The sequence below is a fragment of the Strongylocentrotus purpuratus genome, unplaced genomic scaffold (genome assembly GCF_000002235.5).
Source record: "Strongylocentrotus purpuratus isolate Spur 01 unplaced genomic scaffold, Spur_5.0 spur5_scaffold_13, whole genome shotgun sequence".
Classification (NCBI taxonomy): Eukaryota; Metazoa; Echinodermata; class Echinoidea; order Camarodonta; family Strongylocentrotidae; genus Strongylocentrotus; species Strongylocentrotus purpuratus.
Window position 1 is genome coordinate 27666743 of NW_022145598.1, and position 123261 is coordinate 27790003.

Here is a 123261-nt window from a genome sequence, read left to right on the forward strand (position 1 = left end):
TTCAGAAAATGAAAAGTTCATAATTCTGAAATGTAGTACCATTAGTGCATAATTCATAGAAATTTGTGGGAAGTGAAATTTGTTCTTGCATGAACTTATCATGAGTAAGATAATAACAACTCTACAAATAATAACAATAGTGATAATAATAATAATAAACAATAACAATGATAGTAATAACAACAATAATAATAATAATAATAATAATAATAATAATAATAATAATAATAATAATAGTAGTAGTAGTAGTGGTAATATAATATCGATAATAAATCTAGCTTAGTGTACATTCAAAATGTGCACATATCCATCCCAAAGGAAAGCTCATAGCACCTACAAAGTACTTTTTATCTTGGTTAACTTAGCCTATTTGGTGCAATTAATAAAATAAAATCGCATGTTTACCCTAAATATTGAATAAGAAGGAAATAAGGAGATGTAGGGGTTATATAGTGAAACACAGATGCCGCAGATTAATCATTTTCTTGAGTAATAGAATGAAAATTGTTTTTACACATTTTGGTTCCTATAAGTGAGTGACCTCTGTCTATGTAATTACATTATGTTTGATAACAGTTGCAAAACACTAATTAAAAGATGGCAGAATTTCTTGCCATTTCTATGAAAAAATTATTTAAGTGCACTTAAATACACTGTTGTCCATAAGGTTGGCGAAAGAAAAAAATTATTACCTCCTTTCATGAAATGATTGTGATAATTGGATTTATTCTCGATAGATAAAGGTTATATCTTGTCAGAACTTTATTGATCAATCTCTACGACTTTAGATCAATCAATATAGGTCTGATAAGAAATATACTTTATCTATTACGAATAAATCATTTTGTCACAATCATTTAATAAACAGATGTAAGAACAAAATATTCTGACCTTATGGGCAATAGTATACACATATAGGCACCATTATTAAGGAATAAAGTTAAAGTTTGGTCATAGATAGCACAGAAAATTAATCTAGATTACTTTGTTACCATAATGCCACAAGCAAGGCTACAACTGTTTGAGATAACTGATGAAACAATACCCTTATGACGTTTAAAAAAAAAACCCTCTTCTCCTTGTATAAATATAATGCAACGTTGCTAATATTGAACTTTTGTTTTAAGAAAAACAGAGACATCGGTCTATGTTCTACTTGTTCACTTGAACCTAACCCTGGGTCTAAAATCACATTTAACGAAAGAAATTCTTAGACCTCAGACTAACTTCTTATCTTAAACTCGACTTTGAACAAAAGCCTAGAGTCAGACTTAAATTGTAATACCGTAGAATACGGGCCAACAAGTACACTTAAATCTCAGGTTGGTCATGTAAAAAATCTCATTACTTTCCAAAACATTTCAACTTTAAATGCGTGCTTCTCATAAAGGAACTTTATATTTGGATAGCCAATATGGAAAGGAGAATATTGATAGCAAAATATAATAAGAACATGATTTTGATGGCATACATTCTGCCCATGGTTTTGATAGCAAATAATGAGAACATGATTTTGAAAGAGAATGTTGAAAGCATGATTTTTCACAAAAAAATACAGATAAAAACAATCAACTTCTAAGTGTTTGTTGTACCAAGACGATTTGGTCTACCATTTGATCTACAGCACTGCCACAAAGTACAAAACTAACAATGTTAACAAAAAATAACGAAATATTGAAGTTGTCTTTTTGGCACATGCCAAAGCTGACAACATAAAGGCACTTTAACATATGTACAAATAGTCTCCACCATCCTTGCATTTTAAAGAAAGCACTCAATTATAAATCCGCATATTAGTATTTTTGATGAAGGAACAAAGAAACACAATTACATATCTCAACATACATTACACATTACAACATTAATGTACATTTGAATGACAGAATAGGATGAGACCCGACAATATCTTACAGACTTTCACATACAGCTCAGGAATAGTTATTAAAAAGTGTCGCTTTCTCAAACATAACAATGATAGTGATAATATATATCCAAGAAAGTACAAATACTGCTACAATTGTGTGTATATATATCCAAGAAATTACAAATACTGCTACAATTGTGTGTATATATGATCAACTGGAATTAAAAAAAGCAGTGGAATATCTAAGATAGTTACAAGACAGAGACATATATTATCACTGCTGGGCTATTCAAGTTCAAATTGAACTTCTACGCTACATTGTACTTGCCTTTCTTTGCTAGATTACTGTTTTTTTGAAGGATATATCGGTAGGATGAATAGGAATGCTATCTCTTATTGACAAATTAAAGATACAGGAATGTGTGCTGCAAAACCGTCCAATAAAAAAACACTATTTCTCATCATTACTATAGTTACATGAATTTGAAACTTATTTTTGAGGCCTTAGGTCAGCTTCAAAATTCAATTACTTAAAGCTTATCTGTCGTAGTTTACAGGAGGGATTAGACCGTTCTGCAAGGTCACTGGACAGGTGGTTATCTCATCAACTCAACTCTCAGTTAAAGTCACTGAGTAGTCGGCTCTCATGGGGAATTCGACACCGTTCGGGTGTTTACCCAATAACAGGTGTTGTCAATCACCAGGGTTAGCCTTGAGTTTTATGACCATTGGACCTTATGTAATGCTTTGATTTGCCCGAAGACTCTCGAGCTCTCCGAGAGATTAGGGGGTAATTCTTGACTGGACTATGGGTTTGCTGTGTGCAAATTTGTACCCCCATTAATGGTATTTCCACCAAGTCTGGTGTCAGCGAATTATGGCCTTCTGCACATGGAAACTGGCGATCCAATCCCTTTAACATAAGAATAAGAGGATCATGGGGGACCAATGGTCACCGATTAGGCATTGTTTGTTATATAGAGGGCGCAAGTAACTACCAGTAGTGCAGTGGGCCTTTAAGAGTGAAAATGTGTAACATGATAACAAACTGCTTTCATTACATCAATTGGTTTTCTGGCCCATGACACCAATCTGCTCCGCCCCCCAACCCCGCCCCCCCCCCCCCCCCCCCCCCCTTGGCACCGCCCTGATACCTTGTATATATCGTAGTACATTGTCTCACTTACTCACTCCTTCCAGCTGTATACTGCGCTTTTACAAGTAGTCATTTCGAGGATATGAAAGTCCTTATATGATAAGTAAATCTACATAAGAAACTCTGTCCTGTCTATATACATATACTTCATATAGGAAGCTACACTTTCACCTGCCGAGTACAAACCATTGTGAAGGGAATTCCCAATTTAAGTATTTAATACATCCATATTGATATTATATAAAATATTTATTAGCTAATACTATATACACACCTATCGCTCTTCTAGTAATTTCTATATGTATGTTATTTTCTCTTTCCTTGTTTTCTCTTCTTGAATATCATTTCTATAAAAAAAAAAAAGATTGTGTAAGCAAAATCCAATCATTAGTAATTGTGACCTGTAATATGAGCTGCATTCTGTGTCTTTTCTACTCTACCACATGAAAACTGCCGGGATAAAAACGTGAAGTTCAAAAGACAACAACTTTGATAAGATAGTGCTGAAATGTTATGACGCAAGCTTAGCTTACAAGTGCTGTGTATATACCGGTATAATATGTGATTGAGGTTGATAACATATATATCAGAATTAAAACATCACTCGTGCATATAATGATTTAATTACATATTTTTTTTACTTATTTAGTGTCATGAGCAAACGTTTTGAAGATTTATGGCAGTTTATGATACAGCAGCAATTCAGAAACAAAATCCGAGAAATCGTAATTTCCAAGAATTACATCTCATCTTCCTTTGTTTTTAAGACAATCCTAACAAAATGTAAATTCATGCTTTGTCTAAAAAGAAGAGAAAAAGACAGAATAATAGGGCAGGTCCATGATATTTAATAATTGGTCTCCCAGATGTTATTGAGTACTATCATATTAGGAACAAAATTTGACATCAGGATTATTATTTTACTTTATAATTTGTCTACTCCGAGCAGTAGTAGGGCGTTTCGACAATACAATTATCAAGTAGCGATGTATACTGAAATCTTAGGTGAGATCAGAATTTCAAAAATGTTATGTATGGGACAAAAATAGCTTAGAGTTTCCTTATTACTGTTACATGTATCTTAAACATGCTTTTTACAAAAGCATACAATGAGAATTTTTTTTTGAAAGCCTAGCCCCTAAAATGATGCTAAAATCAATTAAAATGACTAAATGGGTTGAGATACAGAAACACATGGGAAAGATGTTCATGCGTGGGTATATAGTCGTTCGTGAAGTAGGCAACTCGGTGGTCACTCCCGATCACTACATAACACTGAGCCAATGGGTATTACGCTCCTGTGCGTATGTCTGTGTGCTGCCCTCTATAAACCCACCCTTGAGCAAATTTAAGGAGCTTGAGAACTTGCCTCCATTTTGCAAAACATTCTGCAAATTCTAGTAAACTTCTTTATGAAATCCTCTTTCAGGAGTATGATTCTACTCTTCTATTTTCCAGATTAAATTTAATATCGGACCAAACTATACATGCACAAAATTGAGAAAAGACAATTCCAATATCAAAGTTTGATTTAGTAATTCACAGATCTTGATAATTCACATGTGCATCCTTCACATACAGTATATGTAATATCAAACGAATGCAATATATATCCAATTACATACATGTAGCAAAAATCTGTGTACTTTCCACTGCTTTGGTTGTTGAAATACATACAGTACTTACAAAACACACACAAACATACTGGAAGACGATTACAGTTGCAAATAATATCAATACTTCTGTTTTTTTGTTTTTTTAATAGGCATGTACCACAGAATAACATTATTAAGCATAGAGTGGATACACCGCGATGGACTTTTTACAAAAAAATATAATCAAGAAAAAAAAGAGATAAATATTCATCAATGATTTCTAAATAATAAATTTAACGAGTTCCAACTGCTGCAAAGAAGAGCGTGCGAAACGATTCACTATCAGTTCTGGAGTTGGGCCGGCATTAGGAACGCGCCCTTCAGATGCTACACTTGGCTCATGCACGGTGGTTGGCAAATGGCAAGTGGGGGGTCGCGCACCACTCCCATAATACAACACACACCAATATCTGCAGCAGTGGGGACATGGATTATCTAGACTAAGACCTATCCGGCGCTCAGTCCGCTTCTCGGTAGTTCGGTTCCGTCGACACGAAGTAGTCGTCCAGGAAGGAGTGGAGGAATTCAAAGGTTGGCCTTTGCTGGGAGTCTTTATGCCAGCATTTCATCATGCACATGTCGTAGAGGGAATCTGGGCAGTTGTGGGGGCGCGGCATCCTGTAGCCTCTTTCTACCTGCTCTAAAACTTCCATGTTCATCATACCTGTTAAAGCAGAATTGGAATTCATTTAGAAGTAGAATTGGAAAAATTTGAAATATTGAAAATTAGAAAATGGACCCTGGAAAGTGAAAAATGGGCATTGGAGTTGGACATTATAAATTAAAAATAAGAATCGTAATGCTGTAGCCCCTCTGCACCCACCCTTACAATTCCATGTTTATAATACCTATGGAACAAAACAAATAGAATTCGAAATTGAGGATAGCAAATTGAATTCGGCATTCCGAAATTGTAAATTGGAATTTAATATGAGGTTCAGAATTGTTAAGATGGGGCACCCTGTAGCTTATTTTCACCTGTTCCAAAAATTCCATGTTTATCATACTTAAGCCATTGAAATTGTAATTTGAGTTGAATTGGAACTGGAAATTGGAAATTGGAAAATTGAAAAATTTACTGGAAATTAAGGAAATTGGAAAATGTGTCAATTATGATATTTGGATATTATAAAATTGGAAATTCAAATTGGAAATAGGAATTTGAGGTTGAAGTTGGAAATTGGAAGTTGGAGGTAAGACGGGATGAGGGTTCTATGACACATGCAACAATTGCTTCATGGTAAACTTCACCAATGTACCACAGTGCTCCCAACATAAACAGGACTGGATTGCATTTCCTGGTAATGCAACATTGACATAACCTTCAAAAGAGCTGCCCGATAAGCTACTGACCTGGATAAGGAATACGACCATAGGTGATAAGCTCGGTTAGCAGAATACCGAAAGACCAGACGTCAGATTTAATCGTGAATCGACCGTAGAGGGCAGCTTCTGGTGATGTCCACTTGATTGGGAACTTGGCACCTACAGAAATGAAGGAAAAAAAAAACAAGAAGGACACATGTCAGCAAAGCCATCAACATAAGAGAAGACTGCAGGAAGCCAATATCCAATCCAATAAAAAATAGTATTAGGTAAAATACATGTAGTTTTTTCCTTGCAGTTACGATTTGCTCCACACTGTTTTGATTTCTATCCATTTCAAAAAGTCTAGTTTTGTTATTTTATTTATTAATTCACGGTATAAATGATGACCTCAATTTTCAAAAGGTTAATTGAACGTCTGGAGGAAATACCTGCATGATACAGTCCTCTTGGTATTTGAGAATGCATTATCATTTTAAAGCGACTATCATAAATCTGAAAATATGTGTTTAAAAAAATCAATCCAAAAGGTTTACTGAATCAAGATTTAATGGACAGGAGCAAAGGATGAAATATTTCTGACTTGAGTAATGAAGTAAATACCAGCCGAAGGCCCTAGAAATTATTACAAATACATAGATAAATAGGACTGCGGGGGGGGGGGGGGGGGGGGGGGGATGTTTCAGAAAGACTAAGATCAACTTAAGTTGGACTTGAACTATGGCAAGCGATTTATGCCCTTATAAAGTCTTGAACCGGATGTAAAATTAGAGGAAACAACCTTAGAAATCATCTCTAGATAATGCTTTTCCTTCAATAATTGAGTATCCAAAAATGTGAATTCTGTAGATTTGTTAGTGACGTCCATTGAGAGACCAATAGTGAGGGCAACCAGTGGCATGAATGCCCTGCCATAGTTCATGTCCAACTTAAGTCGATCTTAGAGGCTGTTCACACCGGCAGAGATAGCGCGTGCTAGACCGCGCTATCTCTGCGGTGTGGGAGGTACAACGTCGTTTTGGTCTGCCCAACAGCGAGCCACGGCGAGCCTAAAACGGCGTGCCACTGGAGCACCTCTTGGGGGTGGTCCACGAGAGATAGCGCGGTCTAGCGTGCGCTAGAAAAAAGGGGGTGCTACGATAGACTGCGCTATTTCATTGCGGTGTGAACAGCCTCTTAGAGCCCCACTGCACTGCTCCTTGCTCCTCTATATAGAAAACTGCCTAAGCGGTGCCCGTTGGTCCCCCATGATCCCCTTTTTCTTATGTTAATTGAGAGCTGAGCTGATGAGATTACCACCTGTCAGTGACCAGCAGGGTGGTCTAATCCCTCTTTGCCAAACTAGTACAGACGGGCTTTAATCTTTGTGAAACACCCCCCCTGGTAATGACAAGAAAGAAATGAAAAATTGCTTGCCTTGTCTGGCGCAGTATTCATCATCCTGGATCATTCTGGCCAGACCAAAGTCAGCCACCTTGCAGATGTTACCGGTGTTCACCAAGACGTTCCTTGCAGCGAGATCCCTATGAACGTAGTTCTTCCTCTCTAGATACCCCATGCCACTGGCAACCTACACATGGGTCAAAGGTCAAACATAGGACAATAACTGTTTATGACATGGGTTAAAAACTACAAATAAATCAGTTTTTCTCTTCTCGATGAAAAAGAAGGAAAAAAAAATTCTTTGCAACACCTTTTTACGCCTCACAGCATGTACATTTTGCCATATTTCCATTGAAAACATTGGCAGACTTGCTATTAAATGAACATACAACTCTTGATAGTGATGGACAATTTGAATTGATAGGGGAAATAATGATGCAGCTTTTGTGTATGAGTTGCCAATTTGAAGATCTGAATGCTGCGATGCATAACTTTCCTATAGTAATGATATGCAATAATCAATATCGGAGCAGCATTGGAAATATAATGAATATGCATCTATTCTCCATCATTCTAAACTAAATTAACGAAACTTTGACAAAACAATTACGTGTATCTCTATGGAAAGGTCCAGTTCCTATGAACACCACATTTTTAGTTCCATTGAACAGTATTTTTTTATATTTCAAACCACAACTAAACGTAGCTTGATATAAAGACCCAATGCCTATAGAAAACTCAAATTTCTTGTCTCCCTCAAGTGATTTTCGTCTACACAGTCACTCCATTACATGAAGTAAAGTCCTTATCTTATGTTTCCCTCACCCAAAGATTCTCAGAGAGACTAGGGGGTATTTCTTGCTGGGACAACAGGTTTGGCTAGTGCAGACTTGTACACTCCTTAATGGTTTTCACCACATCTGGTGTCAGCGAATTATGGCCTTCTGCACATGGAAACTGACGACCCTCTCCCTTTAAATGACAAGATGACATACCTGTGCTCCCATATCTACAAGCTGTGGTAGTTTGAGATGTCGACCATCTCCGTCTTTAAGGTAATCCAGAAGGCTACCATGTTTCATCAGCTCTGTCACAATGTAGATAGGTTCCTAGAGGGTTGATAAAAAACAAGTTAAGATATCTCATCTATTAAAGAGAAAGTTGAGCTCTGGGAAGAGGTGACAAATAATTTGTGAGCCTTATCATTGTTATTATGCAAGTGTGAAAGAACATTAGATAAACCATGTTCCCTGAAAAGCATGGCTCTTCAAATGCCTTCATATTCTAAATATGACATGAAACATCGTAAAATCCGGGGTAGGTTTTTTTGCAATGTGCTCGGGTAGTCCCATATACATCATTCTGTGTACAGTGCTTGTAACTTTGCCAAGATTTGGCTAAATATCTAATATCATTTTGATGATTCCAGAACCTTGCAATACACACAAATACTTATATGCTAGATGATCTACCTTTTCTGATAGACTCCACACCGTTTCTTTCACAATGCAATCACATGACCAGAACTCAACTTCATCTTTAATTGTACACTTAGTTTAGGAATAACATGGTATTGACTGCCTCAAAAAAACAGCCATGGCATGATAATATTTTTTGGATTTGCAAAGCAAAGACATATTTTGTATGCTTTTAAAAAGAAATTCTTGGAAGAAAGGGAATCTATGGCTTAAAACATTAGTTTGGAGCCAAACATGTAAGGATAATTCCTCCTAATTAAGAAAGGTTGGCAGTGTTGGTACAAGTAGTCCCATATGCAAACATGTGTGTGCAGTTTTGTAAACTTACCCTATCTGAGCAGACTGCATAGAGCTGTACCAGGTTTTCATGTCGACACGTCTTCATGATGTTAGCTTCGGCGAGGAAGGCAGCGGGGGTCATAGTCTTCGGTCTTAGGGTCTTGACGGCCACCTCCGTATTACCGTTCCAAAGACCTGAAGCAAGTAAGATAATAATTAGAGATGAATAACTATCTTTTAATTCCCATCATATTCGTGTAGAATAGTTGTTAGATGCAGAGTCAAACAGTAACATTTGTGTGATTTCATGCACTTATCAAATATTGCAATCTTTGTGAAATCAATAGTTTCACAAGTACCAATATGCAAATTAAATTCTATTATTTGAGGGTTAGGAGAATGGAAGATGATGTAAACAATTGAAATCTAGAACTCTAGTTACCTTTCCACACTTCCCCAAACTGTCCTGAGCCAAGCTTGGCGTCTAGTTTGAGTGATTCTCTGGGAATCTCCCACATGTCCTTCCCAAGACCAGCGGTGATTGGGTTCTCCTTAGGACAAGGCACAGACAACGAACAGCACAGTCCATCAGCGGATTCTATATGGTCAACAAAAAGAAACACAGTATTTGAGAGGTCTATCTATCTACATGAATATCACGCACGCCAGGTATTCCCCACTCCTGACGACGGATAGTGAACATGTTCGACACGTCGAGCCACTGCTACTGCCCATCCTCTCCAATCGGCGCTATAGTTCTCCTTAGAACTATAAGCTAAGAAAGATAACCAACAGTCTTTTTCAAGAATACCAACAGTTCTTTTCAGGACTTTTCAATCCTCCCTCTCTCTCACATGGTGCAATCGCAAGCCTACTGTATATCTACATGTACATGTACATCACCATGCAAGCCAATACGTATAAGCAGCATCTATGTATATATATATATATATATATATATCCATCCATCTGTCTAGTTGATGCTCTAGAGACCTCCCACATGTTCTTTCCGAGAACAGCACCACTTGGGTTCTCCTTAGGACGAGGATGAGTCAATGCGCAGCAGTCCATCAGTAGATTCTTCACTTTCAAAAAATAGAAAGGATTACTAGATCTATTACTAGATCAATCTGTCTATCTACATGTATCTACATTGTATCTACCTATCTATCTATTTCAGACCTGCCAACCTCTGGAGTTCAAAAACTGTATTCTTTAGTGTCAAAAGTTGTATTCTTAAAAAAAATAAACACGGAATGTTACGCGGATCAATGCCTCTTACAGTTTCTACCTACAGGAAGAATTTTTTTTATTGATCATTGGTTGAATATGCATTATTTCGTCACGACTTGTGTGTTCGACGAACCAATAAACATCCCCAAATTGCCGATGTGAGATACTTGTAGGATACTTTACAGGACAGAATAGACATTTTGCCATTGAAAATGGCGGACGCACACACAAAATATTAATTTTTAAAAAAAAATTTTTTTTAAAAAATCTTCTTTTTTTTTTTTTTTTGAAAATCGTATTTTATTAAGGAAAATCGTACTGTCGTATTTGCTTCTAAAAAACGTACTAAATACGACTAAATCGTTCTGGTTGGCAGGTCTGCTATTTGTCCTTTGATACTCTTCCACAATGTCATACATGTACATAACATGATACAAAGCTTTGTGTTCTCCATCTCCAACACACGTCAACCTTCTTTTTAAGAGCTGTGTACATGAGAAGGAATGTATCAATGTATTCAAAAGTACCCAGAAGGACAATCCTCTAAATGAAAGTAAACAATAGGAATCTATTGCCGGTAAGTATCCTCAACAACTCTTGAAAGAACACAATATCTCTATAGAATTACATCTCGCTACCCACAAACTTTCATTTCATTCGAACTTGAAAGAAAAAAGGATTAAAACTTTCAATGCAGCACGTATACATGTATGCAGAGTTGTGGATAACGTATGTCTCATAAGAATGGTACACAGGTGTACCAAGGAAAGAAATTAATGACAGCATCTATAATTTTACTTTCAGTATCACTTAAAACAAATGACCTGTTTTTAAAGGGGAAGTCTACTCTGATGTTTAATACATGTAATTGTTTTCCTATAAAGGAGAAAAATTGTAGAAATGGACCAGAGAAAGATTGGGGAAAATACACAGAATTGTGAGAGAAAAGCAATGAACTTTTAAAGTTGTGATTGGTCACACTCAAATTGGCAACTCTGTGATTACCCATGTGAGTTGATTTTAAAGGAGAAGTGATGTGAAGTTATTTACAAAATAACCTAAGAAATAGATAACGGTAAGTAAAAGTTTAAGATATGTCCTACAAAATGTTTTCATTTGAATAATATTTGAAATCATGAATTATGTACTTAATTTTGATCTTTTTAAATTTTTAACTGATCGCACAAGATTGGCAAATCAGTGATAACCCATTAGAGTCAATTTTGAAGAAAAAATTATGTGATGTTGTAGTAAAAATGACCTAAGAAATAAATCAGTAAAAGATTTTAAATATGTCTTACAAAATGTTTTCTTTGAAATCATATTTAAAATAATGAATAATGCAATTAATTTAAGTGTCAATTTTAAAGGAAACGTGATGTGAAGTTGTTAAAAAAAATAACCTAAGAAATAGATCAGTAAAAGTTTTAGATATATATGTTCTAAAGAATGTTTTCATTTAATTACTTTTGAAATCTATTCGTTCAATATTTAGTTCTTAAGGTTGGATTGATCACAGAAGATTGGTAACTCTGTGACTATACCATTAGATCATGTTTCTTTCTACACATAATGACATGAATATTACGAAAGGAAATTAACAATGCAATTAATTTCCATCTAATTTCAATCCGTCCTTGACTGATCAGTGCGTTTATCTTCATCACCTTGAAGCAGCACTTACACTGGAAGAAGAAGAAGAATGTTACCATACAAATACACTCTAGCAACAACCTATAACACAGACCATTAGACTCATCAATCTTAATGATTACATTTTTTGTTGTTGGTTACTCACGTTCGTAATGGTGTACAAGCTCGAGCAATGTCTGGAACTGGCTTCGTTGTGTGATGTAATACCCAGAATCATTGTCCAGCTTCCTGATACGGTAATGCTTGATGTGCTCTCCTTTACCAGGGTCGTGGTCTCGCACCGAGAGAGAAAATGTACCTGAAGAGAGATCGGAAATATTTTGTAAAACGTGGAAGCAACGCATGTGTTAATTATGTATTTGTTGCTTTATATGTACATATCGTCACCAGAATGTAACAATAGATTACACAATCACAGCTTCCTGTACTTCACAACACAACAATAGAAATTAAATTAATGGGCAGGTCCAAGCTATTTGCTTTGTGACGTACGGGACATTCAGAGACTTTAAACAAGAAATAACAATGGATGACATTATTTATATGGCTATCTTTTGGTATGAGTCTGTGGCTATTTTGGGCTAGTTCATTTGTGGAAAGTTTTAGTTCTGACCAATTCATAAATTATTTTTTAATGTAATTAATGTGCTGCGTGACGTACGGGACCAGAGAATTTCTGACTTTTTCAAAAATAAGTTCATCATAAAAGTTCTCTGAATTAATTTAGTTATGAGATTTATGGTAATGATATCTTCATTCATTATGGAATCAAGCACTAATCACAACTATTACCATATTTTTCTGACCTTTCATTGTTATGTAATATACCAAAACATAAATGTGTGTATGTGACGTACGGGACATGTGACGTACGGGACAACTTTTCCCTATGGGAAAATGCATTGAAATGGAGAATTTTCGTCAAAATTTGTTAAATGTGAACAATTTTAACTTAAATCAGTGACAATTAGAGTGTTTTAGAACCCAATAAGATCCTCTGACCATCACTCAATATCCTCTGTGTTAATTTATGAGGTAAATCAATACAAATATTACTGTAACAAAGAAAACAAATTGATTATTATTATTATTATTATTATTATTTACATTGATACACACTATATTACCATTTTTATTCCATTTACCCATCTATCATGAGCAGTCATGCTTCTTTTCTCATTTCTTTTATCCATTCCATTCAACATTGCAAAATGTTTTTAAATAATAATTAATGAAGAAGATGAACTTGAACTTGAAAACTTTTATTTAAACTTGTTTGAAACACAGGGGCACACTCGGCACATCATATTTTGTCAAAGAATATTTCTCATGCTCTTAAGTGTTGGTGAACAGAGATACATTACAAATATGAAGTCTTTTCTTCATAGCTTGTTTGAATTACTTGATAGTAATATCATAGAATTTTGAAGGAATTCAAAGATAATGCTGAACATATTGTCTTTTTAAAAATCTTTTTATCACAGATTAGAACATGTATATGTTGCTGTCATATATTCAAGAATTTTGATGTACATTAATGTAGCCTAAATGTTTGTGAAAGATGGATACAAAAATATAAATCTTGAACGTATTTTGTATTGATTAAAGACATGTTATTAACACCACCAGATATAAGAAATTAAAACCCTCAAGGTTTGTGTGACCTTTTCCACAATTCAAAAGATTAAGGCGAAATCAGCAAAAATGCATGGGTGTTGAAGTGATAAAAATCGTAAGTGGGTGAGAGTGTGAAATACTCAAAAAGGCTATCCTTCTTTAAAAGTTATGATTTAGTTTTTAGGAGATCAGAATTTCCGAGCTGGCTCCATAACATGTACAGTGTATGCTGTAATCCTTTACCATCATGACATTTAAATTAAAAAAAACCCACATGGAGAGCTTGATACCATACATGTGCTATTAATACCTGCAGCATCTATGAGTTGTAAAAGCCAGCTTCTGGTGCATCTACTACCATATAATTTCATTAGACTCATTCCAGGAACTACCCGGTAGTACACTATTATGATTTACATATAGCATCCTGCCAATGTTGGGGACATCAACTGGCAAAATACCAAAGTTGATAATACCAGGGGTCTGGCTTGAAGACTAATTACATCAAATTCAGTACAAATAAGTAAATTCCTACAAGGGACCCAGTTGGAATGTTCATATATCCCTATATACAACAAGTTTCCTAACACAGTATGTATTCTCCTTTTGGTCATTTCCTTTTTCACATCTTGCATTGGTTTTATATGGGGTTGTCCCGTACGTCACACACTTGTCCCGTACGTCACATTTCTTAATTTGATTATGTAATCAACACAGAATTTTTTAAATTTTTGTTAAACCTATTTTTTGTTAGGTATTCATCTAAATTAGAACTTCCTAGAATATCTTTAAAAAAAAAAATATTTTCATAATTAAAATTAAACAAATTATGATCAATTTGTGACGTACGGGACATCACACTTTGGAACCTACCTCATTTGCATAATTAATTAATTTTGAAAGTTTTTATATTTTTTTCCTATTTTCTAGCATGATGGTCTACATGTCCTGAGATATTTAATTTAAAAAAAATAATTCAAATGAGATACAAAAATAAAAATGTAATGTCCCGTACGTCACGCTAATTAATAAAAATCGAAGTTTGTGACCTTGGCATTCTTTGTATTTTCATTTTTTTCATTTTTTTTTATCAGATTCATAAAATTCATAGTTTCAGCTTTAAAATGAGGTATAGTTTGTTACATATATATAAAAATGAAATTTGACCCCCAGAGGGGACAATAGCTTGGACCTGCCCTAATACAAAACAAAATAATAACATATCGGTGCCAAACATGGTCGTGTGTATATGGGGGGGGGGGGTATTTGTCAGTATGAACGGGCCCCCCCCCCCTCGCCCACTTTCCCCCTTGTTCCTCCTTCCATACCCTACTTTCCTTGCAAAAAATGCAAGGCACTTGTTCTTTGTATAATTGTAGCTTTATACATGTAGATATAGTTTATTGAGACAACGAACATCTGAGAGAAAACATGGATATTTCTTAAAGGCATCGTTTAACAATGTTAAATCTGAGATGCATGGCCCTATGTGTTATCAGCGTCCGTGATATGGTGTAATATTGAAGTCCTAAAAAAAAATGTGCTTCAAAATGATCATGAGGTGCCTCAAAAAAGTACAAATCTTAGAGTGACTGGTTTTACCATACTCATTTTCCCCAATAGACTGAAGTGTTGTAAAAACCGTTAGGAAAACAAATTGTGAAATTTCGATTTTCAATCATAAATATCTTGATAATCAGACAGGCAATCGGATTGTTAAAGTCACGGGGTTCCTGAGTGACCTAAAGGTTTATAATTATCATTGCAGCATGAGCTAAATCCAGGATTTTGTATCAGAATCATACAAACATACCCAATCCCTTTTAAGAGAAGGTTGAGTTCTGGGAAGAGGTGAAAAATCATTTGTGAGCGTTATCATTCTTATTATGCAAGTGTGGAAGAACATCAGATAAGACATGTTCCCTGAAAAGCATGGCTCTTCAAATGCCTTCATATCCTAAATATGTCATGTAACATCGTAAAAATCCAGGGTAGGATTTTTACGCCACATGTTTGTGTAGTCCCATATACATCTTTCTGTGTAGACTTGGCTAAATTTCTTATCATTTTGATGATTCCATAACCTTGCAATACACACAAATTCTTATATGCTAGATGATCAACCTTTTCTGGTCGATTCCACACCGTTTCTTTCACAATGCAATCGCATGACCAGAACTCAACTCTTTAATCTCACAGACAAGAGCGAAAAGGGAAAGGGGAAACTATCACCTAACCTAGGATCTGGAAAACAGAGCAATGAATAACGAGGAAAGACAGAGTATTTCCTTGTAGTAAGCCCTCAATCAACAGGGTTAGTCTTTCAAATCCACTTTTCTATCTTCATTTCATATCCTCATCTTCTACTTACCTCAAAACTTCACTCTTCTATTTTATTTCTATCTCCTTTTCTTCCACTCGCTAGGGCTAACCTTTGACATTCGCTATTCTTTACATCTTATTTCAATATCCTCTTCTTCCACTCTCCAAAGTTAGACTTCAAAATTCATCTCTCTATCTTCTTCCCATCTATCTTCCTTCTGTCTTTCTTTTATCTATCTTCTTTCTATTTTGATGATATATGTCTTTCCATTCTTCCATTAGCAAAGTTAGTCTTTCGATTTTACACTGGAATTTATCTACATTCATGATCTTTAAGCAACCTTTTATCTAAAATCTTCATTCAACCTTCCCTCTATCTTCTTTCCTTCTCTTAATCTTCCACTCACCAGGGTTTGCCTCTCCATCTCTCACGATGAAGGTTCCTTTCTGGAGCCCAGGAGCCAGCAGCTTCTTCTCTGCATCCTTACGCCCTACCTTACCATAGTACCAGCTGAAATAGAAAAGAAAAAAAAAGAACATTTCATAAAATATTAATACTGACTCTTTCACATTAACCATATACAGTGTACATGTACATGTATGACCCTGTAAACATCACCAATTAGAGCATATTACGATCAGTCAAAGTAGAAAAATGCTCTCTCCATCTCTCACAATTCAGTTGCCTTTCTTGAGATCAGGGGGGGCATTTCACAAAACTTGTCTTCAGTGACAAAGACAGTTTGTGTTATAAGCTACTGAAATCCTTGCTTCTGATTGGTTATCAGCAGATTTGTCATTGATTTTTGTCATTTGTCATTGAAAAAAGGCTTTGTGAAACGGGTCCCTGGAGCAAGCAGCTTCTTCGCTGAATCCTTACGACCTACCTTACCAAAGAACCAACTGGAAAAGGAGAGCAGGAAAGAAAAATCAGATATAATAGTATTGGCGTGTTCACATACATTGCATAGCACAGTGAACACCCCCCCCCCCCCCCATACGCAAGTGCTACCCGCCCGTGTCCATTAACCTCTGAAATGGACCCTAATGGTATATTGCATTTTTTCTGAAATGACCCTAATGGCGTATGTATCCTGTGTACCTTTTTTTTAACCACAGTATTTGGAAAGTATTTGGAGAAGTGTCTAATGTACTACAGAGAATCGTTATTTCTCGAAATCTGAATTTTAGAATTTAGAGTAGTGTATAAACATTCTTTTGAAATCAATAGTAATATATGCATGTTAATACGTCTACTATGTTATGTACACTGTTTTGTTATTGTTATATCATTTAAAGGCAATTATTGGAACTTGTATGTATCTTTTAATAACAGGGACTACCTCGACAGAACCTTACAGTTTCATTTGCAGTTTCCCCAATTCGTTTCTATTGATTAACTTTATATAATTCTGGTATATTTGTAAACATGTTTCCATTTTGTGTGTGTTCTCTGTTTTATATACACTGTATAGTATATAATCTGAATTTTATTCCTTCATAAAATGTGTTTTTATGGATTTGAATTGAAATAAAACTTGAACTTACTTAAACTTTATTTCTTTTATCAAAAATTGACTTTCGAAAGCATGAGTTGCAACTTCCTGATACAGCAAGGGAAAGGTAAAATTTCTATCATTTTTATGTACATTGTATGTAAGAAAAAAAGCAATGGCAATAGCTTTCCTAGAGAAAAACTTTACCCCTTGGTTAAAATTACAACAGCAATATTTCTTGGAATTACTGGGAGGCACTGCAGCATTCCTCAAAAAGTGAAACCTAGAGAATAAGAGTGACAGTGAAATAAGGAAATCATTCATCATAAAGCCAGGAAACTTGTGAAGTGTATTTAATAAAGCACTTACATCAAGCTGCGACATACAATCTATGTTTTTAGCTCTTCAAAGGGAAATCATGACAGGAAATACTCGAGGAGTAAACCAAACACTAGCGTTCGCTAAAATATCTTTGAAACGGTAAAGTCTAAGAATATAATCCCAGCCAGATGGGATTTAATGGACAAACACATAAAATTTCCCTGTTTTCAAAGGAACAAAGTAGGGCAACATACATGCACATAGTTTCCTCCTACATGAATGTGTATTTTAGCTTTGTACATTTCTTTTTTATGTATACAAAATTGTTCAAATTGCATTTCCTTTTTATACCGAGTCTCTTTATCACTTAATGAATATACCTAACGTTCTGCTTTGAAACTGCCATGCCTATTATAAAACATAATGACAATTTACTGTTCTATGTGCAAATTACTTCAATGTATTTCTGTTGCATGCACAATGAATTCTGAGCTCCCAAGAATGCTCCCCCTAGTCAGAAGGGAAGACCTACTGAATGGCTTTTTCTCTTCCAGGCAGTTAGGGGAAACACCCTTGCGAATGAATAAGTATTCATTGTGTTCTTTTCATTTGTTATAATTATGTTTTCATTTTATGTATGTTGTATGTTTGACTTGTATGAAATTACCAAATAGTTAATAATAATAATTATCATTATAATTTGCAATGATCTTGAAGTGTTACTGCGACTGTCCTTTTAAATCAGATTCAGGCCGCCGGCCACTATAGGTTTTCCCGGCCAATTTCGTAAAAGCAGCAATCAATTTCATTAACGTGCATTTCTGTTTGAGCAAAATTTCTCCACTCGTTGCTCCCCTGTTTCATTTTTAAACTTGTTGCATTCAATTTCGTTTCAAGTCACCGAATTTTCTAAACATGCACATTCGAATTAATGCTTGGTTCAGTCAATTTGGAAATGCGTAAGGGTCATTCAAGTTCGCCAATGTTGAGTGGGAGGTGAATTCTTTGGCATATTGCGGTTTCATTTTCGTCTATGGGCAACCTCTTTCGCAATCGGGTCATTCAAATTAAAACTAGACCTCATAATCATAGTATGAGGCTCGATGTTCATTCGGATATTCAGTATTTCATGTTCATTTATTTATTCTTTTTCTCTATGATCTTTTCTGATATGATTTCACACTTTTTTATACAATCTTCTTATTATTTTGTATGATATATTTATATTGCATTATTTTCTTTCTTTCGACATTCTTTATTTTTGTTGAAACATTACTTGATTCATATCTTCATATTTTTCATTATAAATGCTTAAGGGGTTATATTTTAAATGGTTTGTTTTGATCAATCTTGATTGAGTAGGTGATCTTTCTTTCTTTTCATTTAACATCTTTTTCTTTATTCATCATTGTATTATGTTTGCATCATGTCCATGTATATTAAACCTGAACTACCTCTGTCCAAGATCTTGTGCTTAGAAGAGAAGTCACAAATTATGCACCTTCTCTGGGGACAGTTACCTGTGTAATTACAGAACGAATACGCATGCCATTCCTCCAAGTAAACTTTGCATAAAATTATTCAAACAGAAGTATATTAAGTGACAAATTAACAACAAATTGAAAGCAATGCACAAATGTCACAAATGTATGCCTAATCACGAAATTGAATGAACGAAGACATACCGACGTCTGTCCCGCGCGAATTTGAATGGTCTTTACACGCTTTTCTAAATTGAATGCTCGTTTTGCACGTCTCCGTGACAAGAGTATGAAAGCGCATGCTACTAAATTAAATTGAATGACGCAATTAGCTTTTTGAATGTTGATCTATATAGTCATTCAATTTCGCACGAACTTGAATGAACGTAACGTTAATTTGGATGCTAAGTTTACGAGGTTGGGCGGGAAAACCTATATTAAAAAAACTAAATATTCAGTTTTTTATGTTTAGGTACTACATGTAATCAAAACAAATGAGACAATTTCAAATGAAATAAATCCCCATTATTGAAGCTTTTCTGGGAATTTTTACTGAAGGCTTGTCCACATACTGTAGGATGTGGAAAAAATATGGCAGGTTTTTTTTTTTACATGCACACGAATGGTGAGCGGTAGTGAGAAAAATCTATCTGCTGGCAATGATTGTCTTAAGCAATGTACGCATACTCCCTTATTTGTGTCTTATCAGAAATGTGTAATGCGTTACATTTTTATTGCCCCATCTTTGTACTTTTCATGAGGTGCAAGGTCTGCAATTCCATAGCAACAATGTTTAATGATAGTGTACATGTAACTAAGGAGAAAGTTCATGACTGAATTTTGTTTTACTCTTTCTACACCTGTACATGTACACCACCAAAACTTATCTGTCCCTTTAATAGCCAACAATTTTTTGACAGAATACCAAGAATCAGTATTTCCCCTTTTGTTTCTTCAAATGATCCACCTACACATTTTTTACTTGCCACTGATTTACACATAAAAGGGGTTTTCCTGTTTTTAGTGCAGTACTTTTTGAAGGAAGTTGACTGACTTTTTCATGTGAAAACAAATCTTTGGTAACCTGGCTTTTCAATTAAACATACATACTTATTAACATCGACCAATGTCAGGAAGTTCTTTGTAGTGTCCGGCCCGTTTATGCTGGTCATATTGCAACTAACTACAGGATTTCATGAAAATGACCCCTAAAGTTCATCTCTGCCGGCTTTTCTTGAAACTTTTAATATTATTAGGCCATCTAAAATTAAATCCTATTTCCTTGACGGTATTTATTAATTAATTTTTTGAATGACAGACTTTCAATGACATTCAATATTTGATAAATTCCCCTGCACATACATATCCCATAGGACACCTGGAGAGTAGCAATTAACTGAAAATACATTTTCCTTCTTTGAGAGTATTTTCTGCTGCAAAATTCAGAAATCAAAGGTCTGACAGTGAGTGATTTCAAGTTGGGTGTTAGTGTTACATGTAGTGTTAGTGTTAAGAGCAGTCAAGAGCTCTTAAATTGATCGAAAAATTTGCTGATGAAATTAAGAGCCCGATACCGATATCAAAATTGATAGCTTAACACCAGCTGTGACGTCACCACATACTTGATTTCACGACGATGATTTAAAAATAGTACATAAAAACTAAACATATCATGAAAATAACAGAATAAATATGAACCTATTTTTCTGGTCTTTTAAAATAACTCATTTTACACAAAATAATATAAGAATTACCTGTTTCACCGTTTTGTATTTGATCGTCAGACAATAAATTAGCGTCGTTCGTGCAATGACTGTTGTGCGGTACAACACTAACACTGAACTGGAAATCAACATTTGCTTAATCCCTAGGGGCTAGTGTTAGTGAATAGGACATTTGTACGTAAAATATTAACACCAGCCACAAAGGTCGGTTCAGCAAACGACAATTTTGCAAAATCGATAACACTAGCTACCGGAAGTTGACGACATTCAGAGGTCAAAGCCTTAACACCAGCTGATTTCCATTTCGGTGTTTAGGCTGGTGTTAGTGTTTATTAAACACTAACACCAGCCTTAAACACCCAACTTGAAATCACTCAGTGTATTCTACTATAACTTCAAGCTGATGCTAAATTAAAGCTAAATGTAAGTCTAAAGATGAGTTTAAGAAAGAAGTTTTAAAAACCGAGATCTAGTTTTTCTCCCATTCGTATATAATATCTTAGCTTTAATTCCTGCATCAGGTTGGATAAGTAGAATATGACCGAAAAATGTAATCTGTTTCTGTTCTTTACTACAGTCAAACCTGTCTATAGCGACCACCCAAGGGAAACACAAAAAGTGGTCTATGAAGACAGGTTGTCTTTGTAGACAGGTTCCTTTAGTACATGTTTCAATGAGAAACCATTTTCAAGGGAAACAACAAATGCGGCCCTTGTAGACAGGTGGTCTTTGTAGACAGGTGGTCACTAGAGCAGGTTTGACTGTATTTCATACAAGAAATACATGTAGGCTACTTACTCTTCTGCGTCAATACTCTTGACATGAGCAATGTAGTTGCTTGGGATGTATCCTTCCTTGTTTGTCACCGGTGATCTCGCTAACCACCAATCTCCATCTCTGTAAACATGGAAAAAGAAAGAAGGAAATATACAAAAATAGTAATAAAAATTCTTGTAAATGCAACATATATTTAAAGGTAATAGGTAACTTTATAATAATAATAATAATATTTTTGCTTAACATATGGTGCTTAATATGTTGGCAATGTCCAAGTTTCTAAGCACTTCAAATTATTACCTTTGCCTCAGATTCTAAACAAAATCCTGGATTTAGCTCATGCTGCAATCATAATTATAAACCTTTAGGTCAGAAATGAATCCCATGACTTTTACAAGCCAATCGCATGTTTGATTATTAAGATATTCATGATAGGGATTTTTAATTTCACTCAAAGATTTTTACTTTTTGAAGCACTTCATGATCATTTTGAAGCAGAGTTATGTTAGGGATTCAATATTACACCATATCACAGACACTGATTTCATGTAGGGCCACACATCTCAGATTTGTAAAACTGGAAACATTGTTAAACAATGCCTTTAAAATGTTTTGACACAGAACATAATAATCACAAGAAATTTATACCCCAGTCACACGAACAAGACTGACACCAGGGGGGTGTTTCACAAAGATCCTAAGTAGAACTTAACTCTAAGTTGGACTTAAAAATTATGGACAGCCATTGGAGTCTTTAAATGAAATATATTCAAAAGCAGAAATTCAAGTATTTTAGACTTTTTATTAATTCCACATCCAGAACATGAAATCTCCTTAATGATAGAACATATGAATGATTTCAATAAACAATGAATGCCTTTCAAAATAACTTTTACAAAATATTTTCAAAGATGCTAATGGCTTTCCATATTTTTTAAGTCCAACTTAGAGATAAGTTCAACTTAGGATCTTTGTGAAACACCCCCCTGGTCAACGACAGACAGACCGTACAACAAGTTACACTACCCATGGAGTGAATATCAGCTGTCAGTTCCCACTGCTGCAGAGTTGGTTTGGCGGTTTAACTTCTAAATGTGTTATTTTAAGAATCCACCTTCAATTGCAGTAAATGTAGGTGTGCTTTTGTCCACACCAAAACTAAGTTTTCTTTTAAGGTTACTGGGTGAAGCATAAACTTAAAATTAATTGTAAAATATAAGAATCATACATGTTCCCACATTAAAACAGAACTTGTACAAAAATGGAAAAAATCTGTATTTGATGATTACAATGGGTACTTTGTTCCTGATTTTTTTGCCGGCCTGCTACGGAACTGTGTCAACACGACACCGGCCAAGTACATGTACATCCTGGTTGGGGCCCTATCAATTAGTTTGCAGGCACAAACCCATGGCAGTCATAATATGTGACCAAGCGTCTGAAAATCTAGACTATGCAGACTCCACGGTCTACTGCACCCCATACGCCCTGTGCTATTTCTGCCCCTGACAGAGACAGTGAGTGCCAGATTTAGGCTAGGCTCAAAGCTGTATGGATGTTTTTGTCAAGTGTCATATAGAGTCTGTGCCTCAAGACTACCCACCACAGACATTCAATGAGGCAGACGGGTACATCTTTTGTGAACCATGACCTTGCTAAGCTTGGAATCATGTGGGTGTTTTTAACACATTTGTGTTAACTTTGGGTGAAGAACCGATTCAGGGGTATTGTTTATTCTGGGGAAGTTCCCTTTCTTTTTGGGTACAATCTGTGGTGAAAACATGTTACCAAAGAATTTGAACTCCTACCTATAAACTTATAAGATATGACCGAGCAACAACCATGTCTTCATCTTTCAAAACATAAAGTATTTATCAGTTAATACATGTACATGTATGTATCTGGCAATAATTCCATTTAAATACGAGAATTGTGAGCAAGATTATATTGTTCATGGCAATACATAATCCTTGCAATAATACATGCCTTGCAAAGGTTGGAATCATGTGGGTGTTTTTAACACATTTGTGTTAACTTTGGGTGAAGGAACGATTCAGGGGTATTGTTTGTTCTGGGGAAGTTCCCTTTCTTTTTGGGTACAATCTGTGGTGAAAACATGTTACCAAAGAATTTGAACTCCTACCTATTAAATCTATCAAATATGACCGAGTGACAACCATGTCTTCATCTTTCAAAACATAAAGTATTTAGTGTACAAGTTCAGTTAATATGTATCTGGCAATAATTCCTTTTAAATACAAGAAATGTGAGCAAGATTATCGTGTTCATAGCAATACATAATCCTTGCAATAATACATTCCATTTCTATGTCATTTTCTGAGGGGAACAATCACTCATATACAATCCCCTTTAAGTGTTCCTTTATATCAAGCTCTTCTTTAGAGTTTACATTTCTACGTTCCTTTTCTTACAAGAAAGTATATATACGCAGCATACTTCCTGTTCAACATTTGAACCCCAATCCCTACCAGTGTGTTATGGTGTTTTTTTTCAGGTTCTACTTTTTCAAATTCTTATTTAGGTTTTGCTTACATTTTCATTGCATGCAATGAATGCCGATGGAAAAAATAATTTCTATTATATGGGGAACAAAACAAAACTTGAATCTTAAATCTTGGGTTGGGGTTAGAATTTCATTTGACATTGTAGAAAGTCACAAACATTTCTTCCTTCTTCTTTTTCCCTTTGGCTAGATTGTTTGAGTTCTGGTGTATACATGTAATAGTTGATCATGTAAAGCACACAAACATGATACCATTGTACATTGTGTATACCGGTACTCATTCACTTAAGCACTCGTGCATAAAAAAATCCCCTTTTCAGTCTTACATGTACAATATGCGTGCACAAAACTCTGGGAGAAAAAAAAAATAAAACAAATAAAACCCAACATTTACCCTTGACTAGAGAACATACATTGCACAATGACTACCGTAGAACCTTTTTTGTCATTCCAAATTGAAGGACGTCTATGTTAACTTGAATGGGCTACTTGTATTTATTCAATGATTCACAGCTTCATGCCAATGATTCCATTCGCAGCCAATCATGGATGGGTGATTTAGGGGGTTTCAAGTGCCACAGAAAAAGTTGCAGCTCACCCACAAAATGGATCCTGAACACATAATAGACATTACTGTCACACACATACCTGTCTCAATACATGTACATGTATAGCAGTTTGGAATGTAGCCATTTTTATTTTGCAGACACGTATACACGTACATGTACATGTATGTATTGTACAGCAATTAATAATAATAATGATACTAGTGCATACTTGTATAGCGCACAGGTCCACCTTTTGGTGCTCATGGAAATTGACATGCGTGTATCAACGATATTTGATCATGGTTTTAATTCTTCAAAGATATGTACTGTACGTACATGAACTGTGTATGTAGAGTTAGGGTGGCAACTGGGGTTTAGGTTAAAGTTCGGGTTAGGGTTCGGGTTAGGGTTAGGGTTAGGGTTAGGGTTAGAGTTAGGATTAGAGTTAGGATTAGAGTTAGGGCTAAGCCTAATTCACAAGGGCAAAGTCTCATATTGGGGCCATGGTTAAATCTAAAGATTTGGTTTGTGTTAAAAATTGACAGCCGAGCATAAAGTGTCGCTGAACTATTAAACTGAGAGCCAGGAGTGCACGTTTCATACATGTACATGTATGTACATGTACATGTATACATGAAATTTTAATGCTCCATACAAATGTTTTATAAATTGTAATGGCCTATCTCCTGTACATGTACATGTAAATTCCTTCTGTGTCTTCCTTTGGTTTCTTTATGATGCAATACTTGCTGCATTTTTATTTCTTTGTGACGTAATTATTCGCAAAAAAATGTATTAGATAATTTTTTCCCTGCCTTAAAGGTAAAGGACCAATATTGGAAATGCCCCAATTTCAAAAAATGAAGTGGAAGCTCTTAGTACCAAATCATGTGAAAGAATATGTTTTGAATAATACATGATACAAATTTTGCCGGGAAACCGCCTACTAATTGATATATTTGGTAAATTAGTTTATCTATTGGTATGTGAGAGATAAAAACGCACGTGTCACGCACGTGTGCGTAGTCCCGTATACATCTTTCTGTGTACAGTGCTTGTAACTTTATGAAGACTGGGCCAAATTTCTTATCATTTTGATGATTCCAGAACCTTGCAGTACATCTATGCTAGATGATCAACCTTTTCTGATCGATTTCACAACGTTTCTTTCACAATGCAATCGCACGACCATAACTGGTCTTTATCTTTGAAGACGTATCATGAAACATTATAAAACAAAATATAATTTAACAAAATGTAAAGACCACATGTACATGTATTATCATCTTTCATGAGAGCTACAAGAATCCAATACTTTAACACAGAGTTTAACACCCTTCCCGCTCTGAACCGACAATAAATTTCAATCAAGCTTCTAAAAGACTGAGTTTTCCGTCCGCTCACTTCATCGCTAGACTGGTTTATATTGGTTTATACTTACGTATTGTTAAGAATCTCCAACTTCTCTCCTTTCTTGAACGAGAGATCGTCTTCTGATCGAGCCTCGTAGTCGTAGAGTGCTATAAACGAGATGACTGTGCGGAAAAAACAAAAATAGGAGTTATAAAAATAAGGTTATAAAATGAATAAATGTCAAAGGAAATCCTAAAAGCAGCAAGTTCAATTTTTTCTTCTCATTTTCAAGGAAAATTTGGAAGACTTCTAACAAGCCTTATGGCTCACTTGGTTATGACGGTGCAAAACAGCAGTGTTTTTTTTTAAATGATTAAGTGTAATACGCTAGTTAAATATTTAGCAGTTAAGATGCTAGTTTTAAAAAAGTTAACTAAAAATAAGATGGCTGTTATTCAATTGCCATTTTTTGTTGAATTAGTTAGTTGTTAAAATTCAGTTGTCAAGAAGTTACCATAATTACAAATCAGAATGTAAAAAAAGGTTGTTTTTTTTCTCTTCTTTGCTTTTATGTAGCTAAATTGAAACACCATCCTACTTTTCTTGTAAACAGATCTCTCTAATTTCAGACAGCTACATATACATGTACATTCTTGAACCAAAAAAAACAGTACACAATGGCTTCCTCAATTCCTTTACTTCCTCTTTCATTCAATCCAAAGAAAAGGTCCATTTACATTGCAGAAAAAAACAATTTAGAAAACCATTGTGTTTTGTTTTTTAACTAGCATTTACATGTAATCTACTGGAAAAAACGTTTTAAAAAACATTGATAATTGCTAATTCTGTTTTGGGGATGAGTTGTGCGCATGCCCCACTTGTCTTGTCAGTGCTCTGCATACTATAGCATGGTAGGGAGGGGAGTCACTTGAACATACCCGGTAAACCGTAATAATTCACAGGTGTTTTGAGAGTGAGCAGTACGTATGTTACACTGCAAAAACCAGTGGAGTTTTGGCCAGCGTTAAAAAAAAAAATACTTCAGACGTGGGTTTTTCGATTCAGGTTTTTTGTCATATTCATGGGGTAGGGTTAGCAAATTCCTACAAATCTCTGGAATGTGAATAAAAATAAAACGGTTTTTGCTTACAGGGTAAATGCCCCTATGGATGTAAATCAATCAAATTGAGCACCAGAAGGAAAATAAATACCCTTCTGGCTCACCTCACAAAAATTCATGCTTTACACTGGAGATTCAAAGTTTTTTTTCTCACAGCAAGTAATATTGAAGTTCAGGGCCCATTTCACAAAACTCGTCATCAGTGACAAATAAAAATTCATGTTGTAAGCTAGTGAAATCCTTGCTTCTGATTGGTTATCAGCAGATTTGTCACTGATTTTTGTCATTTGCCATTGGAGAAAGGGTTTGTGAAACAGGTCCCAGGAAACCAATTTCAAAAGATTTTATGGCCAATTGCCCAGCTGAACAGCAAAACAAAGAAAAGATCGTCAAGAAGGGAAGGAATTTGGCTTTAAAAATTCTCTATTAAATTGATAGTTCCTCTTGTAACAGGATATTTAAACAGATACGTGTTTAAGATTTGGGTCAGGATTCCTATAGATATACAAATGTATTTATGCTCTCCAAAATCTGGATTTCTTGTTTTTCCTAAGCTTAATATTAAGTGGGGGAAAGAACCTTTGTTCATGCGGGGCCTTCACTGCGGAATGCTCTCACTATGAACATGACTGACAAAGAAAGCGGACAAAATATACAGTTCCTCAGGTAGACAAAGGAACATCCCTTTACCGCTATTATGTAAAAATGTGTAGAACAGGTGTCACATGCATATTCACCTTTTTACATAATAGCAGTGAAGGGATGTTCCTTTGTCTACCTGAGGAACTGTATATTTTGTCCGCTTTCTTTATCCGTTATGTTCATAGTGTCTCCCTCCAGAGATTCATGATAGCAGATCAGTTGTAGTGTTTGAAAATAATCTTAAAACATATCTATTTAATAATTTGGCATATAATTAATTTTTCTGTTATTTTTGTACGTTTTTCCTTTACTTCTGTTTGTTTGAAAATAATGCAGATGCTTTAAAAAAAAAAGGTGATCTCTTGTTTATGGTTTCACAAGTGCGCCTTGAGCATTCAATTTCAAGTGGATGTGGCATATTACAAATCTCATATATCGTGTTAGGTTTAAAGGTACTATGTCCCTTTTGCAGCCAACCTCAAATTCTGTAGAACTTTGCAGGAATTATGAATATGTCATGTATGTCCTATCTGTGAAATTTAAACGTTAGCAGTGTCCTCATATTCAAATTATGCAAGGAAACCCGTTTACTTGCTAGACTTCACTGTCAGACACTATTGAGTGACTGACTGGCTTTTTTTCTTCTTTGGTAATAACAATATGAAAAGAGTTGTAAAGGGTACATGAGCATTTGTCTACATCAATAACCCACTTCTTGTGATGGCCAAGATTAAACTGATTGAATCTTTGCGCAGCATAAAACGTATGACCATTCGGTACAATTGTCTGAAAATCAAGACTATTACTTTTGGGCTCTATCGCCCTAAAGTCGATTTGACAACTAATAGTCATTATTTTCCCACTTGAAGACATTTTCAAGCCCTACCTTTTTTAGGGAAGTTCTAAACAAGTATTATCTTTCAAATGCAGTTGGAATTTAACTTTTTCATTTTTGGAGCCTGCAAATGGGACATACAGTAGTACCTTTAAGGTTAGGATAAGGTCAAGTGTTGGGTCTTTGAGTTGAAATCTTGAATTTGGGGAGTTTTAAAAGCTGACCAAGAAGCAATTACATATAGAGGGTGATCTGGTGATCTGTTGTCCCATACACGTTTTTTCCCCTAGTCTTTCATCTAAACTTAAAAATCATTTTCATTTTGATACCAGAAAATAATATTTAAAAGCAATGGTCATATCAACGGATTTTAATTTTATAGAAAGATAACTGGTTAAATGTGTGGTACTGGATATACTGCAGAGAATCGCTGTGGATTTAAATTCTGATTTTTTTTTTTTTTAATTTCTTAACTAGAATAAATTCAGAACATGAAGTATGGAAGACTTGATAAAAACTCACCTTCTTTCTTAGCACTGTGAATTTGCGACGGCTGGATTGCATTTTGAGGGCCTTGGTCAAATGATGGAGTGGCTATGTTTGTGAATGGTTGGTCTGGTCTGCTGCCTCCATTGTTGTAGCCTGTTCCGGGACTGTTGAAGGAGGTGTCAGGTTGTTTTGATCTGTGATCTGATGCTGGGGCATTAGTAGTACTGTGTAAACACCCCATGGTAACTATTTAACGGCTACTCCAAGAACATTCCAAATCTAGATCAAAAAAAGATAAAAAGATTCAAAATATATATTCACAAGTGGTGTCACAGTCGTGTATTTTTAAGGGGGCTCTTTGGAAGAGGCGCGATGGCTCAGTGATAGTACAGTGGCAGAGCTACCAAGTGTCACGCATTATGCGTGACGTCACTTATTTCGAGGGTCTGAATACGCTCTCACACACGGCGTTCGCGTGCGAATTCGAAAAAACGCTATACGTAGGCTATACCCTCGCTCCTCGCCAAGTCATGAAAATGTCACGCATAGCTGATCTTCGAACTTGGCGTCTCTGCAGTGGTCTTGTAATCTTGAGAACTGGTGAGATTAGTACAAGTATCATATCAAAGGCAGCTATATTTACCAAGGGCAACCTCTTCAGTCGTCACACTGCTTTTCCTGAGAGCTTGCAATTATCATTATTATCAATATTATCTGGTTATCCATTTATTAGACCTGGATCCAGAGGGACTGTCGATGAGACTCCTCTACCCAGCTCCTCTGCCTACCTACCTGCCTACCATTGGTCCTCTTCAACTCTCTCGCTCTGTCGGCTCCTCATTGTACAAAAATTATTTCATTTAACTTATCCAATTAAAGCTTTCATGAATGTACACATATTGCATGGGAGTGTGGTTGCAGCTGCTCCACACAGAATTCGCTAAAATCGACCCATGCCATCGTTGCATACATGTGGCTAAAAAATATGACACACTTGTGCCGCTTTGTATACCACATTCAGCGTTGATGTAATCGGGTAAATCGCTACAAGTGGCGCATACGAAGTTTACTAGTCTCCTATTTGCATACACATGTACAATGTACATGTACATGCATGATATAATAGAGGAGGCAATGAGTGGCGCAAGATCTGTAATTGATGACGATTTCAGCCGAAACCTAAATGTATTTTTAAAATCAAATAACCGGGCATCAGACAATAGCGAGAGGGGACATTAGAGGTCTAAATATGATGAGCCGAGTCACAGACTGACATAAATATCTTTGGACAAGTCTAATGTCATTTTGACCTTATTTATGCCCTAGTCCCAAATACCCCGAGATTGCCAGAGTAGGCCTAATTTCCTCGCACAGTTACAAGTAGCTACGACCGCTCAAATTATCACTAGGGACCTAGTTTTGGGTTGATTTTGTTTTGGTCAAGTTGATTAGTTGAAACTAGACGATTTGCAAATGCTAGCGAAACAGGGTGCCACGTAAGTACAGTAGGAAAATCAGCGGCGGTTTCTTCAGTTTTTATACATTATTTAAGCTTGGAATCGGCTGGTAATAACAGAACTAATTAATGATGGTCATTAATGGTATGATTTTGGAGCTTCAAATTTAAAGTAGACACAATCATCTTTATTTTTCTCCCATTTGTTTTTTCCATGTGAAGGATGTTTTTTATAAAGTTTAAGTTTAGTGCGAAATCTGGTATGAATCCGACCTGAAGACAGTCCTTTTTCTCGAAAGCATACATACATGTACACACAGTACATCAATGTAAATTTGTAATTCAAAACAATGTATGTACATGTAGATCTACATGTAGATCTAGTCTATTTTATTTTTATATTTCTTCTTTCTTATAATCTTACTGTCTTAATTTCATAAATGCTCCTCGTAATAGTTCTGCAACTTGATAACTGGCGCAAAATAAGTGTTATATATCATGAGGTCAATACCCTTTACGGCTAAAACCTCACGCATTGCTTTGCAATAGAAGCTATGGCGCCCTACAACTCAAAGCCCACAACCACACCATAACAACATCACCAGGCAGTGCACTCGGCGCCGCGGCCCAATCACTAGCCAACTGCTCGCTTCTCCCACAACACCACAGTAGTCATTCGCACAGCACAGGGGGACACCAGCCACTGTAGCGCACCATCGGCACCACCTCACCTGCATGCACCGCTACCACTTTTTTGGACGCACCCTCGGTTCAACTTCAAAACGTGTCAGAAAACAATATACTAAAACATCTTTCCTACAATAAAGCGAGGTAATATTGGAAAATATTCATCAAGAAACAAATAAAAACTGATACTTACGAGTGTCAATCAGTAAAAGCTCGAAAAAGACAGTTTCACCGTTTATCGAAACCAACCCGGAACAAGGAAGTAAAATTGTTTCAGTGAACACGTCTAGTCTGTGCAGCTGTATGCATACAACGAACTATCATGCGATTCATTCGATGCAAAACTCGATGATCAATCTTCGTTGGAGTAAACAATACAAAAGACACAAGTGCTAAAGCTAAAATGCGTTTTTAATTGGTAACGTACTAAAACAAAAACAAAATGTATAAAACCTTCAAAATATCATTTTAGAGCGAAATATTACACTGGTGTCTATTCAACCCTTCTCTTTTTTGTCACTCTAAATATTTACATGTTTTTGTCTTTGTTGTTGTTGTTGCTTTTAATTTCGATTTCTTAAACTGAAAAACAAAACTACTGATCACCCAACGTAACCAGTAAAACATTTCATTGTAATGTATAATAGCTCATTATTTGAAAATTTCGTCTTGATGCAAAGGGTCTATATATGGCAGGTAGGCAGCCCAAATGTATACCCCCCCCCCCCCCCCCCCAGGCCCAAAAGGAGCCTTCCTCCTATTTCTTCATATTATGCCATAATACAAAGGACATTAAAATGATAGTGATATTATATCATTAAGAAGTCATCTACTCAATGGTAATGTGAGATCACCCCTTGAGGGGGCACTGGAACGCTTGGGGGGGGGCACCAGTTTTAATCAGAAAAAAGTGCGAAATATGGCCCTATCGATTATGGGGTCGTGTGAAAAACAAGATGAAGAACAAGAAGAAGAAGAACAACAACAACAACAACAAGAAACAAGAACAAAAAGAAGAAGGAGACGAAAAGTAGATGATGATGATGAAGAAGAAGCTATAAGAAGAGGACTCGGAGAAGAAAAAGAAAATGAAGAAGAAGAAGAAGGAGAAGAAGAAGAAGAAGAAGAAGAAGAAGAAGAAGAAGAAGAAGAAGAAGAAGGAGAAGGAAAAGGGGAAGAAACAGTCTGTCAGTAAAAGAAAGGATCTAACTGCAGCAGATTTATTTATAGCCCCCCTCGGGTCCAATAATTAGTTCTTACCTAGAGCTAAAGCTAGGGCAGGTCTTTGTAAATCTTTAAACGCAACCATTCTCCCGACACCACCAAGGGAGTGCCCGCTGGCCCTTAGCAAGTCAGAATATAATACCATGGGCGCCAGTATAACTGCAGTAAACATGTCTGACAATTGCATGAAGAGGGCACGGTGCTGGAAAGTCTAAGAGTTCCGATTTATACATGGGTATTTTTTTTCTTTTTATCGGAATTTTCCCATCATTTACTATTATAAAAATTATCTTGTTTTAATAAATTATTATTATCAATTTCAAATTCAATTCAGCCTCTTTCATATGATACCAAATATGATATGATATTGTTAGGCATTAATGAATTTGAAAGGTTTTATGTGAGTGATGTCAAAACAAGTTTGCGCATTTATTTATAGAAGTAACGCACAATGCATAATTACGTGTAAATACAAAGTAAAGAGATAAAGACACAGAGTAATATAAGTAATGTTTTTTTGTTATTCTTTACTCATCTTTCAACATTTATACAACATTGAATCCGAATTGAGTTCATTTTTAGCCCAAGTGGACAGGACAATGGTATTGAAAGAGAAAATTGAAATGAAAGCAGAGTGAGTTTCAATGAATGGATTGTGTTGCTGAACATATCCCTCTCTCATGCCCAAATATATTTTGTAATCTTTCATCACAAAACATGGCATTATGAGACAGGAAAATATTCCCATTTTCGATGTATTACAAATACAATTTCAGTTTCAGAGTTAGTTTCTTTTATTTCACATGAAACAAACGATACAATAACAACACATAGTATATTGACACAAATTGATATTCATGAACAATAACAAATTCTACACAGCATAAGTTTGTATCTGTTGCATTTTCACTAGATAATTTTGAAATTACTTGTGAAAAAAGGAACTTAATAAAAAGGATGAATCTATTGATATTTATTTAACGAGATAGCCTATAGAAAGAGAAAGTTGGATTTCCTTTTTTTTAAAGAAATACATTGCATATAAATCAGATTCTCCATGTAGATAGTGGAAAGTGAATACAACAATATGATTCGGGTTTCGGTTTAGATATAGGTAGATAGATAGTCTAATTATTTTCTCTCATCATAAAAAACTTATAGATAAAATAACATACAGTATCGCATACATATAAACACAAAATAACATATATTACCAAGATAATCATACAATATAATGTACATCATAAAGGTAATCTGGACAAAATATAGAGAAAAGTGAGTATTTATGAGAATGAGGAGACAGCTCAAAAGGAAGTGCCTTATTAGTGCTGCCACCTATATACACAAAAACTGAAACTGAAACTGCAAATTTGAAATTCGGATAAGATGAGAGTATAACTGGACAAGATTGAAAACTTACAGCATAAGAATAAACAAGTTTAGAAAAGATTCTCACATAATTCTTTGAAAATGAGCGTCGATTCATATGTTGCTCAATTTTCTCAGAATTTCTAATTTAGGGATTTGTACACTCTCAGCCATGTCAAATTTGTAAGGGCTCGGTCAGAATGTGGAAAGAGCAGATGCAATCATACGAGATTGCTCACTTTTGTTATGTTAGTCTATACTGATGTCAGCCACATACACGTGCGGAATATTGGATGATTCCAACTGTACAGAATAATCATCCTTGATGAATAGGTAATGAAAGTATTATATAGATAGTGGCTTGACCACCATGAAGGGACGACGATGTTGGACACGATCGCAAAGCCTTGTACAATCAACTTAAAGCGTTTTCAATAGCGTTGTGCCTCACTCATAGAAAAACATGATTTTTATTTATACTATATATTATAGGCAATATTACCAAAGGGTACTCAAAATACCACGAAGTTAATGTTTTAATGTCTTTGCGATGGAGTTTATGAGGAAGATAGATATGAAAGATTTGCACCCTGTTACTAAATTCAACCCGATAACAGTAAACTGATTATTTTTATAATCATGTTTATTTTTCAACCTAAATATTTGACACAATATAGCGGGGATCACAAAAAAGGGATTTTTAGCGGGTATTTTTCGGAGGGTCGAGATTTTTTTAAAAAACTATCGAAGTCAAGTAGCCCCCCCCCCCCTTTGCAGAATGGGTCACAAAAGCCCCCAAAACCTTTCCATACTTTAAATTTTTTTCCCCTACAAGGTAAATCAATTTACCTATAACGTGACTATACCACGATGTAAAAGACGTTCGAGAAATCGACTCCAGGACGGTTTCAATATGTCCCATAGAAATTATGTTAGGATAACGTAATACTAACATAATACGAACATTGTAATGTTCGTACATTTCAATAAGTGACGCCGGAGAAAGCTGCTAAAATTGCCTTTGGGTAAACCTTCGACCTTTTTTTTTCATGACTGTTCCTCGGAGATCTGTTCACACCAACAACTCAGCAGCTTTTGAACCAACTACCATAGCGCCATCTCTTGACGAGTAAGTACTAAGTAAAGATATTTAGTGTGATATAAAAATTAAAAGTAAATAAGATAAAGAGAAGATGTAGTGGGAGAGAGAGAGAGAGAGAGAGAGAGAGAGAGAGAGAGAGAGAGAGAGAGAGAGAGAGAGAGAGAGAGAGAGAGTACAAGGGGAAAGAGAGACATTAGTGCAGGAGGAAAAACAAGTGGGGGGAGGAGTTCATATCCCTGGTCGTATGATGTTTACACCAAGTACATCTCCCTTCCCATCAAAGCTTTTGGGAGTCGACAACTTCAATAAACGACCCCTCCCCATCCGTAATTCATAATTTGAAAGGTCAACCGTAATAAAACATCATTTTAAGAATTGCCCTGATCTGGTAGCTAGAAGTGCTTTCAGAAGGAAGGCAAAGAAGCGCACATTGGAAAGAAAACAAGAAACAGTGAGGACTAATATATAAGATAGGAAAAAAAAAGGAAAAATGAAACAAAGGAAGTTCAGGGGGGGGGGGGGGGGTAAGAGCATTTTTTAAAATTATTATTATTATTATTATTATTATTATTTTTTTTTTGGGGGGGGGGGGGGTGGGTCCTAAAAATTTCGCAACGACTCAAAGGGGGGGGGGGGGGGTAAGGTCAGTTTTGGGGGGTCACCCTTTTGCTCCAAAAAGGAAAAAACTCTTCCTTTGTTTTTTTATTAAAAAAAAAACTGAGGGGGGTTCACCCCCCCCCCCCCCCGCTGCGTACGTGCCTGTAATACATTATAGTATATTGTAAATGATTTGCTTTTTTGAAACTCTTTAGCCAACATGTTGAATTTTTTGGGGGTAAAAAATAACTGTTTGTGTTTATTTTTGGCAGAGAAAGTATCGCATGTCATGGAACCTAATCCCCTTATTCGAAATGTTCTTCTCTTTATTTTTTTTATTTTTTTATTTTTTATTATTTTTTTGGGGGGGGGGGGGGGGGAGATAGGTTACATGTATGGTAATTGTAATTATAAATGATTTGCTTTTTTTTTAAATCTTTGGCCAACATGTTGACATTTTGGGGGGTCAAACATTTAATTTCTTTCACCCACTACCTCTTCCGAGAAACTTTTTGGAGTTTGGTAGTAATAGTAGTAAGATAGGCCTATAAAATGTGATCCTAAATCCTCCGAAACAGGTAAAATAACTTTCAAGCTAGTATATATGGTACAAACGAGATAAACTTCACTTTAAACACCCCCTCCCCCCTTTCCCTGTTCCTTGACCCAATCCCCGATACAGTTCATATTGCAAGCCATATTGCACCTGTCGTGGGAATGTGACACCAATATACCACGTAAAAACAGGCCCCACCCTCTTTATGTACCTCTCATACGAGATTCAACAAACATCAACGGTACCGTAACATGGCCGCGCGATCATCGTCTCAAGTAGTTTACTCATATACGACACGCGCGAACGCACGTACAAGTGTACCAGCCATTTTCGTACGTTCGGCATGTACACAATGGGGTGAAAACCGTTGGAATTCATGCAATTAATTTGCACTTTCTAAGAGTCGTCATTAATAAGTTTCAGTTTGTAAGTATACTTACTATCTTAAGCTAGCACATCATTTATTTGAAATGTTTCATCTATTTCAGGGGAAGCATATCTTTGGAGAAAATTAGCTCTATCTGCGCATACCGGGCACCGGAATTGTGAGTGTGGCCTACCGATGAGAATGGGATATTGGTAGATTGTCGCCCGGAAGTTCAGCGGTGCAGTGGGAGTTGTGGACAGTAGCTTGAGCTGAGCTGTGTGGAGCTAAAATGTTATCGATAGTCTATGAAGTATGAGGCGACAACTGTGCTGCTCGAACTCGAAGACTCTAACTTTTATGTAGACTCTAACAAAAAATCAGTCAGATTGAAAGCATAATTTAATAAATTAAAAGGAATTGAGGTAAATTTAATTCAAGGCCAAGGTAAGGAAAGGAGAAAACTATAATTTTAGAAAGTATAATGAAACATAGACTATAGATTTATTGAAAGATGAGTTTGAATCAATCTGACCTGACATTTTTTTTTAAAGGGAGTGTAGCATGACAAGACTACATGTCTTTTCCGTGACATGGCCTGACTCGGGACCCAAACGAGTATGCGACTACAGACTACGCGCCTTCAGTATTCATGTGTAGTATTCATGTGCGTGCAAAGTGCGTGAAACCAAAGCATGACGAAAACTTTGGTCTGTTTCGCGAACGCTAGCGCGCGCTGACCGTTAATCAAGTCCGTTCGTTTACGTGCAGTTGTCCAAAAGAAGATGTAGATTGCATTAACCAGTATTTGCCATGCTACACCCCCTTTAACATAGTGATAGTCGTAGAATGTCAAAATGTTATGATTGTCCGAAAAGATTACCTCAATTTTGATTCATAACCATTGGTCATGGGTAGTCTTATGTTTATTCTTGGTAGGCCATTTGATATCTCGCCAAGTGTTTCAAATTTTGAATACTCTTTAAATCAAAATTTCACATCTTTAAATTCTGAACATTAGCTTTTTTGGTACATGATGGAGAAATGAAAACAATTCTCTGAAGACCTACCTACAGTACATATCAGGTGCCTTGGCATATTTAATCTTAATTTTCAAGGTGTTTGTTTTTCCATTTGTCTGACTGCTTTAATGTTACCCTCTTCTATTTCAGATTTCAGGATCGAAAGTGTTACAAACTGCAGGGCCTTTGAGCCGTTGTCTTCCTCCCATCGGCTGCTGCAGGTGGCAACCGTCTTGAGACGCATCAATCAAGGGATTACTACTCTCTCCAGCATCGTACATGCGGTACTGTCTGGCCGGATGGTAACACACAGACTCTATAAAAGAGCAGAATTATAGAAGTGATTTTGTCCTGAGGAAATAAAAGAGAATGTCGTCAGCGCCGCCGAAGATGTCTTTAACCCAGCGCTATCAGACGCTGGAAAACAGGATCAAAGATCCAAAGTGTCTCATCAACTATGAAGCACTTTTGGTAAGTCGTTTGCCTTTATGACTACAATGTACATGATTATAATTTGATAATTCACATCTTTATGTCTTAAAGGCAGGCTTTACTACTTCAGCAAGAAGGGATTAGACCACCCAGCGAGCCAGCGAGGTCACTGTGACAGGTGGCTATCTCATTAACTCAGCTCTCATTTAACATAAGAAAAAGAGGATCATGGGGAACCAACAGGCACCGATTGGGGAAGTTTTCTATATAGAGGGAGCAAGTAGCTACAAGTAGGACAGTGGGGCTTTAAAGAGCAATCCAACCCTTGTACTGTACATGTAACTAAAGATTTCATTTGTATGAAAGCAGAAAAATAAGATACAAGAATGGCGAAAGGTTGAAATAAATCGGACCAATGATAAGAAAGTTATGAATGTTTGAAATATGAGATCACTTATTCTATACGAATCTCAAATTGGCTGTTTGGTCAGTGGATTGTGACGTAGTCCTGGATAAATCTCCCGTTTGTCGTGTACGAAAATATTAATTTCTGTATTTCTCCTAAAGGCCTCCTCCCTTGGAACACTACTCAAAATATGTTATGGATAGCACATTAGTATAGGTCCTCTGAACAGAAAGACCTTCCCGAATCATACATTTCTGAAAAAAAAAGGATTTTAAAAAAGGTCATTTTGTGGGTTGGAACAAATGGAAAAGTTGTCCGCTACTTCATTACAGATACTTTACCGATTCGGCCACAATACAATCTTATTTCGATGATTTCAAATGAGAGACTTGTCACTGCAGAGGATTTGATTTATACGCAATTTACACTCATGTACTGTAGATGAGGAAGTGAGTATGTAATCTTTCTGGGTGAGAGATGAAGGGAGATAGTGCACATACTGTACATGTAAGAGTGCTCTACAAGCATATCATATGAGTACTGGGGTGTGAGATGTGTGTCGGAGAGAGAAAGAAACAAATTAATCCTCAACCGTACAAACCACTTTGTACATACATGTACAAACCCTGGGTCAAAGGTTACATGTACAGGTGTACATGTAGTTCAACACTGTTCACTGAGCTGTAGCAAATATTGTCATGTGTCATGCCCTGACCTACATCAGACACTTGTTTATGCCACTTTTGAAATACGGGTAAATATTACTTTGTGTAAATATGTTTTCCTCTGACCTGTACCCATTCCAAAATTTAAAAATTCAAGATTTCGCCACCTTTTCATTTTATGTGTTATTTGATTTGAGAAAAATAATCTGCCCTGGTTTATTTCATGTCTGTTGTGAAAATATAAGCTGCAGCATTACTGTGTACCTTTATCTTTGGCCTTGGAATCTTGGATAACGTACATGTAGCAATAATATGGCTGATGCCCTGTGGCAATTGACTATGGATTCCTTTGAATCAGACATAAACAGCGATACTTTGGGTCGGTTTCCATCAATAAAAGGTCCCCTGAAATGAAAGAATGAGTTCTATTCAGAGGCTGTGCTCGTGCTTTCACTGTACCATGTATACTACATGTACAGTGCATTCGATTGGCATTTGGATTTTAAGAGTGTATTTTTAAGTGGCTTACAGATGTACACTGTACGTGTGGTCCATTCTGAAGACTCCAGTTACTGTAGGCCTGCTCATGTATTTCAGAATTGGAACACATTTCCTGCTCCTTTACACAATGTTCATGCTGATTCACCAAAGTCTCATGAAACAAAATCACAATTATATCACAGGTGAGGTGACACATCACTAGCTTCTTACAATTTGTTCAATTTTCTGGTCATGGAATGGCCATCCTTAACAATTTCCAAGATTTTCTAGTTTTACAGTACTGGCAATAGATTTTAACTCTGAGGAGTGAGGAGGTGCAAAATATTGCAAAAAATACTCTGCCGTTTGAGGTTTTACTAGTCTGCAGGCACATACTCTAATTTGACACTTTACCACAATACCTACAGCCTTGAGCAGAGCCTACAGGTAGCTCTGTCAGTCTGGTAAGATGGCATTTTGAAAAGGGTGGGGGTAAATGCGAAGTACACATGTGCATACGTGAGGTGATATTTGAACGCGCACGTGCACGTAAACACAAGTACGTACGTTTAGTTTTAGTTTATAGGCATTTTTCATTCACAACTTGCTAGGCCGTCGTCTCTTTCCAAAATTATTAATTTATTGAATTTTCTCTAAAAAAAAAAGTTATAGGATCTAAAAAGAAAAAAAGAGGAAGGAAAGAGGATGGAAAGAGAAAGAATCCTAAAAATAGTCATTTATGACATGAAATTGTACATATGTATAAATAATTCATAAAATAGTGTGTGGCAAAAATAGTCAACTGTGACTGATTGCCAAACAAAAACAAATCAAGAAGAAGAAGAAGAAGTCTGTAGCAGCTTTAAGTACAGAGCCTATGCAGCGTACTCTAGACTAGTCTCACAGTGCAGACACTGTTCTGCACGCAGTGACTGGCAATGGTACAGGTGTACAAATATGTATGTGCCTGCAAACCCGTTACAGCTTATTTGTTCTCTTGTCATATCGGAGTGGCTTAGCCCCACAGAGTGAAGTGTGATATGTGTGACAGGGCAGAGTCTGACATCAAATCATACAAATATGCCTTGTTTCTAGGTGTATTGGAAACAGGGGCGCAGTCTACAAATTCAGACACTTGTACAATGTAGGCTAATGTTTCGCAACAGTCGCTTTTCGTAAAACCAATAACCTACATGTACATATTTGTATGTACATTAAATGTTCCTGAACTTGTTGAGTGGTAAAGAATAGCTTAAGTTTTATGTCGTTAAAGAATTGGATTACATCTGATGCAACGCTGAATTTTAGGGATTTCTGGCTTTTGGCTTTTTGCACAAACTTTTGCCATGAAAATCATTTGCAATTTGTACCATTCGCGAAACTCTCTGGTAGTACAGTTATACAGACTTGTACATCTACATGTACATGTTGTATGCCACAAACTGGTACTGCATGGTACAGTTAAACCAAGAAACAGCTACAAGACAATGATATACATGTAGACTTCACATTTCATCACTGTAGTCTCATCTTTTATTCTTAAAACACATACATGTATATTGGTCACAGATACTGGTACATGTAAAGTTTAGAATGGCTTCTCAAGGTCTGCTGTTGAAGACTATCATCATGGTATGCAGGCACTATAGTAGGGCTCTGTACCAGAAGACATGTCACCGTTATTGACCTCGGAGGTAGAGGTCACGCTAAGGAAGAAGGTCTTGTGGTACTGTACTTGTAGCCCCCTTTGCTGCTTGTTAAGTTGCCACTTCAATTCACGTACTTCATAATTCAGGACTTTGATCTTAACAGTATTGATTATCAGGAAATCATAACAATACACCAAAGTGACAGATATAATTCCAGATCCATTATTTCTTATCTGCATTACTTCAGATTTAAGACTTCAATAGTTAAGTTATTCAGCATTTACACACTGTACTGTACAGTTAATAACTATTAAATTATTCATACAAACTGTACCCTTCCAAGTTATGATATTTTTCAAGTATGACAAAAATTGATTTGTCTCAATTTAATTTTTCTTGAAAATGTGACATACTGTATTAAGCTTACATCTTCAAGTATTCAAAAAGGCCCCTATTCTACCGGTCCATCTTTTATTCCTGAGCTAAGAGAAACACATAAAACATCAGATTTACAAGGGGTATATGTATGAATTATTTAGTTTTTAACTGTACATGTAGGGCCTACATTGTACATGTATACATGTACATGTACATGTACATCTGTAGTGTAGGCTAATAGTAATAGAGCATACTGTCACAGCTGTATACTTTTTCCTACAAGCAACATGCTTGGGAACCGAAATGGTGTTCATGCAAAGGATATTATCCAGTGTACATGTAATTCTAAACAAACCAGTAGAAGGACATGAAATATCACCTACTACCTGCAGAAAAGAAATATTAGAGAGAGAGAGGGAGAGAGAGAGAGAGAGAGAGAGAGAGGGAGGGAGAGGGAGAGAGAGGGAGAGGGAGAGGGAGAGCGGGATAGAGTCTGTCATGCGACAAATATGCAGCCTGAACAGGACTTACAGACTTGGCATTGTTTGTGTGCAGTACGTGCAGCCAGTCTCGGGGAATAATTGTCATACCAATTTGATTCTTACGCAAAATGCATTAAATGGAGAATGATATGTTCTTTCTTCATCATCATCGCTAATGAGCTAAAGTAAACAAACAATACGAGGAATATTTATGAGGATCCTTTGTAGTCATTCATATTTCAAAATCACAATTTAGGCACCGGCTACATTTACTGTCATATCACATTGCAAGTTGTCCAAATTGTGGGGAAGAATACAAAGTACAATACATAGCAATATTTCTACTCTAAAATTTAGGCTGAAATGTAATTTATGACCTGTAAATGCAGTTTAGTAGAACAAAGTGGTTACCCACATGTGATTTCAACACATTACATGGTCACTATCGTATCACATTGAGTTGTCTGTTTACAAAGGGTTGTGTGGGTGTGTAGTATTAATTTTTAGGCCTACACACATGTACATGCAGGCCTGCATTCTATATATTTGTTCCAGGAATCCAGGTACATATATTTTATACTTTGTTTGGAAATGAAGACTTTGTAGATTTTTAATTAGTTCTGAGGCCCAGTAATATTAGAAGCCGTTTTTTGTTAACCTGTGCAGACTGAAGTTTACAGAAACAGGAAATACCATGTACTGTATAAAGTACACGTACCACACTCATAGTCAACAGAATCTGAATCATTTCTCATAGCCTTTCATGCATACCCTATACACTATTGCACCCGGACGGTGGTCTTCTCGAGCTACCTAACCTGTACATGTGTATATAATGTTTTTGGTCTTTTCTTCAAGGTCATGTGCAGTGAGGTGTTGAGTAAATATGAATTCACTATGGATAATTGTCACATTTTTAACCAAGTAGCAAGTGAGATTTGATTTTGCACGCCATGTTTTATTAGAATAGGCAGGGCATCACCCTAACAAAAATATTGTGGTGGTTTAAATTTGCAGTGTCTGCATTGTGATCCCTTACTTCAAATTCTGGAATTCTGGAGGTCCAGAGTTTGAAGAATTGTAGGACCTATTTCTCCCAGGCACCTGTTACTGTTATGGTGGAGAACTGGTAACAAGACATACAGTGTACAGTGTACAGACAGTAGTTTGTACTTATTTCTGTATAGCTTACATGTACTGTATGTGTATTGTTTTTCTTGGCAATGCTTATCATCTTCATCAGTAAACACTAAACCAATACCATCTCCCAACTCCTATTACCTCATCAGCAGAGATTATTCACAGAGGCCTTTCTGTCTCACTTCATTATCCTTCCAACGACCCGCAGAATGTTAAGCACGCATCCACACAGGCTTCAACCGCATTAATCACTTCTGATGACTTAAGCTTGGACACAGACTCTATTACACTTCTTGAGGATGATCTAATAAAGGGCACTGATATGTTTAGGTCGTTAGTTGCTAATTGCTGCCATTTAGAAAAGGGGAAGGGCCTTTGCAAGTGAATGTAAGAGATTTGTTGATGGATGCAGGAAAGTTGATGAGAATAATGTCTTCATCTTTACTACAAGTACATGTACATGTACATGTAGTTGTATCACCGACTATTTTCAGTTGAGTGAGGCGCGATGGCTCAGCGGTAGAGCAGTGGTCTCAAAACTGGGAGGTCTTGAGTTTAAGGCTTATTGGATGCTCTAGTACCCTTTGGTAAGGCATTAATCCTCATTACCAAGTCCCTCAGAGAAAACTTAAAGCCGTCGGTCCCCTGGTTGCTTACTAAAAATATAAGCATACACATGCTTTCTTAGGAGTCAGGTAAAACAAATAAACCCCCAAAATACTGGAATTATATCATCTCTCTAATAGTTGCATCACCAACTATTTTGAAAAACTTCAGTGTTTCTCTCGCTACTCTTCACCTCAATCCTCCCACCTTATCTCTTCCTATCCCTCCATCTCTCAACCTCTTCCTCTTCCATCGCCCTCTTCTTCCTCATCCCTTCTTCACGTTCTGTCCATCATGGCCCTTGTCATCGTCCATCCCCAGAGGTGTCACTCAGAGCAGGTGGGTTTAAAAAGCATGAAATCTTCTCAAGCGAGTTGTTCTACTGTCCTACTCGATGACATTCATTTCTTCTTCCCTTGGGTCCCACACTGAGGTGGGTGGGTTGATCGGTTGATCATCTCAATGTTGGCAGATGTGGCACACAAGAAAGTAAGGTTTTTTGAAACTTTCAACATTCAGACTTTATAGAGATGGAAGGATAAGATGGACATAAAATCAAAAGTAGCTATTAAATGCAACATTTATACAAATGTTGTTGTAACCAATAGTAGAGCCATTCTATGAATGTTGTACATTAGGTACTTGTACACACCTGTATATATGTACACACTACACAGGCACTCTCGTAGAAGTGGATGCACCCCTGTATGGAGATTGGTCCATTTTGCAGAACACTTTAGATTCTGGATGATATTGAAAACAACACTTTAGATTCTGGACAATATTGAAAACAATGCTACTTATGGCAGAGGACCATCAGACCTGATAACCATCATTCTGCATTAGTCTTGTTGATTTGTGTTTATCTCATACATGTATGAATTACATGTACCGGTACTGTACAATGTTTAGCAATGAAGATTTGCTTGAAGACCTACTGGTAGTTGGACTGCACACCCCATAACAAATACATTGTGCATACAATTTTGTCCCCAAAAACCTTTGTGAACACGAACATTCTGACTAATTTCTTGTTTTTTATTTTTTATTTGGATTCCCAATACCTGGGAATTAATGATTAAAGTCAACAAAGGTCCCAGATAACTCATCATCAAGTTGTAAGGCTTCTTAATTTGTATGCCTCAACTTGGGCTCAAGTATGAGGAAATACATGTAGGCCTAAATACATGTACATGTTTGTGATCTATAGCCTCTACAGGTAGACGTGTACATGTATGGGCCTAACTCTGTACACAGTGTACAGGTGTGAGCCTACATGTACTGCATGTACCTCCCATTCAGACTTAATGTACATGCACTTTTCTTGTTCTTTATTTGCTTAAACAAAAGCCCATATAATAAAAGTCAAAGTTAAAAAATGAAAGTTAATAAAAAAAAACATTCATAAAAACAAACAGAGCCAAGATATTGCAGAGATGCAATACATTCAGGAAGAGAAGCAAAAATAACAAAGATAGTCTTGCAAGTATTAAAATAAAATGATGCAATATTGTTTGACGATCAGCCCCCACCCCCCCCCCCCCCCTCCGCCTCCCCCCATCAGGAGGGAAGCATCACCGTCCATACCACTTACAAATATTTATTGTACATACATGTACCTGTACACCTGTACACCTGTACATTTATGTATTCCGTTAGCTTCACGCAATGTTTTTCTATGATGGAGAATACTTTTTTCTCGTCTGAATGTCATACTTGTATGTAAAAATTAAGAAACATATTTATCAAAACATAATTATTTTGGAGCATTGTTTCGACCAAAACTTAATACAAGAATCAGAGTCCCTTGCCCTTGTGAAGATTGATCAAATAAAAACTGTATAACAGGGTGGGACTTCAGTTGGATGCAGGCTGACATGATGGCCAGCTGTAATGTTGTACCCTCTTGCAATGCCCATGATGTTAGTCGACACCAGACAAACGTGTTTGGTGTCGGCTGACCCCTGCAAAACTAGTTTCTCCATGCATGTACCTACATGTACCTGTACATGTACATATTGTATGATGTTTCATGCAACTTTTTAAATTCTATGTTTACATGTACACCCCCTTTGTTGTATGGTGATCCTTTACAACATTTCTATTAGGCTAGATACAAATTATATCTACATGTACTGTACATTGTACGTGTACATTTCCTCTTGTACACCTGTATGAACATCCAACTGTACAGGTCAAGTGGTTTAGGGAATTGGGATATGAAGGTAATTGTAGTGTAAAGAATGTGATTATTGCATAATTGACGAGCGCTAAATGACCTCCTGCAAACGAGGCCAGTTGATGCCAAGTTGTTGTTTATCAGTGATAGCAAGGGCTTTATACATGTACACACGTAGCACAGCATTATGAGGGTAGGGACTGAGCTGTGTGTGGAGGTGACAACATTTTTGTGTTGCTTTGATCTACATGTATGTACATACAAAATAAAGGTAGTTGTTTCTAGTCAATTATTATTATTATTATTATTATACCGACCGATATTGGGAAAGATTGGGAATCTGTAGGAACCAATTCATTATTATTGTTATCATCTATAATAATAATACGCTAAGGCTCCGCGGGGGGCGCGACGTCTCCGCGAGCCTTTGTATTCTATTGTTTTTTAATGAGATCGCCGACCCAAGTTGGTAGAGCTATCTCCTCCTGAACCCTCCCCTCGGGGTACCCGTGCCCGGTGCCATCGTCCGCGGGAGAGTCTACTCTGTGGAATTGGCTATACTCCGCCCGAGGTCCTCCTCCGTGTCGACGTCCAGGGCGAAAACAGACGCGACATGCATAATGCAGGATATGCGTGACGACAGAGATACCTCATGGATATTCAACATGACATCCGTAGACACACGACCGATGACTATCCGTATAAAATTGTATACACAAAAATCGGTCGTAAAAAAAACTCGAACCATATTCCATACCTTACCTGGCTTACCATGTCGCACGCAAGTACGCCAAAACACGTACATTTTCGCAGTTGCGAGATCGAGACGGAGCGTAGGGCTCGAGTTTTTGGCGGTCGATTTTGTTTCGGTAGAAGCTGAATCTAGACCATGAACCACTAAACATCGCGAAACTGCAATCAATTTCCATCACGAATTCACGATTGCTGCAATATTATAAAGTTTCCATAAATAGAGGTATGAAATTAAAGCCTATTTTGTGATGTTCTCGCCATGTTTACGTAATTTTGATAATCATTTCTTCAAAGTAAAGAAAATCAGACAAAATCACCGTAACTGACACACAGTGCATTGCCACGTACTGTGTAGTGTGTGTGAGATGAGCTGAGTTGCAGTTGAAAGTGTGTGAGTTGAATTCGAGTCGAAGAGATTTGACACTTTGAAATTGTTATCTGTTGGTTTGCATCATGATTGCCGCGATTTCAATATAGTTCCGTGAATAGGTTTACGAAACCTGAGCTTAGAATTAGTAAAAGTATTACTAGACTCTAATGTCTACGTTTTTAAAAGACTGTTTGATTTTCCTGTGAAAATTTTACTTTGAAAAATGATTATCGAAATTCATGGTCAGAAATAATCACAATCTAGGGTCTATTATGTTACAGTTCTTGCATCAAATCAATGCATGAAAACTTAGTTATTGAACTAGAAAAATGTTTTTTTTTTTAAATAGGCAATTATGAAGTAGGAAGCCTGAAACCTAATAGCCTACTAAACAAATCTCAACAAAGTGTAGGCCTATCCTTATATGAATTAATGAAAAAGTAGCCCCAGAAAAAAGAGCCCCCGAAAATTTCCCTAAAATTTGAAATGGAGCCCCCGAAATGAAAAACTTAATTTTTTGCCTGCGCACCCCCTCTAGAATCCCGCGGATTTCCGCGGGTCCTGAGTTGAGTGTATATATAATAAAGGCGTGGGGTCCACGGGTTACAAGGGGCCATAAACCCCCAAAAGCTCGGGGGTTACGTTTTTCAAAGTTGGGGGGGGGGGGGGGGGGGGGGGGGGGGGGAGAGAGATCAGATCGCAGCGAGTTGAGTGTATATATAATATAGGCGTGGGGTCCACGGGTTTCAAGGGGCCATAAACCCCCGAAAGCTCGGGGGTTTTAGGCGTATAGGGTCAGATGAGCATATTTTTAATACTTTATTTGTGACACTTGCGGGTCACTAATTGGCGTGGGGTCAATACGTAGAGTTGCGTATAGTGTTGCGTAACAACTACGCTGGCCTACGTTACTATATGCTGAGGGACGGAAAGGGGTACGCAAGATGAACGAAAACAATTCAACCTGTTTAATTTTTTTCGCCAGCCTACGCATAACCTACGCAGGGACTATTTCCCCATTAATACGCAGCCTAATTTCTGCGTAGTCGGTACGCCACACTACGGAACTCTACGCAGTTCCAGTGGCTTAAAGAATAACTACCGGTACAGTTGGATCGTTTTTTTATTTTTATATAAGGCCAAATTAAAAAAACAACATGTTTAGCTTCCTGTTTTTTTCGAAAAATGGGAAGGAGGAGGCCCTTTTTTTTATTTTTATTTTCTTTCAAAATGGCCGCTCCGTACATTTTTCCTGACATTCAGGCTATTTTTCAAGATGGCGGCCGACAATTTTTTTTTTTCTTTTTAAAATCAGAAATACATTTTAGCAGTGCTTTTCATGTTTTTTTTTCTTTCAAAAAAAAAAAAATAAATAAATAAAAAAAAAAAAAAAATAAAAAATAGGAAGCGGCCCCCTAAAAGGAAGCAGGCGGGGACGCTGTTTTTTTTTTTTCAAAAAAAAAAAAAAAAAAAAAACTTTTCAAAAAATTTCAAAAAAAAAAATAGGAGGCGGCCCCCAAAAAGGAAGCGGGCGGGGACGCTTAACATGTATATTTCTTAATGGCCTGAATGGCAAATAAAGTTCTTGGTGGTTTTAATTTAGACAGTCTCTATTAGTGCTGTAGTCAAACGTTTAACCGTCCGGTATCCGACCGCCCATGGCGGATTCCGTTTTTAATTGGACGGTTTCGTTTTCCCGTTTTTTTTTTTTTTTTTTTTTTTTTTTATAATTTTTTTTTTTTTTTTTTTTTTTTTTTAAAGTTTCGATTTATGCCCCTCCACCTGGCACTATGCCTGGCAATGTCTCCCAGCTCAGTTATTGGTGCGATGACTTACCACTTGGAAACTAGAACAACACTCCAATTTGTCTGTCATCTTGGTTTGAAAGTAATCTTTGTAATAGATCTCAATATATATTCATCCCAGTTTAACACATGGTGTACCACAAGGTTCTATCCTACATGTAGGTCCTCTACTGTTTTTAATTTACTTGAATGATCTTACACATTGTTACTATTATTTGTGACTAGTTCACAAGCACAAATCGGCGCCTTCAGTTAAATCACCTTCCTACTTTTTCACACGGCCCAAAAAAAAAAAAAAAAAAAAAAAAAAAAAAAAAAACGATTTTTTTTTTTTTTTTTTTTTTTTTTTTTTTTTTTTTTTAAATAAATCGTTTAACCGAAAACCGTCCGGTTTTGACAGGCGGTTAAACGGAATTGGAGATATCCGTGATGTTACAGCACTAGTCTCTATATATCTACTTACACCCCCCGCCCCCCTCTAGGATCCCGCGGATTTCCGCGGGTCCTGCTAGTTATAAATAATATAATGATAACCATATTATGGACAAGTGTTTTCAAAGCATTAACGCTAGAATCTATTGATCGCTTCAGGTCAAAATACCGCGCAAAATTGTGTCATTGGGTGATTGCCTATCCTCTTAGGATGTTGATAAGAGGTGTAAAATTGTTCTGCTGCATCTCAGATTTATTTCTCGGTTCTTATATTAATTGCGTTTGGCAGACAGGGACCCCATATCGATCCGCCAAATCCAATTTGGTCAATTTTCTGCTCCTCTGAGCAGAATTTCTCATGCCATGCCACCACATTAATCGCCATTATAGTCGCACAGGGATTTGACTGCTGTTATGGAGAGAGAGAGAGAGAGAGAGAGAAAGACTTTGAGAGAGAGAGAGAGAGAGAGAGAGAGAGAGAGTCTAGAGAGAAGAAGGAGATATGAATACATGACATTTGTTTACAAGTTTTAAGTTAAAGATAAAGTTGAGTTCAGGTCATGCAGTTGCATTGTGAAAGAAACGTTGTGGAATTGATCAGAAATGGTTGATCATCTAGCATACAGTATTGGTGTGTACTGCAAGGTTCTGGAATCATCAAAATGATAAGTAATTTGGCCCAATCTTGGTAAAATTACAAGCACTGTACACAGACAGATGTATATGGGACTACCGGTACGCGATATCTATCCAGTCTGGATAGATAAAATAATTGATCAAATATATCAATTACATGTAGTAGGCGGTTTCCTGGCAAAATTTGTATCATCATGTATATTAGTCAAAACATATTTCACATGATTGGTAAGAGCTTCCATTTCATTTTTTGAGAGGGGGCGTTTCCAAAGCTGGTCTATAACTTTAAGACAACACAGATAAAAACATACAAGTAAAAAGAGATTACATTGCAGGCTTACATTACATACGAAAGTTCATACTCGATCCTCTCCTGTCCCCTCCAATATCTGGGATCATTAATTGAACTAATCATCTCATGTGAAGATCATCCTACTGTCTCCATGCTCATCGCAAGAGGTCCATTCACATGGAAAAGTGAGATTTGATTTTGAATCATGCTCCAAATCTCATCTTTAGGCATGCATTCACACTTTATGGGGCGTTGCAAGAAAGTTGAGGTGCAATCAATTGCAAATATCAGTTGCAAATTGTGCAACTTTCAATCAATCGCAACTTTCTTGCAACACCCCATTAGAATGTCAACAACAACAACAAAATTATCCACCGTCCACTGCCCTTGATCGGCTCACCGGAGAGAACTGGATCATAATAATAATTGTGATCAGAATCTCACCATTTTAATCTTGGATGCTACTACAAAATGCATAAAGTTCATTCTGATATACATGTATGAAACTTTTGTAGATTGTGATGGCAATCTTTTTCGGTGGCATGAACTTTCATGAATTGCCAAAAGTTAGTGAAATATCATTAAAATACTTTGCTTCATGATACTTGCAATTTATGAAAGTTACTATTTTTTTCAAAGTGATGCAGGAGCAAGAGAGAGTTTGAATCCTATTGCACTTCCGCGATGAAACTCATGCACTTTCAATTTCAATAACAGGTTACCAGTACATTTGTTGGAGAAGCTATTTGTGAAGTCAAAGCTCATAAATAGAACTTGATTCATCCCATCTTTATCTTTCTGTTTCAATCGAGATGATATACTTGTAGTAGGTCATGCTACCCCTACGACATACTATCTGCAGTGGGCAGAGGCCAGCCAAGTGAACTTTTATCTGTCTGTTACAAGGAAGATGATTTAGTTGCTCATCCAACCGTCATAGGTCTGTCTTCATCAGCTTGAGATTGCCAAATATCGCGCTATTTGAACTATCCCGATCACAAATTATCCAGCTAATATGCGTTTTCATCAGCCCGAAGTTGCATTCATCCCAAGAAATCTCTGTCTACACTGTAGTTTGAAAAATATCCCGCTATTTGTCCAGTGCGTCATTAATCAGCCCGACGACTCGCACTATGCGCGAACGCTGAGCAAAATATCTCCCGCTAATTTCTGAAGCTAATTTCTCGAGCTTGAGTTTTTAAGTTTCGAGGTCATGTCTCAGGCTGATGAAGACGCGATTTGAAACTTCAGGATTATTTCCAGAATCAGAAATAGCGACCTATTTGGCAATCTCGAGCTGATGAGGACAGGCCTTATGACATATCTTCTGCAGTAGGCAACTCTCAGCATATGCTTGGTCAAGTACGACATGGCATCCAGCAGTGTGGGGTTGATAACTCACAGTATGCTCTTGTTTCATCAGCAATCGTTTCCCAAGGAAATCCGACCTCCAGCATCAGGGGCCCTTGGCAGTGGGAAGGCTTCGGGCAAATGCTGATGTCTCAATTGCTCGATGATGAGACGATGAGTTCATTCTATTAGTTCATCGTTGGAGAATGGGTGTGGTTTTTAGGTTGAGGGTGAGGGTGATGGGTAGAGGGAGGGAGAGGGGTCCCAACGCTCTACAAATACCCATCAGAAACCTGAAGTCGGGGGCCCTTGCCAATATGAAGGCCTCTGGCAAATGCTGATGTCTCAATTGCTTGATGATGAGTTCATTCTATTAGTTCATCGTTGGAAAATGGGTGTGGTCTTTAGGTTAAGGGTGGGGGAGAGGGGTCTAAGGCTCCACGGATACCCATTGGAAACCTGAAGTCAGGGGCCCTTGCCTGTTGTATGAAGACCTGAGGCGAATGCTGATGTCTCCATTGCTTTATGATAGTTTGATTGTGTTCAATGTTGAGAAATGGGTGCAGTCTTTAGATGTGGTTGGGGGCAGAGGGTTTTGGTGCATCGTGACTGCCCCTTAGGCGAACTTTTTTTTCCTACAAACTTTTATACCTGGCGCATGCTCACATACAAACTTTTATATTTCACGCATGCAAGGAGGTCACAAACAATTAGACTTTGATTACTTATTTCTTTGCCTCACTATTTATAAAGGCAAAAAACTAAATAAACTGAGATTTGAACCCTCACGGCAACTCCAAGGTTCTATTAGTAACACGCTGTCCTTACCGATTGAGCTAACGATGAGTTGATGAAAGATTGCTTTGTATAAATACTATCAGCCTATTGACCGCCCTACCGGATTCCACGTGCGCATGCGCTGGTATCCTTCGCGAGTGCGCATGCGCAGGTTCCCCTCGCGAGCTCAAAGTTCGTAGGAAAAAAAAATTCGCGCCCCTTAGGGAGGGGCCCATGCCCGTTTGAAGACCTTAGGCAAACACTGATGTCCCGATTCCTTCATGACGATTTGATTCTAAAGTTCAATACTGAAAAAAGTAACTATTCCTAACAGGAGCTTGATATACATGTAATAATAAAACGGACCAGAGAGAGACCTGTACATGTACCTTGCAGGGGCACATCACAGCTATACCACAAAACGTCTAGAGAAATTTGTCAAAAGGACGGATACAAAAAAGTAAATGTAGCCTACATGTACTTACATACATGTATCTCTTCTAACTCATACACCAATATGTACATGTGGGCCTCCTTTTGGTCGGTTCATGATGCTCGACATACAATAGAGATGTCATTGTAATGTACCGCAGAATAGAGACATCTAGTGACACGTGTGCAGACTGCTCTAACTCCTAAAATGGCCTCTGAATTCTAATGAGCGGTGATCCCATTTTCAGCTCTTGTATAAGCCTGATACTTATCCATTAGAGGAACATGTGTTAACATTCGACATAAGGGGTATATTTGTGTAATGCTTGACTCTACTCCACCAGCATTGTAAAGTTCCTAAAAACATGTTCTTGCTCTGCAATTACATGTACATGTACTGTAAATGGGACCTACCCCTTAGAGTAATGTTTTCTTGTTATAATTTCATTGTAATCTCATTGGAATATGATATTTCTATGGGTATATAATGCTATTCATCATAGCAGTTATCAGGGCAAATACCTTTCTCAATTTAAATTCACACTTGTAAAATATTTGACAAAATGTATGTCCACTGTCTGTAGTGTAATACCTGTGAATTTCCCTGTTCTCCTCAAAAGCTTTTGTCGAGGACGATTTTGTTGACTTTTTAATGAGTCTAATTGATCTAGAGTGCTATAAGTCAGTGCACCATTCTTTATTGATCTACATGTATATTGATAGCTATCATGCTAGTCTCTTTATGCAGACCTCTGTTTGAAGCACCTGAACACTGGGATGCACAGGGCAACGGGAGGGGTGTTTAATATGACAATTTATCTGCTGTCAATTCCTTACATAACCTTATTCCTTAAACTTCAACCCTGGAATTATTCTTAACCCTAATACTAGTAGAACTAGACCTAACTTAGTTAAACTTACACATATCTTGGTTGGACGCAACGTCACCAGAGCAAATGTCAGATTTGAAAAGAGGAAATGTTCATGAAAGTTAATGTACATGTATACATGTACATGTACATGCAGTACAGATTAATCCAATGATTTTGAGAACTGATGCTTCTTTTGCGTATGAAAACGATGGACAATGTAAGAGCTTTAAGTTATAGGTCTGGGAGCTGAGACTACTGAATACAATGATCCCGATATCCTTGTATGTACTGTGTCTTGATTACTTGCATTCCCTTTCAAGAAAACAGTACTCAACCATGACATAATTGGGGAACAATTTAGGAATACATTGTTCCATGCCCTTCTTCCTTATCGAATGGAGCGCTTTGTTTAAAAATAGCCCTCTTCAAAGAGAGCATTTTCCATAAGACGTCCCTGGACTCAATACTGTGCAATGGAATGAGTGATATGAAGTGTCGAAAATCAACTCTTACACTGTAAATGTAAAATTCAGCTGTCAAAACTTTCAGTTTATATTTACACTGGTTTATAAGAAGTTGTGAAAATCCTGTTGTGAAAATCCTGTCGTGAATGAATGCGTACCAATTCAAAATTGAATTTAAGACAAAAGTTGAACTTCAATTTATTTTGTGATGAAATGATTTATACCAAATATGATTTTAATTACGTGGAAAAAGAGGGGTTTGACAGAAACCGGGATGTAGTCCATAGAGGAGGCGCGATAGCTCAGTCAGTAGAGCAGTGGTCTCGTAATTCAGTGACCCTGGTTCGAAACCAAGTCAATGCGCTGGTGACCTTTGGTAAGGCATTAATCCTCATTACCATGTCCCTCGGAGAGGACCTAAAGCCGTCGGCCGTCTGGTTGCTTTAACCCTAAGATTTTTCTGATTGTTCAGGAACGCATATGGATGGCGCCCCGCCGCTCGCTGACTTTTTTCTTTAGAGTCTTGCGCATCTTTAAAAAAAAAAAAAAAAAAATTAAAATCGGACCTACAAGGTCACGTGACCTTTTGTCTTTGCATGTCAGCCCGAAAATCGCTCACTTTTGTGATATGTGTACAAAACAAATGGAAATGTCATTTTTCATAAAAATAGATCAAACTATGGTTATTGGGTCTCGTTAAAAGTTTAGCTGGTCGTTTTGGGAGTCAAAATAGTTGAATTGTAGTAAGAAATGAAATAAAACAACAAAAACAATAAAATACATAAGTTAAAAAAACAATGAAATACATAAGAAATTATCAAAAAAAGAGAACATTATTCCAAATGGTCTAATAAATATATGTAGTGAAAAAGAATGCTTAAATATGAATAATATATGATTTATGGGTAAAAAGGGGATTTTATGACCTTATTTGCATAAATTACCATAAATATGCAAATGAGTGAATTTTTCAAAAAATTAAAATTACTATATTATTCTATACACTTCACTTGACATGCGTGCAAATTTTCACGGAGATCGGCCTTTTTACGGCCGAGATCTTAAGGGGAAGCCATAATGCCCCCCCCCCCCCCACGGCTGTACTAAGACCTCAAATAGCCCAGCCTTTTTAGGGTTAATACTTACAAGCATTTATGCTTTCTTAGCAGTCAGGTAAAATAACCACCACCACCACCAAGTAGACATGTGCCCCTAAATTTTAACATGCACCTCAAAACTTCAAACAGGGGGCATCACCCTTCAACTTTCAATCAAAAACTTCTCTGGTATACATGTAAAGTAATATGTTGTGTGGAGCTTATATAATGAGAAAAACAACCATATCTTCATATACACTGTACATGTAGGAATCATGATTCTCACAACTTTGAGTCTACTTAGAGGCTCACAAAAATATGATATAAACAAATAGCCTAATATTATAAGGATATTGCATTTTTAGAAATTCAGATGCTAAGCAATATTCCACTTCATGTTCTGTACTAGGAGCAAAACTTTTTTCTTTCTCAAGGTAGGGATTCGGTAGCAGAAGATCCTATTTTTACCACAAGGATATTAGAGGATGCAGATCGTGTAAACCAGAGGAAGTTTAATTTTCGCTGCAAGTGTCTCGATGGGAGGGGCAACGGCACAGGGGAATCAATATTACTTCCGTTATGGGATTGGAACTTTCAGCGAAGTGTGTTGGTGGGGTATAAATAAACCTGACTACCGTGAGCTAGAAGGAGCTCGGCTTACTCCCAAGTTTAGAAGTTGCTGTAATTCATACGGTAAACATGCTTGAAGACTGAATGTACTTCTGTAGGAACTTAAGAAGTATGAATGAATTTTTTTTTTGGCAACCACTTATCACCACACTTAAGAATAATATGCAAATGTGTACTTTAAAAAATCATGCACTTGTTTATTGTTTATTAAACTCAAGTGCTCTTGATATGTCTTGAGTTTCTACAAATCATTATTTATGGAAGTCATAAAAACTACTTGAAGCAAGATTTATTATTTTTTAATAGACAGGTTTTACAATGTACAGGGAATAAACCAAAGTTTTCTGTGAAATACTCTTTATTCGTCTGGGTCAGCAGAAAGCTCACATTGCAAGATATTTGCATAGATACTGATTTGTGGATTAAATCACTGATTTCTAACGAACGATAACATAAATTCTTAATGTCCATAGTGCAAACTTAAGAGAGAAGGTAAATGTATACAGTGTAGGTACTGCCATCACATTGATTACCACAAAAAGACAAGACTTACAAGCTACTTAAATATAAATGATCATTATACAGGACCACATAAAAATGCATAATTACACATTTTCATGAATAAACTTTTAGTGATATGGGGTATGCTGACACCAGTTTGATTTGTACAGCATTCCCATGTAATCTGCAAGTCCTTAGCCAATTAGAGCTGGCCCACTTAGCTCTGTGCGATGTTTTCCTCTCGTATGCACCTTTATGCATGGAGAAGAAGTCTTAATAGGATTTTGGGAAGGTTAAGTGTCCATTACTGATGCTCGACAAATTAAAGCTGATCAGATTTCTTCTTCTTCTTCTACTTCTTCTTCTTCTTCTTCTTCTTCTTCTTCTCCTTCTCCTTCTCCTTCTCCTTCTCCTTCTCCTCCTCCTCCTTCTCCTTCTCCTTCTCCTCCTCCTCCTTCTCCTTCTCCTACTTCTCCTTCTCCTTCTTCTTCTCCTTCTTTTTTTCTTGTTCTTGTTCTTCGCCGCCTTCTTTTCTTTTTTTTCTTCTTCTTCTTCTTTTCCTTCTCCTTCTCCTACAAGTGTAGAGGTTTAAATGCCAAGGCCAGATCCTTGGGCTTGTGAAATGACTACTGAAGAAGAGGATGCATGTTCTTCACGGAGGAAAATGAAATCATATTCTCTGGGCCCGTTGCACAAAACTTACCATTGTTGGTAACTTTGCCATCAATGGTTACTACCATGGAAACCTTGATTATGATTGGCTGTTGAGCCCTGTTACCATGGTAGTTGCCATTGATCAAGGTTTTCATGGTAGTTACCATAAATGGCAATGGTTTTGGTTTTGGTTTTGGTTTTTATTAAAAAGATCATCGCAGCCAATGGCTGAATTGCGATCCATTTCACAAGGTTATATACAATACAATTGCAATTCAAATTGAAATAACACAACATATGACATAAATCAATAATCAAACATATAGACATTTCATAAAAATTCATTGATCAGATTCAAATTTTTGTTAAAAAAAGGAAGAGATAGGGAGAGGTGTAGGAGAGGGAGAGTTGGAGTGATGACAAAGAGAGAGAAGGAGAGAAAGAAAGAGAAGGGGGAGGGAGAGAAAGACGGAAAGAGAGAGAGGGTTGAAGAGAGGAAGAGACAGACAAAGGGTACCTTATCATTACAGATGAGGGGAGATGGCAAGAAATATTCAGTATTGCAAAGCTACCATCAATGGTAAGTTTTGTGCAATGGGCCCAGGTATAACAGGGCTTGATATTAACAGGGGGTTGTTGCACATGGGCCCCAATTTTCAAAGTGAAACCCCCTTGAAATGTTATAGACCTTAGAAATACTACTGTGTACAGGCCAACATTATTTACATGTACATTGAGCGCTATTCAAATGTCATTGTCATTTTCATTTTCATGCATTGGTGTACATAGTATCAAGAGTTCACATTCATTATTCAGCAATTCTACTGATTGAACAGCAGATTTTGAAGGCGGCAAAGAGAATAGATCTATTTGATCTGTGTACACATCACCAGTAGCTAGCTGGTGATGTCCATGTATTGATGGTTTTGAACTTTTAAACCATGTCAAGAATGCATGACCTCGTTAAAGTCTCTATCCTCCCACTCTCTCTACATTTCTTGCTGTGTCTCTGTAGCCATCTCTCTGTTTTATGTCTGTCTGTATTCTCTTTCTCTCTCTCTCACACACATACGCACACACACACACCCCTCTCTCCCTCTTCTCTCTCTCTCTCTCTCTCTGTCTCTCTCCATCTCTCCCTCCCTCCCCTTCTCTCTCCCACCCCATTCTATATAAATTCCTACCTCCCTCCTCTCTCCCCCACTCCCTCCCCCTCTACCATCCCTCTCCCTTCCCTGTCCTTTCCCTTCCCCTTCCCCTTCCTACTTCTCCCTTTTTCTCTCTCTCCCTCTCCCTCCCTCCTATCCCCTCCCCCTTTCCCCCTCCCTCCTTTCCCCCTCCCTTTCCCCCTTCCTCCTTTCCCCCTCCCTTTCCCCCTCCCTTTCCCCCTCCCTCCTTTCCCCCTCCCTCCCATGCCCTTTTTGTTCTCCATCAGTCACTGTTTATCTCTGCAGCTGTATAACTGTCTGTCTGTGTCTTTGTTTATCAGCTAGTCTATCCTTTAGATGTCTCTGCCCTTATATCACCCAATCCTGATTATTTATCTTTGCATTATCAAGTTATGATTTCTTCATCGTCCATCCGTCCCCATCCTAACTTATCTCCATCCTTGAATGGTGTTGTCTCAGTTTCTCTGTCTGCTCCCTGTATATGTTAGATTCGCCTGTTTGGAGCCAGAAGGGCATTACCCATATATGGATTTATATGAGATAAAGTCCTTCTGGCTACAAACAGATGTAATCTCTCCGTATGTATATGATTGTCTCTGTTCGTTCGACAAACAATTTACAAAGAGGCCTATTTATCTATGTCCCTCAGCATTTATTTTTATCCTCTCCTTCTTCTTTCTATTCTGCCCCCTTGTTCCATTTCTCACTTGTGTCATGGCATGCAGGGCCTAGATGCTTCTCTTTCATTTCAACAGAATTTCTTTCATATGAGAAGGTTATGTCCATCTAATTTTAGCATGAGTTATGACCTCACTTGATGCATTTTCATATATTGCTGACATAAATAGGAGCCATTAAAATGCATGATTTGATTCCCATCTGCCTCTCAGCATACATGTATACTGTATGAAAAGTTTCCCCGTACAATGTATGGCATGATAGTAAACATGGACAAAAAAAATTGCCTAAGAATCATCCATTTTGCCTTTCTGATCTATTTGTGCAAAACATTTGTTCGCTTTACAATAGAAACCTTGCATTGTGGGTGTTTCCCTTTCAGTATCACAAGGATGCAAGTACATGTACAAGTGTATACACTTTAATACAGAGAAGTGGATTTACAAAAAAAAAAATAGGTATTCATTTTGACTGATCTTAAATGCTCAAAACACTAATATACAGAAGTTTCCCAAACCAAAATCTTGAATCTACATGTAGATTTGATTTTTAAAGTGACTAACACAATTTGATCTCAAATTATTGAACATCAAGTGAATGAGAAATGATATCATTGGGAATCTACATGTGGTGGTTTGTTTAAGTGCTATTTTCACCTGTTTGCCTGTTAATGTGCACTTGTGCAGTGCATACATGTATGTGAATGGAAACGGAATTGGAAGTAGTGATTATAAGAAAGACATGGATACATGTATATGCTTGTACAGTGTACATACTACATATCCGCGTTGTCCAAAGACCATCTGTTCTTTCCATATTCCAGAAGTAGCACATGACACTGAAATGTATAAACCAGGATGTCTGCGAATGTTCCATGTTCTGAAGTCTGGAAACCTATTTTGGGAAATTCATATCAATACCAAATGTTTGTCAATTATTGAAAATGGCTTGTGAATAAAGGCTCGTGAGTGATTAATGATATGATGTGTAAATAACACAATTGCAATTAGCAATGTGTTAAATGGATGCTGTAAATTGAGCAGGTTGTAAGCTTTGCATATTGTTCAGTCATCATTATTATTAATGGGATAATAAACCTACATAGAATATTTAGTGCAATAATACCAGGAACTGCATTTCCAACGAAAATGGCCTACATGTTTGACTGTACAACCTGGGGGGTGTTTCACAAAGATTCTAAGTCAAACTTAACTCTAAGTTGGACTTAAAAATTATGGAAAGCCATTAGCATCTATGGAAATAATTTGAAAAGGTTATTTTATAAGGCATAAAATGTTGATTCAAATCATTCATGTTTTCTATTAACAAGGAGATTTCCTGTTCTTGATGTGGAATTTATAAAAAGTCTAAAATACTTAAATTTTCTCTTTTGAATATACTTTATTTTAAGGCTGCAAATGGCTCTCCATAGTTTTTAAGTCCAACTTAGAGTTAAGTTTGACTTAGGATCTTTGTGAAACAGCCCCCAGTACTTTGTATGTTCATTTACACTTCATGAACCCGTCATTGTAGATACACGTACACTGGGGAGGTTTCGTGGTATAGTGGTTCATTCAATTGACTCTCAATCCAAGGGTTGAGGGTTCCAATCCGAGCCCAGCATTAACATCCTTTGCAAGGTATTAATCCACTTTTGCCACTCTCCACCCAGGTGTAAGTGGGTATCTGATCATATGCCAGAGCTACATGTACATACTTTAATAGCCGTCAGCATTGATAAAGGTAATAATTGTAGGAGCCTCACGGTGTTGAAATTTATCATACAATCCAAAAAGTCATAACAAATGAGTGTACCAACCCATGGAGTCTTCGGAATACATAGTGCATCAAGTTCATGCAAGCAGGGACCTTGAATGTTTTGAGATGAGAATGATCATGGGGGATAAGATTGATGAGGGAGATGGTGTATCAGTGACAATTGTACATTGCAAACAGGGCAGAACAGAATGGAATAGATACAGCACACTGCTGATATTGATCGAGTATTTAAGTTATTGCATAACTTGCAATTTGCAAGTTACCTACCAGTAAACGTAAGTATGTTATCCTGTTTGAGGAATATTTGTACTACTTAAAAGCAAAAAAAAAGTTGTGAAGTACTGCTACGGAAATTCATCATAAAATCCACAGAGGAGTATATCAACCCATAGTGTCTTTGGTTGCGTTTATCGACCAGATTTTTGCCTAGAATCAGGTTTCTCAAACGTCTTTCAGGCAAATTTAGAAGGTGATAAACGCAAAGCCTTTTTCAAACGTCTTTAGATATGGGCATATCTAAAGAAGCAAAAAGGTGTGTTTTGAATGTGACATACAGCCAGAATCACGTTTCTGAGAGATCGATAAACGCAAAGCTGTTTTGAACCTCACATACAAATAGGACCACCCAGGTGTTGTGTACAAGCATGTGTGTGAAGTTGACCTCCGAGAAACTGTCTGCTTCCCGGGTCAAAACAGCTGGGCAGACACAAGGCCTTTATTTTGAATTGTGAAGGGACGATAAACGCGACATCCCGCAAATCACGATCGTATAGTGGGGTTCGATAGAGGGGTTTGATAGTGGGGTACGATATGTACATATCTAGTGGCAAGCCCTGATAAACGCGCCCCCTTGAAGTACAATGTGCGTCAATTTCAATGCAAATGGGGCCTTGAATGTTTTGCGATGAGAATGATCACAGGACCTAGTTAAAATTGATGAGAGAGGCGTGAATTATCATTGATACCTGAAATGCAATTAGAACTAAACTGATAAAGCCCACCGCTTTAATAGTAGCAAATGGGTAAATATAAGTAGTCCAACCAACTAGTCCAACCAACTCACTGTGAAGAGAATACCATAGCAGCGTCTCACAAGACCGTCATAAGTACACTGACATCCCATTGAAATGCGTGTATTAAGTTTAACACGCGTTTCAATGGGATGTGGGTGAACTTGTACTTAAGACGGTTTCGTGAGACGCTGCCCAGGGCATCATTAGCAATGTCTTTGGAATACATAGTGCATTAGGTTCAATGCAAACGGGACCTTGAATGTTTTGAGATGAGTGAGAATGATCATGGGGGATAAGATTGATGAGAGAGAGAGAGATGATGTATCAGTGACAATTGTACAGTGCAAACAAGTCAGAACAGAACAGAACAGAACAGCTCACAGTTTAGTAGCAAATGAGAACACACTAGTAGTCCGACCAACTCACAGTGAAGAGGGGACCATGTCATCATTACCAATGTCTTAAGAGTACATAGTGCATCAGGTTCAATGCAAACAGGACCTTGAATGTTTTGAGATGAGAATGATCATGGGGGATAAGATTGATGAGAGAGGCTTGAGGTATCGGTGACAAGTGTTGGTAATTAAATGCAGGCTCCCTCCCGATCCCCGGACAGCCCAACAGCCATGCAGGCAGGCAGGCAGGCAGGCAGGCAGGCTGAACTTGGCATGCACTTCAGATTCCTCTTGTACATGTACCAGTCAAGATGGATACATACATATCTTTATATTTGTATCTTAAAGGTCCTCAATTGCCCAACTTGTACAGTGTAATTAGGTGTACTAATCTTTAATAAGAGTTTTAAAGATTAGAGTGTGAATCCGATAGTTTTTTAAAGGTACTATGTCCCTTTCGCAGCCAACCTCAAATTCTGTAGAACTTTGCAGGAATTATTAATATGTCATGTATGCCCTATCTGTGAAATTTAAACGTTAAGAGTGTCCTCATATTCAAATTATGCAAGGCAACCCGTTTACTTGCTAGACTTCACTGTCAGACACTATTGAGTGACTGACTGGCTTTTTTTTATGGTAATAACATACATGTACATGTACATGAAAAGAGTTGTAAAGGGTACATGAGCATTTGTCTACATCAATAACCCACTTCTTGTGATGGCCAAGATTGAACTGATTGAATCTTTGCGCAGCATAAAACGTATGACCATTTGGTACAATTGTCTGAAAATCAAGACTATTACTTTTGGGCTCTATAGCCCTAAAGTCGATTTGACAACTAATAGTTGTTATTTTCCCACTTGAAGACATTTTCAAGCCCCACCTTTTTTAGGGAAGTTCTAAATTAGTATTATCTTTCAAATGCAGTTGGAATTTAACTTTTTCATTTTTTGGGCCTGCAAATGGGACATAGTACCTTTAAGGCTACTTGAGCTTGCGCATTAGCTTATTGTTTGGATATACATGTATACTATGGTCAAAAAAGTTTTGAGATTTTTAAATGACAGCAGTCTTTGCAATAAGAAACGTTTTTTAATTTTCATGGTGGGATAATGGGATGCAATTATAGTGATGGCACAAAACTTGTGCGAGTGTCAACCACTTGCAAAGTTAAGGGAGAGTTTCATGCACTTGAAAGTTCCTAGTTTTAGAATAGCAGACAGCTCCCAAAGCACTGTTTAAGTTTGTTGTAACATTCTAGACATAAGTATGTTTACACAAAAGTCATTAATCTTCATTATTCACACATTGTACATACCAGTGCATACTAAATCTCTCCTGGGGTTTGCCAGGGAGCCACATTACACTCCCCATCCAATGACAATCACATTCTTTGAGGGAAGAGAAGAAACTGTTCTTATCTGGAGGTTGTCTTACAAGTATGAGTCATTCCTCTGAGGGTATCCTTCCTTATCCTCGGACTGAACATGTATATTTGTCTTCACCCAGAAACCAGCATCCTAAGAAAACACTAGCAACAGGCATTGCTCCAAGAAGTGCAGACATTGGGTCAACTCTTCCCCCCACCTCCACCCCTCCCCACCTCCAGTGTGCCCCTACATGTCTCTTCATCTGGGAACCAACATCCTAAGAAAATGCAAGCAACAGTCATTCCTCCAGTTGGTACAGATGTGGGGTTACCTCTTCGCTCCAAACTTTACCCCACCCCACCTCCAATGTGCCCCATCTTCACCCTGAAACCAGCATCCTAAGAAAACACAAGCAACAGGCATTGCTCCCCATAAGTGCATACATGGGGTAAACCACCTCCACCCCTCCCCCACCTCTAGTGTACCCCTACACGTATCTTCACCGAGAACCAACATCCTAAGAAAATACAAGCAACAGGCATTGCTCCAATAAGTGCAGACATGGGGTCATCTCTCCCCCCCCCCCCCCCCAAAAAAAAAAAGAAAATCCACCTCGCCCCACCTCCAATGTGCATCCACCTATAATGTACACCCAGAAACCAATATTACAAGCAACAGTCATTGATCCAATAAGTGCTTATACATTAAGTACTTATCCAGCTTATTCTCTTTTCAAGTGTTCTTCAGGTTTTGCTTTCTATACTCAAAATATCATGATGATACTGTAATAATAATAAAATATTAATACTGTTCTGTCTTAGGGCCCTGTAATCATCCATTGCATTTCACCTACATGTACATGTAGATGTACATGTATGGAGATTAATTATTATTATATTGATCAGTACATGAACAGTATGTGGCTTTTATGGGATCTATTGATACATGTAGGTAATGAGAGTTTGGAATTTAATGTTCTTTCGGAAGTTTTATTAGTAAGTACTTACCGGTATATGTTTAATAGCAGAATAACAATTAAAGAGAAACAATTTCTAAAAATAAACATTGACATTTATAGTCCATTGGTATTGTGTGTTATGAAATGGAAAGTTGTCTCTCAGAAAAATACACCACACCATCGATCAAAAGAGATAAAGCGTAATCCAGGATGGGTCAAATTATTATCCTTTTCTGGGAAATGGTAGCTTTTTCCAGAACTGGCCTTTGGAATATTGTTTCTCACTAGTCACAGATGCAATATCACTATCACTTTCAAAATGACTATATCAAAGGCTGTATTGTGATAAAGCTGGAAAAAGCACCAGGATATAATACTGATGTACTGTACATGTACCTACATGTACAGTGTACATGTACATGCTAAAAAAGAATGTACCGTACATATTGTACATGTAATGTATGTAAATGGCAAGGAAATACTTTGAAAATGCTCTTCTATATTCTGATTTTAGAGTTCTACACGTACATGTACATAGCATGGTGGAAATAAAATTCTCATTGAAAATTTACATTTATCCCCCCCCCCCCCTCTTCTTGTTTCTTTACCAAACACTGATTCCTTTTAAGTTGTTATATATTTTCTTACTTTCTTCTTTGGAGTGGAATCCACTCCACATTTTAGTGGAACCAACTCCAAATTAGAGATTTAATTACATTTATGTTGTCGACAGTGGAGTTTACTTTATTTTATGGATCTCCATTTTAAACAGAGAGATCAATAAAGACTTCTAAAGTGAACCAATCGCCTGAAAAACGTAATTTGTGTCTACATGTGTAGGTGGAACTGGAATGTGTTAAATCAACCTAAAAAAAAAAACTTTACCTATTTTTACCAGGTAAACAATTAAGGAGTATGTATAAAGAAAATAAAGGGTAATGTAAAACTCTGCAAACCGTTGTGCATGATGGGATCGGGATATTTGACTCCGTACTTCTGTCTAATGAAGACGGTCGCAAACTATCCCGCTGGTTGGGAAATAGTGGGATATTTTGCAAACTAGACCGAGATATCTTGGGATATTATCCCGACCAACTATCCAGCTAATTTGCTACTTCGTTCTAATGAAGACGCAATTAGCTGGATAGTTTCGATCGGGATAGTTCAAATAGCTGGATATTTGGCAATCTAGAGATAGTGAAGTCAGGCCTAATAGGATGTTCACTGATCACTGGGAGTGCATTTATACTGCAATATCGCTTTATTTGTAGAAGAAATATTTGAAGCTCATTATTTGACTACATTATAGCAACATGGAACCCACTTGCATCATTAAAAAAACATTGTTTTGTACCTTTTAAAGAGTGTATTTCCACTCGTGCACATTCTGAGATTTGTAAACAATAATCAATAAACTACATGTACGTAACATCAAGTTTAAGATTGTAAATAGCACCTTTAAAGTCTGATAACTAACGCCATTTGGAGTATCAATGGAAACTCTTGATCGATTCAACACACGCTTTTCATGACATCTGCAATCGCAATAAAGCTGTCACAAAATTCCTATATTTGTTTTCCTCGGCCAGGCTCGGTCTACGGAACGGGCATCACTCAGTCGTCCCATTATCGACATAACCAGATGCAGGTGAAATTGACCGGGACAAATTGTGATGAATCTGCCGCGTTTCTGTACAAAAAAAGATGAAACAGAAAAAACGATGTCATGATGAAAGGTTGTTAATGGTATCATTTGGGAGAGTGCCAGTTTCCCTAAACTAAATATACTTACTATTCCAGGTTTAAAGAACATTAAGAAGCCATTTTTTTTAGTGTAAGGTTTTGTATTTGCTTTCTCTCATTAAGAGGACAAACCTTTTATATAAAATTAATTCTGCAAGACACAATGAGCTTAAAATTGAATGTGAAAATTGTATTCTTGAAAACTTGAATAAACAAGCAATTAGGATGATACAGGTGTAGGGCTAGTGTAATAACTACATGTACATGTACATGTATGTTGATGATGGTAATTTGTGACAAATTATTTCTTACTATTGACTCAACATCTAGCCGTCTAAATGTGTTTCCTAATCTCAGTTTAAAACTTGTTTGGACGATTGCTTGTGAGTGAACCAAATTCATGAAGAGTCACCGACACTACCCTTTTTTGGAGAGAAAAAAATACATTACTGGTCTTCCTTGTAAGTTTTCGATTGATTTTTATCATTTTTCACATACTTCAAAAATTTAAAAACTTGGTTAGAGTATGAATAATTCAGTTGTCAACTGTCCATGTACTTTGTATACACTGTACAATGACAATGGGCCTTGAAGGTCGCAGTAATGAAAGACGTTTCTCAGTTTACCAATATCGTGCATAGAAACATTGGAATCAAAGTTGGTTTGTTTTGTAGCCTGACCTTAACCTAGAGTGTACTCTGGCTTTCAAAGGAATTGCTCTTGTCACTGTTTCTTACCCTGTGTTCTGAATCCCAGCATTCATCGTATGAGAACTGTGTACTCGTGTATTGTAGCTACACGATAAGTATTTCATTTCCCCTAGTCTGAACTCTGTATACATGTAGCTAAACGCCAGTTTGAGTATCATTTTGAACGAAAACTTGATGGCAATGCATCAACATCCCAATTAGTCTGAACATTTTGTACGAAAATCGTATAATAGGTCAGGGCTGAATGTGAGCACGCACTGGTGATTGGCCATTGTTGTTTTCTTGTGTTTTTTCACTGTACAATGATGCTTTATACAACGTTTCATATGATGTTTTTCATATCAATTTCCGTAAGCCTGAACGGGCTATTAGGTCATGATGTAGAATAGGATACTTATTACATACAAGTACATTCCAGCACAATGATGGTATAGAGAGTGTATTTACAGTGACACACCTATCAGTGCACCATCAACTTTCCCCTAGCCTCACATCAAGACTGTAGTTTGGGCTGTACATGTATATGTTCATGTACATGCATACATTAAAGGTAGTAAATGTACACAGTATTATTAAAAGTAAATTAGATTTTGCCTTGACAAGCATCTAACCATCTCAGCTGGGGCAAGTCTCCAGCTGGTTTCTAGAATATAGAGTTCTGTTTGGGGAATGTGTAGTGAAAACTTCCTCATGCCACCATGCTGAATTGTTCTGCTGGAAATCACTGAGTAATAGCCCAAGCTTCCCTTCCTGGAATACCCCCACCAACTTTTGTTTTGTGTATCTGATTAATTGTAACAGACTCCTTGGTGGTTACATTCTTCTTTTGGGATTTCATTCTTCTTGTTGATTGCATTTTACTTGTTGATTGCATTTCCTTGTTGATTGCATCCTCCTTGTTAATTGCATTTTCCTTGTTGATTTCATTTTCCTTGTTAATTACATTCTCCTTGTTGATATCATTCTCCTTGTTGATATCATTCTCCTTGTTGATTTCATTTCCCGTGTTGATTGCGTCCTTGTTGATTTCATTTTCCTTGTTGATTACATTCTCCTTGTTGATTGCATTCACCTTGTTGATATCATTTCCCTTGTTGATTGCATTCTCCTTGTTGATTTCATTTCCCTTGTTGATTGCATTCTCCTTTTGGGATTTCATTTCCCTTGTTGATTGCATCCTCCTTGTTGATTTCATTTTCCTTGTTGATATCATTCTCCTTGTTGATTACATTCTCCTTGTTGATATCATTTTCCTTGTTGATATCATTTCCCTTGTTGAATTCATTTCCCTTGTTGATTACATTCTCCTTGTTGATTACATTTCCCTTGTTAATTGCATTCTCCTTGATGATATCATTTTCCTTGTTGATTGCACTTACCTTGTTGAATTTTCATTTTCCTTGTAAATTACATTCTTCATAATTTATTTGTGACATTTTTGACATCTGAAAAGGGTGCAGTACACAGTGTGATGTTGCACGTAGTCTGCTTACCTTTTGACAAGTAACAACAAATAAAATAGTTTGAATGAGGTCATGGAAATTCCATCATGTCTGCGGTATTCCATTGTGTGATGGTAGCTCATCGAAAACAAATATTTTGAGGAGAATTGAAGAGTGTACATGTACATGTACATGTTGGTTTATTGTAAAATGCATTTATGAAGGCAGGTTACACCGCTACCCCACACCACTACAGTGTAGATATATTTTTGGAACATTTACACTGTAACATAGTATTTCTCTCCCTCCCCCCTTTCAGACTAGCATAATTCATCATAAAAGTACATGTATAGAAAGATTGTACAGGCCTACGTTGAACATACAATGTATATTCATGTAGCTATACAATGGGTAATTTCTTGTAGTCTGAACATTGTATTATAAAATGACATATAACGACAGGGATGTTTGAGCATTATTTAGGACATAAATGTACTTTGTATATTTGAAAAATAATCAGCGTCTAATCTAAATTTTCATTTCATGTCATTTTAATATCTCTTCCTCTCTTTTTGTCTTCACCCATGTGCAGGATTCTATATGTGCCTTAACGCGGGACTGCGGCATCCCAGCACTTCGGAAGAGCAAGAATGTGGAGAACTTCCTATCAAGATGTGAGTACAATCAAACCTGCTTTAGTGACCACCTGTCTACAAAGACCACCTGTCTACAAAGGCCACATTTGTTGTTTCCCTTGAAAATGGTTTCTCATTGAAATATGTACTAAAGGAACCTGTCTATAAAGCCCACCTGTCTACAAAGGCCATTTTTTGTGTTTCCCTTGGGTGGTCGCTACATGTATAGACAGGTTCGACTGTATCAGCATGACCCAGATTTTCAGCTTGTAACCCAAAAAAGATTGCCTCCTTTTTCTCCCACCCAATTTTTCCCAACTGCTTCCTCAAACATGTGTTAGGAACGAGTTCACAGAGGTGAACAGTGCTTTCATCCTCAGTGATGGACGATGTGAATTGAAGTTGATGAAGCAAATTTATTTTGTAAAATTTACACAAAACACATTTCTCTGTTTGGAACCAGAAGGGCAATAATAAGTTGTTTTAAAGGTAAAGACCAGTATTGGAAATGCCCCAATTTCAAAAAATGAAATGGAAGCTCTCATTACCAATCATGTGAAAGAATATGTTTTGACTATGATGATAAAAAATTTGCCGGGAAACCGCCTACTAATTCATATATTTGGTAAATTTGTTTCTCTCATGGTCTGTGAGAGATATAGGGTAGTCCCATATACATCTTTCTGTGTATAGTGCTTGTAACTTTACGAAGAATGGGCCAAATTTCTTATCATTTTGATGATTCCAGAACCTTGCAGATGCTAGATGCTAGATGATCAACCTTTTCTGATCGATTCCACAACGTTTCTTTCACAACGTTTCTTTCACAATGCAATCGCATGACCAGAACTGGTCTTTACCTTTCATATATAGGTAGCACTCTTCTGGCTTCAAACACATACTTTATAATCAGTTACACAAACTGAAGTTGAAGCAACAATAAATGTCTTCGAAATTCATACAATACACACTTTGCTTGGGCATCTACTGTATGTACATTGTACATGTATGTCCTTGATATGTTCATGAATAATACATTCACATAGCACAATTAGAGATAAGGTTTTATGCTACTGTTAAAAGATTGTAATATCCTATGAAATGATTCATATTGCTCATCATTGTAGATGGTGAGTGCACAAATGAATCATTCGATGGCGGCTATGATACAAGTTACCGTACAGCAACAACTGATCAGCACAGATTACACAGCAATCAATAACACTCACTGTGCATATGAATTCCACGAAACAGGTGTATTATAACGCATTTTTAGTGTAGCTCTCTGACTCATATTGAAGATCAATATTCAGGACTGTTATTGCGTTGTGCTTGCCTGGATACATTATGTCAACACAGATTTTATTACTATTATGGCAGTTTTATGATACTGTTTAAAGGGTAATATTGGAATGTCGTCCCCTCCCATAATAAAAACCATAATTTGGTCATTAACCTTTTGTATAAATATCCTGCTATCAAAATTTGTGAATGGTTTCATTGTAAATACTAAATACATGTATATATGTATGTACATGTATGTATTCTAGATGAATGGGCCATTTTTATAATGTAATCAAATTTAAAGCATAAGTCTTTGTTTAGTGCCATCTTACATGTTACATACCTGTTTATGAATAATTGTATTACCATAGTCAGAATGCGAATTGCATACATCAATCGTTGCTAGGTACACTGTAGGGCAAACATTATGGCTTCTCCTATACCTAACAACATGGAATTTATGAAATTCGCATTTTGACTAAATATATATTGAAATACAATCTTTCATAACAGGTGAATGCAATAATTTGTATTTAAACACGGCACTTTATTTATAACAAAGATTTTTTGCATTAAATTTTGATTACATTACAAACATGGTCTATTTGTGCCTTATGAAAGAAATAGATAATGGACTGGTTTACTAATATATTTAAATTTATGGGTGTTTCATTCCTGGGGACCTAGTGACGAGTTATTCAAGTAAACCTGCTATTAATAAATACTACAATACTTGGAATCAAAGATGCATATATTGCTTGTTGCTATGTCAGGTAAGCTCGGACAAGCTTTTTGGTTGTCAAGAACAACCTTTGTTTCATAAGTATGCCAAAAATATGAATACTGTTAAATTGGTCTATTGTGTGAATTCAGATCGATGTTGTACTGTACATGTAGAATGTGTAATCAATAAAGCATCTGACATTTAGTGAAAATCTCTGAAATTTATATCACACTGGCTTTCTGCTCCATTGTGCAAATCAACTTACATGTATGAGCTGTGATACGATGCATGGCTTTCACTTCTCACAGGGCAATTAACGCACCAATTATCATCAAAGGTGGCCGTGGATGAATCGTCTAATGGCTTGTCATTAGTAATTTATTTCGTTTATACGGTAGAATATCTTTCTACACTCATAATGAAAGAATGTATTCAAAATATCCTAAAATAAATTTAACAGTACTTTGTCAAAACAATTACAATGATATAGCGGATCTACTTCATACATGTATATTCATGCTATAAAACAATCAAACAACACGTTTCCTGTTGCCTACAATGTACATGTACTTATCTCTTTATTTTTTTTAAAACAAGAATGTTAAATTTCTTTGGCTATTTTCGAGCAAAAATTATTTGGCAGATCTGATTAAGGCATTTGCAGCAGATGAGTTTTGACATGTACCAGTACCCTACTTGTTCTCAGCAAATGCCATTTAAGAATATGCACTTTTAGGCTGGCATTACTGTAAAGAAGGAAAGAAGAAGAAAAAGAAAAATACTCTTTACTTCTGCTCAGATTCCCTCAACTGTTGCCTAATTAGCTCACATAAGGCCTGTCTTCACTATCTCGAGATTGCCAAATATCCAGCTACTTGAACTATCCCGATCGCAAACTATCCAGCTAATTTGCGTCTTCATCAGACCGAAGTAGCAATCAGAAGGATATTTGGTCAGGATTGTCATCCCAAGATATCTTGGGATAGTTTGCAAAATATCCCACTATTTGGCAGACCGAAGATTCGCGATACGCGCTAACGCTGAGCAAATATCTCGAGCTAATTTCTCAAGGTTGAGTTTCCAGTTTCGAGGTCGAATCTCGAGATAGTGAAGATGCGATTTGTTACTTCGGGATTTTTTCCCAAATAGCGGGCTATTTGGCAATCTCGAGATGATGAAGACGCGCCTATTATGTTTGCTCGACTCATGAGTCAGTCAATTAGGTCGACCCTCTTGGGAGAATATTGGCATAAAATATTGATTTCGAGGGGAATAAGCCCATTTGCAATTATCTTTGATGATATTTGCAGCAAATGACTCACTCATTCATGAAAATTAGGGATAAGTCTTTAAAATGAAATATTGCACTTGTTTCCCATCAAAAGACAAAAACGTGACTTGCATACTTTTGATTTTTGGCTCATCTACATGTACATGTTGTATACGTGTGCAAGATAGTATGGCTTTTATGTTTTAGTTTCATATGAAAGGGCAAGAGATGTCTCAATATCTTTTTATATGTATTTATACTTTTCCTTGTTCATGTCAGTAATTATGAAATTTTAAAAAGATAACGAAAGATGATGCTACATTACATGTACTGTAGTGGTATCTACTTTTAAAATAGCAGGCACTAAATTACTTTGCAACAAGTAACCTGTTCTTTATCCGCTTCAGTTGAATAATACCGCATGGAGATGTACATGTATTTGAAAACAGATGAGAGAAATGGATTGTGTATGCACCTTAATTTACAATTTTCATTAGAAACTGGATACAACTATTGTGCATGAAATATTATTGATAAATATAAAAGAATACATTATATTCTTCATAATTGACATTAATTTGTTAAAGAGTGTTATTTTCATGCAAGCAAGGTTGAAAAGTAGTCCCCCGATTTGTTTTAATAATTTTTTCCCTGTATGAATTCATTTTGAAAACAGTTGTCCCGCTTTCATTGCGCTAAAATTGTATCAGCTATTTCTACCTGTTAAAAGTTTAATGATCTTCTATAGAGAATAATATTTTGTACATATTTGTGCACCTACATGTACATACACATTGTGCAACCTAAAATTTGATTACCGGTATACTATTTTTCAATCACCCAAATACATATACATGTATATGAATAAAGTTCACATACATATACATGTATATGAATAAAGTTCACAGGAAGATTTGATTGCTTGATGTTTATGAGTGCAATAACAGCTGGTTTGGTTACCGATGATGAATTAGAAGCCATGCTTCTCTTTGCCTCTAGCGATGTAATCATCTTGTGAACAACATCAGTTGAGAGACATTAAGGCATAAAGCAAATGTAAGGATTGTTGTGTATGTCTATACACCCTTCTGTATAGTCGATTGGGGAAGACTACTGTACGTATAATTGACAACTGTTGGTGCAAAGCCACCAAGACAAGAAATTTAACATGGCTATAAAGTAAAAGGGGGAAAAAAAATCTGTGAGGCTTTGTCACAAAATGACAATTATTATCTTTTCCTATTTTCCTTACTGTGTCTTCTTGAGAATCTATAGAAGAAATGCTTGTAGTTAAACAGTCCTTAAAAAAAAGCATCAATCATGACTTCCAAGAGTCTCATTCCAAGAAATCTTATGTTACTGTTTATATTAGTAGAAGTGGGTTGAGTGCATGGACGTGTACATTTCTAATTAAACCTGAAAATTCTAGAAGTGAAATAAATGGTGTATTAGCTATAAAAGAATTGTTCACATCTTGGTGGTATTTTTTTCTTCATATCTAACAGGGATTGATATGTATAGCAATATAACAAATAATTGTTTTTAAAACACATATTGGTTTTAAACTGTCACAAATGACTTAGTACATGGTAAGCATTTGCACAAACACCAACAACAACTTCCAATTAAAAATTTGTTGAATAACAATAAAAAACTTCTTGCTCTATTAATTAAGGATTAATTAATGCTCCAAGTACTAATGTTTGTGAATAATTTGGTTGCTCATTTATTTTCATTTGTTTTTGTCTCATTGCACAGATGAACAGAAGGCTGGTGATATCACCACCCATCGGCTATCATCTCATGACTTTCAGATGATCAAGGTCATTGGGAGGGGTGCTTTCGGTGAAGTCAAAGTGGTAAGGAGACCTAAATTTTATCATATATGATAGATTGAGGGGAAGGAATCACAGGCACTCATACCCCCCCCCCTCCCCCATAAAAAAAATGATAATAATAATAATGATAGGAATGGTAATACATAAATAAAATTTAAATATATATAAATAATAAATAAGAATATAACAAATTAAAATAAAATGGATACAAATCTGTCTCTTTATATTTTTGTGCCCCTCGGCTCACTTAATGTGAGATCATTTTGCTATTAAAATCCTGGATGTGCTACTGATCATGCAATACCATATGTGACAGATCAGGGAGGGGGGGGGGGGTCACAGGGGCATGTTCCCCAGCCCTCCCCCTCTCTAAATCTGCCTCTACTGTTTTTTGTGTATGTACCCCCCACTCCCCCAGTAGAAAAAACCTCAGATGTGACCTGTTTTTTCCTCAGAGAGTTAGGAGGTGGTTTTTCCTTTGCTTTTGTAAGTTCAGTTAACTCATGCAAACTTGTGCCCTCTCAAAATCGAGGAATTTTACATCCCCCTCTGAGATAATGGAATAGGAAATTACATTTTGACTCTTGATACAAAATCAATGCCTGTCAAAACGATTAATTGTGGTGGTAAACCCTGCAAAGAAAAAAGAACTTTAGAACACCTTTAATGTTGTGACTTCAGCATTGTTGCATATTCCTTGTTACAAAGTTTTTCTCTTGTGGAAATGGCAGCAAAAATTCAACATGAATTTCTTCTTTTGTTCTTTCCCTCCAGGTTCGTGAGAGGACGAGTAAGAAGGTGTATGCCATGAAGTGTCTAAGTAAATTTGAAATGGTAAGCAAACCAAATTTGACATTTGCGAGTCGCCTGAAAGAAACAATTCAACATTGTTTGAATAAACAAATGATCTTTATACCACCCTCAGATCTTCGGGACTAAAAGTTAAATCTTGTTTAATAATGATATGTCTGGACGAGAGTAGCGTCATCAATAATCAATGTTGTCCTCCCTGAGGGCCCTGCAATCATATATACATGTACTGTAGATCTAAAGTTATTAAACTTTCATGAATGCCAGCCAGTTTTTTGAGGCAAACTGCAGGTGTTGAAATTTTGTAACATGGAATTCACTCATACCGGTATGTGAAAGGACTTTGTATTATTCATGAATGGGTGTGTCGTATCTTATTAATGTGTTAAAGATATGATCGTATTTCTCATATTTCATTTGCCTGAAACTTGGGTCATATTCAGGTCAGCCAGAAATATACATGTACACTGCATGCTTTGAAGATCAGAAAAAAATGAAATGTACATGTATGTTTGTTTGTATTTCTGAATATGAAAGAAATTTTTGTTTCATTCACGATTAAATTGAGACTTTTTTGTCCTTTATATCATCATAGACTTTTATTTCAATCCCTTATTGTATGCCACATTGGTGTTGTCAATTTTGAGTCTATCTCTTTCATTCTCTCTTTCTTTAAAAAAAAATATTTGTGAGTTTGTGCTCCAGATCACTTTCCACTGCAATGATGGTTAAAATAGTTCTGTAGAATTCACTAAAACAAATAGACAAACAGATACCGGTAAACAACAAAACCCAAAACAGTCAGAAGGGAAGAGTTTAGGAAATGATGTACCTTAATTTCTTTATTTTGTTGTTAAAAAAGCTTTCAAATTTATTTGTCTGATTTTTTTTCCCCTTTAGATCAAGAGATCTGATTCAGCCTTCTATTGGGAGGAGAGGGATATCATGGCCCATGCTAATAGTGAATGGATCGTACAGGTGAGTATCAGGGCTCTTTCGAACTTGACATGTCTTTGCTGGTTGTACCATGTTTAACTATGCGATACATGTAGCCTTCAAGATGTTTGAGTACAAGGTAAATGTGATGAAGAGGGGGGGGGGGGGTGGTTGCTGCGTATGAATGTGGATGTTCCCTAGTTGCCCCCATTTAGCGCTTGAAAGCTCAAAAAATATCTCTGGTTAATTGAAGAAGAGCTCTGGTAACAAAACAAAATAAAGCACTTAGATATCAATGTGAAAAATCACACCAAATCTTAAAAGAACTCCCGCGAACAGAATTATTTTTCTTACTCTGATATCTACATGTATAAATGATCACAATATAGTTGTTCTGTCATCTAAATTACTCTCATATGCGAGTATTATTGATTGAAGCCTATCTGGACTAGTTGGGATTAGATCTCCCTGCATGGTTTAAGGCAGGCGGTTATCTCATCAAATGAGCTCACAATTAACATAAGAAAAAGGGGAACATGGGGGTCCAATGGGTACCGCTTAGGCACTGTTTGCTGTATAGAGGGCACAAGTAGCTATAAGTAGTGCATTCCCACTTCAAGTGATTGATTGATTGTCAATGAATGTAACTGCTCTCTTTCCAGCTCCACTATGCCTTTCAAGATGAGAAGTACCTCTACATGGTGATGGACTACATGCCTGGTGGTGACCTGGTCAATCTCATGAGTAACTATGAGATCCCTGAGAAGTGGGCCAGGTTCTACACCGCCGAAGTGGTCCTGGCGCTAGACGCAATCCATTCCATGGGCTTTATACACAGGTAAGGATCAAACCTTTGCAGAAAAGGCACAGATACTTTGTTCCCTCTCACTTACTCTGTCGGTCTCTCTCTTTATCTTTTTCCCCTCTCTCTTTCTCTGTTAAATGTCATGAATTACTACAAGATCTCTGAGAAATGGGTCGGGTTCTAAACAGAGGAAGTAGTTCTAGCCATTCATTCTATAGGCTTCATACACAGGTAAACGATTAAAATATCAAAAACTAGATGTTATATTGGGTTTAAGGTCTTCATGTTGCAATACAGAGCCGATGTTTCTTTGCACCAAGGCTATGTACTTGTTCTCTCTCTTCTTTTTCGTTTTCATTTTCATTTTCTTTGAGGTACATTTAGCAAGGATATCATTAAATGTGCCATTGAATATATTTGTTATTGCTGGAGAAAAAAGAGAAACATTTATAATGTCAGAATTTGTAAAGATAATTTGCGATAAAGCAAGTGAAAAGGCAATTCAAGATGTTAAGAAAGATAGTCTTGAGAAAGAAAAAGACTTTAATTTACAAACAGGTGATCCCTAAAGCAAGCTTTTTGACTATTCAGAATAAAAAGACTTTTATATGCTCATCTCCGAGTGCTCAAATCAGAGTTGTATTTTTGTCTCGCCTGCGTAGCAAAAAGCGAGACATAGGCGCCGCTTTTCCGGTGACGGCGACGGTGACGGCGATGGCGACGGCGACGGTGGCGGCAGCGACGGCGGCGTCAACATCAAAAATGTCAAATTAAGTTTTTGAATATTTGATATAATTTTTAAAGTATGAGTTCTTAGTCGATGAAACTTTGACTATAGGGTAATCAAGTATCCCCAATCATGTGAGTAGAATTTCAGATCACAAAGTCAAGGTCAAAGGTCATTTCAGGTCAACAGACTTGGACTATGTTGTAGCATCATCATCGAAAACTTAACCTAAGGTTAAGTTTTTGAATTTTTGATATAATTTTGAAAGTATAAGTTCTTAGTCAATGAAACTTGGACTATAGGGTTATCAAGTCTCCCCAATCATGTGAGTAGAATTTCAGGTCACTAAGTTTAGGTCAAAGGTCATTTAAGGTCAACAAACTTAGACTTTGTTGTGGCATCAACATCAAGATTTTCAAAATGCTTCTTCCTCGTTATTTTTCAACCGATTTTGATTCTGATTGTTTTATATGATAGGGCTAGGAGGGGGATTTAAAATTTCTACACAGAATCGTGAAATTCATTATCTATGCTAATTTATGCAAATTTATTCGAAGTCACAAAAAAGGCTTCTTCTCCTTCATTTCTCGACTGATTTTGAATTGGTTTGCTTTATATCGTAGAGCTAACTTTGGTACACTAAACTTCTACACAGAATTTTGAAATTGTTCTCCATTAATTAATTATGGTAATTTATGCAAATTTATTCCAAAAATAACAAAAATTGCTTCTTTTCCCTCATTTCTTGACCGATTTTGATTTGGTTTGCCTTATCTGGTAAAGCTAAATTTGGAACACTAAACTTCTACACAGAATTGTGAGATTTTGTTCCATTGATTATTTATGGTACTTTATGCAAATGAAATGAAATTATGTCCCTTCCAGGGCATCAAATTTTTATTTTTTGACCACTTCAAAAGTGTACCACATAAAATTTACGATATTTGTTGTTGCGAGATGCAGATGAGCGCTACGTCATTGACGTTCTGGTTTATCATATTGAATTGCGTTATGCAGGCGAGACCGCCAAGAGCGTTTCCCTTGTTGATAAAAGAAATTTAGCCAGTGTCTAACTAAATTCTTTTTGTTTATGTTTACAGAGATGTGAAACCCGATAACATGTTGTTAGATTCATCAGGACATCTCAAGCTAGCAGACTTTGGAACGTGTATGCGAATGGAAAGGGTAAGAAGAATCTATAATCTCAATAAACACTAATAAGATCTCTATTTAGAGTTTCTTAAAGGCATATGGTTTGGAGTGCAATGCTGATAGCCAAATCTTCCCTATTTTACTTTCCATGTGATGGTATGGCACGATCAGACACAGCACATTAGGGCCCTGTCTTATAAAGAGTTACGATGGATCCAAATCAATCGTAACTCCTCCAATCAATCGCAAGTTTTGCAGTCTCGTATCTCTTATGTACAAAGTTGCAATGGATATCAATCGCAAATAAGGTGCAGTTGATACAAAAAAAATTAAGACGGGACCTTGAAGTTCTCAAATCGTAGGCCAGTTCGGGCAGTACAGTATTGAATGTGGTAGGTGGACTGACAGGGATATTTAAGGGATATTTAATCAATGTGAACCAAGGATAAACAAATTTTTCTGCGAAGAAGAGGAAGACTGAAGAAGTTCATATTTGACTTGCCCTTTTCTTTTTCTAGGATGGTATGGTACGATCAGACACAGCGGTAGGTACACCAGATTACATCTCTCCTGAAGTTCTCAAATCACAGGCTGGTAACGGGCAGTACGGACGAGAATGTGATTGGTGGTCAGTAGGAGTTTTCATCTATGAAATGCTCGTTGGTAAGATAGAGTCCCATGAATTATTTTTCCTCTCTTGTTTCTCTTTCTTCCTCCTTCTCCCTTTATTATCCTTTTTCCTCGTCCTTTTTGTTCTCTCACTCTTTTTTTCACCCCATATTCTCTTTCCTTCCATCCTCTCTTCTCGTTGTGTCTCCCCTTTAGCTTTAGATTTTTCAGAGATCTCCTCTGACAGACAGTAAAATAACATTAATATTATTTTAAATCTATGGCTTATAAGCTTTCCGTTGATATACAATTCATCTATTTCATTTGGTCTTTAACAAAATTTGGCTCAAGCAAATGTTGGATCACCATCAAAACATATCCCTCAAAATTCAGAAGTTGTTTATGTCTATGTTTTGTTTTGTTAGTTAGGAACATGTTTCAAGTATGATGTTTGTATCAAAGCAACTCATTGGAGTTCCAGGATGATATTACCATGATCATTTTGTCTTTTTTCATGATATAGGTGATACGCCTTTCTATGCTGATTCTCTCGTGGGTACATACAGTAAGATCATGGATCATAGGAACTCCTTGGAGTTTCCAGATGACATTTCAATTAGTGGACCCGCCAAAGATCTTATATGCAAGTTTCTAACAGACAGGTAAGTTATTATAGTATCTATGATGATAGTATGAAGCTTTTGGAGGTACATGTAGTGATGGTGGTGGTCGTCTTGATGGTGGTGGTGGTGGTGAAGATGATGTTGAAATTGACAACATTAGTAATGATGATGATGATGATGGTGATGACAATGGTGGTGGAGATTTTGATGATGATGATTATAATGATGTAAATGTCTAACATTGGTAAGAGTCAACACAAATATATATATATACATTGAGTTTATTTGATTATAATGATGGTGATGATGATGATGATGGTGTGAATAAGGATCATGTTGACAGCGAGAAATGTGGTAATTGATACAATATTCCGACTACATTTTTTCCCTTCTGTCTTCTATTCCTTCCGCAGAGATACAAGGTTAGGGAAGAATGGCATTGATGAAATCAAGCTGCATAGATTCTTCAAGAATGATATGTGGACATATGATAATATTAGAAATAGTAAGTAGAAAATCTTTTTGATTGGAATGACATTGTTGGAATGAAAGGGGTCTGAGCTATCCTAAAAATCAGGGATAACTGGGAAAATGAGTTCTCTTTTTTTTCTGGTCAGGGAACGGGGAATTTGAGAAAAATCATTTGAAAATCATTTGAAAATCAGTGAATTTCATTGACCCAAAAGAAAGTAGTTGGTCATTTATATTTTGTCTCTCATCCAAGCAGTGTACCCAGATGTTGAAAATATCTCAAACTGGAAATAGGTTGTAATAATGATCCTAAAGTTTTGAAAATCTCATTGAAAAAAAAATAAAAAAATAACAGTGTCAGGCTTATAAAATGCATACCGGTAATATGTTGCTATCTCTATGCGCTTAACAAATATTTAAAAAAACATCTTATATAACACTTGAAATAGTTACAGTAACTTAATATGGGGAAAATGAGGATACTTTGTTTGTATAAGACCATGATGATTATTATCATCATACTCTGTGTTGTTTCCTCTTTCTAGCTGTACCTCCTGTCGTTCCCGAACTTATCAGTGATGTGGACACGAGTAACTTTGACGAGATCGAGCCAGAAGACCATCCCGAAGAGAGCTTTCAGTCGCCCAAGACGTTCGCTGGCAACAATCTTCCTTTCATCGGCTTCACCTACAATAAATCAAATAAGTGAGTACACTCTCTCTCTTTCTAAAGATACTGTAATCGGTCACAACTTGCTTGCCAATTTTGCCCGCCCCCCCTTTTTTTTTTTAAACTGTGAAGCATCGTTTCATTAGCTCAAAATCCACTCAAGTATAATATTTCTTAATTTAATTACTGAGTAAGATATATTACTTTTTGTTATTGAAAGGTATATGACACTTTGCAATTCATAATGTCTCTTGGGCACAACCCTGAGGGAAGAATTCATAGAAGAGAATTTGGAATTCATATTTTAATAAATGTATTACAAATTTGAAGAGTTCTTGCCAATTCTATCGCATTTGAAAGACCAATCTGCCATTTTGGAGATTACCATAGATTTAGTGATCCTTACTTTCAAATGTTTGTAAGAGACTTATTATTGTATTATTGGTATAGTTCACTCACTTTGTTCTTTGTAAACTATGTCTGGGCCTTCAATTTACATATTAGGGAAACAAATACTCATGTTGAACTTACATTGGACCAATAAATACATTGAATTGAATTTAATTGAAAATATTACCACAGTAATTTCTTGACCTTGTCAGCTTTTGAGAGTCACTGATCTCATTCAATATGTTGTAAATCATTGGATTTTATTATTTTCTCTCTAATATTTCTGTGTTTCTTTCAGGCTTTTCACATCTGTAGAGGTAAGAGCATGACTAACACCATTTTCACTTATTCTTCCATTTTACCTGTAGAAAATCACATAGAAAGCGGAATACAATTTCAGTTACATGTATGGGAAGGAGCAAGTAATAATTGTTTTGAAACAGTCGCTAAACTCATAGGGGAGTGGCATGTAAAAGGTTAATCCTTGCATCTACATGTACAGTCTCTTCTAAGGTGATTGTCATATAACAGCGAAGAGGGATTCGACGCTCATGAGTAAAAAAAAAGATTGATGCATTTAAGCAAACATAGTTGCAGAGCACTTCAAGCATTATTCATCATTTTCTTATGAACGTACATGTACACATAGATGTAGGTTTTAACCACAAGAAACCCTAAGCAAACAAACAAGAAAGGAGTTGGCTCTGTACTGCTTAGAAGAAGTGTCATGTTTCAAACCTCAAACAATCTCAAATAAACCACAAATCACTTATCGTAAGACTTCCTTACTTACTCAACTCCAAATACACCTTCTAACACAAACAATTACTGGCTTGATGAAAATGACACTCCAATTTTTAAGCCGTTTTGGAGGATGTTTAGGAAATCTCCTCATCAATGGTCACACGTGATGTTTGCTTTTATAGTCCCAATTTTCAGCTTCCTACAAACTCCCAGTGATCTTACAATAACAAAGTGTAAATCATCTCAGTATGCTTGAAGTGCAGATACTCTGATGTTTGATAACAAAATAGGGATATGACCTCACTGAAGAAAAAATAAAAATTAATTAAGTTTGAATCTTTGTTATCTTGCTCAAAGTCCAATTAAAGTGCTTATTCTGGTGACCTTTTATTCATTCACAACTGTATACATGGCTGTTCTACATTCATGAGGGGACTATTCAAATTATTCTGTCATAGAAAAATTTAATCACCCACTTACATTTTCTCACTTCTGTACATCATTGGTTTGATATTTCAAATGTGTTGGTGTAGATGTGTTCTTTCACTGGAGTATCAATAATTTCATGGAGAAATAAAATATTTTCCTTCTTTCCATTGGGATTGGTCATATTATCTGTTCAGAGCCAGAAGGGCAATAACTCTTTAAAAAGTAAACTTGAGTTCTGGTAAATATAGAAAATAAATAACTCTCACAGAATCCAACGAAACTTACACTGAATGCTCAAGATTACAAATAGATGACATGTGCCAAACAATTTTGGAAGAAAATGTATAGTGGCTGAGTAATGAGCTTAAAACGATATGGAAATCTGGGTAAGTAGGCCCAACACCATGTGCTTATAAACACAGGTCACTGTGTGCTAATGGAAGTTGTGTATTTGTTTTTATTTCATTGGTTCAAACAATCCAGAATAATTCATAGCAATTTTTTTCTCAAAATAAGATTCCCATACCAGAGCTCAAGATTATCTTAAACTCTTAAAAAAGTAGAGTTAATACCTATTCGGCCCTCATTGCACACTCTGTAAATTGTTTGTAGTTTTCTGTTCATTGTACATGGTCACAATGCCAGTTCCACATCGAGTGGGAAGGAAAACGACAGTTTCAAATTCATTTGATTATCCTTTCCTACACAAACCTTCCCCTAATTTATCTGTTATACAAAACTATGTATCCTTGCATGAAATATATTCTTATGCATGTTTCTTGTAGAATATTCACTCTGTAGTATAGTTTTGCATTTAAATGTAGCGTAGTTTTGAGTGAATACCTGCAGTATTTCAGCTATTCATCCAATACTTCTAAAAACTTTAACTGCCTTTAATTTCAAGATTTAAAAAACACCCTATATCACTTTCTAACACTCCGATTTGTTTTCAATGCATATTTAGCATACTTCTGTTGCAAGATTTCTAACTAGTTTGCCAAGAGCGAATATTTTTTCCTCATTTGCATGCACTTAATGTCAATCATACAACTCTGTCATGCACTGGTTGTTAAAATGCAGAAATAATATTTTTATTCTAAAAGATACACAAATTAATGTTTTGAATATTAGCGATTGAGTTTTGATGTATGCATGTGGTCATCGAAATGAGATTGCTCGTAAATCTGAGAGAAATCCTGACCTTTTTAGAGAAGCAGATTTCAAGATAGTACAAAAATCTACATTTATGTTAAAAAGCAATTACTCTGCCCCTTCCTATGTTTAGATGTCGCTGATTAATTTATATTTCTTCTTCTTATAATAGTACCCTTTAGAATTGGATTTATAGCTGAAAGATGCCTGTTTCTTGTAACAATTATTAATGAATAAATGTACATTACATGTTTGTTAATGTACATTTTCCCTGTATGTAGAGGTGAAAAAATGCCTGTTTCTTTTGTAACAATCTGTATTTTCCATCCTTTCTGTCTGCGTGGTTCTCTTTTCTCGTGTTTGTGGTTGGTCATTAACTATCCGGACATCCGTCCATCTGTTTGCGGTGTGTCCTGATACCCTTGTTACAAACGTGAGTGCTACATGTGTTGATGATCCGACATTTGCTCTGGGGACATTATCTCCTGCGACATTTGCTCTGATTTTGTTTCCCCTGGGTTTTATACTTTGTCAAAGATTTAGAGTTTAGTTTTTGATTGGGTATTAGTTCAGGGGGGGGGGGGGGGGGTGTTTCACAAAGACTAAGATCGGCTGAAATAGGACTTGAACTATGGCAGACCATTCATGCCACTGGTTGCTCTCACCATTGGTCTCTCAATTATGATCTTTAGATAATATTCTTCCCTTCAATAAATCAAAATTTATTTGATGAAAGTCAGTTCATTTTGTTGTCATTTCTTGGGAGGTTCCTAATAATAGACCTCTTCAATATACCACTGGATTCATGGAACTTCAGGATTTTAGGTCTGCAAAAGGGACAAACCATCTTTAAAGTTTGGAATAACACTAGTATATTAAATAAATTGACCTTGGAGAAACTGTCACCAGAGCATGTGTTGTGCAATCTTGTTATCATGGTATTCACTTCAAATTTACCCAAATCATTTTCTTTCTTTTTTTTCTCCACAAAACACAAATTTGATTGCTGTAATTACAAAATAATCATACTCATGGTTAGAGCTTAGCAAATTGATTTCAGTGACCGCGGCGGGTAAAGACTGAAGTGAATTTGTATGATACCGGAGAACATTTTTTGTGATCTCAAGTTATAGATTGTGGCAAAATTCTGTGGTACGATGTGTGTTGTAATATTTTGGTAATTTGAATAAGAAGAAATAAAAGAAAAAGTAAGGAAGAAAACAAAGGACCCCTCCCCCAATTAAAAAAAAATATTTTTAGCTACTTTTTTGGGGAAACCTTTTATCAATATTATTAAGATCCCTCTGACAATTTAAATTCAATTTTGTTTTTCCAAGACATAAAATTGACTGGTATGATGATGTATATTCCAGTTCATGTTTAATAAAGGTCTTTATCTTTCATAAGTTTTTGAACACTTTACATGTAAATGAATAAAGAACAAAGTTTTCACAAACTTTTATAGTAATGCTTTTGACTTGTTTGCTGTGCAGCTATTTTGTGCAAACCCATATGAGAATGCTTCACACCCATAAGATTGAAAAGTAACAAGATTTTTCTTTTGCTTATTTTCAACTAATATTTCAACCATGTTATACATGTAGTTCTTTTGCTTTGTTATTTTCTATTGCTTTAATTCTGTTGCTAATCAATATGAATCAATGCCTCATGTTTTAGTTAGAGATATATATTATTCTAAGATTATATGATTTCTTCAATCCATTCCCTATACATTCCCAATCAATACACTCCATGTACATGTATATATATATATATATTCCTCCTCCTCTCTGTCTCTGTCTCTCTCTCCCTCCCTTCCTCACTCCTTTCCTCTCCTTGTCTTTGCCTCTCTCGTTCTTTCTCTGTCTTTCCCTCTCCCTTCCTTCCTCCCTCCTTTCATCTTTGAAAGGACTACATTGTATCTTCCATACTGAGAACCTGTCTATAGAGGTCTAGATGTTAGGTAGAGTGGCCTCTACAGACAGGTTTGCAGTTCATGTGTGTTTTGTGCTTTTTGCAGGGTGGTGTAAAGGAAGCGGATGGACACGTATCGGCCCCCAATGTGGGAGGCAGGGTGAGTAACCGAGAACCTTAAAGATAGAAATTGAATTCTGGTCATACGATTGCATTGTGAAAGAAATCGTCATGAACATGTTGGGAAACATTGGCCATGTAGCAGTTATGGATTGGTGTGAACTGTAAGGGTTTTTTGAAATCGGCAAAATAAGATACACATTAAAGGTAAAGACCAGTTCTGGTCATGCGATTGCATTGTGAAAGAAACATTGTGGAATCGATCAGAAAAGGTTGATCATCTAGCCTATAAGTATTGGTGTGAACTGCAAGGTTCTGGAATCATCAAAATGACAAGAAATTTGGCACAGTCTTGGTACTGTACACAGAAAGATGTATATGGGACTATGCAATACCTTTCCAGGCCGGATAGATATGATAATTTACCAAATTTATCAATTTGTAGGCGGTTTCCCGGCAAAATTGGTATCATCACGTATGAGTCAAAACGTATTCTTTCACATGATTGGCAATAAGAGCTTCAATTTCATTTTTGGAGGGGGGGGGGGGGGAGGTTCAAAACTGGTCTATACCTTTAAAGGTGTTGTGTCCATTACAGGACCAACAAAGAGATCACTTTAACAAGATAGAAAACAATTATCATAAATAAAAAGAAAGCAAAAACTAGATGACAATTCTTAAACAGGGTGTATATTACATGTATATATATCAATATCATCATTTGATATTTCTCTTGTTTCTTTTAGGAATATGAAGAGATGAAGAGGAAGACCCACAGCCTTGAGAAGCAGATAGAGGCCGAGATGAGGAGAAACAAGGACCTAGACCAGAAGAATAAACACATTGCTTCCAAGTTTGATAGAATCAAACAAGACCTGGAACTGGAGGTAAAGTGTAGACTTGGAATTAGGGAAATTGGATCTATTGCTTAACTACCAAAAAAACAATGAAACCTGTCCATAATGACCACTCAAGGGCAACAAGAAAAGTATTTTTATGAGCAGGTGGACTTTATGTACAAGTTTGTTTAATATACAGTAGGTTTTAATGGGACACACTTTCCAAGGGAAACAAAAAATGTGGTCTTTTTATACAGGTGTTCGCTAAAGGAGGTTTGACTGTAATAGGGAGAAAGGAGGAAGGAGGGTTGGGGTAGAGAGGCATTGCCTCAAAGTTTGTTAGACCCAAACAAGGCATGGAACCAGGCATAAGAATATAGACCTTCAAGTGAGGAAGGTTGATCACAGTGGGAGGTAGAGAACCAAGTATGACCACTCTCAGGGTTAATAAGGAGCGAGAAGGATCGGGATGGGGAGGGGTTAGATTAACAAGGTCTCTTGGCCTAGCCTCAAACAACACCTTGAATTAGAGGTAGCATGATAGTGGGCAAAAATTGAGATTTTGCAAGAGACAAGGTTCATACCCTAGGAGATCTGTTTAATAGGGAGATAAGTTTATACACCTTTGATACTACCACAAAAATAAGAAACAACCCTAAAATCAGAATTGAGTTGAGCTAGAAATTCCGTCTGTCAACAAAACATGTTTATGCTAATCCGTGATCAAAATATTCTGCAATTTGTAGTGATGCAACAGGATATGTTTAGCTTCCCTTTGCACAAGATTTCAAGTTCAAAGTAATTATAATTACAGATACAAATTTCCTGAAACATTGGTCCATATGACAGTCCAGTGCTACACTATGTCCCAGCATATTCTAGTTTTAACCAGACATGATTGTAGCCAAATAAAACTATCAGTAGCCATTTTCAGTTCGATTTCCTCAAACTGTTCTTTAGTGTTGATACGTAGGACCTTGGATGTCTCTGAGTTGTGATACAGTGTATTAAATAGAAGTGCAGTTTGGACCAGAGATGTATCTAATGGGAAAAGTGCCCTAAAGAACTTGTGTATGCGGAGATGACACATGAAAAACTAAGAAAGGTTTCATTCAGTCTTTTTCTTGAAACAAACATTTTGTGAGTACAGTTTCAGCATTTGGCATTTTTACTAAAAAAGTTTGACCCTACTCATAAAGTACACATATGTTAATTCACTCTCTTACAGGATACGCATGAGTAGCAACACACCGTGCATTGCATCAGTATTGTTTTAAACGCTGTTCTTAATTTCAGTTCTCCATCTTAATTTGTGAATGTTTTTTCTTCCCTTAGAACAACGACAAGCTTCATCTGCAGAACAAACTGATGGACAAGGAACGAGAGTATGTTCAACTGAAACACAAGCACACAGAGGTAGGAGTTCATTTTGCATCTGACTATTATTTTATTGTAACAAGATTTTATATCTTCATATATACAGTTTGTAATTTGAGAACAAAAATTAGAATAATTTACGATGTCGATGTTTATGCAATGTTTCCTCCTTTTCTATGATTTTATTTGATTCATGTACCAAAAGTTATCGTTATTTTGTATATTTTGTGAGGATAATTTTTAACACGCCATTTATGTGTTTTTCATGATCCTCCCACTTCAGATATCTCATTATATATGTTTGTATTTTGATGATATCACATTGTTTTTATCTTGACATTCAATAAATGAAACCATTCCCCGAAGTTTTCATTAATAATAATGATATTACATTATATTTTTAGAGCGCTTAATACTAATGTTTCTAAGTGCAAGAAAAAGAAGAAAGGAAAAGGAAGGAAAAGTGAGAGATGCCAAAGAAATATGTTAAAAATATTAAAGTACAAGTAAACGGCAAAGAAGAATATGACATTACACAAAATAATGACTACATCAGAATTAATCAATATTATAGATAAACCAGATATAATAATAATAATAATATTGGATTTTTATATAGTGCACGTATCGACCTTGCAAGGTCCTCAAGGCGCTCCAACATTACCCGGCTGTGCTAGGCTGCCGATTTCGATGCTCACAGCATTTTGAGGAATTCCTTCCTACCGGTACCCATTAAACACCTGGGTGGAGAGTGGCAAATGTAGATCAATGTCTTGCCAAAGGACATTATAGACTCAGAATTATAATATACAATGTAAAATATGCAACTGACAATAACCTGACGTATAAATTATTATATTCAATATTATTATTATGCATATTAAAGTACATATTATACAACATTAAACAATAGAAATTACTGTGGATATGCCCAAATACCAATGTTATTTTTGTCTTTCCCTCCCTCGTTGCCAGCTCGCTAGGAGAGCGGAGCAGGAGCAGGAGGGTCGTAAGAGGGTGGAGCGTCAGGTCTCCCACATCACAGACATGGAGAGGGAGCTGAAGGAGCTCAAGCTCCGGTCTGAGAAGACCACCATCCTCGAGAGACAGGTGGAGAACCTCAACAAACAGCTCCAGACGGAGGGCGACCAACACGCAAGGTCCAAGAAGATGTTCGGTGATCACCAAAAGGTAAGTGACTTCCTTTTTCGCTTGTATAAAAAACATTTTTCTTTTCTTCAAAATTGGGTTAGCTTTTTGAAGCTGAAGCCAAATGAAATCCAGATTATTAATATTTTTATGAAAATAGAGCAGAAATAGTACAGTGCCATGTGAGATTCAGTCTATTGTTCAGATAAGGCTTTATGCCTACAAACTAGGTATGAATACAATGAAAATGCCAGTATTCAATAGACAAGTTCACAGTTAGCGCATGTCCCAAATAACCCCTAATATCCACAGATCTTCAAAACATGAAGGGGTCTCACTTTGTACGTTTTAAAATAATCACTCCTACAGCGATGCAGGTGCTATATGAATAGCCTATGTTTCCCCTTTTCAAAGATTTCTTCCACCTGTGTATCATGGAGTGCACTGCTGAATAATGATTGCATACATGTAACTTTCATGAGCACGTATCCAGTATTTGTCTCACTATATTTCGCAATTTGGTCTGCAATGACCTTTATCTGCTCATGCTCAAATTGCAACTATGAACTGGTTTATTCTTACCGGCCATTCAAATGCATCACAATTTATTAATTCAATCTTCTTCTTTTGTTCCCCCCCCCCCCCCCCCTCCTAGAACTATGCTCATCTTGAGCAGGAGATCAGCGAGCTGAGAGATAAGTACACCCGAGAGCTCAACAATAAGATGATGCTAGACCAGGAGGTGATCAGGATGCAGACCCAGCTAGAGGAGGAGCAACGCGGACGATCACGCATGGAGGACCTCAAAGCAGAACTAGAGAGTAAGTCTATCCCTCTTTGCCTTTAAGATTTATTTATTTATTTATTTATTTTATCTCAAAGAACATAATAAAATCAAACCAGCTTTAGTGACCACCTGTATAGAAAGACTACATTTTTTGTTTCCCTTGAAAATGGTTTCTCATTGAAACATGTACTAAAGGAACCTGTATATAAAGACCACCTACCTACAAAGACCACTTTTCTTGTCTCCCTTGGGTGGTCTTTACCAGTATCAAGAGCAATATAGTTGTAATCTCTCCTTCAACAATACCTGCTCGAAGTTCCCTATTAAATATTCATCCACTTCATACTGTCATTACTATCACTTTTCTAAACAATAATGATACTTAGAAATAATAATAAATATCACTTTTCTAAAGAAACAAGGTACAAGTGGAGATTACAAGTACTTGCTTTTACAGCACTTATTGTCTTTAAGTTGAGTAAATAAATGAATAATAAGTTGTTATTGTTTCCTTTGTCTTCCAGGGCAAAATGCTCAGGCAACGCAGGAAATGAATCGTCTGAAGCAAGGAGAGAGCCGCTCCATCGCAACCATGCAGAACCATCAAGAGAGCATCATTATCCTTGAAAAGGTACATTTCATGATAATAAAACATTCACTTTCATCCATTCTCACTGTCAGCAACAGCCTGAGTTTACTTAAAGCAGGACTGCACTACTTGTATCTACTTGTGCCCTTTTTATATCCAACAATGACTAAGCGGTACCCGTTGGTCCCCCATGATCCCCTTTTTCTTATGTTAATTGAGAGCTGATTTGATGAGATAACCACCTGCCAGTGACCATGCAGGGAGGTCTAATCACTGCTCGCCAAACTAGTGCAGAGGGGCATTAAAATACATACAATATTGATGATTTATGTCATTAATTACAAATCTAGCAATGTCTCAATGCACTTCCAAAGAGCTTTTGATGAATACCCCAACTGTAGTATACATGTAGCTGCCCAGAAAAAGTTGCTGAAGCATTACCTTACTATAGTAGTTTTTGCTGGATATTCACTTTATCTTATGGCAAATGCTAGTATAAATTTGTTCATCATGACTTACATGTAGATTTTCACATTCTATCCAGAGCCATAGCTTCCTCATATATATATATATATATATATATTGTTTTTTATTTTTTATTTTTTTATAAACAAACTCATTTTCAATTTGTACCAAATTTTGACCAACAATTTTATAATGATGAATTGTTATTCATAGAAATAAATTTCACACCAATTTAACAATTTGTTTCTATCCAGACAAAAGCGAGCTTAGAGTTTGATCTGAAGGCCTTACAGAACACACATGAGCAAGGTGTGAAGGAGCACAGGGACGCTATGGCTGCCGTCAATGCAGAGAAGAAGAGGATAACAAGGACTCAAGAAGACGGTAAGTCTATCTCTAGTCCCAAACACTGAAGATAATGTTGGATTATCAAGACATGATAAAAATAATCATCATCATTTATTAAAGTCATGAAAGTCAGCATTTTCCCTATTATGATGGGTTACTGGCTTTTGCGCCATGACGGCACTCCCTCCCTCCACTTCTTTTCGTACGAAGCATCCTCCTCCTTTACCAACCTTTCTGTTGTTTCATATCTTTCCATGAATTCTTTTGTCTTACTTTCTGCCATCCACTTCCAGATCCCATGCTCATATGTCTTTTACAGTGTTACCACCTTCAGACATAGTGACAATCAGAGACAGTGGTATCCATAAATTCAAATATAAAACTATCAGTCCGATGAACTCTTATGTCTTTTACACTGTTAAACTGATCTTTTGATAGTAAATGGAACCTTTACTTACACTTTGCCAAAATCAGATTCATTCATCATCATGTTTTATATTCTGCTCCTTACTCTTGACTGTTACAGAACTCCAGAAGACGCTGGTCCAGGAGAGAGAGATGAGGGTCCAGGTGGACAAACAGAACTCTATCCTAGAGCTAGACCTCAAGCAGGCACAGCAGAAGATTGAGAGGATGGAAAACATGATTAAGATGGAGGAACAGAAGGTAGGATTGTGGTGGTCGTGGTCGGGTGTTGATGGTGATGATGGTGATGATGATGATGATGGTGGTGGTGGTGGTGGTGGTGGTGGTGGTGGTGGTGGTGGTGGTGGTGGTGGTGGTGGTGGTGGTGGTGGTGGTGGTGGTGGTGGTGGTGCTGGTGGTGTTGATAATGGTGGTGATGATGAGAATGGTAATGATAATTATTAGGAGGTATATTTAGAAGAAAGCGAGGAGGAGGAGGAGGAGGAGTATGTTTGTGTTGGTGATGATGAGAAGGAGGTGAAGTAGAACAATGTTGAGGAAGAGAAGCTCTAATGTCACTGATATTAATTACACTTGATGTTGATGATTTCAATAGTGCTGATGATACATTGAATATAACCCATCGTAATCATTTCATCTCAATCAAACTTGACTCGAACCCTGTGAAGTTCATTTTTGTTAGGGAAAATATAATCCATGTCCCTAAGATAAAAAAATAATTAAAAAAACATACAGACTAAGATATCTTCTTTTTTTGTTGCAGACGAAAGAAAAGATGCTTCAGCTTGAGCAGGAGGAGCAGCGCCATCGCTTCACCCAGAACGACCTGAAGGCATCCAAGCAGACGAGCAGCGGCTATCAGACGGATATCAAGAGACTACGCAACGAGCTCAACACCATCAAGGAGCAAGGCAAGAACTTTGAGGAAGCTCTCGAGAAATCAAAGAGGTTTGTTAAGATGGATGATATTCACAAAGGATGTTTCATTTAGAGATAAATACTTATTCTATAGCCTATCTGCACTAATTTGGCCAGGAGGGATTAGACCTCCCTGCATGGTCACTGACAGGTGGTTATCTCATCAAATCAGCTCTCAATTAACATTAAAAAAAGGGGACCATGGGGGACCAACAGGCACCACTTAGGTATTGTTTGCTATGTAGAGGGAGCAAGTAGCTACAAGTAATGCAGTGGGGCTTAAATTGAATGAATAAATAATAAAATTGAAATTGAGAAATACATGTAGATTTCATGATGATATGACTTTTGTTTGTTTATTTACCTGTAATTACAAAATGATGGTAACTTACATGAGATTGATATTTTGCACTCCATACCCAGTTAATTCAGGGTTTAAACCTAGACTAAAGTTAGTATGCTTTCATGTTTACAGGCTAAAGACGTCATGTTGTACAAAACATACATGTATTGGCTTTCAAAAGTTACATGTATCAGTCTCTTTTGAAGTTTACTAGTACTGTGATATGCTTTTATATGAAGCACCGAATAAATCCAGGTTATTATTATTGTTATTGTGTTTTTTTTCCTCAGCATTGCTTCATTGAATGGCTCACAAATCAGTGATCTACAAGAGCAGCTTGAAGCAGAACACACTTTCAATGTAAGTTTAATGTATTTTTTCTGTGTTATATATAACTGAAACCTATCTCGACCGCCTGTCTGTATACATAAGTTGTTGCTAGGTAGGACAACTATTATGGCTTGCCCTACCTAAGAGCATGTAATGTATGCAATTCGCATTCAGACTTTTGAAATACAATAATCAGTAACAGGAGAACAAAATAATTTGTAACAACAATGGCCTATTAATCAAGTACTTCTTTTCAATCATCAACTTATCATCAACTTATCATGTAGGCTTTGTACAAGAGTCAGAACCAGGTCTTGAGTGAAGAATTGATGGAATCCAAACAAGAATACCAACAGCTGCAACAAGACTATCACCAGCTGAGCAACGAAAAGTAAGATATCAAAATCAAGCATATTGGATAATCATTACAGTTGTAGTCAAGGGGCCAGTTTCTCGATACTGTTCTAAGTCTAAGTTCGTGGACATCCATTGAAATGCATGCTATTATAGAGAGATCAACCTCTTAGGGAAGGCAACTTTATTATCACTCGCGTTCGTCCGGGTTCAGGACGATCGCGTCCCCTCCTTTGTTAGCAGAACGCGACTGTCCTTAACGCGTAAGGTATGGGGGATTAAAACCTTCTCCATTCATCGCGTACCCTCCTTTGTTTAGAGAACGCGAGCGTCCCAAACGGGTCCCCAATGAAAGGGGCAAGAATGGGGGGATTATCTTACATAATATTACATAATTCTTGAGAGGAATAGGGTTTCTATTTGTCGCGCTAAGAGGGGCAAGAACTCGTTTAATCACCTTGCCAGTAAAATTCCTTCCTTCCAGCGATCGGAAGGCTTTCCCCATTTTAAATGAAATGTAAATGAAATGAAAACTGTGTGAATCGCAATCAATGCAGAGGTCCGTTGTTTGAGGTTGAGAGAGAGAGAGGGAGAGAGAGGTAGAGGGACGTAGACATGCATGTTTTGTTCTTTGAAATATTTACTCTACGAGACTGTTATGTATTTTTTATATGTCATCTATTTTGGAGGTTTGGTCTTATGAAAACTGATTTTGAATGAGTGATACGTAGGCCGTGGCCGCCTTGTAGTTGTAGCGACCAGCAGCGCTAGAACAATTTATAATTTGCATACCCTGTGCCGCCCATTGAACCCTGGGAAGGGTAATAGACATTCTGACATTTCTATCGATCTTTTCGTGGGTACAATGAATAGGCACAAATGAAGTACTAGAAAGTTGGATTGATAACCGTATCTTGGAAATGTTGTAATCAACACCCAAGTTCAGACAGACCGCGATATTTACGATTGTCAGCCTACGCCTTTGTTCTGAGAGCGCCGACTTGTGGCGGGAATGTCATAATAAATCTGTCATTATTTGTATGTCGTTGTTGCGACTGGACAATGGTGAGGAGAATTTTTGTTATGATAACAAAAACAGATCCAACAATACTCCTTTTTAATTCGGGTAATACATCTGTATCTCAAATCAACACAATTTCCTTTCTTATCTGTTATCTTTCTCTCCAGGCCCTCTCTACGCCCCCCCCCTTTTTTTGTTAGCCCTCTTACTCTCTCTCTCTCATCCAGTCACCTTTCTAATCTCTCTCTACCACTATCTCTCTACCACGTACTATCTCTCTTTCTTTAATCAACACTTTCTTTAGCTAGTGCGTCCCATGAGAAAACGAAACGGAGAATTATCGATGTTTTATGATAACTTGATCAAAATTATAATGAATAAATGACACATATTTGTACAGGAATAACAAAGTTCCGTTTGTTTAAATAAATGCTTGCATTTCCATTATTTCCATAACTCTGTTTGTTGCTACGGCAGGCAGCCAGTGAAAACGAATTCGTTTAATCAAATTATGGAAGTGCTAGCATTACTTTAAACAAACAGAAATTTGTTATTCCTGGCTCATTTTTTCTGATTGAGCCGAGGTTTAATTTATGAAAGGGCAGAAAGTGAATTTTCTAGAAATTCAGATACCGTTCGCCAAATGACTTTTTGATACCCTGTGGTGGTGGTTATTTTACCTGACTGCTAAGAAAGCAACCAGACGGCCGACGGCTTTAGGTTCTCTCCGAGGGACCTGGTAATGAGGATTAATGCCTTACCATAGGACCCTGCATGTCTTCAAATTGTTTTTTAATCGCTCATTCGTGAAATATGCATAAGAGTTGCATCACTGAAGAGGATCTAAGCTTTACCAATATGTGTCATTTATTAATTATAACTATGATTAAGTTATGATAAAACATCGACAATTCTCGGCTTCGTGTTTTCTGAGGCGCACTGTATAGGTCGATTGCTTATCTGAAATGAGGCGAGTCATGTCAATCAACACCAAAGTTCCAAAACATCGCGTATATTAAACATCGTTACGCGCCTTCGTAATGCACACCCTCCCCAATTTAAATGCAATTCCGAGAAAAAAAATATATGATAAAATTAAGTTTGTATTTTAATAATTGAAGAAAAAAAAAAAGAAAAAAAAAATTATTTTAAAGAGGTGGAATTACAAAATTAGAGGGGGCAGATAAAGTAGGTGAAGAAAAAAAAAATTAAGTTTCAAGATAAAGAAATCGGGAGATGTATTGAAGAATGAATTCGCAGTTTTGAACACAATTCAAATTTCTAATTTCAATGAAAGTCTGAAAAAACGATATAATAACGTTATCATATTAATCATTGAAAAAAAAATCTAAGAGATGGAATTGCAAAATTAGATGAAGTAAGTGATGAACAGGGGCGTACGCAGGATTTTTTCGCAGGGGGGGGGGGGGGGTAAATTGCGCCGAAAAGTTAGCAATGACAGGCGGGGGGGGGGGGGGGGGGGGGGGTAAGAGCACATTTTTTTTGTGTGTGTCCAGGATTTGATGTTTTTTTGGTCACCCATAAGCACACACAAAAAACAAATGAGGGGGGGGGGGGTTCCCCCTCCCCTCACTGCGTACGCGCCTGGTGATGAAGATATACATGTAAATAAAGAAATATTAGAGTTCAAGAAGAATGAAAGGATCGGGAGACGGAAAGATGGCAGCCGCAGGTAAAAAGGGCGACTAAATAAATACGAAAATGCATTGAAAAGGGAAAAGTAAAACCAACGTGAAGGCAAAGATAGATCCACAACTTCACTTCACTCATAGTGGACATTTCATTACTATCTGTTATTTATTTGAGAAACCAACTACAACTACCAACTACGAGTGAGCCATCACTCATCACGTGGCCTTGGTCGATGATACATAATGCGGACATAATCCAATCTTATCAAAATGCTAATGTCTCCCCCTTGTTCAGCTTCGATCCCTTCTTGGCGGCCAAGCCCTTTCATGTTTGCGCGCTCTCCATCAGACATTCCCCTCTCTTTCTCTCTCTCTCTGTCTCTCTGCGCTGTCTGTTTCGTGAAGTTATCCCCTCCCCCCCCCCCTGAAAAGATAAGCGTGGGAAAACCTCTCTCTCGCTCTCTTCTCTGTCACATTCACTTGAGGTCATTCACTCGGCCCATAAATGGCTTTGTTTTTGTTTACATTAGCTCAGAGGCGGCTTCATAAGTCATGAATGAACTGACTAGTATGTCTGGTTACTAAGCAACTATGCAGTCAATCAAAATTTTCAAATTCATTTGTGGCTGCATTTTCATATCGGGCAATAAAAAAAACTCAAAATTATGATATTTAACAATCATTTTTAACATAAGTATGAAATAGTGAGATCCTACTCAAACTCGTGAATTTCTCATTTTTAAAGAACAATTTCCAGCAAATTACAAATATGAACTGGCCATGTTAATGACGCGGGCGTACAAACACGTCGACAGCTCTTCAGACTTTCTATCAATTGCTTTGGTGTCTCGAAGTCGACGGGTGTATATGTCATTTTGAGACAGAGAATTTATTTTACTCCAATATAAAGTAAAAGACGAAGAAATTTGAGTACTGCAATTTTTGTGAAAATAAGAAAATGCAATATTGTTTTTAATATAAGGAAAATAATTACAGCTTTAAATACATGACTTGGTCTAGCTCGATAAAAATCCAAACAACTATGATCATATACATTTTTTTTTCTTCGTAACATTGGATAACAAATTTCACAAATTCCAACATACTATAAATATTGATTATTTAGTGCAAGGGTAAATATGACAATGACTCGGAACATAATACAGGGATAACAATTAATCAAATTACTCTTAATACTTGTAAACGTTTTTTTTAATTATTTTTTATAATTTTTTTTTCTTCAGGGGGGCGGGGTCAAATTTTCCTCGTGTCGCGCCACGCCTTTTTAATTTCTTGGCGAGAGGCCTGATTATGCATAGAATAAAAAAAATCAACAAAAGGGAAAAGTAAAACAGGGGGGCAAAGTTACATATCTACATCTTCACTTGTAAGGTAGACTACATGCATGCAATGTAAATCCTTATTTTTATTTCTATATTTATTTTGTAAAAACACTGAATTTTCTGCTGTGACTTTAGATAAAACTCAGACTTCACAGAGCTGCCAAGCAGAACGTTTTTAACGTATTTATACGTGTTTTTTTAAGGGAAAATACGTATTTGTTTTGCTGTGCTAAAATTGTAAGTTCTGAGTATGGCTATGCGAACGTGGCTACAGGTTGGCTGTGAGAACGAGCGTATGCATAGTATGCATACACACAACACAGGGGATGTACACCACTCAAAGACGTGCGCATTACCCCAGGCCATGCATACACACATGCATCCGATCGTGATATCAAACCAGCATCCACAACACACGCAAATTACATATCAGTGCACTGCACTACACACAGCGTCACTCACTAGTACAAGGAAATCCCGATGTCACTTCCAAAAATCCACCCGAAAAGCCAAATTTTGCTGTCACAAGTGCGGAATCGGAGCCATATTTCCAAAGCACGCGGTGGCTTAGCCAAGTTTTAAAAAACGGCTTCGCCAAAAAAAGCGCTTAAAATAAAAAAATCAGAGATTTTGTAACGAGTTTTTTCGCTTATCGCAAGCGCCCTTCGAGGCAGGCCTGCTTCGAGGGCCTTCGAGTGTGGTGGTATCTTTACCAGCGCTGTAGGGTTTAGATCACGTGACCGCATTTTAGGTCACGTGACCGCTATCCACATGTTTTGATTTGCGCGAATTGCTGATACACGCAATGCAGTACTGATTAATAGGTTGGGGGAATACAGACACTACTAAATATGATTTATATATTTGCAGTGTCGCACAAGAAGCTTTTATTCATATGCGGCTGTATGTAGAAAGACTTGAGGCGTTGCTGGTTAGGTTTATTATTTTAGCGCGCGACACATTTTTTAGACAAATTATTATCAATCAACACGGGAGGATTGCAGCTCTAGCTCTGCTTTCAAGACTGAAAATTCATCTATGAAAATTTACTATCTTGTATTTTAAACACGAGCTAGACGGGTGCAACTTTATTGTCAGGGAACACCAGATTAACGCGTTCTAGACAGGTCAGCTATTGTCAGGGGACGCCAGATTAGTAAGGATTAGAGAGGGGCTGGATAGCGGTGAGGTTCATTGACAGCGGTCCTAGCGGACGGGATGGCTTCTTTTCTGGCTGCCTGCTCTATTGTCCAACAGACAACAATAGACGCGAGCAAGGGACGCCAAGGGACCGCCAGCGTACAATACGCGTCCGGGAACGGGGGATTAAGAGATAAGTAGGCGTCCCGAACCCGGACGAACGCGAGTGATAATAAAGTTGCCTTCCCTTAGCTCATACAAACACACAGAAAGCATGGACAATTACAACACAATAAACTCAGTTTTACTCATGATTGTGATATTTATCGAATTTCCCATTTACCTCCTTGTTTCAAATTCACATGCGCATACATTTACATAATTATTAATGTACATATGGTTTATAAACCAGTGTTTATTATATAACACATGATTCTATGGGATTCCAAGGAAGCTAGACTTATATGATGGTTTTCGAGAAACAGCTCCCTTGTATTTAAGTGTTGCCTTTGTCACTGTGTGCTAGCTTAGTTATAAGAAGTTCAGTGAACAAAAATGATGCTTTATTAACAACTTCTTTTTAGTCACCTACAATGCTGTGTTATTTGTAGAAAAATGCAGTTCATATTCGTTCGGCATATTGGTATACGTAATGCTGGACATCTGAGCTTTCTCAATACAGCTATAAGAATTTCAAATCTCTGCTCGATTTTAATCAAAACTTTATTTGCAATGAATTGAGAAAGTAATTTCTAGCATTGAAATAAATAGAAATGGATAGAAATCATTATAGATGACTAGAAATTGTACATATTGTCAGAATAATTATAAATCTACACTTCAGGTAGTCAAAGCATTTCTTTGTTTTACTTAGAAAATATATCAGATTGGATTATTAGCATTTTAATTTTTTCTCCAATAAGAGCAGCTTAATAATACTGTAAGTTGCTTTGCTTTTGTTACGTGTTGTATTTTCACCATAATTTTGTAATCGATTTTTCAAGAATAAATATGCAACAGAACTTCTATGAGTTAGATTTTCTAGAGAGATTTTCAGAAAGGAAAGCTTACTTCCACATGTCACAATTATTATAGAGATTGAGGGCATTGATATGATATTAATAAGTATTATTATGTTTTATCTAATAAAAAGGCATTTTAGCTAGTGAATAAAGTACAGTGAAACCTGCTCAAGTGACCATCTATCAAGATAGACCACCTGTCTATAAAGACCACAAATTTTATTTCCCATGAACAGTGCTTCTATTTATTGAAATAACCTGTTCATTATAAAGACCACCTGGTTTTAATTATTCCTTGTCTCCCTTGAGAGGTTTATGCATACAGGTTTCACCGTACTTCATCAGGAGTTTGCTTTTTTTCTCTCAAATGCTTACCCCCTTTTGTTTATGAACTTTGCTCAATTTGTAGAGAATCTTTGGCAGCTCAACTTGAGCTCACTCTCACCAAAGCCGACTCAGAGCAGCTAGCTAGGTATGGTACCACACCCATCCCATCTGTCATCTTTTCCTCACCACACCCCTCTACCAATCCCCTCACCACACCCCTCTACCAATCCCCTCTACTACACCCCTCTACCAATCCCCTCTCCTTTCCCTTACTCTACCACCACCCCTCCCCCTCCAGTTTCTTGTATCCCTTCTCCATCTCGTAGTTTATATGTATAATATGTGCACTATTAGTATATTTCTAGGCTTATGTAGAATATAATTGCTTTGAACAGCTTCTTATAGTGACGGTTGTTAGTTGGTGGGGTGAATAACTAATAAGGAAATGGAAAAAAGAAGAAGAGATAATTAAAACAGAGGAGAGCAAAGAAATATGTACTTAAATTGTGGTTAAAAAGTACAAGGTTATCCTTATTTTCTAGGAAAATAGTATATTTCTTAATTCTAATCTTAGTAGCTTTGAATATCATCTCATTTGTATTAAATAAAAAAGAAACTGTTTCTATGCATTTAGCATTTAAGGCACAGAATTCAATATTACTGATCTTTTCAAATGAGAAAGAATATTTTACTGCTCGATGCAGTTGAATACTTTTTAAGTATTCATTTCAGAAACTGTTTGTTTCTACAATGTATATGCACCTACATTGCACATATACATGTATGTAATAATAGTGAACATTGTAATGCGCCATGTCTTTCAAAATTGACACCCCTGTCGCAGTTTTGTGAAAAAAGTGTTATTGTGGGCTTACATCTATAAAGTAACTGAAGAAAAGAAAGCAAATAAACTCAATTTTATGTTTTCATAAAGTACATGTACATGTCTATCAATATCCACGACCCCTCTGTCCACCGTAGGACCATTGCTGAAGACCAGTACACGGACCTGGAACGAGAGAAGACCATGGTGGAACTGGAGTACAAGGAACAGATCCAGAGACACAAGTGCACCCTCAACGATAAGAACAGTCATCTTAACAAGGTTAGTCCCAGCTACATCCCTGTGTTTGTTGTAATATGTAATCTGTCATCAAGAAATTGTCTAGAGCCCTGTCTTATCACAAGAGTTGTCAAAGTTGCATTCGAATTGATCGCAACTCAGTTTGAGTTTGATAGCAGATTGCAACAAGGTTAGTCCCAGCTATATCTGTGTGCTCGTTGTAGTACTTATTCTGTCATCATCAAGGGATATTCTAAGGCCCTGTCTATCACAAGAGTTGCCATTGGTCTAAATTGAATGCCACTTAAAGGGACTCACGTTGCATTCAAATTGATCGCAACATTGTTGTTTGAGTTTGATGGCATTTGCAACTCTGTACAAGAAAGCTAGGAGATACGAGATTGCCAGTTTGTGATTGATCCACATCGATCGCAACTTAAATTGAGTTTGATATCGATTGCATTTCTGTACCAAGGCAACAAAAGATTGCTAGTTTTTATTCATTAATGATTGTAAGTTTCTCTCAAAATACCAACATGTACAGATGGACATTAAGTCTTCATGCAACTAACATTCATTTCAATATGAAATCATTGTTAATCCAAAGCCCATCTTTAACTATTTTTCTATTCTTATGTAATCCTTCAATCATTTTCAGGAATATGCATGCTATATTAAAAAAGAATCGAACCTCTTAAAATATGCTAGTTTATATGTTCATTTCAATGTGAAAATTATCAGCATGTAAAGTTAAAAAAATACAGAGAATCTACATGTGTTTCTGGAGACATATTGAAATAGAAAATATGTAGCATGACTCGAGTTGGAAAGTGAATTTAGAGTTGGCAATGATTAACTGCAAATCTCTCGTTTTTTTTCCACCAATTCTATGGGGTCTTTGAAAAACAATTAATGGTCCAGGAAGTGAGTATAATGTCGAGTGTCAGACAGTTCTGCATGAAGGAAACAAAATTGAGCATGCTAGTTTACAGATTGAAGAGGATTTGGGTTTTGTTTTGACAGCTTTTGCCAGAAGCAAAAGTTGTTATGGTAGAATTTCTGTTTTTTCATTCATCACATTTTTCCTCATGCTTTTATGTTTTTCTCATTTTGTTATTTTCAATTTTGATCATATTTGTTTCAGTTCAGTTACACTAATTCATGTAATACTTGTTACACCCCATACCTCTTACCCCCAAAATCACCCCTAGTGATATACATGTAGTCCCCTCCAGTTATATACCCTCTTTAGTATTATCCCTACTGGGGTAAGTTTTGTGAGATACATGTAGTTTGTATGGTTGGTGAAGGGGGGGGGGGGGGGTGTTAAAGTCTAGGACAAGGGAATAGTTGTCCTAGAATCGTTCCTTCCTACATTATAATTATTTACTTTATTATTTTAGTATTCTTCCCTTCTATATATTGTCCATATGAATCCTGTCTGTTCAGCCTTAATCCTTTTTCACTGTAGAGGCAAGTGTTTACAGGTGTTGGGTTTGTATATCATTAGTGCCATGTTCCTACCCCCTCCCCCTAGACCCTACCTTTTCCCTACCCCTACCTCCCTCTTTCCCTACCCCCTCCTCCCTTTTCCCTACCTCCCCTATCTCCCTATTCCCCCTCCCACTTCCCCTACCTCCCCACCACTTCCCCTTCCCCTTCCCCTACCTCCCACCCCCTTCCCCTTCCCCACCCCCTTCCCCTTCCCCTTCCCCTTCCCCTTCCCCTTCCCCTTCCCCACCCCCTTCCCCTTCCCCTTCCCCACCCCCTTCCCCTTCCCCTTCCCCTTCCCCTACCTCCCCACCCCCTTCCCTTCCCCTTCCCCTACCTTTTTACTCCAACCTGTCCATTTGATCTTGAGTTAATGAATATGTCCCCCCCCCCCTCCTGTGATAAATTTATGATTTTTAGTCATCCTTTTCTGTCATACATACAGTTAACAACTAAATTATTCATACCCTTACTCTTAAGTTTTGTAATTTTTGAAGTACATGTATGTGAACATTGATTTGTCCAAATTTATGTTTCTTAAGAATGTGACATATCAAAGCTTACATCTTTGAGTATCCAACAAAGGCCCTAAATTCAACCAGTCCACCTTTCATTGGCGGCTTGCATTACAAAAAAAAAAAATCAAAAAAAAAAAATCAATTCACAAGGGGTAGGAATAATGTAGTGGTTAACTGTATGTATATTGCTCATTCAGTGGGATACCTCAGGGAATATACAGTGTACTTTAAAACAATAGCCAACATTCTTTTTTTTTCTCAGGATATGCATCATTTGTTTGTTTAGTTTGGTTTTCATGGTGACATACAGTCATGTACCTTGAATAACAGTTTCAGTTCTGATCAAATTTACAATTTCAATTAAAGGAGTAACCTTTAAAAAAAATAGTGAGGTTTATTTGTTCTTGCATGAATAATCAGATTGTTTTGTTTTAATCAAGTTCATGAAAATATTGCAATATATATCAATTTTTCACCACTTTTATGGTGTTGTATCAGCTGAGGTGATTTCTTGCTGAAAGTGAATCGATTTCTAACACTGAGTTCTGAAATTTTGTGCATGGAAATAAATGAAATGCGAGCAAGCAGGTATAAGTTTTGAACAACAAATTAAGAAACAAAGAGGATGGGCACTTTAAGATGTGGTTTTGAAATATAAAAAAAAGCTGCTTAGAGTTATAGACAAAGAAAACCCGCGAGAACGCTGTTGAAATTTGGATCATAGGCAATTGTGATTCTCATTTTTAATTTGATTTTAATTTCAATTCAATTTCAATTTATTTTCCATCTTTAAAAAAGAACAAATATAACATAGTATTGACACATTGTATTAAAATAACAATATAAACATAAACATGGAGGGATACCCTTAATAAGCAGGTCGCTTGTAAGCAGGGCCCCGGGAATTTTGCTCAGTAAAGAAAGTGTTACCGGTAATTAATATGATCATGCTTGTCTGGAAATTGTTTGGTTATTCAACTGGCTTTCGTTTCATATCCAAATATGTCTTTACATCTCGTTCTAAAACCATACTTTGTTATTTTTGTTTGGTACAGTTTGAGAGTGATTGTAATTGTGTAAGTAAATGAGAAAGTAGAAAATGCACATACTGTACATGTAGAATCATGAAGTTAAGATCTCTTATAATGTCTTATGCTTCCTACAAACACTTTTTCACACACAAGATTCAATCAATTTTCCAATCATTTAGATAACCCTACATGTATTAGAACAGTGCCTCAATATACATTGTAGTAAGCTACTTTGGAGATAGCACTTGTGCAAATGACCCCTAAATATCCACAGATCTTATACACATGGAGACATCCCACTTTGTGCATTTTAGAATAATCACTGCCAAAGTGAGTGAGGGAGGTGCTTCGTGAATAACTTTTATTTGCCCTCTTGAAAGAAAAAAACTTTCACCTGTGTATCATAGAATGTAACACGGGTTCATAAATGAATAGTGGTTACAAAACTTTCATGAACATGTATCCAGCAGTCATGTTGATGGGGTCACAATCTTGTAGAAATGACCTTTATCTGCCCATGCTCAAATGATACTTGAGTTCATTTACACTGTTTTGCACACATTGTCATACTTATATACACACAAACCTTTACGATCCATCTACATGTACGTGTATGTTGGCTTATCTTACCACTCTCTGTATACTTACATGTACAGTACATTATATTTCTGTGTAATTACAATATATATTAATGTATGTTTGTATACATTACTTGTATGTATGTATACATTACATTGCTATACATTACATTTTATGTTTGTATACATGTAAAACATACTTATACATTTAGAGGCACACCCACATGTGGTAAAACAGCACCAAGCTTAAATCTTTCGCAAATAGAAAAATACTTTTAAAAATGCAAATGCCCAAACACTCTTCTTTCTCACAACACAAAATCTATAACTTCATACACTGTACATGTATATATCCAGACAGCTGTTGTAGACACAATAGAATGCACATTCTCTCTATAAATTATTTATCCACCTATCTACGTGTACATGTTTAAAAGAATGGTTCTTGTTCTGTAGGGTTTTGTTTTTGAGGGGGGGGGGGGAGGAGGGTATGTACATAGAGGAGTATGAAATAAAAGAAATTCTTTCAATTTTTTTGTTACCGGTAAACTTTTATGCACTGATGAATCTGAAGTTGTACATAATAAAAATCATATAATCACACAAAATTTAATACATGTAAGTTCATATGTAGCACTCATACAGCATACATGTACATGCATCTATCACTTTACTACTGTACTATGGGCTAGAAAAGTGAATCCTTTTTATAAAGATACATATTTCTTTGGTTATTATTTAAGTCATTAAAGGGGAAGTCCACCCTGAAATTAAGTTAGTTTTAATAGGAGTAGAAAAATGAGAGAAATAAGTCAGTGAAAGTTTGAGCAAATTCCGATTAAAAATAAGGAAGTTAGGATTTTTGAAGTTGTGATCAATCAAACACAAATTGGCAACTCTATGACGTATCATGCGAGCTCAACTTTCATTTGCTCAGTACTAAAAAAATCTAAAATTTTCATTTTCCCTCAAGAAAAATTTCAACCATACATGCACCCTAAATATAATAATTGCAAATATGTTTCTATACTCCCCCTGCAAGGAACAAATATATATTCCGTCATCAATAACGAAGACAACATGATTTTATGGAATATTATGCACAAAGCAAATGAAGGAGAGCTCGTATAATAAGTCACAGAGTTGCCAATTTGTATTTGATTGATCACAACTTCAATAATTCATAACTTTCTTATTTTCATTCAGAATTTGCTCAAACTTTCACTCACCTGATTTTCTTATTATTCTGCCTCTATCAAAACAAACTTATTTTGGGGGTGGACTTTCCCTTTAAGGTATTGTCCATTGGTAAGATCAATTGATCCTTGGATCTTATGAAGTCTTACACTATGAAGTCAAGCACTCTATGACTAGGGTGGTTTAGATCTGTTCAGAGAGGCCCAAACCATTTGTAGTTGTACAAACTTGAACATCATTATTGTTCTAACTACTTTGTACTTCAGATTTAAGTGTACTGCCATCTGCTGCTCGCAATGTCCTGATGTGTCGACAGCCTTGTTCCACAATGCATCACAAACTGCATGACGTGTGCATGATGATGGCTGGGTACAGAAACTGGAAATCGCTGTATGTACGCCTTCAATGGAACATGGCACAATTGAAAATACATTATAGCAGTGATAGCTGTGTCGGTTACATACCCTTCCTTTAAAGTCCTACTGGATCTCAACAGACAATCTGTGGGTTTTCGAAAAAAATTATTTGAATGATAATTGATTATCCATATTTGTTCTTATTTGTTGCAGCTTGAGGACGATAAGACTCAACTGAATAACAGGATTATGACCCTCAATACAGAGAAAGATGAACTCAACAAGAAACTCAAGGAATCCTCGGAAGGTAGGAACAGATTATATCACCATCCATACATTGTACATGTAATGATGATAGTAATAACATACCATACTTATAAAGCGCATATAACAAATATGTCCCTACAGTATATGCTGTAATGGAGAGAAGGCTGAAAAGTCAACTACGATCACAGGAGGAGGCAAACTTCTCTTGTGTTCTCTCACGAAGGCAAAGAATCGCTTACGGTTGTCAGGAAGCGAGAACAGATGACTGACATACTGCCAGTAGGAAGCACGTGACTCGTATTTCACTTGGTTATGTAAAAGGTGAAATAAGTTCCAGTCACATAGACGGTTAAATTTCTTGGCCTTTAAGAATGATTTGTGTTTCTTATTGATCAATCGTTTGATGTCGGTCAGGTCAAGGGTTTGAATTTCCTGGAACGCCGCCTAGATCTTGGAACCGAGTCTCGACTGGCAGCTTCAAAGATGTCAAGAAAACCTTCCTGTGAAGCCTCGATGTCTTCTGGGTCGTTATACAGTACTGCGCCTTGATTTAACCTTGAAGTATACGCCGTGATGATCACTGGATACCGGGTTAGCACAAACGGATGCTTGGACTACCAGATTGGGACGATTGGTAAAAATGTGGTCCAGGAGAGTACCTGAGCCCGGGTTATCTGTAGAAGGCCTCGTGAAGGATTCAACAAGCTGAGTAGAGTCCAGTGTGCTGAAAATAGATAGTAGACTAACAGAGTCTGGTTGATCCTGTTCCAGCAAGTTAACATTGAGGTCACCTGCAACAATTGCACCAGAGTAATCAGTTGACAGTGCTTCCTGGATGTTATCAGAGCATTCCTGTAACCAATCCCAGTAGTCCACTCTAGCATTTGGTGGCCTGTAAATAGTGATCAGGATCCATTTACTCCACTTTCAGTCCTCGCAGCGCAAGAGGCACTGGGGACAAAGACCCAGGAGGCAGAGAAACAGACAGAGTAGCACAAGAAGCTCCTGGGCGAAGATCAGCTCCAGGAGAATTCTGTTACCAAACGGAGTAGATTAAAAGAAACATGATGACTCTTCATTATTTATTAAGTCAAGGAATGTACACCTCTTCTAATCCTTTCTCCCCTTCTAATCCTCTCTCCCCTTTTTATCCTCGCAGCACAAGAGGCGATGGAGACCAAGCACCAGGAGATGGAGAAACAGATGGAGCAGAACAAGAAGCTCCTGGGCGAGGAAAAGCTCAAGAAGGAGCAGGCCGTCAGCAAGCTGGCGGAGATCATGAACCGGAAGGACTTCAATCCTTCGTCTCGGAAGGGTAAGAAGGTCAGTCAGGCCGCAATGAACCAGAAGGAGAAGGAGTGTAGGAAGCTTCAGCAGCAGCTCAACCAGGAGAGGGATAAGTACAGTCAGATGGTCATCAAGTTCACCAAGGAGAAGGAGGAACTCACCGTGGTAAGTGACAAATATAATAATAATAATAATAATAATAATAATGGAGGCTTCTTATATAGCGCACATGTCTGTCACATCCTCGCGCTGCCCCGATTAGTGCCCTGGCTTTAGCAAAGCGGCCATTACGGCGCTCTTGCATTTCAAGGAAGTAATTCCTGCCAGGTACCCATTTACATCACCTGGGTTGAGTGTGGCAAATGTAGATCAATGTCTTGCCAAAGGACATAAGAGCCGCGGCGGGAATCGAACTGCTGACCTTTTGATCGACAGTCTATCCGGTGACATATCCACTCGACCAGTTTTCAGGATCTTGCCTCATTCAGACACCATTGCCTTCCCAAGTCGGGCTTTTTCAGGCCTCATGTTGTACCAAACATAATGGTGTCCCACATTTCTGGCACTCTTGAGCATCGTGCATGGTTGATATACAATGTACCAGTAATCTCTGTTAAAGAAACCATTGTCGTTCTTGTTAATATTATGTATAATATTAGATATATTGACTGCTGTGAGAGGCGTCGCTGTTTCTATATGCTCAAGGGGACGTTACATCCTGATATGACCCCGAGGCGCGCCGCCATTACTGTTACTGTTGCTGTTACTATTACCTACTATCACTACTTTTGTTTCCCCCTCCTACAGCAATACACAGAGGAGTACTCCAAGCATTGTGAGCTTCAGCTCGAATTGGACAGTCGAGACAGTGAGCTTGAGCAGCTCCAGCAGCAGATCAAGAACCTGACCGCCATGCATGCGTCGGATAGCGCTAGTATCAACAGTGCAGGAGAGGCAGAGAATGGCCAGGGTATGTTTAACAATCCAATCCAATCCAGGTATTTATAAAGCGCCAATATCTAGTTGCCTAATCAAAGGCGCTGATGGGACTGAAAAACTACCAATCATGTCTGCTCATGATTCTAACTGGGAAAGACGAAAAAAACAGAGACTTATTGTAAGTAATCTGAAACAGGTATGTCACTAGTTGAGCACTCAATTAAATACTTGTTTTCAGTCGACATTTCACTTCAAGATGAAGTCTCGTTGTCTGGTAGCAATTAGAAAGGTTAAGCATGTACTTAGTACAAATGGCTGTATTTTCTTTTTTGTAATCACCAAATTAAAGGGATCCGGTAACTTTGTCTCAGATTCTGAAATAAAATTCTGGATTTAGCTCATGATGCAATGATAATTATAAACCTTTAGGTCAGTCAGGAACCCCATGACTTTTATAAGCCGATCGCCTGTCTTTATCAAGATATTTATGATTGGAATTACAAATTTTGAAAACCGTTCGCCTGACGGTTTTCATAACACTACAGTCTATTGGGGAAAACGAGTATGGTAAAACCGGTCACTCAAAGATTTTTACTTTTTTGAGGCACTTCTTGATCATTTTGAAGCGCAATTTTTTTAGGGCTTCAATATTACACCATATCACAGACACTGATTACACGTAGGGCCGTGTATCTCAGATTTAACGTTGTTAAACGATCCCTTTAAAGATAAAATTGACTGGGTCCTGCTGAAAGAACATACACTGCATACAGAAATTGGTATATGGGACTACACACACATCTAGCATGAAAGTTTGGTCCAAACTTTTCTGATATTTCTTGTCATATTTTGAATATGAAGGTATCTGAAAAGCAATCCTTTTCATGGGACATTTCTATGAAATGAAATTTTGCCATCCAATTTTTAGCGAATTTTGGGCTCCCAACACTTTAACATATGATGGGCTAAGGAAGTTATAAATGAAATGATACACTGTCATGTGAATGCCATCAGTTAGAATTTAATTGATAGTGGGTATTTCTTACGATTTCCATGAGTGGAATATTAACAAGTGATATCCGCAATGGAAAAATTCATAATTCATCGCATGTTTCATAATTTCAATGGGAATATACCGGTAAAAAACAATTTCCATCACAAGTTAAATACCGAAAGTAGCACATCTCTGATTAAAGGTAAAGACCAGTATTGGAAACGCCCCAATTTCAAAAAATGAAATGGAAGCTCTCATTACCAATCATGTGAAAGAATATGTTTTGACTAATACATGATGATAAAGAATTTGCCGGGAAACCGCCTACTAATTCATATATTTGGTAAATTTGTTTCTCTCATGGTCTGTGAGAGATATAGGGTAGTCCCATATACATCTTTCTGTGTATAGTGCTTGTAACTTTACGAAGAATGGGCCAAATTTCTTATCATTTTGATGATTCCAGAACCTTGCAGATGCTAGATGCTAGATGATCAACCTTTTCTGATCGATTCCACAACGTTTCTTTCACAATGCAATCGCATGACCATAACTGGTCTTTACCTTTAATCGATTATCTGTGTATTTCAGGTGGTAGACTGGAGGGTTGGCTCTCTCTGCCCGGTAAGAACCTCCGTCGTCATGGCTGGAAGAAACATTTTGTTGAAGTGAGCTCCAAGAAGATCCTCTTCTATGAGTCAGAGGACCAGAAAGCCCAGAAGAAACCCTACCTTGTGCTAGCAATAGAGTAAGTGAGAACAACCATTGCGAGGGTTCAGTGACACAAAGACGTAACTCAATATTTTGCCAAAATGAGTATTTGATATCAAAATGTTCAGAAAAATGCGGGCTTTCCAGAAAACACAAAGATTTAATTCCACCCAACAAAGTGAAGTGGCTAGTGAAACATAGACTTAAGACCCAAGTGCTCAGTGACCGTAAACCACTTTTTCTAAAAATGGAGTTACGTCTTTGTGTCACTGACCCCTCGATTTCTACTTCTGTAAATCTACCTAATTTACCTTTGTGTTTAGTACAAGGTAAAGAAACGCACTTTCATCTGTGACCAGATTTGGAGAGGAGATGGGAGAGCTGCTCTTTGCTATGCTGGAAATGGTAGTGATGATGATAATTATGTTGATATTATTTCTAACAATGATTTCACATACAAACATGTATGTGATACACCATATTTTTACTAAATGTATATTTTCAATTCGTACACGGCCATTTAATGTTTAGTGTACCTACATGTATTGAGTAACTTCTATCAGCAATGTTCACCATTGGCTACACTTCTTACTACACGTATTAAGAGGCCTCTTGTCTTGTAGTGGCCATGGATCTTGTCTCCCTTGAGACCGAAATTTGTGTTTTGTAACCTGTTTAAAAAGGCCACCAATTTACAGTGGCTGCCTTCTCTGTTTCCCTTGGGTGGCCGTAATAGACAGGTTGGAGTGCCATACAAGTACAGTCAAACCTTATTATTGACCACCTGCCTACAAGGACCACATTTTTTGTTTCCCTTAAAAATGGTTTCTCATTGAAATATGTACTAAAGGAACCTGTCTACAAAGACCATATGTTGTGTTACCCTTGGGTGGTCGCTATAGACAGGTTTGACTGTACTTGGTGCTAAAGATTCAAATGTTGCCATCCTTCATCGTTCATTCTCCGTCTCTATTACAGTAAACTCTTCCATGTGCGAGCGGTGACGCAGGGCGATGTGATCCGTGCGGAGGCTCGGGATATCCCCAGAATCTTTCAGCTTCTCTATGCAGGCGAGGGTGAGAACAGAAGGATGGTCCCAGACGAAGCCAATGAAAACCCAGGACAGGTGCGTTTGTTTTTTCCTTGTTCAATTTGGCAACTCTGATATTTTACTGTTATTGCTACCTTTTAAAAATACAATTTAATTTATCTGGAAATAACGTTAAAGTCAAGGGCTAATACTGAACTTGCTATAAATTTTGTATTTTCCTTTTAAAGGGTAAATGTAATTTTTGAGATATTTGATCGAGTTGAAAAAAACTTTGATTCACCTCCAGTAAAAGGATTTTTTTTTGTATTAGTTGATTTTATTGGTCATAATAACATTACTTTTTGTTTAAAATCTTTGTTTTCTTTTTCATAAATGTACTTGGAACATATGATATGAATGATTGATAATCAACTAATACTTAATTTTTGTAAACAACACTGAACATACTTAACAAATTAAGAAGAAATTAACAACTTCATTCTTCTGTCATTTGTCGACAGGATGACGAGGAAGGCACCATCGTTCACAAGAATCATAAATTCACCGTCGTTCACTTCCACATGCCTACGACGTGCGAGTGTTGCAGCAAGACCCTCAGTCATTTAGTCAGGCCTCCACCAGCTTTGGAATGTAAATGTAAGTATCGGCCAATAACGATAATCTAGATTTATATAGCGCTTATTACAAATTATCGTCTCTATTAAAACGCTTTACAGATATTAATACCCAGGTCATTGGATTCTTTGATTCCCAATAAGCCTGATAAGTTGTTAAAGACTGTGCATTTTTAAAGATGTCTGGCTTTTTTGAGTTCTCTGATTTAAAGTGTACATACACTGATCAACGAAATACATCTTGCTCTGTTTGTTAGTAGTTCCATGTTGTAATACTTAACCGGTATATCAAAATATGAACTTCAAATATTACTTCTCTATTTTGCAAGTTTAGATGCGTGTTCAGTTAACATAAAAGTGACTTATGAAATAAGGCCCGCACGTTTTGTGCCTCGTTTAAAAAATAAGGTTTTCCTATTAGTTATTTTCACTAAAATTCAACAGAAATCATGTCTTGAATGTATGTAATCTTTTTTGTTTTACAGTATGTCGTCTGAAAGTACATAAGGAGCATTACGACAAACAAGAAGAGTTTTGCCCTCCCTGCAAAGGTAAGAGACCTGTTTATGTTTTAATGTGATCGGAAGGATCTTTTGAGAAGGGAACTAGAGATGAAATTCTTTGTGGACCTAAATATACTAACTGAAGTAGAGATGATTCAAGGTTTTGTGCTGTAGGGAACCTGAAAATTTTAAGACATCATGTATGTCATCACTAGTTAAGTTTACAAAAGAGGGAGAACTACTGTACCACAAGTTATGGGAAAATCATGGAAAATGAGAATTATTAAATTCATCAATGATTTATTTGTTGAGTAGTGATTCCATTCTAACAGTGATAGGATACAGAAACAGCCACAATGAACTGCATATTGCTTGACAATCAAGAGTCAGAAAGGTATTAAAGGCCCACTGCACTACTTGTAGCTACTTGCGCCCTCTATATAACAAACAATGCCTAATCGGTGACCATTGGTCCCCCATGATGCTCTTTTTCTTATGTTAACTGAGAGCTGAGTTGATGAGATTACCACCTGTCCAGTGACCTTGCAGGGCGGTCTAATCCCTCCTGTAAACTATGGCAGATAAGCTTTAATTCACATCCTTTTAATACCAATAATTGACTCTCAAAACTCATCTCTTGATCTATTGTTTGCCTGGGATGGAGTCCGAAGGAAGGACGTCGAGACATAGTAAAATTTCTGATTTGAATGTTCTCTCCCTTTGCAGTGAACATTGATGCGGAGACAGCCAAGCATATGTTACTCATGGCGAACTCTAAGGAGGAACAACAAAGATGGATCGGTAAACTTGGTAAACAGATCCAAGATAAACGAGTTTCGTTGCCAAGGACTTCCTCTATCAACTCACCAAGGTAAGGATTATTGAATTGTTTATTTGTTTACTTATTTATTTGATGAGTTGTTTATTATTTAACTGTTTGGTTGTTTATTATTTAATTGTTTGGTTGTTTATTATTTAATTGTTTGGTTGTTTATCTAAGAGAAGAGTAAAAATATCAAACTTAAAAGAGTTTCGTTGCCAAGGTCTTCCTCTATCAACTCGCCAAGGTAAGAATCATAGGTTTTTTAAAGTTTTTTTTTGCACTTTTTTTTTCTTTCTCACTTGTGTATTTGGATGGTTGAGTTGTGAGTAAAGAGATTCCAGATAAGAGATTTTCATTGCCAAGGACTTCATCTACCAATTCATTAAAATGAGAATCAATGCATTCTTTACTAGTTTTGTTACTTGTTTATTATTTACCTCTTTGGTTGATGCATCTATCAACTCAACAATACTAAGATTGAGTACTTTTTTAGTTGTTTATTTGCGTTCTTGTTTGTATGGTTAGAGAATTTGTTAGTGTCTGTATATTTGTGCAAACATGTACACCTACAAGTATACCTTTATGCTTTGTTTGAACCTGTTTTTGTTGTTTTCAATTTGAAGTGTTTCTTTTTCATCACAAAAGTTTTGACAATTTATTTGTCAAGAGTCTCTGTTGTTTTCAATTTGAAGTGTTTCTTTTTTATCACAAAGGTTTTGACAATTAATTTGTCAGAGTCTCTGTTGTTCTCAATTTGAAGTGTTTTTTGTTTTTTTTTATCACAAAGGTTTTGACAATTAATTTGTCAGAGTCTCTGTTGTTCTCAATTTGAAGTGTTTCTTTTTTTTTATCACGAAGGTTTTGACAATTAATTTGTCAGAGTCTCTGTTGTTCTCAATTTGAAGTGTTTCTTTTTTTTGTCACAAAGGTTTTGACAATTAATTTGTCAGAGTCTCTGTACTCATGCTTGCATGTACCTTTGTGATTTGTCTTAAACCTGTATCCATTCTTTTCACTTTCACCACCTTAATCAGGAACGTTGTGGTAGCGAACCGTCGCGTCAGCCAACCGGCTCGCCTCGCCTCGTCCTCAAGCATGAACAGAGGGAGGTAGCCACACCCATCACATGTCACATGACCACATCATGTGACAGAGCATGCTTTTTGAGAGTGAGCAAGTGACAAAAAGAAACGAACTATGACCTACATGTAGTCCAGATTTGCAAGTGATTGCATTTCAGGAGGAGAAGAAGAAGGAGGAGGAGGAGGAGGCAGCATCATCTGATGTTGTCATGGTGATGGTGATGGTGATGGTGATATCTTGGTTTTCATGTTGTCCATTCCAGATACATCAGGGCTGTCGAAGGCACCAACCCGTAGCCTCTGCCTTTGCCCCCTGAAGACATCGCTCAAAGGACAGTATTCGTTGGGCCAAAGAGAGAAAGAACTTCCTTGTCCGGTTATAGCCATTTTGAGATCTACATTGTATATGTAGCAAGAAAAATGTCATTACAGTGTGTTGAGATTGCCCCTCTGGGATTGGTCATGCCATTGACATGTATGGACTCTTCGTTATTCTTTCAGCGCACCTGCGACGGGCTGAGAGAGGGCGCCCTTCAAAGTCAAGGTCTGTTCACATTGCCAAAGCATTTTGTGCTGCACACAACGGTAACGAGATGCACTCAGTTCTGGTGTGCGTGTGTTAGTTACGCTTGCAAACTTTGAGAAAACTAAGGTGTAATCTGTCCCCATGTACATGCAAGAGCTTGCAAATGTATTTAGATATGGGGCTTATTTTGTAACGATGCTCTCTCTCTCTTTCACATTTGCTTGTCTGTCTTACAATGATGCATGCATTTTCTGACAAAAGAGATTCATTGTCTATTAGTAAGCACTGGTGCCTTGAATAATACAGTCATCCCTGTATATGAAGGCCACCCAAGGGAAACACAAAAAGTAGCCATTGTAGACAGGTGGCCTTATTAGACCGGTACTACAACACCCATTTTTCTTCTAGAGGGGGGAAATATGGGTGACTGCTATGGCCTATATAGAGAGGGGGCTGCCAAGACAGATCTGACTGTACATAAATGGTCTATTTTAGAACCAACAAATATATTTTTGTTCTTTTGTAGTAATAATTTCTTCCCTATCCCGTTTCGAAATTATTGTCACTACAGACCTTTGTTGTGTAATATTGGCATAAAGAATAAAGTGCATGGGATACATGACTTATTCTCGATGGATGAAATGATGATGATGCTATGATCACTTCTCTGCCATGGACAGGTGATCCAGAAACAAGGCACAATCCCCTTGGAACAATTTAAACTGTCCCATGATTTTTTTTTGCTTTTATAATCTCTACCGATACCAGTGATCATGCATTCTGCTTCCTGCTTTGATGAATAGATTATATCTCTTATGATAATAAATTTTTCCCTGTACAAACAAGCATAACACATTCTGCATGTACATATACATGTTTGGTGTATTTCATTGAGGTATATACCTATTATCCGTCAGAATTTGGGCACAAGTTCAGAGATGGACACTTCCTGTATTTTTTTTCCTTCTTTTTGGTGCAAATATGAGATATTTGCCTTAATCTGAGTTCAGAAAGATCAGTAATAACCACAAATTTTTAATGTTGGTTGTGAAATAATTCCCTCTTATTTAGCTTTTAACTTATATTCCTTGCATCATTTTATTGAGTGTAAATTTAACTGCATGAGACAATGCAGAGAGTGTGTGGATAATGAATTCTTATCATTAATGCATGAATTGGACAGAAAAAGTCGAGTATTATTTATCTTTTTGTTTTTTTATCAAGGATGAAGTAGAGGTATAAAGAGGCTACTGTGAATGTAGACGTATGGATAGATTGATTGTTAGGAAATGAAAGGGATGGATTGATGGACAGAAAATAAGGGGAGGATATTCAATAGAATTTACGTTTGATTGACATTTAGAGACCTATACATGTATACATGTCTTCTCAAAAGTGTTATACCTGTAGTATTATCTTAGGCTAATTTCATAAAATTTGTCAGCAATGGTGCATGGTAAGTTTAAATAATTGAATGTCAGATATCAAGTACATGTAGCAGAAGTATTAATTGACCAAAATTGTACAAAATACATTTTTCTTCAGAGGGAAAACAAAGATTGTTGTAAGGACGAATCCATGCTTTCCCCTCTTTTTAAAGCACTTTAATGACATCGCCTTGACAGATATGAATGTGCCCTCTACCCTTGTCCACAGCCATCTAAACACAGAGTTTGGCCAACTTGGTTTCATTTGGGCTCGACATGGTGTATTGCCATAGTGTGCCCAACTTGTACCAGATTGGCCAAACTCTTTATATAATTGGCCCTGCTTTTGTCTATTTATCCATCTCTGTTTGTTACCAGTACCAGTCAATCTATACCCATACTAGTATCTCATAGAGTACCTATGTAGAATTTTGTAGTCCAGCATTTATTCATGAAAACAATTATTTAGAATTCTTTGTCTTGATATATAAAGCCAGTACTGATAATTATGTGAATGATTTATAAATTCGTTTTGTACTAAGAATGCATGTTATTCTAGACCAGACCCATGTGTGTATTTGCATGCTGGTTGTAACCAATCAAGTCATGACAAATTCTCTCTATTCAGTCAGTTAATATGTCTACGATATCTTGAAGTGTATAATTGAACAAGTGGTGGTTTCATCTACTCTCCTGAAAGAAAGAAATATATCTTCTCTAGTTAAGTGAAAGTAGAGATGGGCATTTAAAAGCATATTTTACTTTGCTGTTCTTCCAGAATCAAACGTGTTATTCTTGTCTTTCCTGAAAAAGAAGAAGAATTCTGTTAGAAAGTTCTGTGGTGTGAAAGAGAAGTACATCATTTAGCTTGTGAACATTACATGTACTCACAAAATACATTTATTCAGAATGTAAAGAATTGGGAGCCATGTTTGAGATTGCTGTTAGCTTTCAAAAGCATTATACTACCTTGGGGGGGGGGGGGGGGGTGATGATCATGTTACCGTATATGAGATCTTAAAAATTGATGTAGAACCTGTCTGTATGATGTATCGTTTGATGAGAGCCAGAAGGATGTTAGCTCTATGAGTGAGTAATAATGCCCTCCTCGCTCTCAGCAGACAGTATCGTTGGATAGTCTCTTTAATGGTGGGTGCTTTGATATTTATTTGTATTGTTCAAGATTATTCTTTCTTGAAGGGGCAGATTTCTTTTATTCAAATGGGCCATTATTTCATATTTGATAGTGATGGATAAATGCTTCCCCTCCAGTTATCATCTTATTTACTTATCACCTTCCATCTCCCTTTCTCTCTTTTCTCCCCTCTCCCTCTCTCTTCTCCCCCTCTCTCTCTCTCATTCTCTCCACTTTTTCTCCTCATCTCTTTCTTTAATGTTTTATTTTCCCTTTAATTTTGGGATGTCCTTCTCCACTTCTCTTGTTTTCATCCTTTCTCGTTCTCTCATTTATTTCTCAACACTTTATACTTCCCTTCATTGTAATTTCCTTCCCACTTGTATGCCACCTACATAAAGCATGTGCCTCACTGTCCAGTGTTTCATTTGTCTTCTGGTTTTCAGCACATAGTTTAAATCATAGTGCCATCACTTATACAACAATTATATTACATATTCTATTACATTTGCATGTATTCTCTTAGAAGAAAAAAAAAATCATATATAATTTGATTGTTTGATTTTTTTTTCATATCTTCCTGTATAAAAATGCTGTTGGGAACTCATTGTCACGTATCTGTCTTTCATGAATGCACTTGTACATACACTGTATCTTCAATGATGCCAATTAAAGAAGTTGCACCGAGAAGAGGTATTATATGAAATATATGGTGTATACAGGTATACATTGTCTCAGTTGATACCTCAATCACACTTCAACCGACTCCGAACCGACCGATTCTTTGCCATTGCCATTTAATGTAATGTAATTTTCTTTTTTTTTCTTATTTTTTTGAGGGGAGGGGGCGGGGGGGGGGGGGGGGGGGTCTGTTTTTGGTCTTATGTCAGCCTTGTAGCCTAAGCCTCTGTAGAGATACAATCTGTGCATGAGCAGATAAAGGTCATTTGTCATGTGGACGAATTGGCATGCCATGTTTGCAATCATGTTTAATGTACTGTAGGTAACAAACTTGTTAAATGAAATCAGTTTACAATACAGTTTACAATCGACACCAATATCAATGCAAATCAATCGCAACTCTGTACTGAAGAGATAGGAGTTTTGTTAGTTTGTGATTGATTGGAGGACTTGCGATCAATCTGGATTGATCTCATCTCTGTGTAGACTGGGCCTGGGATACATTCATTACTCTACTGCCATAACAATTCTCAAGATTCCTGACTGAAATGTAATACATTGACTAGTTTATGGGGGGAAAAAGGAGGATTGTCCAAGCAATTTGTCTCAAGGTATACTCGTTCTTGACTAAATGAATTGAAGCTTCTGTATTGCATGGGAAACAATATCTGACTTTTCATTTATATTGTAATTGATATTTTAAATACAGGGACATTCACTATGAACATGACCGACAAAGAAAGCGGACAAAATATACAGTTCCTCGGGTAGACAAAGGAACATCCCTTCACTGCTATTATGTAAAAATGTGTAGAACAGGTGTCACATGCATATTCACTTCTTACATAATAGCAGTGAGGGGATGTTCCTTTGTCTACCTGAGGAACTATATTTTGTCCGCTTTCTTTGTCAGTCATGATCATAGTGATTTCTTTCTTTGTCATGCTGTCTCCTACATGTAGCTTCACATAGTATGTCTTTGCCAAATGGCAACGTCAGGGTTTTGCACATACTCCAAAGAATATACTTCAAATAATAATGTACACATACCGGTATTATACATTTATATGGAGATGAAATATATTGAAAGCTTCTAAAATATGACTGAGTTTGAAGAAGAAAAATCTTTTACCGGTAAGCAGAATATATGGATGTCTGTTTCATGGTATAGTTTTGTGACATTAATGCACCATATATATGTAGAGGATAATTTTTTCTTTTTTTGGAAAAATCATGGTATTAAAAAGAAGGAATTCCGTAAGTCTATTAAGCACCAAAGAAATGAAATTGAACGGTTCATGTTTGTGAGGAAGTAATAACTACTAGGTAAGTCATTATGTGTACATCAGCTGCTGTAGGCCATTTTAAAGAAGCGAATGGGCAGATAACAGTCATTTGTACGAAAATGTAAAACCTGTTGAGAAGAATGCTGGATTCATGTTCATGAAATTTATGTACTCATTATTATTTATGCAACAACGTTACATTCTATTGTACACAGGTGGAAGTAGATTTTTCAAGAGAGCAAACCAAACGTATTCATGAAGCACCTCCAACACTTGGGCAGTGATTTATTTGAAAATGCAAGAAGTGGGATTTCTCCATGTTTGAAATATCTGAAGAAATGGGGCATTTGTTATTGATCAAAAGAATTTTGAAAGGGGCTCTGTTTAGCGAGTGGTTGAGATCCATGAAAGTTTCATGTCGTGTAAAGAAAATTGATTCAAAATATTGAATTTTGAATGGATATTCATGAGGGGCCGACCTAGTCTTGGATCAAATGTTTGAGAGTCTGGTCACTGCTACTCAACTGGTTCAACCCATGAAACATACTATGTTGCTACATGTAAGAGCAAGAACGGCATTAGTTCTTATCCCTTCACATGCATTTAGAGTTCAATTATTGCCCTTTTATCCTTCGGCTTCAATAGAACCTTTGGAGTTGTGATGGGAAGGAGAAACAAGTTCCAAATATGTTGGCTGTGCACTGCCTGGTTAGATGTCTACCATTTATATTGAACTATATTATACATACTACTGATTTATCAAGGTCATTTATTCATTCATCTATCCCTCGAAGAGCACAAATACATTGCTGTGCTATGAGTTGCTCAGAAAGCAAGAGAAAGACAGAAATAGAGGAGAAAAGAGAGATTGTAAGAAAATATGACAATAATTATCATCTCCACCAGAACAGAAGTGCTTCCATATTTTTCAGACTCTAATAATTATTTGTATACACAGGGAAGTATTGTTTTATTATGTATATATGGTATGAAAATGGTGTTTCTTTTTCTTCTGTGCCTCCATGTGTGAACCCCATTGCGCAGATATCAATTCATATGTACGTTTTTTCTACACTTGGAACTCATATTGGTCTAAACTCCAACTGGAGATAATTTGATTTTATATCATTGATTCCTCATGATTTTCGTGGTGTAATTATATGACTTATTAGTTCAAGTAACTTTTATTTCTTTACTTTTCTTGTCAATGTCTTAATGATTTATTTTGAGAGGTATATAAACCTTCAAAAGTATTATTTAGATTCATGTGCATGTATCAACGGATGACATCCCAAAGCCAGTGGAAAAGGCACTATAGAGATTGCAACTTTTGCAAAAATTCTCATAGATAATTCTTTTTCACTGCATACAGGGCTTATATGTTTGTACCAATCCGAAGTTGATTTGATTTATATGATATTCTCTGGTTTAGTGTTCCAATCTGTTGTCAGGGCATACTAACCGGGTGTTGTACTCTGTGAATTTCTTTACCAAAACCCTAAACCCTTCAGTACCAAACTATTTATTGTATAATTTAATCTTGTATCATTGTATGAGACGTTGTGGTGTCCATAGTACATTGTACCATCTATTGACATTTACGTTTGTGAACGTTTGCTTTCAACTTTTATACATATTTATACCATATTATAATTGTGCTATCCATGATGGATTGTTATAACAAGTGTAAAACCATATTGCTTTATGTACAATGTAACTTCTATCATTTAACGTGTAAAGTATTATTCATTTTTGCAAGATCAATAATTTATCAGAAATCAGTGTGTAAATATATTATACAAGGAACTTGAGAGATGTCGAAATAATGTGCAGTATGGATTCGATCATTATTTTCATAATTAGGAATGGTTTCTACTCCAAGTGGAATTATTTAAATTGGGGCGTTGTGGTAATGTCAAAATAATTGCATAAGAGTGAGAATACTCATTTGAGAAGTATTCTTTGTTAGGTACGAATCCATGATCAAAATACCATGGACATTTTGAGGTAATTTTGACCTTTGACCCCTCTAGGTCTTTTCCATTTGATCAAGACTTTCTTGCCTTACTTTGGTCAAGTGAAAAAGAAGACTATTTCTTTCTAGTTTGTCATGACGGGGTCTCGATCTGGGGACAAAAAATTAGTGTAAAGAAATTATTCTAATTATTAAAGGAGATATGTAGTGATGTAATTTACAGTTATCAGAAGTAGAGTTTTCACAATAAAAATGAAATAGTTCATTTAATCTTTTAATTCTTTTGTCTGTTGTATTTATTTCACTTGTACTGTGTAAGAATAGTAAGTTTGAGGAGGTTATCACGGCCAATGTCGTGAAATATTTTAAAGAACAACACAATCACTTTTGTTGAAAAATCAACTTTGGGCAATTTCAGTACCGTAAAGTACTGCCTTTGGAAACATATTCGGACACATTTCAATAGAAAAGCACAAGGATACTGAAATCGCCTTAGGTTGATTTTGGGAAATGTTTGCGATCGCAATGATGATGTTGGCTGCTTGTGTGGCGCTTCTGTTGGGCGCTCATGGCTCTTAATTGCTCATGTTAAAGGTACTATGTCCCATTTGCAGGCCAAAAAATGAAAAGGTTAAATTTCAACGGCATTTGAAAGATAATACTAATTTAGAACTTCCCTAAAAAAGGTGGGTCTTGAAAATGTCTCCAAGTGGGAAAATAATGACCATTAGTTGTCAAATCGACTTAGGAGCTATAGAGCCAATAAGTAATAGTTTTGATTTTCAGACCATTGTATCGATTGTTCATACGTTTTATGCTGCGCAAAGAGTCAATCAGTTTAATTTTGGCCATCACAAGAAGTGGGTTATTGATGTAGACAAATGCTCATGTACCCTTTACAGCTCTTTTTATGTATGTTATTACCAAAGAACAAAAAAGCCAGTCAGTCACTCAATAGTGTCTGACTGTGGAGTCTAGCAAGTAAACGGGTTTCCTTGCATAATTTGAATATTAGGACACTGCTAACGTTCAAATTTCACAGATAGGACATACATGACATATTCATAATTCCTGCAAAGTTCTACAGAATTTGAGGTTGGCTGCAAAAGGGACATAGTACCTTTAAAGGCGTAAAATGCTTTGTGGCTAGCGTTGTCTCGCATGTGACGTCACGAATCTTGACGCTCTACGGATCGGAGGACCGCTGAAGGCAGAACATCTGGATCTCAAAATTAACATTTTTGATGTTACTGCGGGCCCCAAACATATTTTGAAGAGGGAAGTTGTTATATTTGATCAGTAAGGCTTCCCCTTTACAATGATATGAATTATGCAGCAATTTCAAAACACTTTTGATTCTTCGTGTGACTACTTTAACCATTAATATATACGAGTCTTTTCAAGCCGACAATAGAATAAGAAACTTTTGCATGCAAGATACTTTTCTAGTTGAGTTGATTTAATAGTAGTAAACACATACACAAAATAATGTTCATATTTATCCAAACATTTTCTCGAATCTAAAATGTGTTTGGATAACAACGTGATCGAAAAGTTAAAGGAAAGATCTGCCATTTTCATGGTCTTCATGAACGAAAAA

At 36.8% G+C, this 123261-nt stretch overlaps 2 protein-coding genes and 2 long non-coding RNA genes across 7 annotated transcripts; 3 read left to right on the forward strand and 1 right to left on the reverse strand.

Moving 5' to 3' along the window:
* Window positions 1-4773: 4773 nt before the first annotated feature.
* Window positions 4774-31697, reverse strand: SFK7 (src family kinase 7). Its single transcript, NM_001142379.1, is given in 12 exon segments — window positions 4774-5339; window positions 6029-6160; window positions 7418-7571; window positions 8380-8493; window positions 9191-9336; window positions 9584-9739; window positions 12173-12325; window positions 16374-16477; window positions 21787-21885; window positions 26279-26372; window positions 29310-29555; window positions 31613-31697. Coding segments are annotated over 11 exon segments (1566 nt in total). The 5' UTR covers window positions 29518-29555; window positions 31613-31697; the 3' UTR covers window positions 4774-5133.
* A 4871-nt stretch (window positions 31698-36568) lies between these two features.
* ROCK (Rho kinase) lies at window positions 36569-117390 on the forward strand. 4 transcript variants are annotated; one of them, XM_030982646.1, is made up of 36 exons: window positions 36569-36692; window positions 37803-38123; window positions 68987-69068; window positions 74066-74166; window positions 74920-74979; window positions 75856-75933; window positions 76554-76729; window positions 78524-78608; window positions 79094-79238; window positions 79708-79846; window positions 80221-80312; window positions 80824-80983; window positions 81636-81654; window positions 85683-85736; window positions 86443-86583; window positions 87871-87951; window positions 88888-89103; window positions 89717-89882; window positions 90373-90479; window positions 91157-91286; window positions 91777-91916; window positions 92440-92624; window positions 93228-93297; window positions 93555-93658; window positions 100209-100271; window positions 101108-101231; window positions 102111-102113; window positions 106574-106667; window positions 107787-108079; window positions 108722-108884; window positions 110439-110595; window positions 111537-111684; window positions 112110-112245; window positions 112709-112774; window positions 113453-113597; window positions 114584-117390. In XM_030982646.1, the coding sequence occupies exons 2-36, from the start codon at window positions 38022-38024 to the stop codon at window positions 114660-114662; spliced, it is 4104 nt and encodes a 1367-aa protein (XP_030838506.1). In that variant the 5' UTR covers window positions 36569-36692; window positions 37803-38021; the 3' UTR covers window positions 114663-117390.
* On the forward strand, window positions 93794-95699 carry LOC115923082. Its single transcript, XR_004063768.1, has 2 exons — window positions 93794-94686; window positions 95577-95699. It is a non-coding gene; the product is annotated as an uncharacterized LOC115923082 (long non-coding RNA).
* LOC115923081 lies at window positions 96306-98118 on the forward strand. The gene is made up of 2 exons (XR_004063767.1): window positions 96306-96866; window positions 97110-98118. It is a non-coding gene; the product is annotated as an uncharacterized LOC115923081 (long non-coding RNA).
* Window positions 117391-123261: the final 5871 nt, after the last annotated feature.

Excerpts from the sequence above, each read along its gene's own strand:
- ROCK (XM_030982646.1), top strand. The coding sequence starts at position 38,022 with ATGTCGTCAGCGCCGCCGAAGATGTCTTTAACCCAGCGCTATCAGACG. Across the intron at positions 76,730-78,523 it reads TCCATGGGCTTTATACACAG|AGATGTGAAACCCGATAACA; the intron begins GTAAGGATCAAA and ends TTATGTTTACAG. Across the intron at positions 89,104-89,716 it reads TGTTCGGTGATCACCAAAAG|AACTATGCTCATCTTGAGCA; the intron begins GTAAGTGACTTC and ends CCCCCCTCCTAG.